Consider the following 144,179-nt stretch of genomic DNA (forward strand, 5'->3'; position numbering starts at 1 on the left):
ACATCCATCCAATGCATAATTAAATTATTTTACACAACAAAAATTGGACTGATTTTGGCACCCTAATGCAAAATTAATCAGTTAAATCAATATAACTATTATATTAATTTAATTAAATAATACAAAGGGAATTAGGTTAAAATAGCTGCAGCCGAACTGTCCTCGTGCGCGCCTCTAGCACTCCGTCGAAACTTGGAGCGTTGCAATGCCGAGGGCAGCGTTGCAACACTATGACTACTTTGCGTTGCGTCTGCCTTTCAGCGTGGCAACGCTACAATAGTAGCATTGCGACGCTTAACGGAAAAATATTGATGTTCACATCGTTTTTGGCTCCAAACTTGCCCCGATCAATTTCATTTCTTCTCGATCTTTTCCGCAATCGTTACTCTTTTGATCGACACGGACTTACAGACTCGAAGCAAGAATTAAATTTCTCGAAAAAAATACAATGGACTCTTACAATTAATCAAATTAAAAGTAATCTAGTACCAAAATCGAAAATATCCAATTTTGCAAACCAACATTCAAACATTCCAAATACAAAATATTAAACCCACTTCTAAACTTATTTTGTTTCAAAAAATACAAAGAACATGGATGCAAAAAATTGGCTCTGATACTAATTGAAGGGATCAAATTCCAAAGTGGAAGCGTTGTGAACATCTTGCATCTCGCAATTCGATTTTTACATAAACAAATTTAGTATACTAAAACATAATATAAACATGTAATATAACATGCTTCAGGGAAAAAGATTAGACCATTCTTACCTTTGTAGATTCCTAAGCTTCACGAACAATCCTCTTTAAGTTCCAACGAACGACTTCGCCAACGATCTTGATCACGAATAATTTCTTGAACAATCTTGAACATTACGACGAGAGTAACCTCGTTGTTCTCTAGGATTCCAATAGAGTGATAGGTGGTATCAAACTATTGGGAGAGGGAGAGGAGAACAGAGTTTTGGAGAGTAAAGATGATTCTCTTTGTGGCTTAGGAAAAATTTTACACAGTAACACTTGCATGTTGTGTATTGTCAGTGTCTATGTGTCCCAAATGGTCCATAAGGAGGTCTTTATATAAAGAAGGGTTAAACCCTTTTCCTAATTATTTTTCTATTTCCCTTTTCCAAAATTAAGTAATTGATTAACACTTATTTAATTAATTAGCACAGTTAAATAATACTTATTTAATTTAATTTATACATTAATTAAGTGACTATTTATACATTAAATTTAATGTGTAAATATTTAATTATCATAAACATCGTATGTATATATGTAATATCTCTCTATTAATTAATTATTTATGAATCTAATTAACTTGAATTAATTAATTGGATCTTATTCAAATATTACTTTCCAATTTAATTTGAATAATAGATCATATCCATAATCAATTATATATTAATCACATTAATATATGATTTCCTCTAATTAATTTGAACAATTCAAATCATCTCTGAAGTATCCTCTAATGAGCTAACAAGGGGACTTGGTGGACTTGTAGATCAAAAGCTTTAATGATATGAGATTAATTTGCTAAACACGTTAACCAAATTAATCAATATTCGTTAATTGTGGGTACATTCACTAGAGACCCATAACTGCACTCTTCTTGCTACATATATATTTATGTGTCCACGGATATAGACCAATGCTAGTAAGTTAGTCATTCACAAGTGTTCGTAACTCCAATTGTATCATTTTACGGATTATCTCTTAAGTACCAATGCTCCTCTAATGAATAACTTGTTCATGGTCCAATCAATAAACAGAAACCCCTCTTGGCCAATAAGAGGGTAGGGCTCTTTGTTTAAGTCCTAGAGACACCACTTAAGAAACACTCATCTACTTACACTTAAGAGGGAATGAGTGAATTCCATCTTGTATTATTATATTTCCAACTCCCACTCGATCTTGTCCCCAAAATGGTAGACATATTGGGTCGGCGAATTGACCACCATCACCTATACAAATCGAAGGACAATCATTCGTGAGGAGGAGTTCATAATATACCAGGATTAAGCCTATTGAAATAAAAACCTAACTAGTTAACGGTGTTACATCTAGTGGTTACTATTTCGTGGTTCAAGTGCATGATACCCTCTTGCATGTCAACTATTTCAAGTTCCCTTAATTTTAGCCGTTCATCCTCCTCTTCCGTGGAACTATTTGTTGTGCCAGGCCCTATTTGACCAATAGAAACTGCTCGGCCCATTACTCTCTCATGAATACGATCCTCTTGAAATCCGAACCCGATTACCCGAAACAATTCAGAAAGTTGAAACGAAGTGTAAAGCCCACGTACGACTCAGAAACACAACACTGCAATCCGAGCTCTACAGTTCGTTGATTCTGGTTTCAGGTCCTTTTGATTTTTCCTGAAATTCCAAGGGCTTCAGCTGTTGAAACTGGAAATGAGAAGATGGATCAATCACAGCGATCCTCATCACTAACAGCAGTCTCGACTTCCCGCGCTTACCAGTTCCACCCAGCTCGAGCTGCCATTGTCAATCTCTTCGACCTCTACTTAGGAGTAATAACTTAATTGCCCTTCTCACCTCTTCTTTGCTTTCACCTTTTCTCTTTGATTTTAAGTTTCTATCTTCATTTTACAACGGAACAGCATCCACTGTGTTTATTTGTTTGCAATTTATTTTTTTGGGCAGAGGAGTAATCGTCTAAAGCCTGAAGATTCAGCTCGAGAACCTCCGTGAGTGTTTTTGTTTATTTTCTTGTTTATGTTCTTTGTTGTTTTATTGGTTTATGTTTGTTCAAAAAGCGTGTATATGTTATTGTTGGTGTCTTCTCTTGGTTAGTTTGCAATCTTTCTTATTATATGATTCAGACACTAACTAGTTCCTTCAACCTGCATCTGGATAGTTTAAAAACTAGGTGAATCACATTGTTCTGTTTGAGCAGGTAAACATTTTATTTTTATTTTTTATTTTTTATAAGTCAATGAAATATCCAAAGTGTTACAAAATGAGCCCACGATGGGATTACAAAAGATTCCTCCAAAAAAGATACAAGGAAATTTAAATTGTAACTTGGGAATGGTTGTATATTTTTGCATCAAAAGAGAGCATTGGATAAAGATGATTCCAGAACTTCCCCGGGGTTTCTCTCTTTTCCTTGGAAAATCCTTGAATTTCTTTCATCCCAAATTTTCCATAATATGGCTTTGATGATGCTAACTCATAAATGCTCTCTAGTATCCTTGAAAGGGTAATCCAGGAACTATAATCTGATCCATGGAATGTTTGAGCTGGTAAACATTTGTCTCGCAAAATTTCAATCGATGCCACATTCCTCTTTTGGTATGGTCCATGGTCTAACTACCTCTTTGAAGAATTTTTAGGGTATTATTTGGTGTTTCTGCAATTATGAATCAGAATTCATACCATAACATATCATAGTGGTCATCTATCTGGGATTTAATAGCATATGAGTTTTCTTGAAAATCAAATATAGTAGAGTGAGATGGTTGTCTTGTGAGAAATTTCAGGTGCATGCAAGTGGACCCTAACACTCACAAATATCCATTTCTTTTCTTTTCATCATAACATAACCTACCCTTTTTAAGAGCTTAGAAGCAGATACTATATAGCCTGTTTTCAAGACTAACCAGCTTAAACAAGGACTATGAAACGAGCTAGCTACATCTAGTTATTACATCACTAACCAATTTCCATTTTTGTTTCAATTTCATTCAATAAGACATGGATTTGTGCTGTAAGTTGTACAATTGTGTTTTTTAGCCAATGTACAGCTGTGTCCTTGAGTTCTAAAGTTATCTGGAGATCCTTTCTATTATTCATTTTTATGTACATGTCTCTTCCAAAGTAAATTATGGTACGGTACAACAATGTCTATTCCTGTTCTTCTGTGGCTAAATCTGTACAAAAATATGGTTCAGTGTGTTATTTGATAATGAAAAATGATTTACATACTCTATTCATTTTGCATGATTTAATCCTTAATCCATTGACTGGAAACTCAACAATGGCTTTACCTTTGCCTGCCGCCTACCATGGTCTCTCTCTCTTTAGGAATATATTTCTCTTGATTTCTTGTAAATAAAAGGCTTTACCTTTCTGTTTTTTGTTCAATATGAAAGAGGCTTCACCTTTTACCAGGAAAAACAAAGTGTTATTGGCATTTGAGTGATTTTATGTTCACGCTGAGCTGCAGGTTTCTCATCTTTGATTTCTTCAACATGTTTTATTTGTTTTATTTTATTCTTAATTGATGTCGTGCCTTCCAGCATTGAGTTTCTTGAATTGAGTTGTGATCGGTGATTTTATTTTCATTTTCCCGTTAGGTGGATTTCCAATCTAATTTTTCAATGCTCACCAAAGTCCCTGAAAGTGAATTTCTCGATAATTGTCTCGCCATTATTCTTCTATTAAATTTTCTTTTGAGAATGAGAGCCATATGCTTTTATAGGAGGATCATTAGATTTGCACAAGGTGTTCCAATAAGTTGTGTAATTGCTCCAATCGATAATTTGAGGATATGATGGTAACAACTCTTATACTTCATGGGCTTTTAAATTTTTCCTAAAGTGAATTGACTGATAGAAGATACAATACTGGGTGCTGTTAAGTTGCAGATGCAGGCTTAAAGTACAAAGTTATTGTGTGACTCTGGAGATTTGACTGTTACATTCATAAATTCTTTTGAATAACCTAATTTTTATGATAGTGAAATGACGTTTTATTTCTCCAGATAAACAATAATTGAAGTAAATACATAAAAATAAAATGCTAAATCAATTAGAAGAAAGAAACCAAATATTGTTTGGACAAATTTTCTGGATCAATCATTTATGTGTAACTTCTCTAATCTTAATTTTCATTACATGTTTTCAGGAACAAGGCCCAAAAGCGTGTACTAGCTATTAACAGAGAGCTTCCTCCTCGAAATGAGCAGTTCCTTTTAGATTTTGAGCAAATTCAGAATCAATTTGCAGTGAGTTGCAGAACCTAATTCAGAATTTCATATCATGATGCGTTTGAACAGTTTTATTTTCTTCTATTTTGCCCAACAATATTGAACACCATGTTTAACAAATGGGGAAACCTTTTGGCTTTCAGGACCATGATCAATTGCGTGCTGTGACTGAGTCAGTTCTCATCTCCCTAGTTGTGCAGTGCAGTGGGCATGTACCAAGAGCAGAATTTCTTCTATTTGCTTTGCGGAGTTTATGCAGTATAGGTTACATCAATTGGGACACTTTTCTGCCATCCCTTCTTTCTTCAGTCTCATCTGCAGAAGTTTCCGTGGGTCAGGGAAGTCAAGCTGCCTCTACTGTCTCAACAACCAATTTATCGCAGTCTGGGGTGCTTCCATCCTCAAACCCAGTGCCCAATAGTTCTACTTTTCAGTCTTCCAATCCTGCTTCTCCGTCACCATCAGTTCATGGAATCAGTTCACCTGCTCAATCTAGTATCGATCCATCTTCTTGCACAGCATTATCACCAATCAAATCCTCTGATCTTTCTGGGACTGGATTACCATCTGCAGTTAGGGTCAATTCATTTTTGAGAAATAATGCAATAAGCAGTCTACGTCAACTTTGTTGCAAGATTATCTTAAGTGGTCTTAAATTTGATTTGAAACCAGTGACACATGCTGATATTTTTTCCCACATGCTCAATTGGATGGTTAATTGGGACCAACGGCAACAAGGGATGGAGGAATCTGAGAATATGAAATCCTGGAGGCCTGACAAGGCTCTCATTGAATGGCTACATAGCTGTTTGGATGTGGTCTGGCTTTTAGTTGAGGAGAATAAATGTCGGGTGCCCTTCTATGAATTACTACGCAGTGGTTTGCAATTCATAGATAACATTCCTGATGACGAAGCCTTATTCACACTCATCTTGGAGATCCATAGGAGGCGAGATATGATGGCAATGCACATGCAGATGTTGGATCAACACCTTCACAGCCCTACATTTGGGACTCAACGGATTTTTTCTCAAACAATGCAGAACATATCTGGTGAAGCAGTAGCAAGCTTGCGCTATTCACCAATCACATATCCAAGTGTACTTGGTGAACCTCTTCATGGAGAGGTGAAAAACTTAATCTAGAGCTTAAAGAGGGTTTCTATTCAATGTTAGAGTCGATGAGTAAAATAGAGGAAAACCAAAAATGTATCTTGTCTAGCTATTTGAGAGACGTAGAAATAAAATAAAATGAAAGGAAAACATGCAATCATATCTCTCCAGGCCAACTGACTATTTCTTTCCCCGTAGATGAGGTTAAATTTAGAAACATTTTAGGTGTATGTTATAAGTTGCAAAGATATTGCAATTGTCTGTGTGTAATAGAGTCTGCTACTCTTTAGCTTCGTTATGGAAAAATGGAACCAATGGGGACCTATTATGAAGTCTCTTTTATGAATTGCCAAATATCTGCATGTTAAAACATTCATCAATTGTGATTTCAGATCTTTTATGATCTGTTATATAATCTCTAATACTCCCTGTCCCTATATCATTGTGTCTTTATATATTGCCATATGAGCACCTTTCTAATTCTATCAATTTGGTTGAGTTTTTATTTAGCATGTTATGTGATTTCAATTATAGAAATCCGACTTGAATTCTATACCAAGTTTTTCTCCTCTCAAATATACTGTAGACCTTCTAAATACTTGTTGTAGTCTTCATACAGTAACTGATACAATGCCCTTTTCTAATTTATTCATTTGATTGACATTCTGTAACTGTTGTTAAATTGGTTTTGTTTATCTGGTTTAGGATATTGCATCTGCTATTCAGAGAGGAACTCGAGATTGGGAAAGAGCTATGCGTTGTATAAGGCATGCTCTTCGCACAACTCCATCACCAGACTGGTGGAAGCGTGTGCTTCTAGTGGCTCCTGGATATAGGTCTCCTGCACAAGGACTCAGTCCTGGTGCTGTTTTTACATCTGAGATGATATGTGAGGCGACAATTGATAGAATATTTGAGCTATTGAAGTTGACAAATTCAGGCAACTACAGTTTCTTTGTTATTCTTCTTTTTATTCTGCCACTTAGGCATGATATTCTTTATGAAAGTTGGTTTCTTGTAAAGAAAAATGTTAATCATTATTAATCTTAAATCACTAATTGACCTAAAAGCTTAAGCTGATGGGTGAAGGTAAATTTAATCTTATATCATCTAACACTTTCCTTCACTCGTGGGCTTGAAATATGAAGAAAACCCAACAAGTGGAAATGAATATTAATTGGGGAGAAGACAACAATACTGGGGCTTGAACAATAGACTTCCCTAGAGCACCTACTTTGGTACCATCTTAAATCACCGATTGACCCAAAAACTTAAGTCGATGGATGAAGATAAATTTAATCTTGTATCATCTAACAATTAAATTTACCTTCACCCATAAGCTTGAACTTTTGGGTCGATCGGTGATTTAACATGGTATCAGAGTTGGTGCTTCAGAAGGTCCTGTGTGTTATTTCCTCAATTAATATTGATTTCTATTTGTTGGGTTTTCTACATATTTCAAGCCCACAAACGAGGGAGAGTGTGAGATGATATAATATTAAATTTACCTTTACTCGTAAGCTTAAGCTTTTGGTCAATAGTTGATTTAACGAAAAGGAAAGGAGTTAAACTTTTTCTTTTACTCTTCTCCTGAGAAATAGGTAAGATTATAGTTCTGTTCTGTCTACATATTCCTTTGTTGATGTGTGCGTTACTCATTCCAATAGTTCTGTTTGAGCCAACAACTAATAATGATAGGAAAGATACTTTATGAAATATGTCATAATACCAAGGCATCTGAAAGTGAGCACTAGTTTAAGTTACTAAACATTAGCATCATTGAAGCTTCAGAGCTTGGAATATGGTGCAACCTCAACTGTCTTTTTTAAATGAACATATTTTTAATTGATTATTATTATTACTTTTTTTGAAATATTACAACTAAAATCTATATATTCCCTATAGTAGTTTCCTAAAAATCACTCCAATTTGAGTTAATTATTGGACTAATAGTTGCAGGAGGAACTGGGAAGCATATACATAGAAGAGCCATGGTTCTTGGTCAAGTCCAAAGCGTCTTCCCTATACATGCACTTTTGTTGTAAGATCCCCATTTTTTCCCTAACTGTAGCCTCAAACAAATGCTTTCTCATCCTGATCCACATGGTCTTAGTGCTTCCTTTTCTGGCATCTATGACCTCACAACTAATCAGTCATATCATATCGAACTAGGTCAACAAGTACTCAAGATTGTTGGAACAACAAAAACATGACGTTTCATAGTTTCCTTATATATGGTGCTGGAAGAACAAATGTGCTTAGTTTTATTCTGCCGGACAAAGCAAACAGCTGGAGCCCGGGACTTAAGAGAGCCATTTTGGACATCTCCTTTGTAATCTATCTTTTGAGTCAACACACTTTGAAACGGGTCGAGTTTAGAAATCTAACCTTGTTTGGAAAGGAAGTGGCTCAACCTCACTTCCTTATTTCCTTCCCAAGGGTGTCCACCTTTGTCTCTTGAATCAAAGGCAACCTTTGTAGGAAGTAGGAATAGGAAAAAGAGGCAAAGCATGTGGGAGCAAGCTAGATAATACAGTTTAAATGGTGTTAGTTGGGGTACAAGTTGAAATTTCTTCACTTGCCCAATTTCCTTAAGATTCTTTCTCAGGTAGGATTTCTCAATTCTACCTGTTTAGGATCACTCTCGAGGAATATGCTGCAACTGATCTTTAATTTTCTAATTTCCACGTTAATTTATTTTTAAATTAATATTTGTCTGCATCATGAATTTCTGTTTATCTGTGATCTATATTTCTAATTGTATCTAGAGATATATAATTGACTCTTTCTAGAGTTTAATAGTGGATTTATTATCCTTTAACATGTGTCATATTGTAAGTATACAGTTTAAATAAAATGACTCAAAGTAGCATCGTTATGGTTGTTTTTTAGTTACCGACACTAGAAATCTTCAAATTTTTATTAGCATGTGATAACCAACTTATTGTAACTTTTGTTTGCAGAGATACATTGCTGGCAAGAGTGGCTTGTTTTCTCAGATATATTCTTTTTTCTTATGAAAAGTGGATGTATTGATTTTGCGGACTTTGTGGCTAAGCTGTTCTCTCGTGTAACAGAGGGAGGTCACCATGTTTTAAGGACAAATCATGTCACTTGGCTGTTTGCACAAATCATTCGGGTTGAACTTGTGATGAGTGCTTTGAATTCAGATGCAAGGAAGGTTGATTTTGAATGACGAATTCATTGCACTTGATAGTACCCATGTACTCTTGCATTTTCTCCTAATTGCTTCTGTCTAAGATGTACTAACTGAAGACTGAACGTAATTGACACTCCTAAATATGTTGAGAAATTTTACAGTTTATAACAAGACGTTGCAGCTGAAAACTTTGGCTTTATAAAATTATCTTAGTATTTGTCAATCCACTAGCATATTGTTAATCTGCATTAGCAATGTTGTGGAATCGAAGTCTGATTTTCTCAAAATTGGAAAAGTTAATTTTCATGTTAAATGTGCCGCATGAAAACGTTAATTATGTATGGAAATTTGATTAATTCATATGTAATACGGTTGTGGAGGATTCTTTTCATTGATGCACTAACGTTTCAAATATGTTTCCAGGTGGAGACGACAAGAAAAATAATATCATTTCATAGAGAAGATAAAAGTGCTGATCCAAATAATCCTCAAAGCATCTTGCTTGATTTTATTAGTAGTTGTCAGAACTTGCGTCTTTGGTCACTAAACACAACAACAAGAGAATATTTAAATAGTGAGCAGCTACAGAAAGGAAAACAAATTGATGAATGGTGGAGGCTAGCAAGTAAAGGTACATGTTGCATAATACATGTAAAATTGTTGAGTCATGCTACACATTGTAGGTCTTTTTTGTTTTATTTTGTTGAGTTCACACATCGTAGCACTAATATACGCTGAAAAACTAGAATAGTTCTTATTTATTTTCCATCTATTTAGAGAAGTCAACTGATGCGCCACATACATATTTTTGTCATCCCTTACTAACTTATAGGATAGGCTTACCCAGAAACAATTCTGCCTCTGTTGAATTCTATCATTCCCATAAATTCCAAATGAATACTTCATATCTTAGGATATTTTGACCTTTCAAATTAACTTGCTCAAATCAAGTGGGCTAGAAATCTTGGCAACAGAAATCGCTGAAGTATAAAATAAGTAGATTAAGAATTAGATATAGCCGGGGATTGAAACCTTAGTTTTCTGCAGGGAAAGGGAACCTTATCAACCCACAAATAATGAGTAAAAATTCACTCTTGGTTTTCCTCATCCTTGAGTTTTCTCCTGAAGTTAAAGATCCAACTCCCATTCATATTTGCAGCATTGATTAACAAAAAAAAAAAAGATGAATTTCTTTTCTCCTGGAAGAATGACTAAAGGAATCCGCAGATTTAATAATTTGATTGAAGTTGCAGGGCTTTCGGAAATTCTTTTATCTAATGGCATGTTCATTTGGTCTTGGGAAGTGGATGGGGCTGGATTTGTGATTAGCTCTAAACTATAGAAGGCCAAGGAAGTCCTTAATCTTGGTTCTCGGATTTTGAAGCTCGAAAGAAAAATCATGAGGCGAGTCCTCTTTTGGAACTTGCCCTATATTCAGCTCGCCTTTGTGCTTCTTCTTGGTGTTCTCTTTCTAAGACTTATTCTAATTATTCTATTCCGGATATTAGTTTAAATTGAAATGCTTTTATTCTCTCTATTTAATCCAACTTTATCCTTTGATGTATTTTCCTTCAATTATTATTTCTTGTATTTTTGAACATTAGACTCTTCTCATTATATCAATGATATGTCCTGTTTTCTTTTCAAAAAGCAAAAAAAAAAAAAAAAGAAAGAAAAAGATTGGACTTCACTCAACAACCCACTCACGGCTTATAGTTCCAGAATCTCACTTTGACGCAGTTGCCCCTCTTTGAATTGAGATGTCTCCTGGAAAGGCTTCAACAAGGGATTTTAGTACGTTTCACCCCCACAGGATTCCAAATCAAGAATCCTACAAACTATTCTTTTCATCTTTAGGAACTCGTGGCTTCAACCCCAGAATACTCAAAATTGTTTGCCAGTGGGACTTTTTGCTCCAAACATGGAAGCTAAAATAGTCGATTGGGTCAGCAGATCTTTCATGCCTCTTGGTAAAACCTGCAAACTTCTGTTATGCGGACCTGGTTTAGTGAAAGGGTACTTGAATATTCCGGAGGCAACAATTTCCACAATAGACTAAGAAACTTGGCTACATACTGGAGACTTAGTCTACTTCGATGAAGAAGGATACTTATATGTTGTTGATTGTTTGAAGGAGGTTATGAAGTATAAAGGCTTTCAGATTACTCCTACTGATTTAGACGCCATGCTGATCTAGAAATTCTTGATACTGGAGTAGCAATGGCTGGTGATGAAGAATGTTGGGAGATTCCAGTGGCATGTGTTGGTCAAGAAGCCAAGGAGTACACACTCACGAAAAATGTTATAGATTATGTTTTCAACAGATTACACCATATAAAAAGGTTCGGAAAGTGATTTTTACAGAATCGATTCTGAAGTCTGCTGCTGGAAGATCAATTATTTACTAAGCTGCCTGTTGTACTTACTACTAAGTATTGGGAAAAAAAAACTTAGTTGTTGATGAAAAAGAGATAAGAAAAGAACACAGAGTTTTACGTGGAAAACCTTAGAACAGGGAGAAAAAACTACGATAGAAGACTGATTTTTATTATTATTTTGATATACTGATTACAAGAAAACTGCTCAAATAAATAGACAAGTAGGAAACTCTAGGTGCATGATAAATTAGAAAAACACCCCTAGGTTAAATATTTATTTTGAATACCCCTCAAGTTGGTGCGTAGATGTCAATAAGACCCAACTTGCTAACACAATGATCAAAGCTGTGTTTGAGCAACCCTTTTGTAAAGACATTTGCGAATTGCTGATTTGAAGGAATATAAGGAATGTATATGCTTCCATTGTCCAATCTCTCTTTGTGAAATGTTTATCAATCTCCACATGTTTGGTCCTGTCATGCTAAACAGGATTATTTGCAATACTCATTGCTGCCTTATTATCACAAAAAAGTTTCATTGGGAGTTCACTGTCTTGATGGAGATCCGTCATAACTTTCTTCAACTAGATCTCTTCATATATCCCTAGGCTCATGGTCCTGTATTCAACTTCAATGCTACTTCTGGCTACAACCCCTTGTTTTTTACTCCCTCAAGTAACCAGATTCCCCCACACAAAGGTGCAATACCCAGACATTGACTTTTTGTCAACAACAGAACCTGCCCAGTCAAAATCGGTGTAAGCTTCAATGCAACGTTTATCAGACTTCCTGAACATCAAGCACTTACCAGGAGTTGTCTTCAGATATCTTAAAATGCGCTCAACAACCGTCATATGTTCCTCGTAGGGAGCTTGCATGAATTGACTGATAACACTCACCACGTAAGATATATCAGGTCTAGTATGGGATAAGTAAATTACTTTCCCAATTGGTCGCTGATATCTATCTTTGTTGACGGGAACTCTGTTATCCATATTACTAAGCTTTGCATTATACTCCACAGGGGTGTCAACAGGTTTACACCCAGTCATACCTGTCTTTTTAAGTAAGTCAAGAGTGTACTTTCGTTGGGAGATTGAAATACCCTCTTTTGATCGAGCAACTTCCATCCCGAAAAAGTACCTCAACTTTCCAAGGTCTTTAATCTCGAACTCCTCGACCATTTTCTTTTTTAGTCTCATAATCTCAGTAGCATTGTCACTACATAAAACTATGTCATCAACATAAACAATGAGGACTGCAATCCTCCCGGAGACCAACTTCTTTGTAAACAACGTGTGGTCTGAGTACCCTTGATTATACCCTTGGGATTTTACAAAAGTAGTGAATCTGTCAAACCAACCCTCGGGGACTGTTTTAACTCATACAACGACTTTCTTAGTCTGCAGACCTGGTGCTTAAACTGACTCTTGAATCCTGAGGGAGGACTCATCTAGACTTCCTTTTCCAATTCCTCATTAAGAAACACATTTTTTACATCTAGTTGATGAAAAGGCCAATATTTGTTCACTGCTACCGATAACAACACTTGGATAGCATTAAGCTTGGCCACAGGAGAGAAGGTTTCAGAATAGTCTATTCCAAAGGTCTGAGTAAACCCTTTGGCAACTAGTCTAGCCTTGTATTTGTCAATCATCCCATCAGACTTGTATTTTATGATAAAGACCCATTTGTATCCAACCGTCTTGTGCCCCTCGGGGAGAACAACCTGATCCCACGTCTCGTTTTTCTCAAGAGCCCTCATTTCTTCCATAACTGCAGCCTTCCATTCAGGAGTCTCTATTGCTACATGTATGCTACTTGGTATCATCACTGTATCTAGACTGGTAGTAAGTGTCTTGAACTCAGGTGACAGGTTACTATATGTCATGTAACTGTGCATAGGATACTTTATAGAGGATCTAGTGCCTTTCCTCAGGGCAATGGGAAGATCGAGAGAAACGTCATGGATCTCCACCTTGTCTAGTTCTTCACCATATTTGGTTGTTTGCTCTAGGGGTTCATCTTCTGAAGGACCTTTCACAATTCATCTTTACTAGTACCACTTTCATTCTCTGGAGTCGTTTCCTCAACATGAGGTGTCATATGTGTTCCAGCAGTTCTACATCACTGTAGAAATGCAGTTCAACGCGAAAATCGCGATTCTGCGAATCGATAATGGGGAAGACCAACAACACCTATTTTTTAACTGCGTTTATGCACAAAGTTGCTGGTTCTCGCTCTTCAATATCTTCAATTTGAGTTGGTCCTTTGGAGCAGAATTTAGCCTAAATGTGCAGCAGATGTTGATAGGGCTAGCTGTCAAGAAATCACACCAGATTCTGTGGGTCAATGCTGTCAAGGCTGTTCTATCTGAATTATGGTTTGAACGGAACCAAAAGTCTTCCAAGACAAGGAAACCCCGTGGTTCTCAAGATTTGAAGCTGCCAAGTTGAAAGCATCACTATGGTGCTCCCTCTCAAAAGCCTATGCAGCATATTCTAGCCAGGAAATCAGTCAAAATTGGCACACCTTCCTTTCTCCAGCTTTCTGAAGTTATCATTGTTTTGTTTTTAGTCGTCTTTGGCTGTCTTTTGTAATGACTTTCCAGTTTTTCTTTTTATCAGTTCATGTATTGTTTCCCATTGTATTGCTTAATTTTAAGGCTTTCTAGAGTTAGGATGTGATGAGGGGTGCTAAGGGGGTGTCAACCTAGTTGGGATGCACGGGTGCACCTGCCGATCCTTATGAATTCCTTGTAAATTGAGCATTAGTCTCGCTTCATTTTCTTAATGAATAAAGAGACTTGTTTCCTTTTCAAAAAAAGATAATGGGCATGAGTTCTTTAACAATTCGTTCCGAGATTTCCTCGCATCTTAGGAAATTGTCCACCAAAGTTCGTGTGCCTACACTTAGGAAAATGGAGTGTCCGAACGAAAGAATCGTCATTTGGTGGAAGTCGCTTGTTCCCTCATGTTGTCCACTTCCTTTCCGTCCTATTTCTGGGAGGATGCTATACTTATTGCCGCCCACCTAATCAATCGCATGCCTTCTTGTGTATTAAACTTCCACAATCCTCTTGACTACTTCAAAGAGTCGTACTCAACCACCCGCCTTATCCCTGATGTATCCCTCCGGGTCTTCGGATGTGTTGTCTTTGTTCATGCCCATGGTCCTAATCGCACAAAGTTCACTCCTCGTACTCAGAAATGTGTGTGTTGGGTATCCTTTCCATCAACGTGGGTATAAATGTTATCACCCATCTTCTCGAAAATACTTCATTTTCATGGATGTAACCTTTCTCGAGGATCAACCATTTTTCTCTATTAGTCATCTTCAGGGTGAGAGTTCTAGTGAAGAGACTAATTGGTCCACATTTTCAATACCCTTAGAGTTGTCATCTGAACCTGAGCCTGTCATAAGAAGTCACAACACGGTCCTTCCTACCAATCAAGTCCCGTGGATAACATACTATAGGAAGAATCTCAGGAAGGAAATAGTGCCACCTGTTGCTACTCTGGCTCCGGTCCATAAGTCTGATCCAACATCAGCTCTAGGTATTTGTATTTCTGTCTCTAATAATATTGGTACTTGTGCTGAGAATGATGCTTGCAGTGTGGGTAAATATGAAGAGATTGCCGACGGTTCTGCCAAGAACACCATAGGCGATGTAGAAACAGTTGAAAACAACAATGCCGAGGAAACGATTCCAGAAGGTGAAAGTGTTACAAGGGAGGATGAATGTGTGAAAGACCCCTCAGAAGATAAAACTCTGGGGCAGGCTATCGAATGTGGTGAAAAGACAAACGAGGTGAAGAGTCATGATGTTTCTCTCGACCTTCCCATTGTCCTGAGGAAAGGCACTAGGTCTTGTACAAAGTATCCTATGCACAGTTACATGACCTACAGTAACCTGTCACCCGAGTTCAAGGCTCTCACTACAAGCCTAGATACAACAATGATACCGTGTAGCATACATGTGGCAATGGAGGTTCCTGAGTGGAAAGCTGCAATGATGGAGGAAATGAGAGCTCTTGAGAAGAACGGAACATGGAATTAGGTCGCCCTTCCCGAAGGACACAAGACGGTTGGATGCAAATGGGTTTTTACCATCAAATACAAGCTGATGGGATGATTGACATACAAGGCAAGACTGATTGCCATAGGTTTTACTCAGACCTTTGGAATAGACTGCTCAGAAACCTTCTCCCCATTGGCCAAGCTTAATATCGTCCGGGTGTTATTATCAGTAGCCGTGAACAAAGATTGGCCTCTTCATCAACTTGATGTAAAAACGCGTTTCTTAGTGGCCAAGCTTAATACTTGTCTATTTATTTGAGCAGTCTTCTTGTATTCATTGTATCAAAAAAATAATAAAATCAGTCTACTATCGTGGTTTTTTCTCCCTGACGTAGGGCTTTCCAAGTAAAACTTTTGTGTTCTTTCTTCTTCCTTTTTCATCAAAGTGCTTGATTGAAATTTTCAAACCATGCTCTTGGACAGAAATGGAAAAACTTCTGATTCATATCTTTTACCAATAATCTTCTTGTCATACGATTATAAAATAAGCAATAGTCATGGGAAAAAAAAAAAAAAGAAGACAAAATAGTCAAGGTCATGAGTGAGTTTACATACAAAAAATCAAGTGTAAAGAAGGTTGAGGCAACTGTAAAACAGAACAAAGAAAGAGATAATGTGAGGTTAGTGGTGTTAGATCCTAGAATAGAAGATGTTGATCGTATGTTGAAGGGATAGATGGAGAAGGTGCAAGGGACAAAGATGTAGAAAATAAGTTAGAATCACCTATCATATGGGTTTATGGTGTCAGAGTTTATGACCCATTTGGTAGATGAGTTAAGAAGACATTGATTCGTATTATTTGGCTGAACAATAGTTTCAATAGGATTAGATTTGCAATGATTCCTAATACAACTAGAATTGAGCAAAATCGCCCACAGAAATGGTAATTGGAATTCAACCATATAGAAGGCTAAAGGCCGAAGAGAATAGACATTCTTTTATGAATTTTAATTAGTGGCAACCGTAATACATCAGATGTTTTGCAGAAGAAATTGCCATCTAAGTTATGCCATCGATTTGGTCTTCATGTCTAAAGAATGAGATACTCTTGATTATGTTTTCTTTGATTGCTCTTATGCCAATCTGATGTCAATTTTTTTCGCGGTCCAGTGGGTCTTCTCCAATATCTTCAGAAGCAATACTTTTCAACTTCTTAATGGCTCTCATTAATTCCAAAGCAAAGTTGTTTTGGATTCTCACCCTTGGGATGCTTGATTTGGTTCAATTCGTATATAGGCCTCTTCTTGGTGTTCTCGTTCTAAATGCTTTGTGAGATTCTCTATTCAGGATATTTTCATTATTTGGAATGTTTTTATGTTTCCCTTGTAATTCACTTATGTTAAGATGTTCTAGTTTAACATTTGGCTATTACTTTATTATTCTCGTTTCTCATATAGGGTTCTTGTATTTTTGAACATTAATCTCTTTTCATTTTATCAATGAAAAGTGTTTGTTCCTTTTAAAAAAAGTAATAATAGAGTTAAAAGCTATATAACCATAAATGTAGTTGGAAAGAAATTAGAGTATTTTTCATGGCAAGTTTTTTCCTTGATTGATCAATTTGAATTAGATCGTTGGAAGGCTTCATTATGGTGTTCTTTATCTAAATCGTTCAAGGGTTTTTCTCAACATGATATTTGTCTTAAGTGGAGAGTTTTCATTCATCCTTCATAGAGTTCTTATTTTCACCTATTATTGTATCGTCTTTTATTGTTTGTTTTGTTTTTTTATCGTTCTTGATCATCCATTGTGGATTTTGCATCTTTTTCAAGACTACTCTCTTTTCATTACATTAATGAGAAGTTTTGTTTTTTTTAAAAAAAAAAGTTGGATCCAACAATTACATATCATAAAGTCATTAGTTTGCACCAACACTTCCAACTTTTTAGAAATCTTTCTTTGCAATATTGGGGGATTTTGTCCTTATTTTTTGTTAGATGATATATAATTAAATTTACCTTCACCCATAAGTTTAAGTTTTTGGGTCAATTGGTGATTTAATTGTATATCATCTAACATTTTTGTATACTATATTCTTAATGTGCAATCTTGTTTATGTAACAAAATTTTCCATTTTCTGACACATTTTACGTTTTATCTCCAGGTGATGGAATGGTGGATTATATGAATATGGATGACAGATCAATTGGGATGTTTTGGGTTGTCTCATACACCATGGCGCAACCAGCATGTGAAACTGTGATGAATTGGTTAACTTCTGCAGGAGTTCCAGAACTATCATCAGCACAAAATTTACAGACAAATGAGAGGATAATGGTTATGCGAGAAGTGAGCCCATTACCAATGTCTTTGTTATCAGGTTTTTCAATGAACTTGTGCTCGAAGCTGGCATATCAAATGGAAGAATCTTTATTTTCTGGACAGGTATATATACTTTTTCTTGAAAAAGTTAGGGAAGAAAAGAAAACACCAGAGTTACGTAAAAAACCCTAGACTAGGGAGAAAAAACCACGATAAGAGTTTTCATTTTAATTCAGATACATAGTACACATTACAGGGACAGGTATAAATAACCAAACAGTAAGAAACCCTAGACTGATAAAAGACCAAAACGCCCTTAGGACTAAAATATAATTTCAGCACTCCCCCTCAAGTTGGGGCGTAGATATCAATAAGACCTAACTTGCTAATACAGGTGTCAAAAATTTATCTAGGTAACTCTTTGGTGAGAACATCCGCAACTTGTTGGTTGGACGGAACATAAGGAATGCAAATGCTACCGTTATCCAGTTTTTCTTTGATGGAGTGTCGGTCAATCTCAACGTGTTTGGTTTTGTCATGTTGAACCAGATTGTTTGCAATATTAATGGCAGCCTTGTTATCGCAGTAAAGTCTCATCGGGTAATGACTTTCTTGATGTAGATCTACTAGAACCTTCTTCAACCAAATCTCTTCACATATACTCAAGCTCATAGCCCTGTATTCGGCTTCGGCACTACTTCTAGCCACGACACCTTGCATCTTACTTCTCCAGGTAACTAAGTTTCCCCACACGAAAGTATAGTATCCTGAGGTGGATTTCCTATTTGTAACAGAACCGACCCAGTCTGAATTTGTGTAGGCCTCGATACACCTTTTATCATGCTTTTTGAAAACCAAGCCCTTTCCAGGAGAAGACTTCAGATACCTCAGGATCCATGTAACTGCTTCCATGTGTCTTTCATACGGAGCCTGCATAAACTGGCTGACCAAGCTAATTGCATATGATATATCAGGTTTGGTATGCGAAAGATATATCAGTTTCCCCACAAGCCGTTGATATCTCTCTTTGTTCACAGGAACATCATCTACTGACTCTATCAGATTGAGGTTGGCTTCTACAGGTGTATCTGCAGGTTTACGCCCTATCATTCCAGTCTCTCTCAACAAATTGAGAGTGTATTTCCTCTGAGACACTGTGATCCCTTCCGTTGATCTTACTACCTCCATTCCTAGGAAATATCTCAAGACACCGAGATCTTTTATCTCAAACTCATCTGCCATTCGTCGTTTCAACCTGTCAATTTCTGCTGAATCATCCCCTGACAGTATAATATCGTCAACATAGACAATCAAGATCGCTATTTTCCATGGTGCTGACTTTTTAGTGAACAAGGTGTGATCTGAATGCCCTTGAACAAATCTCTAGATTTAACAAAGGTGGTGAATCGATCGAACCAGGCTCTAGGGGACTGCTTCAGGCCATACAAGGATTTTTTTTAATTTGCAAACCTGATTGCTGAACTGTGCTTCAAAACCTAGAGGTGGGTTCATATATACCTCTTCTTCTAGCTCACCATTCAGAAAAGCATTTTTCACATCCAACTGATGGAGGGGCCAGTCTTGATTAACAACCACGGAGAGGAGAACACGAATAGTGTTAAGTTTTGCCACAGGTGAGAAGGTTTTTGAGCAATCCACTACATGTCTGAGTGAATCCTTTTGCAACCAATCTGGCCTTATATTTGTCGAGAGTTCCATCTGACTTGTATTTGACAGTAAAAACCCACTTACACCCTATTGTTTTGTGACCTCTTGGAAGACTAACCAGATCCCATGTTTTGTTAGTCTCAAGAGCCCGCATTTCCTCCATAATTGCAACTCGCCATTCAGGAATTTCCAGAGCTTTGTGCACATTGCCTGGAATTATCACAGTATCTAGGGTGGTGGTGAAAGCTCTAAATCTTGTAGATAGGTTACTGTAAGACAGGAAGCTTGTCATAGAGTGTTTGGTGCACTACCTAGTACCTTCTCGCATAGCTATTGGCAAATCCAAGGTAGCATCAATCTCAATCTCACTGATCTTGTCAGCCTGTTGATCTGTACCCAACTATTTGTTCATTTTCAGTCCCCTGAGCACCACTTGGCGCTTCATTACTGCCATCATCCCTGACTTCGCCCGAGTCCCCTATATCACCTTCAACATACTCATTGTCATTATGACTAGGGGTACCTTGAGCCTGAGCCGGTTCAGGTTCTGACTCTTGAATACCTTCCGGCAAAGCAACAGGGGAAACAATTTCGGGAACTATTTCCTTTCGGAGATGCTTCCTATAGTAGGTTATCCAAGACACTTGTTTTGTAGGGAGGACAGGCTCATTTGTTTCAGGGATAGGTTCAGGAAACAAGTCTAACGGAACAGAGTAGGTGGAAGTGTTTGCCTCTTCACTCGAAGTCTCCCCCTGAAGAGGACTAACGGGAAAGAAGGGCTTGTCCTCTAGAAATGTGGCATCCATGGTGACAAAATACTTACGAGAGGAAGGCTGAAAGCACTTGTAGCCCTGTTGATGGAGCGGATACCCAACAAAGACACATTTTTGGGCCCTAGGAGCAAATTTACTCTGGTGAGGACCGTGATTATGGATGAAAACGGTGCACCCAAAAACCCTAAGAGGAACATTAGGGAAAAGGCGAGTGGACGAGATGGATTCTTTAAAATGCTCTAAGGGGGTTTGGAATTGGAGCACACGGGAGGGCATTCGATTTATGAGATGAGCTGCAGTAAGAACAACATCCCCCCATAGATACGAGGGTAAGGATGCAAGTATCATGAGGGATCAGACTACTTCAATGAGGTGACAATTTTTCCGTTCGGCCACCCCATTCTGCTGAGGTGTATAGGCATAGGAATTTTGGTGGACGATACCTTTAGAGTTTTAAAACTCACGAAGGGACTGATTAACAAATTCACGCCCATTGTCACTTCGAAGAATGACGATTTTGGTATTGAACTGGGTTTCGACGGTGGTGTAAAACTGTTGAAAGACCGTCGACACTCCAAACGTGTCTGTAAGAAGAAACACCCATGTAAGACGGGTGTGATCATCTATGAAGGTAACAAACCACCATTTACCTGACACCATTGTGACATTCGAAGGGCCCCAAACGTCACTATGTATCAAGTGGAAGGGTCGGGAAGGTTTGTAGGGTTGTAAGGTAAAAGACGTCTTGGCTGTTTAGCACGAATACAAACATCACACGACAAAGATGACACATTCACATTTCGAAATAAATGGGGAAATAGATATTTCATATAATGAAAGTTTGGATGTCCAAGTCGAAAATGCCATAATAAGAAATCAGTTTCAGAAATAGTAAGAGAAGACAATAAACAAGTGCTAGATAAACTCCTAGAAGAAGCATCCTTGGAAAGGAAATAGAGTCCCCTATTGTGTCGGGCAGTGCCAATCATCTTCCCCGAGCTCAGGTCCTGAAATGAAACATTATCTGGTGAGAACACGACTTTGCAGTTCAAATCTCTGGTCAACTTACTGATTGATAGCAAATTATACGATATTTTTGGTACATGTAAGACATTATACAAAATCAGTCCTTGAAGTGGGGATAAGTGGCCCTTTCCTGCAACGGGGGCAAATGACCCATCTGCAATTCTTATTCTCTTATTTCTAGCACTTGGATAATAGGAGAGGAATTGGTCAGATGATCCAGTTAGATGGTCCGTTTCTCCGAAATCAAGGATCCAGGATTCATCTCCCTCAGCAAAGAAACTAAAGGAATGGGGAGTATCTGACTGTGCAATATTGCCGATTCCGACCGTACCTGGATCCACCTGGCTCGTCCCTGGAGGGGCACCATCAACAGCTTCACTAACGAAGGCGCGACCGGTCTTAGATTTGTCGTTCGAAGGACGCCGCTTGCCATTTGGAGGTCGGCCATGTAATTTCCAGCATTGATCTTTTGTATGCCATGGTTTCTTGCAATGCTCACAAATTGGAGGATTCTTTCCATTCTGTTTGTCATTCTCTGAACCCGATGACTTGACTCCAAACGCAGTAGAGTTCAGGGTATTAGGTGTTGTACTATTCATAGCGCTGGTTCGATCTTTTTCCAATCTGACCTCTGAGCAAACTTCCATCTGGGACGATATTGGTCTTTGTCCCAAAATTCGGCTCCGAACACCATCAAACTTCGAGTTTAAGCCAGCCAGAAAATCATATATGCGGTCAGCCTCCTTAATCTTCGAATACTGAACCCCGTCAACTGGGCAATTCCAAAATATTTCCCGACACAGATCCATCTCTTGCCACAATAGTGATAATTTATTGAAATAGGATGTTACGTCGAGTGTCCCCTGCTTGCACTCATTCACCTATTTTCTCAATGTATAAAGGCGTGAAGCATTCTGCCTCTTCGAATAAAGTTTCTGGACAGCTTCCCAGATATCCCGTGTCGAAGCTGAGTAAAGAAGAGGCTTCCTGATCTGAGGCTCCATACTGTTTATTAAAATTGAGCGGAGGAGGGAATCCTCCCTCTTCCATATACGTTACTGAGGATCCCTAGGATTTGGTCTGGGTATCTCCCCTGTTAGATACCCGAACTTGTGCCGTCCCTCGAGAACCATCCTCATAGATTGTGACCAAGAAAAGTAGTTCTGGCCATTAAGTTTTTCGCCAATAGAAATTCCTGCAGAATTGCCTATAGAACCAGACATAATGTTTGTGAAAGGTAGAGTAGGATAAGCAGTTACCGGAGTTTCTGACATAACGGAACCCCCGGGTATGTATTTGGTAGAAAATCTGTTGAGGATTGGCCGAAGATCTAACGGCTGCCCTAAGTGCAGAAATTTGCTGCTACAGATTTGCCAGTTGTTGAACGCTAACGGTCCCACTAAGAATCGTTGTAGGTTGTTTCTGCCCATAGACCCCTGAAGATATCGTTTCTGCCGGTGTGGGAAGACCAACTGGAGGAGCCGGTTGACCAGAGGGTAAATAGCGGGAGAAAACATTTGCTGTAAAGGGTTGGGCTGGACCAGGTCTAGTTGGACCGAGTGGTTCGAGTGGTTTGGTGGGTTCTGGTAGACCGACAGATCAGGCACGTTCAGAGGGCTCGGTAACGAGGACGGAAGGTAGGCGATTTGGTTCAGATTCATCGGGGAATGGAAGGTAGAGGAGCTGGGTAACGACAGAGGGGGAAAAACGAAGGATGAGAGGACGACTGACCTGAAAACGCTCCGCTGACGGGGTCTGGGTTGTGATTGATAACGATCGGCGGCTGGAATGATGGAATCGTCTACGGCAGGCGCTTGTGTCGGGCTGGACCAGTGGAGGATGTTCGAGTCTCGACGGCAGTGTGGTTGAAGTCGTCGACGGCAGCGGCGGAGGTCCTCCGATGGCAGTGACGGCTGGATCGATTAGGGCAGGTTGGATCTGAATCGGTCCAAGTAATGACCGTAGATATTGGTCGACGGTAGCCCTAATTTTAGCACTGTTAGAATTTTCCCTTGGAGTTCCATTCCCTACTAGAGTCGATGACTGAATCTCTTCTATTCCAGCGACATTCTCATCACCATGCTCTGATACCATCTTGAAAAAATTAGGGAAGAAAAGAAAACACTAGAGTTACGTGGAAAGCCCTAGACCAGGAAGAAAAAACCACGATAAGAGTTTTTATTTTAATTCAGATACACAGTACACATTACAGGGACATTCTCATCACCATGCTCCCATATATGATTTTGTTCCATTCTTAAATAACAATTTTAAGGCCCTTGAGTTTTTGTATAAATCCATTTCCCACGCCAACCCCTCCTTAAGGGAGTGTTGAGCCACCGATATTTAATCATAGGAACAAAGTTGGGATGTTGTAGCCAAGGAATCTGAATGGTACGGGACCTCATTTGTTCACTCCAATGCTGAGTTGGATGAGGTAATGATCAGAAGTTATGCATTCGGGGTGCTTGACTAGAGCATTTGGAAAATTTGTAAGGAAAGTCTTCCGTTGCTAGAAATCTATCAATGAGAGTGTGCATGGGAGAATCTCTGTAATCGGACCAAGTGTAGAGCCCATTGGACAAAGGCCTTTTCTTCTGTAATCCGTTTTTTCTTTAGTCTACTGAATGACATTGAAATCACCTCCTAAAAGCCATGCTACAGAACAAAGACGAGATAAGCCTCTGAGTTAATCTTGGGCCACTTCTTGATAGGTTGTTTCTCGTAGCATCATTTATAGAAGTTGATCCCACCAAGCCAATGCTCCAGTTTTAGCTTGAAGGCTACATGCCTAACTTTCTTATCTTTTGCGTTTTCCAAGAAAACTTTCTACATTTTTTACCCAATTCAAGAATGTTTCCATATCCAAATTTTGGAAATATATTCACTGTGCCTTTTCTTGCAAGAAATTTATTATTGTTATTTGACCAATTTTGATTAAAAAAAAAATCATTTTAAGATTCATTTTAAGTTAAGGAACTAAATTTCGACATTTGAAAGTACAAAGACTAAACTGGAATGAGAGTCAAAACATCGAGACTCAAAAAATATTTTTCTACGTATATATATATATCTGTGTGTATATATATATATATATATATTTATTTTGAGGTCATCAAGAGAGTTGCTGGGTTTGGATTCGGCTGAAGAAGAAAAGGAAGGGAAAGGAAGGATGAAAGAGGAAAGAAAAAGCAAAAGAGAGAAAATGTATTGAAAATATTAAATAACTTTAAATTTAAAAGATATACAAATTATTAAAAAATAAAAGGTAACCTATGAGGCTGAACAGTGTTTGTTATTCAATCCATAGGTTTGGTTAACCAAAGCCAAGCCCGCCCATAACCCGACCAAGCCCAGAAAGTAGTAGAAACTGGGTCCATGATCCGTATGGCCTACATAATTCTCTTACTTTTTTGTTCAATATTTGAGAGTGATTTATTTTAATTTTGAGAAAATACTAATTATTTTAAGAAGCTCATGATGCTGTAAATATTATGCCTGCTACTTGAGTTTTTTTGCACCCCTGTCTCTAACGGGTGAAGTAATGCAATTAGGGTTCATTGTCTAGATGAATATTCAAACTTTATCTCTAACGTTTACTTCTATTATTTTTCTGTGAAGGCTGTTCCCAGTATTGCATTGGCTGAAACATATACTAGGTTGCTTCTCCTTGCACCACACTCATTGTTTCGTTCACATTTTAATGTAATTTTCTCGATCTATTACAACCTTATTACTTTATTCTTATCTTTCACTTTGAGCACTGATTAAGTGTTATTTATTTATTTATTTTTTAAATGATGAAAATAACGTCTTTCATTGAGAATAAAATGAAAGAATACATGAGTATTCAAAAAAACAAGTCCACTAAAAGGGGAGGCACTTTCTACCAAAAGGTGCTCCGACTATAAGAGATCATTCCTATAGAATAATTACAAAAGGTCTTCAAAATTGAAGTCCACAAAGAGACATGGATGCGGACGAGGGCCCAAATCTCCCTAGGGTCCCTATCCACCCCCTTAAATATCCTGTTGTTCCGCTCACCCCAGAAGACCCATAAAGTCACACACAGCCTTGCGATCCATAAAAAGCAACCCTTCTCCTCAAAAGGCGGATCGAGGAGGACCTCCTCGATTGTAACACTGGCATCTCTATGACGAACGTACGACATACCAAACGTTTGAAGGAATAAATCCCAAATAGTACTCGCAAAATGACATCGCCAGAGAATATGGTCTAGGTCTTCCTCCGCCTTCGACAAAGAATACAACTAAACAACCCAATAAGCGAAGGCATCTTCCTCGCAAGCCAATCCAACGCGTTAGCGCGACCATGAAGGACTTGTCAGGTAAAGAACCTCACATTTCTAGGAATCTTAATCCTTCGAAAAACTGACCGACCTAAGGGAGAAGGATCGACCAAACACTGAAAAAATGACTTGTAAGAAAACCCTTTGGAAGAATTAGGGCTCCAGACACGAACATTCTTTCTCCCTAATCTAAAGGAGTGACCTTCGAGTAAAGAAAGAAGAGCGGCCACCTCAATTGCCTCCCTATCGTAAAGAGCATGACGAGAAAGTGATTTTTGAGGGACGACAAATGAAACAAATGAGGGAATAGAGCAACGAGAGGTCTCTCCCCCACCTTGTGAGAAGTACATTTCCTCTTCCCTCCCCCACCACACAACGAACCAAAGGGACGAAAGAAGGGAGTTCTTTCGAGATATTTTTCCATGCGTTATGGTAAGTGCCCTTAACCCCTTTAGACAGCCACTCAAAAAGGGTGGGGACTGTGTTTACTAGCAATAATCCTATGCCATAAAGAGTTGGGCTCAGAGGAAAAACGCCACAACCATTTGGCTAGCAAGGCTTTTTTTCGCACCCTAAGATTCCCAATTCCAAGCCCCCCTGGGGAGACTGATCTCTCAACATCTCAATTGATTGAATTGGATCCCTTGCCTTTAGCTTCGTCAATCCCTTCCCAATGAAAATCATGCATAAGCCTCTCAAGTTTCTTACACACTTTGCACAACATCAATTAAGATTATTGTTGATATATAGAAAATTCAACAATACAGGAGAGGAAACGACTCTCAAGGATTGTTTGAGGTATGGGTAAACTCCTTAATCCAAAGGTGCAAAACCCAGCAGGTACGGATGATGAAAAGAAACAAAGCTTTTTGTTAATAAAAATGAAAAGAGACAAACACTCAAAGTACAAGGAAACCAAACTAAAATACAGAAAATACCAAAACAAATACAAAGAGAAAAAAGACCAAGCAGGAGAAATAAAATCAATCCAAATCAAACCTAAGGAAGCTTGAATCTGAGCTGAATCAAGGCATGCAATCCAAGGAAGAGACTTATCTTGCATAAACCGTTGAACTCTTTAAACAAAAGCTATAACAGAAGAACTTAAATGCCAACTAAGCTTAAGAACATGCACACAAAACAAAGATGCTGCAAGACTATGTAATCAACCTAAACAAGAGGGTAGGAAGCTGGAGAATGAAGAACCCAAAGCATACGACAACAACCTTCAACTATCTTCGAAAAGAGATTGATTTTCCTTGAAAATATAGCTTCAACCCAAAGGACTACAACTGAAACAATGAGCAAAGGAGCATTCTGAAAGACCATAATCCACTTTACACAATTGAAGACCACACGCTTGCAAAATTGAAGAAAATTTGGCATCTGAGAAGTAGATAAAAGAGAAGCACTTAAATTTATATCTTGAACACACTGCTTTTCCTCAACCCTTTGAGACAAAATATCAAAAGCTTCTTCGGTATGGTCTACTGAAATGGATCCTTAGGAATTATGTCCAAATGATGAAATCAGATTCATTACTCACACTAACAACTAAGTCCTCATCAGAATCATAGGGGCGAGAGATCATTGGAGGAAGGACATGCAACACCTCTAATAAATTGAATGATATCAAAACCCTAGCAATTTGAGGATTAGGAACCCCGTTGGTCATTTCAACCTCTCATTGACAAACACTAAAACCCCCAAATTAGTAAGTACAACTCTAGGGAGAGTCAGATAAGGTTATTGTTAGCTAATATAATATTAAATTTACCTTCACCTATCAGTTTAAGCTTTCGGGTTAATCGATGACTTAAGATGGTATCAGAGCAGGTGGTTCAAGAGTTCTTGTATTCAAACCCCTATAATGTTATTTCCTTCCCAATAAATATTAATTATTGTACATATTTCAAGCTCACAAGTGAGGGGGAGTGTTATCTAATATAATATTAAATTTATCTTTACCCATTAGCTTAAGATTTTGGGTCAGTCATTGATTTAAGAGTTACCTTGTAACTGAAAACCATGAGGCAAAGAGAACTAATTCTCTACCCAAGGTCTGAACACTCCACGAGCAAGTTGATCAATCTTACTGAATGCCCAAACATGCAACTCTAGATTAAGAAATACAAAGGATGGCGGTGAAGCTCCATCATCAAGACTGGAAAAATCCTCATTTCCAAAATTCAGAATCCAAAAAATGTTATGTACAACCTAGTGAGCAGGCTTTAGATTAGAGTTGTTGAAAAACCGATCCAAATCAAGGGATTGAACCGAACCGAAATAAATCAAACCGACTGGTTTGGTTCGGTTTCTATGAAGATTTTGGTTTTCTTGGTTTATCCTTTTTAAAAACTGAGGGGTTTAGTTCAGTTGCGGATTCAACATTTTATAATTCTAATATAACTGAACCAAACCAAACCTAGTAAGAAAATAGTTAAAGTACCTTACCCTCTCAGCCCAAGTCTTTTTAAATAGCCTAGCTACCAGCCCATAAAACCCATTTGTTTAAGGAAGTCTTAGCCCACATAGAATTTAAAAAAGAAAAAGAAGGAAAAAAGGAAGAAGAAAAGAATACTAAGAAGATAGAAAAGACATAAACCCTAGCTATCAATTATCTCTCATCTCTTTCACCTCAATCAATGTGCGTCGCCTACTTCCTCCCCTTTCCCCCATTTTTTTTTTCTTTTTCCCTCACATACAACTACATCACTCTTAATTCTCTCTCAATCATGTATGTTGTTGTCGATTTCTTTCTTTTTGAAGCACCATCTTACACCTTATTTTAAGATATTATCATCCATATAATGTTTCCAACAATTCACTTCTTTCTTCATCATTTATGCACTACCATCTTTGCTGCCGTCTGGCTGCTTTTTTTTGCTGTTTTGATACTTTTGCGACCACCATCTTCATCATTCTTTCTTCTTCGTCCCACCTCTGTCTCAAACAACAATTGGTGAAGTTCGGTTAAGACTGAAACCAAACCATTTTGAACTAAAGTTGTACTTGTTTGTTTGAATTGAAACCGATGGAGAGATCCATTTTCTTGGTTCAGCTGTAAGACAAACTGAAGGGTTCGGTTTGGTTGTCTTCGATTTTAGTCAAAATCAGACAACTTGAAGCGTCAACATCCCTACTTTAGCTGGCCTCCAAAACCATAATGGGCGCCACATCATATATCTTAGTAAAATGACAAAAATATCCTTATTTAACCTATTTTTGAAATTTTGTTTTCAAATATAGAAAATGAGCAAACTTTTTTACAAATATAGAAAAATGTCACTATCTAGTAGTGATATTCAATGACAGTCATTGATAGACATCTATCAGTGTCCATAAATATTTCCAACATTTTTGTCATTTAAAACCATTACCCTTTAGAAAGGATAAATTTGGAAACAACAAAACTACGTCTAAATTAGAAAATATAAATAATAACTTTCAACCTTTGGTGGTTCATATCACCGAATCTTCGAACTTGGAAGGGAAAGAGTCGAATGACTGAAAGCCTTTGAAGAACGAGGACTCCTTAAAGAGTTGTAAAGACATTTTCTTCAGACACTATAGGAACTTGAACTCGTACATACGTCTCCTCTAACGAGTCATAATTATCTACTAAAAACTTGAAAGAAGATTGATTAATAATTCTCCGGGTATAATGCAAAAGAAAAATCGGAACAAACCTCCCAGATGATCTAAAATCTGTTCATTTGCCTCGAGAGAGAGGTCCAAAGACTGTTGCGTTTCCATAGACTTGTATTTAGAATTCTCATTAGACTGAGGAGAGAGTATGATCTACCCTAGCTTCTTGAGCTTCTTCAAAATCAAAATGATTATTCACTTTAACTCCAACAACCAATGAAGAGTTATCATTATGCAACAAAAGATCGTTAGAGATTGGTCCTTGATTTTCAAACATATCATTTAAAGAGAAAAACCCTGTCGCATTTTCCTTGAAAATAAACCATGATAGAAAAGGTGATCATCACAGAGTAAAATGAATTATGTGAATATTTATTTGACAGATTTGTTGTTGAAAACTATTTTTGAATAATGTGATCTAAATAATATTCTCATCCAGGTTTGCATTCAAATCTTTACTGATGTATTTAAATGAATGAAGTTGCCAATTTATGAGCTGTCTGATTTTTATTGCTTTCTTATGTTTGATATTTGTTATTATTTGTTGCACATCTCTTGCTCATAATTTAAGAGCTCAGCACTATTTATGCTTCAATTAACTTTCTTTCTTTTACGCTCATGAAGTTCAGATCTCATTTTCTGTATGTTTTTACTTACAATGAACTCACTCTTTATTGCAGCATTTAGCACAAAGAAACCCATCCCTATTGAGCAAACCAGGAGTTACGCTTCTAGTGCTTGAAATTCTGAACTATCGGTTGCTTCCCCTTTACAGGTATAATTTCTCAACCCTTGCTTCACCACCACCACCCATCCCGCCCCACAAAAAAAAAAAAAAAAAAAAAAGAAAAAAAAAAGACGGAATTCCGTTGAAACAGCTCAAGTAAAAATATAATCAAGAGAAAGGGTGGTATGCCCCTAAATCACAATTTACACTGAATTACGTTGGTAGAGCCTTAAATATTATGATATATACAAGATATTTGATATCTTATATGCAACATGATAATGATGTGACATATTTTTTTTTTTTTTTTTAAAAAAACTTATATTCCTCATCTCTTCTAGGTACCAAGGCAAGAGTAAGGCTTTGATGTATGATGTGACAAAAATAATTTCTGCACTTAAAGGAAAGCGTGGAGACCATCGAGTATTTAGATTGGCTGAAAACTTGTGCATGAATCTCATTTTTTCATTGAGAGATTTTTTCTTTGTAAAAAGGGAAGGGAAGGTGGGTGAGCAAAATAATCCCAAAGCAGAATTATAAGTTATATATTGTGTGTTTCATTCACATTTTTTTGCTGAAATTGAACTATCTCTGTTTTGAAAGGGTCCGACTGAATTTACAGAGACACTAAATCGATTAGCTGTGGTCACTCTTGCTATCCTCATTAAAACACGGGGAATAGCTGATGCCGATCACTTGCTTTATCTTCAAACAATGCTAGAGCAGACAATGGCCACCAGCCAACATACTTGGTCAGAAAAAACTCTGCGATACTTCCCACCTGTTCTTCGTGAAGTGTTGATTGGAAGAATAGATAAAAGAGGTGTAGCTATTCAAGCATGGCAACAGGTTTGTTATCTCAATCAAAATTTTCAATAATTAAAAATTTGATTCCAAATTTTCTTACATTATTTGTTGTACCTTTTAATTTCCAATTTCACTCAAATTTGATATGGGACTAAACATAAATGTAACAAATCTTCTTAATGAGATCAACTCTAGATGATCTAGAATTTGGATTTTAATTTTTTTTTAAAAAAATATTTGAAATAAAGTTTGGAATATGTCCAAATTTAATCCTAGGTAAATATTAAGGTCTATCTAAAATCTGGTTTAGATTTGAAATGGAATTCTAAGATAGAATTTCTAGAATCCGAACAGTCAGCCTGAAAGTCCTGATAGTGATCTAACTCCTGCCAAAGACTTTGCAATAGAATTTCTTGAAAAGTTAGGGAAGAAAAGAAAACACTAGAGTTACGTGGAAAACCCTAGATCAGGGAGAAAAAACCACGATAAGAGTTTTTTATTCTTTTAATTCAGATACACAGTACATAATACAGGAACAGGTATAAATAACCAAACAATGAGAAACCCTAGACTGATAAAAGACAAAAACGCCCTTAGGGCTAAAACGTAATTTCAACACTCCCCCTCAAGTTGGGGCGTATATGTCAATGAGACCCAACTTGCTAACACAGGTGTCAAATGTCTGTCTGGATAACCCTTTGGTGAGAACATCCGCAACTTGTTGGCTGGACGGAACATAAGGAATGCAAATGCTACCATTATCCAGTTTTTCTTTGATGAAGTGTCGGTCAATCTCAACGTGTTTGGTTCTGTCATGTTGAACTGGATTGTGTGCAATATTAATGGCAGCCTTGTTATCGCAGTAAAGTCTCATCGGGTCATGACTTTCTTGATGTAGATCTACCTGAACCTTCTTTAACCAAATCTCTTTGCATATATCTAAGCTCATAGCCCTGTATTTGGCTTCGGCACTGCTTCTAGCCACGACACCTTGCTTCTTACTTCTCCAGGTAACTAAGTTTCCCCACATAAAGGTACAGTATCCTGAGGTAGATTTCCTATCTGTAACAGAACCGGCCCAGTCAGAATCTGTGTAGGCCTCGATACACCTTTTATCATGCTTTCTGAAAACCAAGCCCTTTCCAGGAGAAGACTTCAGATACCTCAGGATCCGTGTGACTGCCTCCATGTGTCTTTCACACGGAGCCTGCGTGAACTGACTGACCAAGCTAACTGCATATGATATATCAGGTATGGTATGTGACAGATATATCAGTTTCCTCACAAGCTGTCGATATCTCTCTTTGTTTATAGGAACATTATCTGCTGACTCTATCAGTTTGAGGTTGGCTTCTACAGGTGTATCTGCAGGTTTACACCCTATCATTCCAGTCTCTTTCAACGAATCGAGTGCGTATTTCCTTTGAGACACTGAGATCCCTTCTACTGATCTTGCTACTTCCATTCCTAGAAAATATCTCAAGGTACCGAGATCTTTTATCTCAAACTCATCAGCCATTCTTCGTTTCAACCTGTCAATTTCTGCTGAAGCATCTCCTGATAGTATAATATCATCAACATAGACAATTAATACTGCTATTTTTCCTTGTGCTGACTTCTTAGTGAACAAGGTGTGATCTGAATGCCCTTGAACAAACCCCTGAGATTTAACAAAGGTGGTGAATCGATCGAACCAAGTTCTAGGGGACTACTTCAGTCCATACAACGATTTTTTTAATTTGCGCACCTGATTGCCAAACTGTGCTTCAAAACCTGGAGGTGGGTTCATATAAACCTCTTCTTTCAGTTCACCATTCAGGAACACATTTTTCACATCCAACTGATGGAGAGGCCAGTCTCGATTAACAACCACAGAAAGGAGGACACGAATAGTGTTAAGTTTTGCCACAGGTGAGAAGGTTTCTGAGTAATCCACTCCATACGTCTGAGTGAATCCTTTTGCAACCAATCTGGCTTTATATCTGTCAAGAGTTCTATCTGACTTGTGTTTGACAGTAAACGCCCAATTGCACCCTATGGTTTTGTGACCTCTCGGAAGACTAACCAGATTCCATGTTTTGTTAGTCTCAAGGGCCCACATTTCCTCCATAATTGCACCTCGCCATTCAGGAATTTCCAGAGCCTTGTGCACATTGCCGGAATTATCACATTATCCAGGCTGGTGGTGAAAGTTCTAAATCTCGTAGACAAGTTACTATAAGACAAGAAACTTGTCATAGAGTGTTTGGTGCACGACCTAGTACCTTTTCGTAGAGCTATCGGCAAATTCAAGGTAGCATCAACCTCATTCTCATTGGTCTTGTCAACCTGTTGGTCTGTACCCAACTGTTGTTCATTTTTAGTCCCCTGAGCACCACTGGGCGCTTCATTACTGCCATCATCCCTGACTTCACTGTCATCATCTCTGACTTCGCCTGAGTCCCCTATATCACCTTCAACATACTCATTGTCATTATGACTAGGGGTACCTTGAACCTGAGCCGATTTCGGTTCTGACTCTTGAACACCTTCCGACGGAGCAACAGGGGAAACAATTTCGGGAACTATTTCCTTTCGGAGATGCTTCCTATAGTACGTTATCCAAGGCACTTGTTTTGTAGGAAGGATAGGTTCATTTGTTTCTGTTTCAGGGATAGGTTCGGGAAACAAGTCTAAGGGAACAGAGTAGGTGGAAGTGTTAGCCTTTTCACTCGAAGTCTCCCCCTGAAGAGGACTTACGGGAAAGAAGGGCTTGTCCTCCAGAAATGTGACATCCATGGTGACAAAATACTTTCGAGAGGAAGGCTGAAAGCATTTGTAGCCCCGTTGATGGAGCGGATACCCAACAAAGACGCATTTTTGGGCCCTAGAAGCAAATTTACTTTGGTGAGGACCATGATTATGGACGAACACGGTGCACCCAAAAACTCTAAGAGGAACATCAGGGAAAAGGCGAGTGGATGAGATGGATTCTTTAAAATGTTCTAAAGGGGTTTGGAATTTGACCACACGAGAGGGCATCCGATTTATGAGATGAGCTGCAGTAAGAACAACATCCCCCATAATTATGAGGGTAAGGATGCAGGTATCATGAGGGATCGAGCTACTTCAATGAGGTGGCGATTTTTCTTTTCGGCCACCCTATTCTGCTGAGGTGTATAGGCACAGGAATTTTGGTGGACAATTCCCTTTGAGTTTAAGAACTCATGAAGGGTCTGATTAACAAATTCACGCCCATTGTCACTTCGAAGAATGGCGATTTGGTATTGAACTGGGTTTCAACAGTAGTGTAAAACTGTTGAAAGACCGTCTTCACTTCAGACTTTTCTGTAAGAAGAAACACCCATGTAAGACGAGTGTGATCATCGATGAAGGTAACGAACCACCGTTTACTTGATACATTTGTGACATTCGAAGGGCCCCAAAAGTTGAAAATGCCATAATAAGAAATTAGTTTTAGAAATAGTAAGAGAAGACAGTAAACAAGTGCTAGATAAACTCCTAAACGAAGCATCGTCAGAAAAAAAATAGAACCCCCTATTGTGCCGGGCAGTGCCAATCATCTTCCCGAGCTCAGGTCCTGAAACAAAACATTATCTGGTGAGAACACAATTTTGCAGTTCAAATCTCTGGTTAACTTACTGATTGATAGCAAATTATACGATATTTTTGGCACATGTAAGACATTATGCAAAATCAGTCCTTGAAGTGGGGATAAGTGGCCCTTTCCTGCAACGGGGGCAAATGACCCATCTGCAATTCTTATTCTCTCATTTCCAGCACTTGGATAATAGGAGAGGAATTGGTCAGATGATCCAGTTAGATGGTCCGTTTCTCTGAAATCAAGGATCCAGGATTCATCTCCCTCAGCAAAGAAACTAAAGGAACAAGGAGTACCTGACTGTGCAATATTGCCGATTCCGACCGTACCTGGATCCACCTGGCTCGCCCCTTGAGGGGCACCATCAACAGCTTCACTAACGAAGGCGCGACCGGTCTTAGATTTGTCGTTTGGAGGACGCCGCTTGCCATTTGGAGGTCGGCCATGTAATTTCCAGCATTGATCTTTCGTATGCCATGGTTTCTTGCAATGCTCACAAATTGGAGGGTTCTTTCCATTCTGTTTGTCATTCTCTGAACCCGATGACTTGACTCCAAACGCAGTAGAGTTCAGGGTATTAGGCGTTGTACCATTCATAGCGCTGGTTCGATCTTCTTCCAATCTGACCTCTGAGCAAACTTCCATCTGGGACGGCATTGGTCTTTGTCCCAAAATTCGGCTCCGAACACCATCAAACTTCGAGTTTAAGCCAGCCAGGAAGTCATAAACATGGTCAGCCTCCTCAATTTTCGAATACTGAACCCTGTCAACTGGACAATTCTAAACTATTTCTCGACATAGATCCATCTCTTGCCACAACAGTGATAGTTTATTGAAATAGGATGTTACGTCAAGTGTCCCCTGCTTGTATTCATGCACTTGTTTTCTCAAGGTATAAAGACGTGAAGCATTCTGCCTCTTCGAATAAAGTTTCTGGACAGCTTCCCAGATATCCCGAGCAAAAGCTGAGTAAAGAAGTGGCTTCTCGATCTGAGGCTCCATACTATATTAAAATTGAGCGAAGGAGAGAATCCTCCCCCTTCCATATCCGTTCCTGAGGATCCCCAGGGTTTGGTCTGGGTATTTCCCCTGTTAGGTACCCGAACCTGTGCCGCCCCTCGAGAACTATCCTCAAGAAAAGTAATTCTGTCCATTTAGTTTTTCACCAATAGAAATTCCTGTAGAATTGCCTACAGACCCAAACATAATGTTTGTGAAAGGTAGAGTAGGGTAAGTAGTTACCGGAGTTTCTGAACACAACGGAATCCCTGGGTATGTATCTGGTAAAAAATCTGTTGATGGATTGGCCGAAGATCTAATAGCTGCCCCAAGTGCAGAAATTTGCTGCTGAAGGTTGGCCAGTTGCTGTTGAACACTAACAGTCCCACCATGAATCGTTGTAGGTTGTTTCTGTCCATAGACCCCTGAAGATATCGTTTTTGTCGGTGTGGGAAAACCAATGGGAGGAGCTGGCTGACTAGAGGGCAAATAATGGGAGACAAGAACTTGCTGTAAGGGGTTCAGTTGGACTGGGTTCAACAGGACCGGGTTCGAGCGGTGTTGTGGGTTCTGGTAGACCGACAGATTGGGCGTAGTCTGAAGGTTTGGAAGACACGAAGGGTTCTGGTTCTGGACCGGGTGAAGACCACTGAGATCGGGAAGGTAGGAAGGGCTGGGTACCGTTGGAAGAGAAAAAATCAAAGGAAGGGAAGACGACTGACCTAGAAGGTTTACGCCGGCGGGATCTGAAGCGGAATTGGGGCAGCGATCTAGAAAAAACGGCGACTGGAACACAGAGGACGTCGAAGCCTCGGCGGATCTGAGCTGGACTTGTGGCGGAAGGTCGATTCTCGATAGCAGTGGCAGCAGTGTGGGCGAAGTCGTCGACGGCAGGGGCAGGGATCCTCCGACGGCAGTGACGGTAGTTTCGGCTGTATCTATTAGGGCTGGTTGGATCTGAATTGGTCAAAGTAACGACCGTAGATATTGATCGACGGTAGCCCTAATTTCAACACTGTTAGAATTTTCTCTTAGAGTTCCATCCCTTACTAGAGTCGATGACTGAATCTCTTCTATTCTAGTGACGTTCTCATCACCATGCTCTGATACCATCTTGAAAAGTTAGGGAAGAAAAGAAAACACCAGAGTTACGTGAAAACCCTAGATCAGGGAGAAAAAACCACGATAAGAGTTTTTTATTCTTTTAATTCAGATACACAGTGCACAATACAGGAACAGGTATAAATAACCAAACAGTGAGAAACCCTAGACTGATAAAAGACAAAAACACCCTTAGGGCTAAAACATAATTTCAACAGAATTTCTAGAATCTGATTCGGGATGAAAATTTGATTATATGCCCTGTTATAATTCTATAGTTAGGGTTTTCCATTCTTGTAAATATTTTGTGATATTTTCCTTTTCTATGCTTTGTACACTTGTATATATTCATATCTTTGGTGAATGAACAGTGTATTCTGATTCTTTCTCAAACCTAAGAGTTTTACATGCCCAAATTCAATTTGATTCATATTGAATCAAATTTGAAATTTATCTTATCTTTTGATTTAAATTCACTAATTTGTAGATTATAATTTGGATCAAAATCCCTAATTTGATAAGGATTTCAAATTCGTAAGTTTGTTTAGAATAATTTTTGCTATTTTTTATAAAAAAATCCTTTTTTAATAATAATAATAATAGTTCAATAATAAACACTGTTGAAGTTGGTGAAATGGTATTATTTAACATTGTGTTGTGAAATATGTGGGGCAAACAAGGAACCAACTCTACCTAACTCAAGTTGGTGGGCCAAACACCTCTATATGTTTTGGTTGGGTTACTTCTAATATGCTGGGACTTTATGTAATCATTGCCTAAGACAAAAAATGAAAAATAGTGAGTTGATATTTTTACCCATCATTTGCAGGCAGAAACCACTGTGATCAACCAATGCAACCAACTTCTTTCCACATCAGCTGATCCGACGTATGTGATGACCTACATCAGTCATAGTTTTCCGCAGCATAAACAATATCTATGTGCTGGTGCATGGATACTTATGCAAGGGCACCCTGAAAATATTAACTGCACAACCTTGGTATGAATTTCCTTCTCATTTTTAACCATCATGGGTTGGCCTAGTAGTAGTGGAAACAACAAAAGGCCAAGGGGCTAAGGGTCATGGGTTCAATCCGTGGTGGCCACCTACCTAGAATTTAAATATCCTACGGGTTTCCTTGACACCCAAATGTTGTAAAGTCAAGAAGGTTGTCATGTGAGATTAGTCGAGGTGCACATAAACTGGTCTTGAACACTCACGGATATTAAAAAAAAAAAAAATTCCCTTCTCATTCTTTATGTACATCAGTACCTTTGTCTATTAAGATGATTTTAATTTTTTGACAATGCAACCATGTTATGATTTTTTCCATCTTCCAATTTAGGCTCGGGTATTGAGAGAATTTTCACCGGAAGAAGTAACAGCTAATATTTACACAATGGTAGATGTGCTGCTTCATCACATTCAGATTGAACCTCAGCATGGACATTCCACACAGGTTTATACATACTAGCCTATAGCTTATATGCTCTTTCTACAAATTGGATGGAGGACTATCTCCTAACTCTTCAGTATTTACGGTTAGGAACTTCTGAGACTCTAATTGCATTAATAGATAGTCACTGGAACATACACCAATGACCTTAAAAGCATATCCAGTTCTATTTAATAGATGAGAGAAACTGGGAGGAAGTGGAGTTCTACATTATTCTGCCAAAAAATGTAAAGAAAAGAATAAAAAAAAGAATATAATAAATAATTAAGAAGGAAAAAGAATGACAAGACGCTACTTATGTCTTATAAAGGGCTTATCATTTCGTTTTCAGGATATTTTGCCTAAAGTTTGTGCCAATCTTTCATTTTTTGTATGGAATCAAGAATTACTTCCTCTTGATATTCTGCTCCTAGCTTTCATTGACCGTGATGATGATCCCAATGCTCTACGCATAGTGGTATGCCCTTCAAGCTCCTTTTTCTTTTTCCTCTTCTTCTTCCCTTTTTCATTCTACTTTTTTACCTTATAAAATGATGTGCTGCTATATTTGGGAAATATTGTTCTGTATGGTGCATCACTGATTTTGAGCCGGTTGTATCCTGATTTGGAAACTGGTCTTGAATATGTATGTTTCTGCTTAAACTCTAATAAATTTTATTCCCATTACCGATCTTAGGCCTAATGGACATGGACATGACGTCATTTTATAAAAGCAATGGAAACACATCAAAACACGTTTATTAAGTACATATTTAATTGAAGACTTGTTCATATTAGAATTACCTCTCACTTTATAGTTTTTTATATTATTATTTTGTTATTTTTGATATTTAGCTTTAACAGAAAATGGGATTGTTTTCCCATCTCTTTTGGAGGCAAGGAAGGCCAATGAGAAGTTGAAACCTTCTCATTTACCGAGGTGATGACTGATGCAATTCTTTTCGGCAGGAGACTCATTAATGCTTGTCATGAATGGGCAATTCATTACATAAAATATTCATTACTTCTAGAACGATCTAACTTTATAATATCATTAATATGATGGCGATTACATGCAGATGCATGAATAAACCTTAAAACAAACCTTTTCACGCATTTAACCAAAATCAAACCAATTTTATAAAATCAGTATTTTCAAAGTGCAAGGCGCAATTTAAGGCGACAAGCTTTTTAATCGCCTCAAGACGAGAGACGGTCAAAAAGCGTTGTCCGACTGAAGCAAGGTGTACTTAAAAAAAATAATAAGAAATAAATATTATTTTTATAATTATTGACAAAAGAAAATACATTGATCTTTAAAATGTTAAAATATTAAAATATTAACAAAATTATTAAGAATTAAAATAAAAATTAACCAAACAATATGAGAAAGAAATATATATTTGGAAAAAGAAAGAGAAATAGAAATGATTTTAAATAGGTAAAAATCAGTTCTTTGAGTAATGGGGTAGAAATTTTGCCATTGGGCAGTTTGGCTGGCATGCAGCCAACATTACTTTAATGCTGGCAGCCAACCCTTCATTTCTCTTCAAGGAAATGTAAAAAATAAAAGAACATTTCTCCTTCCCTTCTGATTTTCGACCCCTTATCTTCCTTTTCTTCATTTTTGAAAAGCAATCGATGGATGGCCTGATTGATGGGTAAATAAAAAGATGACTTTTTCAACTTTTTTCTACTACTTGTGCTATTCTTTTTCTTCATTTCTTCTTCCTTCCTTTGGTTTATCTTGACTTGTTTAAATCTTGATTCTTGATATTAAAGAAGAAAGTTTGAAAAGCAGAAAACTAGAAAATTTGAAGAATCATTAAAAAAAAAAAAAAAAAGAAAGGCGAGCGCTTGTGTCGCCTTGAACATATGATCAAGGCGACAGAAAGGCGCAAAAGGCAAGGGCCCCATTGAAGGTGCTCGCCTGAGGTACTTGCAAGGCGGTATGGCCTCCCATCACCTCGCCTCTCGCCTAAAGCAAGCACTTGGTTGTGCCTCAACAACACTGATAAAATAAATACTCGAATGACTTAAAACCTTTACTGGGCCCCGTAGCAATAATAGTTAAAGACAAGAAAATATTTAAAAATCAGAATGCAACACATGTTCAAGGCGACAGAAAGGCGCAAAAGGCGAGGGCCCCATTGAAGGTGCTCGCCCGAGGTACTTGCAAGGCGGTATGGCCTCCCATCGCCTCGCCTCTTGCCTAAAGTGAGCACCTGACGACGCCTCAAAAATACTGATAAAATAAATACTCTCCCTCCCCCCAAGCAATAATAGTTAAGACAAGAAAATATTTAAAAATCAGAATGCAACACTAAAGATTCTAAAATTCGAACATCAAAAGACTTCTAAAGAAAATGAAAACTGAGCAGATGCTTCTAACTGGTCCCATGGTACTAACATATATTCTTCTTGTCAAGCGTCGATACGCTCTTCCCTTACTTGAAAAACATCAAATATGAAAGAGTGTGTATAAAATACCCAATAAATAACCTCACTACTAGGGTCAGGCAATGCATATATACAATAAATACATTCATACTAGTGAGACATGCATATTTTAACTTATCATGGATGGTCATTTGAGTGAACAATTAAATCCATCCCATTGTAAGTGAGATTTACTCACAAAATCTGGTGAACCAGAAGGAACATGAAGGAATACGAACTTCTAGTGAGCCTGAAGGATCACACCCTCTAGTGAACTTGAAGGAACATAACCATCTGGTGAACCCAAAGGATCACAACCTTTAGTGAACCCAAAGGAACACAAACCACTAATGGTGTACATAGTTATGGTAGGAGGGTAATTGCCACTACGGAACTAACTTGCAACATACATGAGGGTCCCACAATCATAAAAATGTATTATACTTCATGAAAATAATATCATGCTCATACATCTTCTTTCATCATGTAAAACATATAAAGCTTTTCTAAATCTACTTGGAAAAGCCATAGCCAACAGTAACATTCTATGGTATGTCACCTGACACAAAAGGCATTCCTATAATAAGATTACGTACCTCGAATTTATGCTCAAACAATTAGCATTACTTACCTCGAATTTATGCTCAAACAATTAACAAATCAAACTCCTCTTTATCTTGATTGAAAATAATCTTGAAGCAACCGTAAACGTAAATTGAAATTAACTTAGATACTTAGGCTTAAACTAAACATATATTCCTAACAGCCTCTAATACTTACCCAAATAGTGGCTTGCTCTAGAACCACCTCACACTCCCTTCGAACAACACAATCCTAAGTCAACACCAATATTTGAGGATTAGACCATAAAATTACATCGTAAATGAGTCCAAAAAGGTTTGAAACCTTTAATTATCCCAAATTTAGCTCCAAATTCCAAAATAAAACCCTAACTCAAAATAAATAATTAAAAATTACCTGAAATTCGAGATGTCATAGCTTTAGATTTAACTTTCCAGCCACGAAGAGTCATTAGTATTCCTTTCTTCATGGACGATGAACTCTGAACCACTTCTCGTTTCGACATTAATGTTATTAACATTTACTTCATCTTTTATATCTAAGGGAGGTTCATAAAAGTAGTCTTTCCGTCTTCCAACACTTTAAGATCCCCCCGATACACCATGGACCTTACATAGGTTTTTAAACAAACCCTTCTTTGGATAATGGTAATTGGTAAGATTTCTTGAACCTCCAAACCACAATCATTAAGAAAGAAATCTAATTTCCTCGTACTTGAGGAGGGCGAAGGAGGATACTTCCTTAAATGTTGAATGAAGGGGATGAAAATACTTCCTTCTTCCACATATAGACGACAACAATGAAAAATAATGTTCATTTCACTCTATGGGAGGATTAGAGGAGGAGATTGAAGAAGTCGTAGGCTTTTTTAAAGAGCTTTACACAGACGATAGAGGCCCCCGATTTTTAATTGATGGGATTGATTGGGTCCCATTGATGGCCATATGAGTTCAAAGCTTGAGAGGCCTTTCAGGGATAAGGAAAATCACAAAGCTGTTCGAAGTGTAGGAAGCCTCAAATCCTCAGGTCTTATGGTATGACTGGGGAGTTATATAAAAACGACTATAACACTTTGAAGCTTGAACTAGTTTAGGTGTGCTAGGCGTTCTTTGAAAACGACATTGTTAAAACACCAAGTGACCCAAAAGTTTATGTAATGACCCAAGTTTAGGAGGGGTACACGAATTAATCGAGATCACATCCGAATAAGAGGGATCCAAAGGACATGAAAGTATGGTTAAGAAATGCTTAAAAGAATTGAAAGTTACTACTTATATCAACAAGGTGCACATTCCTTTTCAGTAGCTCAATCGTAGGAACTTCATAGTTAAGCGTGCTTAGCTTGGAGCAATTCTATGTTCAGTGATCTGAAAATTATTAACCCCAGTTTTAGTATTTTTATTACTGTTCGTGTCAGCCTCAATATTGATCCAGGTTGCGGGGGAATGCATGGGAATGCTGGGGCCATTAGATGCCGAATTTAGATTCCAAATCTTGGGCTTGGTGTGTTACAGAGTTTAAGCTAATGGATGAAAGTAAATTTAATATTAAATCAATATTCTGACATTCTCCACCACTTGTGGACTTGAAAGTGGTAGAAGACCCAATAAATAGAAATTAATATTAATTGGGGAGGACATGATATTCCAGAGGTATTTATGCAGGACCTCTTGGTACTCTTGTTCTGATGCCATCTTAAATTATCAATTATCCAAAAGTTTAAGCTGGTGAGTGAAGGTAAATTTAATATTATATTAATACTCTAACAAACATAGTCAACAAGCACACAAAGAAAACCTATATATGTTTGGTTCCACGAAAGAAGAAAACCTTCAAAGTGAAAGACTTTAGGCCTATTAGCTTGGTTTCCTTGCTGGACAAAATTATAGAAAAAGTACTTGGTGAATGATTGAAGGAAGTGCCTCCCCTTACTATGTGTCATTGCAGGTAGCCTTTGTCCAAGGAAGGCAGATTTTGGATGGCATTCTTATGGCCTTGAAAAAGGTGGAAGAGTGGAGAGCATCTAAGAAAGAAGGCCTCTTTGTGGTTTGCTGGGGTGTGCGCTTTATTGTGGGATATTTGGGAGGAGGAGAACAATAGAGCATTTAGCTCGAGCGAGGTTTGGAAGCTTTTTTGTAATTATTCCTTAGATAACATCTTGCTTAGTTGGAAGGTAGGCAGATTTTGGATGCCATTCTTATGGCCTTGAAGAAGGTGGAAGAATGAAGAGCATCTAAGAAAGAAGGCCTCTTTGTGGTTTGCTTGGGTGTGCGCTTTATTGTGGGATATTTGGGAGGAGGAGAACAATAGAGCATTTAGCTCGAGCGAGGTTTGGTCCCTGGTGAGGTTTCATGTTTCGCTTTGGGCTTCGGTTTGGAAGCTTTTTTGTAATTATTCCTTAGGTAACATCTTGCTTAGTTGGAAGCCCTTTCTTTAGAAGGGGTGCTTCTTAGGCTTTTTTTTTTTTTTATACCTTTGTATTCTTTCATTTTTTTTCTCAATGAAAGTTGTTTCCATAAAATTTCAAAAGAAAAAAAAGGCTTCTTGCTAAATGCAAGCTATACTATTTCAATTGAAGGCTTAATGCAAGCTGCTAAACATTATTTTTTCTCTTATTAATATTAGGAGGAAAGGGTTTCTTAAATAGAAGAAATACCCAATTACAAATAAAGAAAGAATAAAATAATTACAAATAAGGAAAGAATAAAATACAACAAATATAATACAATAAGTACAATATAAAATTTCACAATAAAGGAAATAATCAACACTCCCCCTCAAGCTGGTTTGAAGATATCATTCATAGCCAGCTTGTCAATCAACTTGTTGAATTGCCACTTTGGAAGACCTTTGGTTAACACATGTGCGATTTGCTCTGTTGTCGGGAGAAAGGGAATGCATATTATTCCTACATCAATATTTTCCTTTATGAAGTGTTTATCAACTTCAATATGTTTGGTCCTATCATGAAGGACTGGATTGTGGGCAATGGAAATTGCTGACTTGTTATCACAATAGATGCATATGGGCATTATCTGAGAGAAATTCAATTCTTCCAGTAGTCTTCTTATCTATATGCCCTCACAAATACCATGGGCTAATGCCCTAAATTTTGTTTCAGCACTACTTGCAACCACACTTTGTTTTTTACTTCACCAAGTAACTAGATTTCCTCCAACAAAAGAGCAATACCCTGAAGTAGATCTTCTATCAGTCGTGCTTCCTGCCCAATTAGCATCAGCGTAAACCTCAATGTTTAGGTGGTCATGCTTCATGAATAATATACCTTTTCCTGGAGTACCTTTCAAATATCTCAAAGTTCTATAAATTGCTTCAAAGTGAACTGACCCGGGAGCGTGCATGAACTGACTTACTACACTAACTGCGAAAGCAATGTTAGGATGTGTGTGAGAGAGGTATATGAGGCTCCCTACAAGCCTATGGTACTTTTCCTTTTCTTTTACTTCTTTTTCAGTTGCAGCAATCAATTTTAAATTTTGCTCAATAGGAGTTTCTGCTATCTTGCAACCAAGTAAACCTTTCTCATTCAGTAGGTTAAGAATATACTTCCTCTGGTTGACAAGAATGCCATTTTTAGATCTGGCAAACTCCATTCCTAGGAAATACTTTAAGGTTTCTAGGTCCTTGATTTGAAAATCATTAGCAAGGTTTTTCTTCAAGATATTCAGTCTTGTCTCATCATTACCTATAAGAATGATATCATCAACATACACTATCAAAACGACCAAGTTACCACTTCCAGTATGTTTATAGAACATAATATGATCAGCTTGACTTTGACTGAATCCATAGCTTGTGGTTGCCTTTCCAAACCGTTCAAACCATGCTCTGGGAGATTGTTTAAGCCCATATAATGATTTCTTTAACTTGCACACTTTGTTAATCCCGAGATCCCCTCAAAACCAGGTGGCAAGTCCATAAAAATCTCTTCTTCAAGATCCCCATTGAGAAAGGCATTCTTCACATCAAGTTGATAAAGAGGCTAATCAAAATTAACTGCCACAAACAACAAGATTCTAATAGAATCAATTTTAGCTACGGGAGCAAATGTTTCTTGATAATCAATGCCATAGGTCTGAGTGAACCCCTTGGCAACCAATCTGGCCTTGTACCTTTCAATACTACCATCAACATTACATTTTACAGTGAACACCCATTTGCATCCCACTGTCTTCTTATCTTTTGGTAGTTCGAATATGTCCCATGTGCAATTTTGTTTCAGTGCATTGAACTCTTCCATCACTGCTAATTTCCAATTCAAATCATATAGGGCTTCCTGTATATTCCTTGGAACAAATAGGTTGGTTATTTTGGATGTGAAAGCTTTATGACAGTCGGACAATCTATGATAAGAAAGATAGTTTTCAATGGGATATTTAGTGTATTTACGAGTACCTTTCCTATGAGCAATTGGAATATCAAGATCAGAGACATTAGGTAAAGGATTAAAAGGAGATGAAGAACTAGGAGAAATAGGAGTAGAGTGTCTAATACCTGGATCTTCAGGATCATTCATCAAAGTATTTGATTGGTCCTTTGATAAGTCAATTGTCTGATCTCGGACTCTTTGAGTCAAATTTCTTCTAGTATAAACCTAAAGTTCAGGATTTCGACTTGTAGAGTCATTTTGTAGTCTTTCTCCCCCTGAAGAAGAACTCTCTGTACTTGGTATCGAAGGACTAGAGCTCATAATTGCAGGACCACTGATGTTTGGGAGAGATAAAGTATCCCAAAAATTATCTTCAAGGTTAGATATCTCCCCTGAAGAAAATTTGGGCCAAAAAAAGGTTGATTTTCCAAAACAAACACATCCATACTCTCAAAATACTTGTGGGTCAAAGGATCAAAACATTTGTAAGCTTTCTTATGGGAAACATAGCCTACAAAAATGCATTTAGTGGCTCGAGGATCAAGCTTAGTTCGGGAAATATGAGAAGTATGGACATAAGTAGTACACCCAAACAATTTAATTGGTAAATCAGAAGACAGCCGATTATTAGGAAAAAAACTCATTGAATGAAGTGATTAAGAGGAGTTTTAAAATTCAAAACCTTAGACGGCATTCGATTGATCAGATATGCAGCTGTAAGAACACCATCACCCAACAAATATTTTGGAACATTTATAGAGAACATAAAGGCACGAGCAACTTCAAGTAAGTGTCTATTCTTTCGCTCAACAATGCCATTTTGCTGAGACGTGTCATGACACGTAGCTTGATGAAAAATGCCCTTTTCTTGCAAAACATTGGTTAATTGTTCATTGAAATATTCAGTGTCGTTATCAGAGTGAAGAATTTGAATTTTTGTTTGAAATTGAGTCTCTATCATATTATAAAACCGAACAAAAACCTCTTTTACCTTTGACTTTTTTGTTAACAAATAAAGCCAAGTTAAACGAGTGTGGTCATCTATAAAGGTAACAAACCAACACTTACCACTATGAGTTAAGACTTTAGACGGACCCCAAACATCAGTATGAATTAAGGAAAAAGGTGATGAAGCCTTGTACGGTTTAGGCAAATAGGTGGATCAATGATGTTTGGCAAAAATACAACTTTCACATTGAAAAACTGAACAATCAAATCCTTTAAATAAATCGGGAAACAGATACTTCAAATAAAAGAAATTTGGATGCCCTAATCTACAATGCCAAAGCCTGATAGTTTCTTTAATAGAAGGAGAACAAACACTACTCAAGCCGTGAACTTTTTTATGACTAGCAGAAACTTCATCAAAGTAATAGAGACCATCAATCATCTTAGCATGTCCAATCGTCCCCCTCGATTCTTGATCCTGAAAGATACAATGAGTTTCACAAAAGATAACACGACAGTTAGCATCCTTAGAGAGTTTACTAATAGACAAAAAGTTACAAGCTAATTTTGGAACATGAAGGACAAAACGTAATATAAGTTTTGTAGTCAAAGGAATAGTTCCTTTTCCTGCAATAGAGGTGAAGCTGCCATTGGCAATGCGAATTTTTTCATTGCAATACACAGGAGAATATGGTTCAAATAAACAAGAGAAACTGGTCATATGATCAGAAGCTCCAAAGTCTATAATCCATGGAGATGAATTAAGGCAAGAGAGAGCTTGAGGACAAGTAACTGATTGTGCCAAGGAAACACTAGGATTACCAGATGATGAATTGGTCTGTAGCAGCTTTAGAATTTGATCAATTTGCTCTTTATTAAATGGGTTGGAGTCAACAACATTAGCATTAGAGGTATGTTGCTTAGAACTTTTCCAATTCGCAAGTTTTCCATGAAGTTTCCAACAAGTTTCACGTGTATGTCGAGGTTTATGGCAATGGTCACACTAGACACGAGGCTTTTCATGTGGCTTATTGGATTGATTAGAAGCCTTCATTGTAGTATTTTCAGTCACCAACACAGAGCATTCAACTGAGTCAATAGGTTTTTTGCAAATCATAACATTCCTGCGGCTTTCTTCCCAGCAACTAGAAAAATTATAGCTGTTGGACAGTGGCAACCGGTCGGCAGTGGACACAGTTGGATGGCAAACTGCGAAATCGCAATAATAGAAGACTGGGTTTTTTTTCTAGGGTTTCAAAAAGAAAAAAAAATAGGGTTTTTTTATTTTTTTATTTTTAGGGTTTCAAAAGTTTTGTTGCTCTGATACCATGCTAAAAAAAACATTATTTTTTCTCTTATTAATCTTAGGAGGAAAGGGTCTCTTAAATAGAAGAAATACCCAATTACAAATAAGGAAAGAATAAAATACAGCAAATATAATACAATAAGTACAATATAAAATTTCACAATAAAGGAAATAATCAACACAAGCTCAAGATATAATAAACATTATTGCAATCTAACTTCCAGTACTTCATGAAGGTAGTTGTTGCTAAACTATTTGGCTTTTAAACAAGAAACAAAACTTTTTATTGATGTAATGAAAAGAGGCTAATTTTCAAAGGATATAAATTCCACGAGGGAGTGAACAAAAACAATGAAAGCAAAAGGACAAAACTAAAATAAAGATATAAAGCACTATAAAGGAAATATAAAGGCATTCCAATTGAAACAAATATCCTGTTGTGAAAACCTCAAAAAACGACTTTGATAGGGAACACCAAATAAAGCCATTGATCCAAGGAAGTTGCTTGTCTTGAAAATTCTTTGATTTCTTTCTAGCTACAACTGAAATAGTATAGCTTTCACTGCATCATCTAAAGCATATTTGCCTCAAGACTCAGAATAGGACCAATGAGTAATCGAGATACATTGCTTCTGAAAATGTTGGAAATGTCCCAATGAAGGTTGAAAACCTCAAATGATTTTGACCAAAACAGACTGGTTGAGAGAATTCAAAAAAGACGTGTTTGTGAGAATCTACGGACGAAAGACATATATACCAAACTGATGGCATGATGCACTTATAAGGAAGTTTCTTTTGAAAAACTTCTCATGCCAATGATGATCTACAAAAGAATATATATTATCTTGGGACTTTTAGACTTCCATATTGCTGAAAAACCCCATCTCCTAAGGCGATGAAGGCACCAAATATCGAGTTAATGATTGAAGTTTTTTGAAAAATGAAGTTCTGATTTTACAGAAAAACACCTGCATTTGTTAAGGTTAATTTCAACCAGTCATTCTTTCGAAAAAAATAAAGAATCTTTTATTGTGTCGAACAATCTTATTCCCATTTTAACAGGAAGGAAAAGAAAAAAAGAAAGAGATTGACGACTTCTCCCTAAAATTAACTACAGATGTGCTATATGGGTATGGCTTCTCCCTAAAATTAACCTGCAATGATAGTTAGCATTCATTGCCCAAGTAGGGACTGGAACAAAATTGGGGACTTCACTCTACATCATTTTTTGTATATTTGTTGTAACTTGACGACTTCACTGTATAGCTCAAATTTTCTTATTGCTTGTCTTTCCTTGTACATTTTGTTCAAAATGACATTCACAAAATTGATCACTGTATATCACTATTTGAAGAAACAATTACTTCAAGGTTTTATCATTAGACATCAGATTCGTACCTTCATGCACGGCCAACAGAACTGCAATTTGATTAGCTGATAGTCTTCTCGCATGTTATGCATTGCAGATTAGTCTACTTGATAGGCAAGAGCTTCAACAACGAGTCAAACTATATTGTATCAGCCGGGGTTCTCCTGAGCACTGGCTTCACTCTGTAGTGTTCAAAAGAAATGATTTACAAAAGGCTCTTGGGAATCATCTTTCATGGAAGGACAGGTGACTAAGCTCGCTGGGACTTTCATAATTGACCTTTTTTCAAAATTTCTTTTTCTATAGAAATTTTAATGAAGAGAATTTATATATCTATGAAATCTTAATCAAGATATGATCCTGAGCATCCAGTGTAATAAAGTCATAATTAAACTAGTAAGATGGTAGTCTTTTTGCACTAAATTAGTTAAGACAGCCTTTCTTTCGATGTCTGGTAGTAGGGGGTGTTGAGAGAGATTCTAGGGTGTTACGGTTTCTTGTCCGCTTTCAAAGTTTCCTAGTGGGCTTCGATTTCAAAGGCCTTTTGTAATTATTATGTAGGCATGATTTTCTGTAGTTGGAGTCCTTTCTTGTAAAGGGACTCTCCCCTTCTTTTTGTGGGTTTGGTTTTTGGGATGCCGTATATTCTTTCGTTTTTCCTCAACGAAAGTGGTTGTTTTTCATTTAAAAAAATCAAAATTCTCTGATTGATGATTTAAGTCTTTTGGAGCAACCCTTGTCTAATGGTAAATTCATGTGATCATATCGTGTGACGGTTCTTTTCTATCTTAGATTCTTTCTGCCCAACAAAGGATAACACCTCGTTAATTGTGAAGAAGTGTTTCAACCTATAAATGAAGGCTAAGAAGCACAAACATCGACATGCGATACATCAATTTCCAATAAAATAGGACATGACACGTTGGAGACACGTTATTATTATTACTATTATTATTATTTACAAAAATAAATATATCTGTGTATACTTTCACATATTGTGAAATTTACCTTTAAACGTCAAAATAACAACCATACAATTCATGAAAAAGGCAATAGATAAGATGACCAACGTGATAACAATATTCAGGTCCCAATAAGTTAGTAATTAGTTTAACACAACAAAACTAGAAAGTAGAATCAAACAAGCCTTCTACATATTTCCTCATGCTGTGAGTAAGAATCGTTTAGCTGCTGATCGTGGGTTTGGTAGTTAGTGTACTGTGCAATTATGTGAAGATGTGGTCATAACCCTAGAATTTTTAAAAATATTAGCTGAACCGTGAACCTTAATGGGCTTAAATGGGGGCTTGAATGGGCCGCCAATTGTAGGTCAAGGTAGTGTGTTGTGCATTTTTTTTTTAATAATTTAGCAGATCACATGACCTTCGTCTGTCTTAATGTGTTGGAAAATAAATAATAATAATAAAATAATGGACACGCCAACTGGCATATCGTGTTGGAGTGTGTCAATGTTCGACATGTGTCCGACACCGACACTTGGCCATTTTAGAAGTGTGGGTGCTTTATAGGATAGCGGTCTCGACTTGACCTTTTTTCCTCCTAAAAAAAGCCATTCTTCTCTCCTGCTCGATGGAAAACCCCTAGATCTAACATCCTTCAATGTTGTTGTTGCTGTCCGATGCCGAGGTCGTTATTGTTAATTGTCTTTTAGTTGTCAGCCGTAGTCATGGTCGTCATTGCTTTCAAGTGTCATTATTATCCTTCATGGGTTCTTGTTTCGTTTTGTTCGTGCATTTTTGTTAGAGTTCTAGCTTTCAAAACTAGTTTCTTGTCGGCCTTCATTCTCTGTCGTCATCGCTCTTCTTTTTTTTGAAAGGTTACATTTTTTTTTGAAAGGTAATGGGTAGGAACGATGCCGAATGTTGCAACCTAGCAAGAGACAAAGGAATTTGATTGTTGGCAAAAGAAAATAGAACTGCTCCAACGGAACCATGGCTGGAGGTTGAAAATGATCTTCCAATTATGAATGTTGACACTCAAAATTCTTTAGTTGAGAAAGATGTCAATGAATTAGAGGTTAGAATGTTTAACACAAATATGCACCACTAGAACCATTAAAAAAAAAAAAAAAAAAGACCGTGTCCCGTTGTATTTTCAGGATCCAATGCCTCCCTACTTAATGATGATATCATTGAAGAGCTTGTACAACTTTGTTGATTCATGCAGTCAACCCAAAGAAAGTTCTTCCTAAAGATTTTTCACATAACTTGAGTGGGAAATTTTGTAATTTTGGCTCAATGCTATTCTTGGCTTTTGTAAGGTTTTGATATCTTCTAAAACAAACTCACTCACCACACAACAATTACTTTCTCCCCATATTGAGGTCTCAGATTGTAAATCTGATGTTAGTGTAAGTAGTGTGGAGATTGACTTTCAGCATCGTGGTCGCCTTTGTGATGAAGATATAGCCGAAGATTTTGTTTTAGATTACTTAAAAACTCTTTTCCAGATACCATCAAGTCTGATTGCACTTTTATGATTTTGGATAGAATTTTATCATCAAGCGGTTTTATTTTGATATACCGAAAAAGTTTGCCTTTAATAAAGGCCTGTGGTTTGTAGTTTAAAGAGATTCCCTCTTTTGTTTCTAAGGGGAATAGAGAGAAAGGTTTAGGTCCCGTTTGGTCACTATTTGGTTTGGTTTTTAGTTTTTGAGAATCAAGGCTATGAACACTCATTCCACCTCTAAATTTCTTGCTTTGTTATCTGTTTTTTACCAATGTTTTCAAAAAAACCTCGTCAAATTTTAAAAATGGAAAAAAAAAATTAAAAACTTGTTTTTGTTTTTAGAATTTGGCTACGAATATAACTCTTGTACTTAAGAAAGATGCAAATAATTGTAAGAAAATGAGAGGAAATAAGCTTAATTTTCAAAATCCAAACAACCAAACAGGCCCTTAATTATTATTATTATTTTTTTGTTGGTTTTTATATTTCAATGTAGAAAATGTCTTGGCATACGATACAAGAAGATTGGGCTGATTCATGAGTCCAAGTTTTGTTGATTGAGTTCTATTTTGTTTAGGTTGATTTTGGTGATAGGTTGGTTTTGGTGATTTTCTCTGGCTTCTTCTGTCAGCATTACCTGTTTGACATTTGTGGCATTCTTGATTGATGCTTAAGGAGATTTAGATGTTCCTAGCTTGGTTTTGTTCCGCCTCTTACTTTGAGCTTGATTAAAGTTATCCTTTTGGTTTAGCTTTTGATATGAAGTTCATGGAGGATTCTTCTCAATATGGCTTGCATGGTGAGTGTTATGATTTTTTTTAGCTTCTGCAAAGGCTTGCGTCAGTGGGGTTTGTTTTCAATTCTTCATTTGTTGATGGTTTATGTTGGTCACACAGCTTTTCAAGCCAAGGATTTTGATTCCTAACCTTGAATTGGATGTGTATGTGTATCTAGAGGATGTGAATGCATTATTTTACGGACAACTTCTCCCCCGTTCTCTGGAAGATAATCACAAGATTTCAAACAATATTGGTATCTCTCAAGTAGATGAGAGATACCAATATTGGTACCTACATTGGGACTTTATTCCAATCTTAGAGAACCCTCTCCCTCCTCCATCCTCAATACCTGCCAATTCTCAGCTTTTATAAATTATAGATGCATGTTATTTGCAGTTTCATGAAATTCTCAATTCCAGAGAAAAATTGTGCATGAATAGGGTTGTCATTCTTGGAAGACTTGTGATCTTATTATGTGATCTTGGCATTTGGAGTTCTTGGATTAGCGCTGATGCTGTAGTTGGTCCACTTGGCTTGTGTTACAAGAAAGTTGTCTTTATGTTATTTGCAGCAGTTCTCATCTTTAGTTAAGAAGAATTCAGTTGGTCAAGTTGGGTTGGTCAGTGTATCTAATTTCATTTTTTGAGTTGCTTTATTCGTTAGTTTTGTTATTGTTAGAGAAGGTTGCTTATGAGAAATTTGATAATTTGATTTTGCGTACATTGTTTTATATCTATCAGAAAATTCTCCACCTATTCTTCCACAAGCACTATTAGGATTTTAATCAGAAAAGTTATCTTGATGTCACAGGTACCCGGTATTTTTTGATGATATTGCAGCTCGATTACTTCCAGTCATTCCATTGATTGTTTATAGGCTCATTGAAAATGATATTGTAGATCAAGCTGATAGAATGCTGGCCTTGTATTCTCCATTTTTGGCCTACCACCCTCTTAGATTTACATTTGTTCGTGATATACTCGCATACTTCTATAGTCATCTACCTAACAAGCTCATTGTTCGGATTTTGAATGTACTTGATATCAGCAAGGTAACTTTCTTTTGGTTTCTTTTTCACTTTTGATGTGCTTTTGCACGTGTATTTGTTTATATGTTATTTCTGTTACTTACGGACACCAAATTTGTTTCAGATTCCATTTTCTGAGTCATTCCCACAACACATTAGTTCTGTTGGTTCTGTCGGTTCTGTCATGTGCCCACCAATGGATTACTTTGCTACCCTCTTGTTGGGGCTAGTCAATAATGTTATACCTTCCTTACAGACATCAAAATCTGGAACGGCAAGTGATACTTCGAATAATTCAATGCGTCCATCGCATAACAAAGCCCCTGGGACAACCCCACCGGGGGCAACCAGTGCTCCCGAGAGCCAAAAAGCATTTTATCAAATTCAGGACCCTGGCACATATACTCAACTCGTTCTTGAAACAGCAGTCATAGAATTACTCTCTCTCCCTGTCTCAGCTGGTCAGATTGTGTCATCGCTGGTTCAAATTGTTGTCAACATACAACCTACTCTAATTCAATCGAGCAACAATTTGCATGGAACTCCGAGCAGTATGGGTCAGGGATCAGCATTACCGACATCTCCATCTGGAGGAAGCACAGACTCCTTGAATGGAAGATCAAATACCTCAGTATCTGGAATAAATACTCCAAACTTTGTTTCACGAAGTGGGTATACGTGCCAACAACTTTCTAGCCTAATGATCCAAGCATGTGGCCTACTACTAGCGCAGCTTCCTCAAGAATTTCATGGACAACTGTATCTAGAGGCATCACGCATTATAAAAGAAACTTGGTGGTTGTCTGATGCAACGAGATCCTTAGGAGAACTAAATTCTGCTGTTGGTTATTCATTGATGGATCCAACATGGGCAGCACAAGACAATACCTCAATGGCTATTGGTATGCTATATGTTATTTACTAATTTACCTTATTCCCTTTGACAACATAAACCTTCAGTTCTGCTCACAAGTTATGCATTTTTTAGGTAACACGGTTGCACTTCTTCACTCTTTATTCAGTAACCTCCCACAGGAATGGCTAGAAGGGGCCCATGTGATTATCAAACATCTCAGACCCGTCACGTCAGTAGCAATGCTGAGAATAGTTTTCCGTATTATGGGTCCACTGCTCCCCAAACTTGCCAATGCTCATAGCTTATTTTGTAAGGTAGGTTAATAATCATTGGTTTTCAGAAAAAGGAAATTATCGTTTTAGTTCATCATAAAGTTATTTCTGAGTTATTTTACTAAACTTTCTTTGTGCACATGCTGAAAAGAACATATTCTATATGATGCAAGTTTTCAAACTGCAAGTCATTATTAGATGAAAGTTGTGAGACTCGATTCTCAAATACAAACTATTTATAGGCTGTTGTAAACTGTTAAGTACTGTAACTTGTTATAGTATGTATGTAACTATAGGAGCTTATTAGTCTTTTATCCTTCATTGTAATTTTACTATTCTTACTTTAGGGATTCTATGTATACCTATATATGTTGAACTCTAATATTTAGAATGAGTAAGGAGTTCTCTCATATTCTAGTATAACATTATCATAATTAACCAAAAACCAAACGGAACCAATCTAAACCAACTAATATAGGTTATTAATTAACTAACAAGGACCTGTCCAATTGGTTTGGAAAAAACGTTGTCTATTACTATTCTAACTAACAACCTATCCAAATGGATAAAGGAAAATACAAATAACTAGCTTTTAAATGCCCAGTAGTACCAGAATAGGATAAGACTAATAAGCCTCTATATTAGATGTCTCCCACTCCAAAAATAACTCTACCTCAAGTATTCAAATATATCACCACAATCAAGGAGCACTAATCAGAAGGGATGCTGGGAGATCCATTTGATATGCATTATCTCCGATCTTGTCAAGGATCTTAAAAGGGCTCATCTTCTTGTTGGTGAGTTGGTCATGAGTGCCCAATGCTTAGAAGCTCTTTGAGCAATGGCGTGTATCAACCAAGGTTTGCTTTCATTGCCCTTCTCCAAGTGATCCTTTGACTTCTTGATGAAGTTGGAAACGGTCAGCCATTCCTTGTCTTCAAGCTTGAATCAACATTAGAAGACAAAGTTATTAGAAAAGGAGACTTTCCTGTGGATTGGGTTTCAATATGGTTGTACGTGAATTCTCCAGTTGTGCAAGGGATAAGTCCCAGTGTTTAGAACATATCCACTTATACACCGAATGATGTTGCCTAAAGTTCGATTTGTCACCTCTATCCACCCATCAGTTTGAGGATGGCTAGTTCTACTAACGCATAGGCTTGTTCTGAATCTCTTCCACAGGCTTTTCCAAAGAGTAGCTCATGAATTTGACATCTCGGTTGAATGCACTTGGCCTTATTTCTTTGTAAATGAAAGTTATGATACTTAAGTCTCCAATACAAGCTATTTATGGTCTGTCAAGTATTGTAACTAACCCATAACCAACCCAAACTAGCTTGACTAACCAACTGAATAGGTTAGTAACTAACTAACAACCTCTCCAATCGATTGGGATAAAAGAAAGTACAAAAAACTAGCTTCTAAACAGCTAGTAGTACTAGAATAGGAAAATACTAACATAAGCCCTTGCATGAATATATAAATTAATTTTTTTGTCGAGCTTACGAGATTTCAGTGGTAAAAGTTTGATGTGAGATTGGAAGCACCCTCGTTAATTTTTGAAAAAATATATAAAAATATCTATATGCACACAGTTCAATGTATACATAGATGTATATAGATATATAGATGCACAAATATATCATATGTAATCTTCATTTTTTTAGTATTACAGGTTATCCAGTTGAATTGTCCATATGAGATTGGATAAAACTTGTCACAGTTATTATTTTTTTATGAACCTTTTTATCTTCCACGTTGGTAGTTGGGGTAGAAGTTATTTGAGGTATAACACATCATTTACCATAACACAAAATTCTTGGTTTATATATTGAGTAGAAGTTGAGTTCTTATATAGCTAATTATGGTCAATTTTTCTCCAGACTCTCTCCTCACTTTTGAGTGTAATGGTGGATGTATTTGGGAAGAACTCACAAACATCAATACTAGTAGAAGCTGCAGAAATAGCAGACCTCATTGACTTTCTGTAAGTGACAACGAAAATAATTTACTCAAATGTTTTAATCTATATGCTCGAAGATACTCATATACATATGGTCATTTTGCTTTTCAGCCATCATGTTGTTCATTATGAAGGGCAGGGAGGGCCTGTGGTAGCTAACAGCAAGCCTCGACAAGAAGTTTTGGCCATTATAGGAAGAGCTTTGGAAAATCTGCGTCCAGACGTGCAACACCTCCTTTCCCACTTGAAGCCTGACACTAGTTCTTCTATCTATGCAGCAACACATCCGAAGTTGGTTCAAAATCCAGCTTGACCATAGGGCTAAAGAAAAGTTAAAAATAAAATAAAAAGCTTGTTATTATACCCTTCTGTTTAGCATCTGATAACTTGGTGGAAGTAGCCCCTTCTGTTAAGCTTGTTATTAATTGTAAATTAAGAGGTTGTTTTACAAGCCGAACGTAGGTAAAAATAGATTGAGATGTAAATTATTCTGGAATTAGTGGAAATAGCACACATTTATGAAAGTTTTCGTGGCATTAGAGCCTAGTGACAAGGTTTGTATACTGAGTTGTCTCACATTTTCCTTTTCTTCTTTATACACTTCAATGCATCTTCTTCAATTGATAGCAATCGAAAACAACCAGAGAGTCCTTTTCCTCACCCTTTGGTCAAGACACTTAGTCTTTTGACATTTCTTCCGAGTTTTGTTTAATTACTACCTTTGATGAAGGTGTCAAATTTCAATGATCTTGTAAGCCCTTCACTTTTTTGTTTCATTGATGAACTAATCATCTTTTTTTTTTTTTTCAAGTTTTACTTGCTGCAGAAGAAACTAGCGGAAGGCCTCAAGTCTATCCAAAATTGAACCGATGGATTTTGCAAGACCAGGTATTTCTGATCTTGATTTACTAAACTCTATTAGAAGGCATTCTTAGTTATGTAATTGGAGTGACATTTCGTAACCGATTTGGGGAACACTGATAATGAAGAATATTGTTAGCCTCAAATTCAAGGGAATCACCAAAACAATTTTGGAGATTGTGGAGTGTTAAAAGTATTTAGGTAGAACTTAAATATATCTTAAAATTAGTTGTAGTGGTAAAGAGATCCATGGTTAAACTCTTAATATGTCATTTTCTTCTAGATTATTATTGATGGTTTGTCATACCATGTCGTATATCTTCTAACAATATTGATTACTAGTTGGATCTCATTGAGATGACTGATTTAGTTCATTTACGAAGCAATAAAATTGATCGTTCTGTTAGACAAAATATACCAAGGATCATTTTGCCTTAGTTTGGTGTTGGGAAATGCACAACTAAGCTAAACTTATGTTGTTAATGGCATACCCTTCATAACTGAGAATGCATGGTGTGGTAATTTTAGACGCAAGCAATTGACCAAATTTCATTTGATTTTAAATTGAGTCACTTTTCATTTGGGTTTCTAAAGAATGGGTCATCCTTACAAAAATTTCATTGATCGTAATACACCAAACTAATAATTTTACTAATAATTTTACTAACTTTAATACATATATCAATTTAATTTGTGAGATTATCCTAAGTTTTGGTTAGTTTTATTTACTCGTTTTTGTTAGATTGATCGTAATGGAAATTACGTGATGTATTAATAGAAATGACAACATGTCTATGAAGGTAAAATTTAATTTGATAAAAAAAAATTGAAATATAAATACAAATAATCAAATACAGATAAAGAAATAGACAATCGTTTATTAAATAATTTTAAACAGTAAATAAAGCAAATCTACTTGAATTTTTCTTTAAAAAAGTGAGTGAATTTTGATATGACACAAGAAAAAAGGAATGGTTTAGAAAAAATATAATTAAATAAAATTATTAATTGTGTCTTCATTTTCGTCAATCTTAGTTATTTTAATTTAATAAAATTCTCATGTTCGAATGTCCACTGCGTTTCAAACTTTATCGTTGTTTGCAATATAAGTGTCTTTTCATTTTTCAAAACTTTGATATTCGCTTTTTCTTCCTTCTCCCCTTTTGTTCACAGCCCTTTGGTTTTTTTTTTTTTTTTCTTTCCCTTTTATTATTCTTTACTTTCAATTTTACTCAAAACGTAGGAGGAATTTCGATCCAGAATTTCATTTCAAATATGGCTTCAATTCAAAGTTTTTGTTACATGGAAAATTAGCTACAAAATTAGCAAGTTGCTAATCAGTTCAACTTAACCATGGCAACGCAAAGACGAGAAGCCTCAAATTCATCATCTTTTCTAAAACACCAAATTTGAATATGTTCACCACTTTTCAATCCTGTTCCTTCCACAAACGCATTTCACTGTGTCATCAAACAGTAGACATACCCACTTCCAATCTTCCACATCTTCAAACAAATTCTTCTTTCTTCTAAAACATCATCCATCATCAATAAAGCATTCATCCCTTTCTTCTTTTTGTTTTCTCGTTGCAGCAATATCTTCTCCTCCTCTGTTGTAAAATCGAACAACAGTTCCTCTGCTGGGAGGGAAAAAGGCCCTTGATTCTTGTTTAAATCCGTATCTTGGAGTTGTTTCTGAATCACCAGATTAATTCCGTAGCCACCCATTTCAACAATCCGATCTCTCATCGCCACCGGCATCTCAGTAATCCACGGATACCTGCTCTGTTTTGCCTTCTTCTTCCTCTGTTTCTTAGTCATAGTCGCCGGCGTCAGCGTCGGAGGCTTCTTTCTTTTGTGGGTGTTAATTTTTGTCGGTTCAACATCAGAAACAGAGTTGTCATCTCTATTAGAACAGTCGCACCCTCCAACACAGGGAAAGGGAGTTAAGGTGTAATTGCAACTACTCAATTCATGGTTGATTTCTGCAATTTATCCTATATTTTTCTTCTTTCCAAATATCTCTTTTGGGATCCTTCTCTGTAATTTTATTCATTACTGTTGTTATTTTATTTTTGATAACTACCTTTCTATTTAAAAACGAATATTTTATAAATTAAAAGATCCTAAATTTGAGGAATGCGAAAAATCATTTGCTTGCAATGAAAGGTAGACCAAGATATGTTTATGAATTTGGAAGATTTAATTCTAAAAGATAAAATTTAAGTTTTTGGAAATAAAGGAAGGTAAAGAAAATGAAAAGATAAAATTAATTCAAATTGGATATCGCAAAATTAAAGATTAAAAATTTAGAAGATATAGAAAGATATTTGGATACACTTTCTATCACGTGGGCAAAGGGTTTGTTTGAAATGTTATTAGTAATATGTTGGAAAATAGTTAGAAATAAGACTATCAAGTTTTTACTTTACAAAACTAGTACGTTTTTTATAAACCTTTTTCTTCGTCTATTTCGAACAAGATCGTCCAAATATATAGAATCCCGGTGTTAATTTTGCCCAAGATATATTATGGTTTTCTCTCAAATCATAACTTTTTTGGGGTAAAATTTGGAAAGATTTGAAAAATTAGGTAAGATTTGATATAAAATTTGAAAGATTATATAATATTTAAAAAATTGATAGAATCTTGTTGTTAACCGCGCAAAGGATTTCACCCAGAAAGTCTAAAACAATTGATAATTAGAAAAAGTTAAATTTGTATGTGAATGTCGATGGTAGGATTATTTCTAACCATTGATTCAATAATTAATAAATAATGGTTACAGGAATGCTACATCCTGAATGCATAATGTAATAACCTAGAATTTAAATTTGTTAATTTTTCTTTTGCCTTTTAGGGTTGGATATTTACAACAAATATGTTATTTTAATTTGTTAAATTTTGGAAAAGATCCACAACAACTTAGAACTTAACTTGTGTTAATTTGATGTAGCGAGTTGAGATATTTGAATCAAATCCATGGCCAAACAGGAAAAATCCATCCTTAAAACATATCGAAAGCTTCTAATTACAACCCTAAATGGGTTATTTATAGCCTAACAATAAAATAACATAATTAACTAATCAACCCAAATTAATAACTAAAAAATATTAAACTTAAATATACTAATTATTTTATAATTCTCCTCATCATTCATTCTGACTTAAAAAAACGGAACTTGTCCTTGAGTTCGAAGTGATAAAGGGATGCTTTTTCTTTCGGGTTTTTGTGTGGGAGACTTTGATACATGCAGTGGGAAAAGGTAATCAGATTAAATTCATGGCCAGACAAAGAAATTCGGGAAGAGAGATCTCCCTCAAAGAACCAAATATTCTATATTTAAGTGGATAATCAAAAGTTTCTAATTAAAATCCTAAATTGACTATTTATAGTCTAACAACCAAATAACAAAACAATAAAATAACATATTTAACTAATTAATCTAAATTAACAATTAAACAATATTAAACCTAAATATACTGGTTATCCTATAATTCTCCTTATCAATATTTTAATAATTTTTAATTTCATTAAATTACAGGATAAATATTATAATTTTACCTTAAACTTTAAAAATATACTGTAGATTCTCACTTTTTGGTAGACTTTCGGTTAAAAAAACATTGAAAAATTATTCTCAAAGCATCTTATGAATTATAGAACATATATTTGGTATAAAATTGACATCATCCCAACAACGGCGGTGGAGCCAAATTTTTATTGAAAATTACATTTTTTTTACAGTGTTATTAATAGTCAAATTTGTCCACTAATTAAATTTGTAGCACCCAAAAAGTTAAAATCAGTTGAAAGCATAAAAAAAAAACCCCCAAATTTATAAATGAGACACTATATAATTTCTTAAAAAAGAAATGATAAATAAAATAAAACAAAAGCGTGAGCGGCAGGATTCGAACCTGCGCGGGCAGAGCCCACATGATTTCTAGTTATGCCCGATAACCACTCCGGCACGCCCACTTGATGGGTCTTCACTTAACTTTCTTAATACATTATAATTATACATTTAAATAATACTTTTTAAAAAATTTTTTAATTATTATATAAGGAATATTATATTGATGTAACAAACTAAATTTACCAAGATTAATAGCAGTGTTAACTTTGATGACTTACACCCATTCTTCTTGACTCTCTTTTTCTTCTTTCTTCTTTACCTTTTCTTCTATTTAGTTTTTATCTTTTTTCTCAAATTTATTTTCACAACTTAATTCAGAATGTTTTTTGCTTAACTTTTCAAATGTTTAATTTTAAAAATAAGTCATTTTAAAAAAAAAATTAACGTATTTTACAATTACTCAAAATAGCTTTTGAAATACTTTCGACATGTATTTTAAACCATTTTTATCAAATGAATTTAAACAAAATGACTTTTTTAAAAAATATTTTTTTCTTTAATTAATTTAAATCACTCTAGATTTCTCTCCGATCCCATAACTGAAATGACATAATAAAAGTCAATGAAGATGAGATCGTTTCACACACTGCATTTTTTTTATTAAACTAATTTTTTCTGGAAAATATTTTAGTCTGGTTTGTCTCTTAAGAAAAACTTGTCTTTATTAATAGATTAAGTGCTTAATTAGAGCACTCTAAATTTAGAAAAAAATTGAGTACCTTTGAAATTATCTGCAAAAGTATGGGTTTTTTTGTCCAGTCGTGTCTTGCAGTTTTACTATAAGGCTATGTTTGTTCCGCAGATACTGGAATTTCACAGTTTCAACGGATATTTAATATATTTGTTTGTTTAACTACAAGGAATTATATTTTTACCACCGAAAAAAGAAAAGTTTTTTGGGAAAAGTAAAAAAAAAAAAAAAGGGTGAGAAAGCCTTTCCCGACGTTTTTTTAACTGTCAACAAGGTTGCCAGGAAACCCTATCCCGATGCAAATAAGTTTCTTTGTCGGAAAAAATTGATCTCACAATGGTTGGAAATGAGAGGAGGTATACCAACGTGAAAAAGATAGTGTCGACAAAAGTCACCTTTCATGATGTCAAAAATTGGTTTATGACGTCAAGAGAAATACTTTATGTTGATGCCACTTTTTTGGCATCGGCAAAGGGTTGGGTATGTGAGGGCAGGGAAGGGAATCTTTCTTGATGCCAAATTCGAAAAATTAGCATTATGAGAAGTTACCTTTCCTGACACCAATTTAGTTTGGTGTTGGGAAAAGTTTCAAAATTTTACATTTCTTTTGTTGTTTTTCTCGAGATCTTAAGATTTTGGTTTGAGATTGGTCTTTTTTCATATACAATTTTTCTAATTTACTGAAAATTTAACTTGTTAATTCTTTCTAAACCAATAATTGAAACCTACTTGAATCTTATAAATTTAAGTAAATAAACAAAAATCAACAACTTTTACGTTTAATTGGTTTCCTTACCTAACATACAACTTAGTTTCACAAACTTAATTACAAACAAATAGCCTTTTCCAGATGCATAAAAAGTTTAGTTGGAAAAGACAAATATTTTTGTAGTGTCAGAATATTCATATGATATGGTTGTTTAATACCCTCCATACTTGTAGAATTTTTATACTTGGAAAATGAATAGAGTCCCATTAATTAATAAATTAATATCAATTAATTACTACTATTAATTTTAATTCATTATTAAATATAAATATATTATTAGACTTATCATTGATATTTTATGTTATCTTAACTATTTAATATAAAATTTTATCATAAATTATTAATATTCTAATAAATTTTTATTTATTTAATTTTTTATTAATTAAATAAATAAATTTAAGTAATGTTTAATTAAAAATATCCATTTATTGATATTTTAAGTGATTAAATACTTAATCAATGTAACAATATATTAAATAATTAAATTAATTATGACTGCATTACATGTTATCTTACATTTGATTAAATAATTATTTAGTTCTAGTTTCTATATACAAAATTGGTAAATCAAACTTCCAATATTAATTATCCTGCAAATCTAAACACAGACATTTAAATTGCATATATTTAATATTCATACACATAAAACAATCTTCACGATCCAAACGACCATAGTTTTCACTAAGAGTCTACTTTTATTAATTTTTTACAAATTAATTATAATTAAATTAGCTTAAATATTTGTTATTTAAATTGAAAAATCCACTTCATATTTATTTGAAGTTAATCAATTGAAAATTAATATCAATGACTACAAGTAAGTGTTAATTATTCAAGATCTGAAAGTATAAAATTAATAACTCTCGCAACCAAATAGAGTAAGTGTTAAGTTATTTAAGATTAAAAGTGTAAAATTGATAAGTGTAAACTCAAATAAAAACTAAACTCATTTAACTCACGGAAGAAAATGTAACATTTTCCATCCAGGATGAAATTCTGCTCCACTTTCAGCTTTAATTGGTGGCTCCGAGAATAAAGTTTGATTACTTTTGCAATAAAACTCTGTTATGATGGTTTCTTAAAAATAAATAAATAAATAAATCTTTTCTGAAAAGGGTGAGAGAGGAAGAAGCCAGAAGAAGCCAAAGTTGGTTATGTTGGAGAAGAAAAGTACAAAATAAATGTAAGATCGGTATGACAGCTCTGAAGGATGACGAGATTTAAAATAATGAAAAAAATTTCACCAAGTGGGCCTAATCAAATAAATTAATAAAATTTGCTGAATATATAAAGTTATGAAGAAAATAATAATAATACATTAAATTACCCTATTTGATTTTGATAGCAAGATTGGTAACGAATATATAAAGTTAAGAGTTATTAATCAAAATGATCAATTAATTTCAAGAACGAAAATTACAATAAATTTCAAGCAATAAAATATAATAACAAATTAATTTTAAAATTAAAGATCGATGATGATACAATGAAGTAGGTAAGAGATCAAAATTCTTAAATTTTAAAAAGTGGGACAAAAATCATTTTGGGTCCTGACATTCGTCTTTTAATCAATTATCTTCATGCTAGCCATTAAGTATCCACTATTGTCCGAGTTGCGTTGTCATTTGCCATCAATGAAGAAATGGATGGTCGAAGGTCTGCATGAAGAAACCACTATTTGCCCGGTCGAACGTTAGTGAAAAAAACCTTTGACATTCTTGTAAATAATGAAAAAGTTGAACATAAATGTAATTCAAGACCTTTATTAGGGTTTTTATGTTATTATCCCATTATATATTCCCATTCCAGTTACCTTTTTACATGGAAATTTCTTTTGTAGCCTAAGTTTGGTTCTTTACTTGCTCCACACTCTTCCTATCTTAAATTACCAAATTATAAACCTAATAAACATATTTCTCAATCACCAATTTGGAACTTTTAAACTCGGTCTACTTTTTCAAGATTAGGTCATACATCTATTTGGATTGATCAAGAAAAAAAAATGTTTTTTTAGAAAGTCGTTTTTATTTAAATTGTTTTTATAAAAAAAATACTTAAAATAAAACAGTTATATGCTTTAATTTGTTACACTTTATAGAAAATAAATATTTAAAAAATTGAAAAATCTAAACAATATTTACATTTTATGGCCAAAAGTTCTAAAAGTGTTTTGTATTTTAAAATTTTTTGCTATAAAGTTTAAATATTTTTAAATATTTTTTTTATATTTAAAAAGACCCCAAAAAAGTTTAATCAAACACACTTTTAATCTTTACTTATAAGGAGGGTTATGCCCCTGAAATTTCAAATCCGTATAAATAATTAAAATTTTCAAGATATTCTTATAGTGTTGTTTCCTTGGGCCATGTTTGATCCTTTAACAAGTGCAATAATTTTGTCATGATTTGAAGAAAGTTAGAGTTCAGTCTTTATGATTTTTAAGTTAGAATTTAGTTCATATAGTTCGGATAAAATTAGATTGAGTCCATAGGTTTGATAAAATTCTAAAATATAGTCCATACTGTAGGGGACTATTTATGAAGGTTTTACCAAATCGTAGTGACTAAATTCTATTTATAAACCACATAGACTTATTCTAACTTTCTCCAAACGAAATTAAATTATGTTGGTCATATTTTTAAAAAATAGAATTTTATGTCTTGTAAGCAATTGTAGGTCATATTTTTAATAATAAAATTTAAATTTAATCACAAGGTTAGTTAATATAAATTTATTGAAAAAATTGCACAAACCACCCTTAAACTACAAGGTTGGTTATAGTCACATTCATTAATTTTCAATTTGCTCAACTTATATCCTTGTAGTCTTTAAATGGTTGCAATCAACCCCATTTTGAATTAACCATTATTTATACTCATCGAGCTTCGGGACATCAAGTCGAGCTGAAGGAATTATAACTCATCGAGAAATATTGAGTCGGGCTTAGTATTGGGGCTCTACAACCTAGTAATTCAAAATAACTTCAGAATATATATCTAAACAAGAATCATGCGTATTTGTCCCTCCCAATAAAGAAATTGCTATTTGATTATGCAACAAAGTAGGAGAGGAAGTTGTTGAGCGGACAAGAAATAAGAACAACAAAGGGATGAATGTAGTGATAGTGGATGATGTTCTTGAATAAAGAAAATTAACACCAGTTGATTAAAAGTAAGTGTTGGTTACTCAAGATGAAAAGTGTAAAATTAATATTTTTAGTGACCAAATAGATATTAAGCTTAGAGTTCAAAGGTATAAAAGTAACATTTTGGACCCTATGAATCCTATGGAAACTAAACTCATAATTCACAAGTAAAAATATAACATTTTAAAATTTATGGATCATATATCATTTCACTCTCAATTTAATTAGTGAGCTCTTGAATTGAGAATAAATTTTGATCACTTTTGCAAATAAAACTCTTTTATGCTCTTTCTTTTTAATTTTTTTTCAACCTTTGGTACTTGAAGAGAGGCCTAAACTACCAAAATTTTATATCCCCCATACCAATTGCCTTCTTATTTGGGAACTTGTGGCCTAAGTTTGGTTCTTTACTTGGTCCACACTCTTCCTCTCTTAAATTACCAAATTATAAACCTAAGAAAACATATTTGCCAATCGCCAATTTGGAACTTTTAAATTTGGGTTACTTTTTCATGGTTATGTAATACCTCATTAACTAAGAAAAAAATATTTTTAAAAAACTCATTTTCATTTAGATATTAAAAAAAAACAATTTAAAATAAGAACACTTATATATTTGGTTCTCCTTTCTAAAAAATTAAAATTAAATAAACATTCAAAAAGTTAAACAAAACATAATTTTTTAAGGAAGATTGTGCTCCTTGAAGTTTCAAATCCAAATAAGAGCATGTTTGGGTTGACTTCGAAAAAAAGTTTTTCAAAAATTCATTTTCATTTAATCACTTTTAATAAAAATGGTTTAAAATAAAACCACTTACATGTTTGGCAATTTTGTTTTCAAAGGTAGTTTTATATATAAGATTGTTTAGTTTGTTATAGATTAAAAGTATTTTTATTACTATCAAATTACTATAAAGGATGACTATAAAATTTGTGAACTTAAAATTTAAAATAATGGTTGTCAGAAATGGTCGTTTTGGGTGGTCGCTTTTGGAATTGGTGGTGGTTGGTTATCAAGGTGGTAGGGGCTCGAGTTGGCCGTTGATAGTGATCAGAGGTGGTGCCGATGGTTATAGTTGGTTGGCGATGGTGGTCGTGGTGGTGACAAGAGTTAGCCGACAAAGAACAGTGATAGGTACAACAATATAGTGAAAGTGAGATAGATGACTTTTAAAATTATTTTAATAATTTTAAAAATGACACAAATGATAGAGGAGATTAATCATTAAACACTCAAAGTTCATTACTTTAAAAGTGAATTTCAAGCATTAATTTCAAAATAACTTATTTCATAAATTCATTAATGTTAAAATAAATGGATGAAATTGATTTATTAGAAGAAAAATGGTTATCCAACTCATGAAAGTCTTATTATCAATTTATCATACTTACTAAATAATGTCATTTTATATTTAATTTACATCTTTTTTTTTTGTTCATTTTATATTAATAAGATGCATTGCATATCATATTTAAAAGTTTACTAAGTTTGAATTATATACGATCATTTTGATACATGAAGTGCAGGAATATTTGGCCAATTACATGGTAAAAGAACTCCACCAATGTCATCACTAATACCCAAATTTGGCAGGTTGAAGTTTATACTAACTTTTGGAGGTCTAGTTATGTTTTGTATTCTGATCTTCTCTATATTTTTAGCATGTGAAATAAATATGTTTATGTAACACACTTAGGTTTTAAATTATTTGGTCTTGTAATTTTATGAACTTTTTTTATTAATAGGTTTTTGATGAAAAAGGAAGAAGAAAGCAACACACAGTTTTACGTGGAAAACCCTAGAACAGGGAGATAAAACCACGATCGAAGACCGATATTTTATTATTTTTGATACACTGAATACAAAAAAACTGCTCAAATAAATAGTCACACAGGAAACTTTAGGGGCATGGTAAATTACAAAAACGCACCTAGGTCAAACCATTATTTTCGACACTCCCCCTCAAGTTGGGACGTAGATATGAATAAGACCCAACTTCCTGACACAATAATCAAAGCTTTGTCTGAGCAACCCTTTCGTGAGAACATCTGCGACTTGCTGATTTAAAGGGATATAGGAGATACATATGCTTCCATTGTCTAGTCTTTCCTTGATGAAATGTCTATCGATCTCCAAATGTTTTGTTCTATCATGCTGAACTGGATTATTCGCAATACTTATTACCACTTTATTGTCACAAAACAGTTTCATCGAAAGTTCATTGTCTTGATGGAGATCTCATAAAACTTTCTTCAACCAAATCTCTTTACATATCCCTAAGCTCATGGCCTTGTACTCAGCTTCAGTGCTACTTCTGGCTACAACTCTTTGTTTTTTACTTCTCCAAAGTAACCAGATTTCCCCAGAAAAAGGTGCAATATCCAAATGTTAACTTTCTATCAACAATAGAACCTGCCCAGTTAGAATCGGTGTAAGCTTCAATGTAGCATTTATCGCACTTTCTGAACATTAAGCCCTTAGCAGGAGTTGCCTTCAAATATTCTAAAATTCGCTCAACGACCGTCATATGTTCCTCATAGGGGGCTTGCATGAACTGACTGATCACACTCACTACATAGGATATATCAGGTCTAGTGTGGGACAAGTAGATTAATTTTCCAACTAATTGTTGATATCTTTCTTTGTTGACGGGAACTCTGCATTATACTCCACTGGGGTGTCAATAGGTTTACACCCAGTCATACCTGTCTCTTTGAGAAAGTCAAGAGTGTACTTCCGTTGAGAAACTAAAATACCCTCTTTTGATTGAGCCACTTCCATCCCGAGGAAATATCTCAACTTTCCCAGAACTTTAATTTCGAACTCCTAGGCCATTTTCGTTTTAAGTCTCATAATCTCAACAGTACCATCACCAGATAAAATAATGTCATCGACATAAACTATGAGGACTACAGTCTTCCCTGAACCTGACTTCTTTGTAAACGTGTGATTTGAGTGCCCTTGGTTATACCCTTCGACCTTAACAAAGGTGGTGAATCTATCAAACCACGCCCTTGGAGACTATTTCAACCCATATAGTGACTTCCTTAGTCTGCAAACCCAATGTTTAAACTGACTCTCGAAACCAGGAGAAGGACTCATGTAGACTTCTTCTTCTAGTTCCCCATTAAAAAACGCATTTTTTTACATTCAATTGATGAAGAGGCCAATCTTTGTTCACTGCAACTAACAACAACACCCAGATAGTATTAAGCTTAGCCAAGGGAGAGAAGGTCTTAGAGTATTCTATTCCAAAGGTCTGAGTAAAGCCTTTCGCAACCAGTCTAGCCTTGTATCTGTCAATCGTCCCATCAGACTTGTATTTTATGGTGAAGAACCATTTTCATCCAACTGTCTTGTGTCCTTCTGAGAGAACAACCTGATCCCACATCTCGTTTTTCTCAAAAGCTCTCATTTCCTCCATAATTGCAGCTTTCCATTTACGAGTCTCTATTGTTACATGTATGCTACTTGGTATCATCACTGTATCTAGGCTGGTAGTAAGAACCTTGAACTCGAGTGAAAGGTTACTGTACGTCATGTAACCATGCATAGGATACTTTATACAAAATCTAGAATCTTTCCTTAGGGCAATGGTAAGAGCAAGAAAAATATCATGGCTCTTCATCTTGTCTAGTTTTTCACCATATTCGGTTTTCTGCTCCAGGGGTTCATCTTCTGAAGAACCTTTCACACATTTATCTTTACTAGTATCACTTCCATTCTTTGGATTTGTTTCCTCAGCATTGTTATTTTTAGCTATCTCTACACCTCTCGTGGTGTCCTTGGCAGCACCGTCAACACCTACCTCATCTTTATCCACTATGCAAGTATCAGTCTCATTACAAGTACCAATCTCATTAGTGGTAGGAATACAGATACTTGGAGCTGATGCTGGGTTAGACTCATGGACCAGAATTAGAGAAATGATAGGTGGCACTGACACTATTTCCTTCCTGAGATTCTTCCTATACTATGTTATCCACGGAACTTGATTGGTGGGAAGGACAGACCTGACAGGTTCAGGCTCAGAAGACAATTCTAAAGGTACTGAATAAGTAGACCAATTAGTCTATTCACTAGAATTCTCCCCTTGAAGATGACGAATAGGGAAGAAAGGTTGATCCTTGAGAAAGGTAACATCCATGAAAACAAAATATTTTCGAGAAGGTGGGTGGTAACATTTGTATCCATGTTGGTGGAGAGGATACCCAACAAACACACATTTCTGAGCACGAGGGGCAAACTTCGTGTGATTTGGACCGTGGGTATGAACAAAGACAACATAACCAAACACCCGAAGTGGCACATCAGGGATAAGGCGGGTGGTAAGATATGGCTCTTTAAAATAATCAAGAGGATTTTGGAAGTTTAGAACACGAGAAGCATGCAATTAATTAGGTGGGCGCAGTGAGATTAGAATCCCCCCATAAGTAGGACGAAAAGGTGGTGGACAACATGAGAGAACGAACGACTTCCATAAGATAGCGATTCTTTCGTTCGGCCACTCCGTTCTGCTGAGGAGTGTAGGCACAAGAGATCTTATGGACAATTCCCTTAGAAGAAAGGAAATCTCGAAAAGAGTTGTTAAAAAACTCACGCCCATTCACTTCGCAGGATTGCGATTTTCGTGTTAAACTGGGTTTCTACAATGTCATAGAATTGTTAGTTGGAACACAGTTGACACCTCAGACTTATTAGTAAGAAGGAAAACCTAAGTAAGTCGAGTGTGGTCATCGATAAAGGTGATGAACCAGTATTTATCTGTAGAGGTGGTGATTGGTGAGGGACCCCAAACATCATTGTGGACAAGACTGAAGGGTCTGGATGGTTTGTAAGGTCGAAAGTAAAAGGAGACACGACTCTGTTTGGCCTGGATACACACATCATAATTTAAGGATGAGATATTAATATTGCGAAACAAATGCGGGAACAAATATTTCATGTATTGAAAACTGGGGTGCCCAAGGCGAAAATGGCATAACATAAAATCACTCAGAAGTAGAAAAATTCAAAGAAATGAAACTATACCTATAACCATCCCTAGGGGAAGTATCATCAGTCAGGAAGTATAGTCCCTTATTGTGCTGGGCAGTGCTAATCGTCATCCCTAAGCTTAGATCCTTAAATAAAACAGAGTCGGGTGAAAAAATAGTTGGACAACTCAGATCTCTTATAATTTTACTGACAGACAATAAATTATATGAAATCATGGGAACATGTAACACGTCACGCAACACTAAACCTTCAAACGAAGATAGATGACCTTTTCCTACAACAGAACCAAATGACCCATCTGCGATTCTAATCCTTTCATTACCAGTGCTCGGACAGTATGAAATAAATTGGTAAGATGAGCCAGTTAAATGATCTGTCACTACTGAGTCAATAATCCAAGATTTTTTACCATTAACACTAAGGAAGCCGAAGGACTAAACCGTACTTGACTGTGCAATAGCACTAACTCCAACATTACTTGAATTACTTTGACCATCTATTGGAGATTGAGTCTGAGAGTTTCCACTTGTTGAGTCATTCACAAGGGCAAGTCTAAGGTTTGACTTGTCATGTGACTGACGTCGTCTGCTATTAGGAGGTCTCCCATGTAGCTTCCAATACCGATCTTTCGTATGCCATGGCTTCTTGCAGTGCTCACAGACAGAAAGAGGTTTATTATTCTACTTATCACCGTCAGACCTGGAAGACTTTGTAGCAAAAGTAGCAGCATCTGTTGATGTGATTACTGGGTTGTTCATGGCAGTTAAGTTGTCCTCTTCAAAATGTATATCCGAACAAACCTCCATGAGGAAAGGTACAGGACATTGGCCTAATATCCGACTTCAAGCAACATCAAACTTTGAGTTTAACCCACCTAGGAAGTTTACACTCTATTAGTTTCTTCAATTTTGTAGTGTTGAACTCCCCCACAAGAACAATCCCAAAACATTTCTTGACAAAGGTCCATTTCTTGCCACGATAGGGATAATTTGTTAAAGTAGGATGTCACATCCATTGATCCCTGTTTACATTCATGGGCCTGCTTGCGTAATGTGTACAACCGAGAGATATTTTGTCTTTTCGAATATAACTTCTACACAACATCCCAAATGTCTTTGGCGGTTGCAACATAAAGTAACGGCTTGCCAATCTGAGGTTCCATGCTATTCACCAGAACCGATCGCAACAGAGAATCTTCTCCTTTCCAGACGCGTTCCTAAGGATCACCAAGCCTCGGTTTTGGTATCTCACCCGTTAGGTTCCCAAATTTATGGCGCCCCTCGAGGGCCACTGATTGGGCCCATGAAAAATAGTTTTGGCCATTTAGCTTTTCTCCAATGATGAACCCTGCAAAATTTACCATCGATCCAGAAAAAAAAAAAAATTGAAGTGGGTAAAGTAGGGAAAGAATTTATCGGGTTCTCAAAATGCATAAGGAGATTTGTAGAAAGATCTGATAAGCTGGTTGAGGGTTTGTACCAAGGACTGCTCCAAAACCTGCAACGTGCTATTGAAGATGGGTAAACTGGCATTGGATCTCATTTACAGGACCTATATTATCCTGAAACATAGAAGAAGATTCTCCATGCTCAAAGCCTATCGACTGATCTATGCTAGTGTTTCTGCTTGAGGTTATCGGGATCAGACCACGTGGCGCATCGTTGCCGCTTGGCGCGACTGTGAGGTTATGGGAACCGTGGAAGCCTTGCTGATTAGAATGAACTGCAGTTGTGCCACAAGGAGCCACTGCCGAACTGATCGAAGGAGTGAAGCCCGCACTGGTTAAATCGAAGGAACAGTAGGATTCCAAGCAGCTGGTCAAAGGAAATCAGCTGTGAGGTTGGCTCGATCGGCATCATCAGCGACTGTACCTGTCGGGCGAGTCGACGACTGACGTGAGCTAGATGGTCGGTGACGACTAGGTCGAGGTCAACGACTATGAGGTGGTCTGATTTCAACGAATCTAGCTGCATTTGGAGCGTCTCGGTTGTCCGACTGGAGCCCATTTGAGCGCGCATCTTGATGTGTTATTTTATGATGTGGAACTATGGATGAAATGGGTGATAGAATTGTGCTAAACAATCAAGTTTGTTCAGTGGAATCCAAGTGTAAACCCCACTGAGTTTCCTAGTAAGTCTAGGGTCGAACTCAGGGACTTGGAAAATAGTATGCGACGGTAATTTCTCGGAAGACTTTGTAGTAAAGGGTAACTCAAATAGTTGTTTGGTGTTGTTGGTTGCGGTAATGAAATAATAAATGCGGCGGATTCGAGAAAAGTTGAATATGCGATAGATGCACTGAGTATGCAAAGGAATGGGTTGAGAAAGTCTTTAACTAGCGTGACCTGGGGATGCATCAGACTATGCGATCATGCTACACCCATGTACAGTAAGTCATTTTCCAATGCAAATGCGGTGCTCTTAAGTCTAGGACACATGTATTGAATGCAAAAGTGTCCATAGAGCTTATCCCTAAGTCTCTACTCTTTTCCTATGCGATGATGCAAGATGCACGCGACAAGGTGACCGCATACAATCATACCCTATCTCTAGGATGCATGTGATGCGGTAATAACAAACAGTGCTTATTCTTAAGCTCCTATCTCTTGATTATGTGTTCTAATCTAACTCTCCCAAGTCTAGATTCTAACCTGACTTTTTCTGGCCTAGATCCTATCCTTAGACTACCCTTCCGAGTATCTCTAATGGACGAATGAATCATACATCATATAAGATAAATGCATAGAATGAAGATCCCCAGTTATACTAGCTAAGTGCTTCTTAATCCATTCAATAGATTTAGCTACTCATGCATAATAATGAGAGAGTGAATAGATATAGAGAAGTGAATTCCATTTCTATAAATAAGTTGAGTACAAAATAACAATGGAAGATAAAAGTAGAGAGCTTGGTAGCAATCCCTTGCTGCCCAAGGCCTTTACATTGGCAACCCTATTCGGTTCAAAAGATATTCCTGCTTCTGCAGAAGCTAGCCCTCTCTCTGATCTTGATGCTTCCGGAACTCTCCCGAGCTCATCGGAACAATCTATCGACACAACCTTCTTCTCTTACTTCTGCCTTAAAATAAAAGAAAAACTAAGAAGAAGGCTAAGCTAAAGGAAAATTCTCTAAGTGTTCGAACTCCTTTTATGAAGGTTGTCTTTGGTATTTATAAAGCTTTTGGGGTGAAAGGCAACTTCCCTCTTATGATTGCATAGATGGGATGACTTTAATTCTCTGACTGATGCACCAAATATTTGTCACCGAAAAGCTGAGTGTACTTGTTATTAGCGGCTGTCAACTTAATTCGGATTCGACCGTCATCAGCTTTCTGTCTCATCGTGTTTAATTATACCTTTCACCCAAATGTGCCCACCAAGTTGTGCTGGCCAAGTTGCGCCGACTCTATGCGGCAATCCTTCTTAAGCAGATGTTTGCGAACACAAATCACCGCAAAGCCTTTCGGTAATGCTTCGCTCGTCCATTGATTTCTTGTGATCACTTTTTCCGCCTTGCGTCAACGCATATTCTGCATAAAAATACAAAAATTGTTTCTATGCGATAAACGCATGCGACCGCAATGTTATAAACTTAATGCTTTTTGGATGCAATCTAACATATTTCATCAACGCAAACACTCATTGTTTAATAACTTAGTAATGTAATAACGTGCATTTCTGCCCGTTATCACATATCCACTGGCCGACTAGAGCCGTCTAGGCTGGTCTCTATTGCTCCGGTGAACGGTTGAAGAAGGTTGGGTAAAGCTATCTTAAGGTACCGTTCCACAGCTACTTGTATTGCGGCGTTGATGTTGATATCGGTGGCTCCATTTACCCCTTCAAATACGACTGATGAAGACTGTGGTTGATTCTCGTCAATAACGTATAGGGTTTCAAATCCATGCTTTAATATCATGATGAAAAAGGAAGAAGAATGCAACACACAGTTTTACGTGGAAAACAGTAAAACAGGGAGAAAAAACCGAAGATTGAACAATTTCTTTAGCCCGAAGTTTTCTGTAAAAACTCTTTAGTTGCATGCCTTAATTCCACTCCAATCTTCTTTATTATTGTAGGAATTTCATGTCAAAAAGATGGTTGCATGAGATACAGCTCATGCTTGGAGTTACTGAAACCAAAATAAGTGGGTTTGGTGTGAGCTAGTTGAAGGTTTAATGGAAAAAACCAAATTTCCATTTTGTATTGTTTTTCTAATTTTTCAATTTTTACCAAATGATTTCAAAAATCAATTTGATTTTAAAAATTTAAAATATTATTAATTTTGTAAAATTAATTTCATAAATTAATTTTCTAATAAAATTAATAAATAATTCAATTAATTCTAATTAATTTAATATCAAATATTAAATTAATTTTACATAAATCAACCTTCATATATTTAAATCATATTTAAATATAAATTCTCCTATTCCGTTTAATTCTAATTTGAACATTTCAAATTAACTTATCATGCTACTCTAAAGCTAATCCATTTACAAGCTAGTAGGGGGACCTCGCGGATCTATAGATCATAGGCTCCAACGATCCGAGATTAATTGGCTAAACTCATTACACTAAATTAACCCTCATTCGTTAACTAACTGGTCACTCCACTAAAGCCCATAGTTGAACTCCCTTCACTATAGATATATCATATCCACTTGATATAACCATGACCAGTAAGTCGATCCTTCACAAGTCATTCGTAATCACAACCGGGTCAAGATCACCGTTTGTCCCCTGTAAATACATCTCGTTTCTTAAGTTCCCACTGACCCTCTAATGAACAATTTGATTCATAATACTTATGAATCAAGTTCTTTCTCTATCATGAGAAGGCGAGGCCTTGATTGTTCAAGACCTGGAATCAGTACTTAAGAGAACAACCTATCTGCTAACCCTAAATCGAGTATGAGTGAATTCCATCTTGCAGGGCTATGTCCCCAGCTATTCATTCGGTATTATCCCCAAAATGGAAGGCTTATTGAGCAGTGCTATTGGACTACTCTCACCCATGCAGATCAAAGGATAGTCCCGAACAAATAGAAGTTCATAGTTAGCTCAGGATTAAGATCATCCTAGGTTACTTAAAATGAAATAGTCAGTTTTAACAGTAAGCGGTCGTTATAAAGAAAAGTGATAATTCTGTGGTCCAGTCTATATGCAAACTTATTGCATAGGATGCCCCCACTCACATATCTCTACATGAATGATCTGTGGATCACATCATTTCTATTACCTACAAAATGGGCCGCATCCAATAGTATTACCAGGATGAGATACCCAATTTCATCCATATACTTATTAGATCATTTAGGCTATATACTATTAACTTGATCCTATTTATGTTAACACATAAAGTAAAGTATTCACACTATTGCCATGGATATGTTTATTGGATTTTCATAATAGAATGCAAAATCAACAACTTTATTTAATAAATTACTGAATGATATTTTATTAATAAATAGAATGTTTAACACGAACTGCGAGTTCTAGGACATTCCCAACAATCTCCCACTTGGACTAAAACTCTAGTGAAATCTAATATATACAATACAATGTTGAGAAAAAAAAAAAAAAAAAAAAAAAAAAAAAAAAAAAAAAAACTAGGGCATCTTTAATACCATAGATATACGAGAATGACATAAACTAGTTTTGCGTCCTTTCCATAACTCATATGGTGTTTCTAAAACACTTTTTAAATGAACAACGTTTAGAATAAATACTGCAGTCTGTAATGCATACCCCCAAAAGGATTGAGGTAACTAAGCATAACTCATCATTGATCGGACCATGTTTAACAAGGTTCGATTTCTCCTTTCTGCAACACCACTTTGTTGTGGTGTTCCAGGTGCTGTGAGCTAGGATTGAATTCCATGATCTACTAGATAGTTCTGGAATTGTAAATTCATATACTCACCATCTAGATTATATCAAAATGTTTTAATTCTTTTACTTAACAAAATTTCTGTCCCAGTCTTAAATTCTTTGAATTTTTCAAGAGTTTCAGACTTATAATTGATTAAGTAAATGTAGTCATATCTAGAGTAATCATCAATAAAACTGACGAAATACTGATAGCCTTTCGTGCTTTTATATTCATCGGACCACATAGGTCTGAATGTATAAGTTCGAGAGGCTCTTTGGCACGAAGATCTTTTTCAGAAAAAAATCTTTTAGTCCTTTTTCCCTTAAGACACGATTCACATGGAGGTAAAGAACTATCTTCTAACTGATTTAAATTACCCTTTTTTTACTATCTCTCAATCCTGTTGAGATTAATGTGACCAATTCTGAGGTGCCAAAGATAGGCGTTAGGAGAAATTTTTCGTTTCTTATTTTGAGTCTCAGTCGTTTTAAACATCTCTATATTTAGAATGACCTTCACTTCAGTTGGTGTTAATATGTACAAGTTATTTTCGAGTCTTTCAGAACAAATATGAATACCTCTTGAAAAAACAAACATTTCATTAGATTCAAAAGATATCTCCCACTACATGAGCTGAAATGACTTCACCAGTTCCTACCTTGAAAGTCATTTCATGTTCAGGAAGTTCTCTCCAAGAACTAGTTTCTTGTAGAAAAGTGTAAACATGATTAGCGGCGCCTGAATCCAATATCCAGATAAGGTGAATATTTTCCACTAGACATGTTTCAACTACTAGTAAATCTGATTTACCTTGTTTCGCCTTTTTCGCTTTTTTTTTTCAACCAAATACTTTGGGCAGTTATGCTTCCCGTGCTCATCTTCTCTGCAATGGAACCATTTTCCTTTGAGAGTTTTGTTTTTGTTTTTCTTAGCAGTGGTTTTCTTATTCCCTTTACATTTCTTCTTCATTTGTATGGTTTTATCTTTTGAAGAAGAAGGAACAGACTTTTTGTTATCAATGGGTCTTGTTCCAGACGTTGACCCCTTAAGAAACTTCGTAGGCCTAGAAATAACATTTACGTCTTTTTATTTAAGTTTCATCATAGACTGATATGTTTGTAACTCGTTCAACAACGTGGTCAAACTATAAGTAATTTTGTAAAAACAACATTGGTTCTGAATGGTAGATATCTCTCCGGGGGAGATTCCAATATCATATTTACTTGACTTGTTTCATCTATCATTGCCCCATGAGCCTTAACAACATTAAAATGGACCATCATATCAAGAACATGTTCTCTAACGTTGGTTCCACCTTTCATGTGAGTAATGTAGACATACTTAATGACTTCATGTCGAGCAGACGATGACAGTTGCCCGAACATCTTCTAAATCGGCGCCATTATCTCATGGGCGGTGGGCATTACCTCATGTTTCTTATTAAGTACATCAGATATACTTGCTAAGATGTAGGCCCAAGCTTTCTCATTAGCTCTTATCCACCGATCATAGATATCCCAAACATTTCAGTTCGATGTTGTATTGGGAACCGGAGTACCTTCCTCCGTCAACAAAAACCTCAAATCATCCACAACTAATATTGTTTTGATGTTGGATTTCTAGTTTGAATATCTTTCACCTTTAAATTTATCGGATGCTAGCAACTGTATGATTGAATTCGACATTACTAAAAAAATTTAAACAAATTCTATTAAAAATTTATGCATCTAAATCCAATATTAGCAAAATAATAAAGTACCCAATAAATCTTTTTCTATTTGTGACGATACTTTAGTGATTTAGAACAATTACTACCAAGGGGCAATCAAGAATTCCTTCACTGAAGCAAGACAATTCTTGGCCAAATACTATATCAAAATAACTTTTTACTCCTATAATTCTTTTGGTTATCGTTTTTGGTCAAGATCTTTACTAACAATTAGTAATTCTTGTAAGTGTGACCTACTATTTTCAGATCTTATAGAACGGTATGAATATGCCCCCGAAATAGAAGACAGTACCCAAGATTGAACTATAAGACCTTATTCATTTACTAAATCCTAGGTTGTTCCGAATCCTATGTTAAACCCTCCAAGGAGATCGGCGTGGTTAACGACTAACTAGTACCGCCTACAAATGACAGCAGATGCAACATAGGAATCTCACGGTTCAAACTAATGAAGGAGATTGTAGGAAAATGTTAACACATTTCCTTCACTCACTTACTATGAACTACTTCCCTCATTCACCTTGTTATTGACCCATTCAAACAATTTCCGAATGGAGTAGTCGCGGTAAAAGCGATACAAAGCCAAGCATGGAACTCACGGTGTGAACTCTTGAGGATGTGAGAACTAATAACTATATATCAAATATATTGTTAATCTCCCATTGAAGTATTCTACATGTTTGGGTATCTATTTACTTAGGTACAAAACGACTAAATTTAAACAACCTAAGTCTATATCATTTTTTATCCAAGTATAACATTTATATTTGGATATAACCCTACAATGTCTAAGTGTTTAAACTAGTTTTAAACCTCACATCGCTCATGCAAGCTCATAAAATAAGTTAACAACTCTCGATCTTTCGGTCATAATCCCCAAATAGAAGGTGTTATAAACCGTCAACTTATATACCCCCAGACTATGAACCGATTTGAGTTTGTAACCAAATTTTATAAGCTAACAATCTATTTTAACTGTTAAAACTAGTTGTTAACCTAAGTGAGCATGTTGTGTATCTTTGTTATGGATTTTAAAGTCTAATTTATTTTTATAACAACTTATAAAACTTTAGACATGTTAAACATCCACAACGTACAACAAAGGCATTCAATATTTAATATAACAATTATATTAAATAAAAGAAACCCTAACATGCATACTATATATTATAACATTTTATAACATATTTTAAATGCATGTAACATGCTTCCTACGGTGGGATTTTAAATCTACATGGCATACTATATACATATACAAGATTTATTTAATTATTACATACATCACATGCATAAACAATTAAACATAAACTGATATGGTTTTAGTTTTGGCATAAATAAGCAAACAAAAGCCTAATTATTACAAAATAGCAAGAAACAACTTCAAAACCGCTTTTGGGCTGCTCGAACCGCTCCAAACCGAACCCAAACAACTTGAACCAAACTGAAAAGTCTGAACAGAACGAGCCAAAAACGTTTTGAGGTTGAACCAGACAGGACCTCAAGAAAACTGATTGAATCGGCTGCTCTCGCTCCATGCTCGAAATCTTACTGAGGCTCATCGTGTAACACTGATGATTATCGTCTAACGCGATCATCTAATGTCTGTCTGATCATGTAACGCAATCGTCTAGCGCCGGACAAAGCTACACAATCGCCTTGCGTCTTCCAACTATCGTGTATTGCCATCGTCTAGCGTCGGACAAAGCTACACGATCATGTAGTGTCTTCTAACTATCGTGTATCGCCATCGTCTAGCGCCAGAAAAAGCTACATGATCGCCTAGCGTCTTCCAACTATTGTGTATCACCATCGTCTAGCACCGGACAAAGCTACACGATCGTGTAGTGCTAACGTATAGCACCTCTTCACATCGTTGAGCGCCTGCACAAAGCTACACGATCATGTAGTGCTATTATATAGCATTTCTTCACATCGTTCAGCGCCCACTCAAAGCTGCACGATCGTGTAGTGCTATCATGTAGCGCCTCTTCACATCGTTTAGCACCCGTAACTACACGATCGTCTAGCGTTTATACCTCAACGATGATATTTGAGTAGAGATTGAAAAACTGGAATCTGCAGGTCGACCTTCTTCACTTGTTTCTTCAATTACATCTTAATTTCAACTCTAATGACTCCAAATAAATTGCAGACTCTTGAGAACACATATAAGCTCATGAATCAAGAGCCAATTACAAATTTAATCAAGAAATTAAAGAAAATTTAAATGTCAAAACTCAGAAAACTATATTAGTGCACCATGTAAATATAACTCATAAAAAACACCCACCACACAAAAATTAAACCAAATTGAGTGCTTAAATGATTCTCTGATACCAATTGTTAGAGCATATCAGCATGCAGCAGAAGCAACAAGGATCAATAAGCATTCTAATTCATTAATTTTGGCAGTAACTAAAGCATGCTCATCAATCATAAGAAGGTTTGAAGTCATACATTTCTAGAACTCCTTGAAATCTTGATTGTCAGCTGTAATCTTCTGCGAAACTTGTTGTGGACCACCTCAAGATCTTCCCTACTATTCTCTTGGAGCTTTAGACTGTGGGACTCAAAATCAGCTTGAATGAAAGGAAACTTGAAGGAGAACACACTGCTACAACCCACTTGAAGAACAATTTCTTTAGCCCGAATTTTTCTGTAAAAACTCTTTAGATGCATGCCTCAATTTCACTCCAATCAATCTTCTTTATTTATTGCAGGACTTTCATTTAAAGAAGATGGCTGCATGAGATATAGCTCATGCTTGGAGTTATTAAAGCCAAAATAAGTGGGTTTGGTGTGAACTAGTTGAAGGTTTAATGGAAAAAACCAATTTTCCATTTTGTGTTATTTTTCCAAGTTTTCAATTTTTACCAAATAATCTCAAAAATCAATTTGATTTTAAAAAATGAAAATATTATTAATTTGTAAAATTAATTTCATAAATTAGTTATCTAATAAAATTAATAAATAATTATTTAAATAATTCAATTAATTCTAATTAAATTAATATCAAGTATTAAATTAATTTTACACAAATCCACCTTCATATATTTAAATCATATTTAAATATAAATTCTCCTATTTTGTTTAATTCTAATTTGAACGTTTCAAATTAACTTATCATGCTACTCTAAAGCTAATCCATTTGCGAGCTAGTAGGGGGACCTCGCGGATCTATAGATCATAGACTCCAACGATCCGAGATTAATTGGTTAAACTCATTACACCAAATTAACCTCCATTCGTTAACTAATGGGTCAATCCACTAAAGCCTATAGTTGAAATCCCCTCACTATAGATTATGTTCACTTGATATAACTATGATCAGTAAGTCGATCATTCACAGATCTTTCATAATCACAGTTGGGTCAAGATCACCATTTGCCCCCTGTGAATACATCTTGTTCCTTAAGTTCCCACTGACCCTCTAATGAACAATTTGATTCATAATACTTATGAATCAAATTCTTTCTCTATCATGAGAAGGCGGGGCCCCGATTGTTCAAGACCTGAATCAGTACTTAAAGAACAACCTATCTGCTAACCCTAAATCGGGTAGGAATGAATTTCATCTTGCAGGGCTATGTCCCCAGCTATTCATCTGGTCTTATCCCCAAAATGGAAGGCTTATTAAGTAGTGTTGTTGGACTACTCTCACCCATGCAGATCAAAGGATAATCCCGAACAAACAGGAGTTCATAGCTAGCTCAGGATTAAGATCGAGTTATCCTAGGTTACTTAAAATGAAATAGTCAGTTTTAAAAAAGTGACTATTTTGTGGTCCAGTCTATATGCAAACTCATTGCATTGGATGCCCCCACTCACATGTCTCTACATGAATGATCTGTGGATCAAATCATTTGTATTACCTACAAAATGGGCCGCATCCAATATATTACCAGGATGAGATACCCAATTTCATCCATATACTTATTAGACCATTTAGGCTATATACTATTAACTTGATCATGTTTATGTCACCACATAAAGTTAAAGTATTCACACTATAGCCATGGATATGTTTATTGGATTTTCATAATAGAATGCAAAATCAATAACTTTATTGAATAAATTACTCAATAATATTGTATTGATAAATAGAATGTTTAACACGAACTGCGAATTCTAGGACATTCTCAAAACATGGTAAATTACAAAAATGCCCCTACGTCAAACCATTATTTTCGACAGTTTTATATGCTTTAAGAGATTGTATGAGATACTTAGAAGGTTCGACATCTGTATCTGTGAGTTCTAAGATAATAGTGAGAAGATTGTAATTTATTTTGTTAGTTCTCGTTTAAAGTGACGAATTTGAGAGCTTTTTGTTTGAACTTTTATGCTTCATTAGATGATAACAATGAATTCAGCAATCAGTCCAAAAGCAAGTTTCAGTTGTAGAAATGTGGTTTATTTGTATCTTACATATTATTTTGTATGATGCTATTTGTCAAAATCTAATCATGTGGACTTTGAAACAAATGTCTAAATCTTAATTTTGGTTATTATAGAACTGGCCGATATGGGGTTTTTAAACAAATGTCGAAATATTAATAAGCAAACAATTGTACAAAGAGAAAGATTTGATCACTCACTACTAATTGAAACTGTCTTATATTCTTTATCTTATATATTAGATACTTTAGAATAATACAAGTGGATGTTATTGTTGGAATCGAATGTCGATTGTTGTACCGTGGATAAATCCACTACCTTGAAAGTAAGATCGGTGCGGTCTCGATACTAAATTGCCAAAGCTGGTTGCTCCCCAAGGTTGACAAAACTCCTGATCTTTGATGTGCACTCGTCAGAGACTGGGTTGGAGTGAATGAAAAATTGCTAAGAAAATAGTAGAGGAAAGAAGTAAAGGTTAGCAATCTTGAAAACAAAGAATTTCTACTTGATCTTGCAAAACTTTCTTCTTTATAAAGAATATGAGGAAGAAGAAAATGACAAGAAAACGGCTATAAACGACTAGTTTCCAATGGCTATAAACGGCTAGGTTCTAATTATCATATATGACTAGTTTTTCCACTTTTATGTTTGCTATGGGCCTTGGCCTAAAGTGCAATCCCCACAAATGACTAGTATAGCAAAGCAATGAGAGAAAAAAACTAAGAAACTTGAGAACTTTAAAACTTTAAAAATGTTTATGAGCAAAGATAGGAGAATAAACTTAAACATCAATATCTTACAATTTGAATTGGTGCATAGTGAAGTTTAACAATAATTTTACTAGAGAAAGTAAGTTACCACAGACTTTTCTAAAGAGTAACTCATGAATTTGACATCTCAATTGAATGCACGTAGCCTTATTTCTTTGTAAATGAAAATTATGATACTAAAGTCTTCAATACAAGCTATTTATAGTTTGTCAAGTATTGTAACTAACCCATAACCAATCCAAACTAGCTTGACTAACCAAGTGAATAGGTTAGTAACTAAATAACATCTCCAATCGATTGGGATAAAAGAAAATACAAAAAACTATCTTCTAAACAGCTAGTAGTACTAGAATAGGAAAATACTAACATAAGCCCTTGCATCAATATTTAAATCTTAGTTTTTTTGTCACCTTATGAGCTTACGAGATTTCAGTGGTAAAAGTTTGATGTGAGATTGGAAGCACCCTCATTAATTTTTGAAAAAATATATAAAAATATCTATACGCACACAGTTCAATATATACATAGATGTATATAGATATATAGATGCATAGATATATCATATATAATCTTCGTTTTTTTTAGTATTACAAGTCATACAGTTGAATTGTTCATATGAGATATTGGATAAAACTTGTTATAGTTATTATTTTTTTATGAACTTTTTTATCTTCCACGTTGGTAGTTGGGGTAGAAGTTATTTGAGACTATAGCACATCATTTACCATAACACAAAATTCTTGGTTAATGATATATTGAGTAGAAGTTGAGTTCTTATATAGCTAATTATAGTCAATTTTTCTCCAAACTCTCTCCTCACTTTTTAGTGTAATGATGGATGTATTTGGGAAGAACTCACAAATATCAATACTAGTGGAAGCCGTAGAAATAGCAAACCTCATTGACTTTCTATAAGTATAAGTGACAACGAGAATAATTTACTCAAATGTTTTGATCTATATGCTCGAAGATACTCATATACATATGGTCATTTTGCTTTTCAGCCATCATGTTGTTCATTATAAAGGGCAGGGAGGGCCTGTTGTAGCTAACCGTAAGCCTCAACAAGAAGTTTTGGCCATTATAGGAAGAGCTTTGGAAAATCTGCGTCCAGACGTGTAACACCTTCTTTCCCACTTGAATCCTGACACTAGTTCTTCTATCTATGTAGCAACACATCACAAGCTGGTTCAAAATCCAGCTTAACCATAAGGCTAAAGAAAAGTTAAAAATAAAATAAAAAGCTTGTTATTATACTCTTCTGTTTAGCGTCTGATAACTTGGTGTAAGTAGCTCCTTTTGTTAAGCTTGTTATTAATTGTAAATTAAGAGGTTATTTTACCAGCCGAGTGTAGGTAAAAATAGATTGAGATGTAAATTATTCTGGAATCAATGGAAATAGCACACATTTATGAAAGTTTTCGTGCATTAGAGCCTAGTGACAAGGTTTGTATACTGAGTTGTCTCACATTTTCTTTTCTTCTTTATACACTTCAATGCATCTTCTTCAATGGATAGCAATCGAAAACAACCAAAGAGTCCTTTTCCTCACCCTTTGGTCAAGACACTTAGTCTTTTGACATTTCTTTTGGGTTTTGTTTAATTACTACGTTTGATGAAAGTGCCAAATTTCAATGATCTTGTAAGCCCTTCACTTTTTTGTTTCATTGATGAACTAATCATCCTTTTTCTTTTTCAAGTTTTATCTACTGTAGAAGAAAATGGCGGAAGGCCTCAAGTCTATCCAAAATTGAACTGATGGATTTTGCAAGACCAGATACTTCTGATCCTGATTTACTAAACTCTATTAGATGGCACTCTCAGTTATGTTATTGGAGTGACATTTCATAATCGGTTTTGGGAACACTGAAAATGGAGAATATTGTTAGCCTCAACTTCAAGGAAACAACCAAAACAATTTTGGAGATTGTGGAATGTTAAAAGTATTTAGGTAAAACTTAAATATATCTTCAAATTAGTTGCAGTGGTAAAGAGATCCGTGGTTAAACTCTTAATATGTCATTTTCTTCTAGATTATTATTGATGGTTTGTCATACCATGTCGTATATCTTCTAACGATATTGATGATTACTAGTTGGATCTCATTGAGATGACTGATTTAGTTCATTTACCAAGCAATAAAATTGATCGTTCTGTTAGACAAAATATACCAAGGATCATTTTGCCTCAGTTTGGTGTTGGGAAATGCACAACTGAAGCTAAACTTATGTTGTTAATGGCATACCCTTCATAATTGAGAATGCATGGTGTGGTAATTTCAGACGCAAGCAATTGACCAAATTTCATTTGATTTTAAATTGAGTCACTTTTCATTTGGGTTTCTAAAGAATGGGTCATCCTTACAAAAATTTCGTTGTCTTACTTCTGCAAAATGAATTTTCCAACGTTGCATACGAGGTAGTCCGATTTTTCCATTGGTGGAGTGTTGATGCAAGAAGGCCATCCTGAGAGTCGCAAGCTGAATGATACCAAGCGCTGCTATACAGTTCAAGAGAAGGAGATGTTTGTGGCCTTTCCGCCGGTTGTCTTAAACTTGTCCTATTGTTGCTTTGTCTTAATGCTTTACTTGCCTTCAACATTGTCTCTTAATAACAAAAAAGGAAAGAAGTTACTACTAGTATCAGCAATTCCCGATCTCTTTTCCAAATGAATCGAACCTCAATACCACATTCAGAAAAGAGATACAACCATCTCTCTAGGTTGCACACCCGTTTTATCGTGCTTGAAAAGCGTCAGGTTCAAATTGAATTAATAAAAGGGTGAGAACGAAAATGTGATGGCTAGGGCAACAATATCATACAAGATACTAATTTTATGGGCTTATGAACGGAAAGACTTATCAACGAAAGAGGCTTGCAAAGGAAAGAATTCTTGCTAATAACATGGAGCCACTCTATCAAAGCTTTATCCATGAGGGCCATATACAAGTCCATATAAAAGCCTTTTCAGAAAACGGCTGGCCCGTCAAAAATCCAGTTCCTTTGCAAACAAAATTCAGAATCAATAAGGGTTCGTAGAACGAAGGAAGTGTACAACCAAATCGTTTAAATGGTAGCCAAACATAAATATTTGAGGTAGGAACTATTTGTTACCCTTTGAAATACACATTTACCAGTAAAAACACTCAAATATGTCCATATTATTATGGGTTGTAATTATGTTTGGTCCCATGGAATTTGGAATCTCAATACACATGTTTTGACTCGCCATTGATTTTATGTAGCATAGTTTTATCGGTTTTTCAATCGAATTCTTTTTATTTTTTTAATCTGAATGCTCTAAAATACTAATCTAATTGGCCGTCAAACTTAGATTTACTATGAATACAAATTATTTAATTTTCCTAACCGTAAATATTAATTTATATTTCTAAGATTCGGAAGTTATATCAATTTAAAATCTAAACTAATAATTATATCAATTGAACTTGGGACGTTGAATCAGTTTAAATCCCAAATTAATAATTTTACTAATTTAAACCTTGAACTTTAATAAATATATCAATTTAATTTGTGATATTATCCTAAGTTTTTGTTAGTTTTATTTAGTAGCTTTTGTTAGATTGATCGTAATAAATTACGGAATGTATTAATAGAAATGTCAACATGTCTATAGAAGTAAAATTTAATTTGATAAAAAAATTGAAATATAAATATAAATAATCAAATACAGATAGAGAAATAGACAATCGTTTATTAAATAAAATAAATCTACTTGATTTTTTTTAATAAAAAAAGTGAGTAAATTTTGATATGACACAAGGAAAAAGGAATGGTTTAGAAAAAATATGATTAAATAAAATTGTTAATTGTGTCTTCGTTTTCGTCAATCTTAGTTATTTTAATTTAATAAAATTCTCATATTTGAATGTCCACTGCGTTTGAGCCTTTATCATTATTTGCAGTACAAGTGTCTTTTCATTTTCCAGAGCTTTGATATTCGCTTTTTCTTCCTTCTCCCCATTCTTTTATTCACAGCCCTTTGGTTCTTTTTTTGTTTCCCTTTTATTATTCTTTATTTTCAATTTTACTCAAAACGTAGGAGGAATTTCGATCCAAAATTTCATTCCAAATATGGCTTCAATTCAAAGTCTTTGTTACATCGAAAATTAGCTACAAAATTAGCAAGTTGCTAATTAGTTCAACTTAACCATGGCAAAGCAAAGACGAGAAGCCTCAAATTCATCATCTTTTCTAAAACACCAAATTTGAATATGTTCGCCACTTTTCAATCCCGTTTCTTCCACAAACGAATTCCACTGTGTCATCAAACAGTAGACATCCCCACTTCCAATCTTCCACATCTTCAAACAAATCCTTCTTTCTTCTAAAACATCATCCATTATCAATACATTCATCCCTTTTTTCTTTTTGTTTTCTCGTTGGCTCAGCAATATCTTCTCATCCTCTGTTGTAAAATCAAACAACAGTTTCTCTGCTGGGAGGGATAAACGCCCTTGATTCTTGTTTAAATCCGTATCTTGGAGTTGTTTCTGAATCACCAGATTAATTCCGTAGCCACCCATTTCAACAATCCGATCTCTCATCGCCACCGGCATCTCAGTAATCCACGGATACTTGCTCTGTTTTGCCTTCTTCTTCCTCTGTTTCTTAGTCATAGTCGTCGGCGTTGGCGTCGGAGGCTTCTTTCTTTTGTGGGTGTTAATATTTTGCGGTTCAACATCAGAAACAAAGTTTGCCATCTCTATTAGAATAGCTGCAGCCTCCAACACAGTCAAGGGGAGTTCGGTCTCAGTCTTGGGTTGTTCTTTCTTTCCGGCGCCGGAAGATCCCCTCCTTCTCCGAGGTATGTAAATTTCGTTTAGATCAGGAAGATCGAGACCCATTCTGAAGCTTTCAACCGTTTTCCACATTCCCATTGTTATTTCTTAAACACAGAATGCGTGAAATCGAAAGAGAATAGAAGAAATTGAACAGAAAGATGATTGAAAGTGTACAATAACCTAGTGGTCGGAGTTCAGTCACCAGATTATCTCCTGTAATTACAAACTAATATAGCAATTTAATTCCTAATTTGATTTTAATTCCTTTTTCTGACTCACTTTGTTACCGTTAAGGACAGAATTAGTTTAGGAAAATATTAGGAGCGGAATATTATGTTCTTCGAGTTTGTTTTATAAATGCTCTCTTTCAACTTTAAAGAAACATAGCCCAATTCCGGTCCATCAAAATCTTCTGTATAAGATTTTTTTATTTAGTTGCATTCAATGTTTAACCAAATTACATTTTAATCTCAATATTTCTCAATATTATTATCTCTAACCCCACAAATTTGGAATTTTTATATTTTTGGGTAAATTGTAAAAACTAAAATATGATGGCAGTTGTAATCCCCCTACAATTTTCAATTTAAAAAATTAAGTTCTATAACTTAATATGACTGTTAAAATTGGGTCAAATTGGATATTCAAAATTACATAATTTTATAACTTATAACATTTATATAAGTCTAAAAGCTTAAATTTTTTAGTTGTGGATTCAATTTCTACAATTATTATAAGTTTGAAGTTCCAATTCTAATACTTTAGAAATTATCGGTCCAATTTTTACCATTGAAAATTTAAGGTGTAATTGCAACTAGTACGATATCTCAACTCAAAGTTGATTTCTGCAATTTATTCTATATCTTTCTTCTTTCCAAATATATCTTTTGGATCCTTGTCTTTAATTTTCTTCATTATTGTTGTTATTTTATTTTTGATAACTACCTTTCTATTTAAAAACGAATATTTTATAAATTAAAAGATCCTAAATTTTAGGAATGCGAAAAATCATTTGCTTGCAATGAAAGGTAGACCAAGATATGTTTATGAATTTGGAAGATAAAATTTTAAAAGATAAAATTTTAGTTTTTGGAAATAAAGGAAGGTAAAGAAAATGAAAAGATAAAATTAATTCAAATTGGATATCGCAAAATTAGAGATTAAAAATTTAGAAGATATAGAAAGATATTTGGATACACTTTCTTATCACGTTGGCAAAGGGTTTGTTTGAAATGTTATTAGTAATATGTTGGAAAATAGTTAGAAATAAGACTATCAAGTTTTTACTTTACAAAACTAGTACGTTTTTTATAAACCTTTTTCTTCGTCTATTTCGAACAAGATCGTCCAAATATATAGAATCCCGGTGTTAATTTTGCCCAAGATATATTATGGTTTTCTCTCAAATCATAACTTTTTTGGGGTAAAATTTGGAAAAATTTGATATAAAATTTGAAAGATTACATAATATTTAAAAAATTGATAGAATCTTGTTGTTAACTACTCAAAGGATTTCACCCAAAAAGTCTAAAATAAATGATAATTAGAAAAAGTTAAATTTTTATGTGAATGTCGATGGTAGATCTCAGGCGAGATGGACTGAAAAAGACTATTATAACAAGTTTTCAGAAAAATGTGTTAATTATGAAAGATGAAAAAGTTGATAGGATTATTTCTGACCATTGATTCAATAATTAATAAATAATGGTTACAAGAAGGCTACATCCTGAATGTTTAATGTAATAACCTAGGATTTAAATTTGTTAATTTTTCTTTTGCCTTTTTAGGGTTAGATATTTAAACAACAAATGTGTTATTTAAATTTGTTAAATTTTTGGAAAAGATACACCACAATTTAGAAATTAGTTTAACTTGTGTTAATTTGATGTAGTGGATTGAGATATTTGAATCAAATTTATGGCTAAGCAAGGAAAATCCATCCTTAAAAGAAGAACTCTCCAAGAAAACAATATTCTATGAAATAGATAATCAAAAGCTTCTAATTACAACCCTAAATGGATTATTTATAACCTAACAACAAAATAACATAATTAATTAATCAACCTAAATTAACAACTAAAAAATATTAAACTTAAATATATTAACTATCTTATAATTCTCTTCATCATACTTAAAAAAATGGAACTTGTCCTTGAGTTTGAAATGATAAAGGGATGCTTTTTCTTTTGACTCTTTGAGTGTGGTAGGCTTTGATACATGCAGTAGAAAAAGATAATCAAGTTAAATCCATAGTCAAACAAAGAAATCCTCGAAGAGAGAGCTCTCTCAAAGAATCAAATATTCTATATTTAAGTGGATAATCAAAAGTTTCTAACTAAAATCCTAAATTCGCTATTTATATCCTTACAACAAAATAACATAATTAACTAATTAATCTAAATTAACAACTAAACAAATATTAAACCTAAATATACGGATTATCCTATAATCCTCTTCATCAATATTTTAATAATTTTAATTTCATTAAATTACACTTTAAACTTAGATAAATATTATAATTTTACTTTAAACTTTAAAAAATAAATATTACAATTTTACCTTAAACTTTAAAAAATATACTGCAGATTCTTACTTTATGGTAGACTTTCGTTTAAAAAAAACATTGAAAAATTATTCTCAAAAGCATCTTATGAATTATAGAACATACATTTGGTATAAAATTGACATCATCCCAACAACGGGAATTTTTTTTTAAATAATGTTTTTTAATAAATAATGACAAAATAGGGTTGGAGGGAAACAATTTCTAAGAATAGGTATTTTGGAAAAATATTGACAAAACTAGAGTAGTGAAATCTTGTACCGGGTACATGATTTCCATGTGGCATAATTGTGTACCCGGTACATGAGTACCGTTTAATCTAGTTAGCACCAAGTCGGCTGATTGGTTGACTGGTCAAGCAAACTTATGGACCCGGTCCACAATTTGCTTATAATTTTTTTTTAAGTTTGTTGACTATTTTTTTTTAATGGTAGATGTACAACAATATTAAAACTTTTGGTCCACAAATTTCTTCATTATTAAACTTAATTATATATTTAATCTACCATGAAAACATCTTGCACTCATACTAAAAAATATACCATGATATTAAAAAAAATATTTACAATTAGTTCTTTAATTTACAATTTGAAAATGATACAATGTGGGATTTAAAAACGACTCCCTGGCCCTTACCCCTCATGGAGTTGTCTTCGTGTCCCTCTAAATTAGGTTCACCTTGTTGTCGTTGTCATCTATGACGAATACGTCTTTGATCGGTGTCAACAATATTGAGTCGTCTTGTTTGTTGAATAATACCTTCTATGTTGACCAATGTTTGCGGACACATGGAACCCAATTCTAATAAGTTGTTCTACACTAAATATTGTTGAACATCGCCGACAAAATTATTCTGTACAATAAAAAAAATAAATATTAAACAATATTCATATCATATATATGGAAAATGTCTGATTTTAAATCTCTTACCATGCAGTAATAGTAAGCGCCGTCAGGTGTGATAAATCGCCTCGTGATCGAATTGTACCAGGGAATGTAGTTATCTGATACAGCTAGCCCATTTGTTGGTTCTCCTTGTGCACAACGATCATGTCGTTCATGCCTAGGATAAATATTCCGCATGGATTCGACGCCAGTCTTGGTCGTGCTTACCTCTCAAATCGATCTGGTGTAGTGCTGAGAGTGTATGCTGGCCACTCTACTATATGGAAGCATTAATCAGGTAAGGATGACCAAATCTGTGTGTATGGCGTCCAAATAACCTGACAAAAAAAATAATATATATACATATAAAATGTTTTAAATATTCATTTATATACATATTTACTACCTGATTGTGCATATGCATGTCGAATATTTTTTTGTACACGAGCAACATATTTGCTGATTGTTCAAAGGCAACTAATACACTACTCTATCTAAAATTATAAAAAAATACAATTAATTTATATTCTTACATAAAATGGTAACGAAATAAATATATAAATGAAATAATACTTGACATTAGGTGGACGATGATCTGGGGCCTGTAGTTGGACTTGTGGTGCTATAATTGGAAACCAAAGCTCATACTTGTAATAGTATCAGTGGCCTCGCTATTTCCAACGCTTGTGCATTAGAAGCCCGAAAAAGTTCTCTATACAACCATGCAAGACATGCACCATCCCATGAGTACATACCAGCGTGTTCGAAATCAGACAATAGTGGGAGAAACATGAGATGCACCAGATCTGCCCAACAAATTCATATATTTCTAAGTTACATAAAATATATTGAAAAACATACATATAGATCTAAGATTTACCACCGAAATATAAGATTAGCCCAAACATACATATATTTCTAAGTTTAAAATATACTGAAAAAAATTAGAGAAAGAATTTTACCACAGAAGCGTTCGGACGATTTTGGACGGACGAACAAATGGAGGACTAGGTGAGGAAAATCGAGCAAAATCGGAATTTTGGAAGATTTCGGTGAGGAAAATCAAGGACTCGGTGAGGAAAATCAGCAAGATTTTGGAAGACAGAAAGCAAAATGGAGGAAAATCGGTTGAAGTTATCGGTGAGGAAGAAGGAAGGCAGAAGGTCTCGGTGAGGAAGAAGAAGGGGCGGGCGGTGATTTAATGGCGAGGAAGTCGTATACAGGGTACACGACTTAAGGTAATCGTGTACCAGGTACACGATTTCCTTAGTCAACCCTGCATGACTGCCACGACAGATTGTGCGTGCCAGATGGCTAGGACTCGTGTATCCGGTACACGATTTAAAAACCTATTTTTAGAATACTTTCTCTCCAACAATATTTTTATCATTATTTATTAAAAAAAATTCCACCAACTGGAGCCAAATTTTTATTGAAAATTACATTTTTTTTTACAGTGCTATTAATAGTCAAATTTGTCCACTATTTAAATTTGTAGCACCCAAATAGTTAAAATGAGTGAGATTTTAACTTGAAAGCATGAAAAAAACCCAAATTTAGAAATGAGACACTATATAATTTCTTCAAAAAGATGATAAATAAATAAATAAAGTCGTGAGCGGCAGGATTCGAACCTGTGCGGGCAGAGCCCACATGATTTCTAGTCACCACTCGTTGACCCTCAATTCAATTTTTTGCTTAGATTATATTTTACATATTTAAATAATTACTTTTATTAATTTACTTTTCTATGAGACTCTCGTGTCCTATATTTATATTTATAAGGAAAAAGAATTAATGAGAAAAGAAATGTAGATAGTTGACGGTTAATCAAAGAAAACAAAAATCTCCAAGTAAATTTTTTGTACGTAATTTGTATCATAACCGTGGGCTCACATGGTTTTGAAAAAAAAAAAAAAAAACCCCTTTATTTTAAATATTAAAATAATAATTAGCTTTTCTGATTTCTATCTCTTCAATTCACTTCCTCATTCTCATAGTTCTCCCCCTCCTTCTTCCCCTCCTCCACCGGCCACCATCTATCACCGCCGTTGGCCGCTGTTTATGTCTTTTTCTTCTTTCTTATTAATATCTTTTTCCTTTCTTTTTATTTCTTTGTATTTCTTTTCTCTATTACTTGATCTTCTCCATGTTTTGTTTCTTTTCGGTTTTTTTCAGTTGAATTGCATGAACGGTCGCCGGCACCAACGACCTCCCAAAAATAATTTTTAATTCATTAAGAAAATTGCTAATTTTAAGATTGCTGTGTGAAACTGAAAATTTTGAAAAGAAGAGGATCAAGACGAAAGGATTTTGTAGAAAAACTCAAAAGTCAAAGAAGAAAAAAAGTCTTAGTGAAATAATATTCCTTACATAATCAAAACACTACAAAATCAGCGAGTTGCTAAGAGCTTCAATTCTTAATCACAACCATGAATTAGCTTCACCATTGCAAAACAGAGACGAAAACCACCCTCGTTTTCATCATCTTTTCTGAAGCTCCATAGTTGAATATGGTCTCCACTTTTTAATCCTCTTTCTTTCACAAATGCATTCCACTGTGTCATCAAACAGTAAACATCTCCACTCCCGATCTTCCACTTCTTCAAACAAATGTTTCTTTCTTCAAGAACATGATCCATTATCACTACATTCAACCCTTTCTTGTTCTTATTTTCTTGTTGGCTCAGCAACCTCCTCTCCTCCTCTGTTGCGAAATCGAACAACAGTTTCTTTTGTGGGAGGGACAAACGTCCAAGATTCTTGTTTAAATCCGTATTTTGTAGTTGTTTCTGAATCACCAGATTAATTTCGTAGCCACCCATCTCCACGATTCGGTCTCTCATCGCCGCCGGCATCTCAGGAATCGACGGGAATTTGCTCTGCCTTGCCCTCTTCTTCCTCGGTGGTTTCTTAGTAGCAGCCGTCGTAGGAGGGCTCTTCCTTTTGTGGGTGTTTTCATATTTTTTGAGTTCACAATTGCAGAAGCTTTCGACATCGGAAACAGAGTTTGCAATGGCCATAAGAACAACCGCAGCCTCCAACATGGAGATTGGGGGTTTGGAGCTTTCAGCTAAGTGTTGTTCTTTCTTTCCGGCAGCGGAAGAGCTCCTTCTCCGAGGTATGCAAAGTTTGTTCAAATCAGGAAGACCAAGCTCCATTCCCATTATTTCGTAATACAAAGATTAGTTTCAGAGTTTCGTAATACAGAGATTAGTTTCAGAGTATAGAAGAAATTGAAGATGGATGGGTTTTCATTTTATCAGGATTTAATTTCCTAATTTGACTTCAATCTTCATATGGTCTCTAATTCCTTTTCCGACTTCACTTTGTTACCGTTGGATTGAAATTTAGTTTAGGAAAATATTTAGAAAATCTGAAGCGGAAGATGTTGTTCGAGTTTGTTTCCATAAATACTCTGTTTCTAACGGTAAGAAGCAGAGCGAATGAACTCCGGCGAAAATCCGATCAGAATCTACACCCCAATATTCCCACTATCGTTCATTTAATTATTGTAACTAATTTCTCCCTCTGCCTTTCACCATTTGAAATTAGCCTCTATTTTTCTTTTTCTTTTTTCCTTTTTTTCCCCCTTTTTTGGGTTGTAAGCTTGTAATTATTAACTAATACATAATGTGTTATTTTATTTGTTGTTGCAAATTTTTATATTATATATTTTGGGTAGCAAATATAATTTAAATTTAGTTTTACCACTTTCTTCTTTGAGAGACTAATTAGGTTGATTGGGGTCAAAGGTTGGATCTCATTTCTATAGTTGGACTAAAAAAGTTTGTATTCTGCTCAATTTTTTTTTCCTTTCTAAATTTTGGCAATAAAACTAGAAGTAGAAAAATAAATAAGCTTTAAGGATATATATATATTTTTTAAGGGTATTAATAAAATTTCTGAAAACTCATGTATATTTTTTAGACAAAATACTCCCGGTTTCCATCTAAAGTTAACTATTAAAAAAATTTTGATTTTTTTTTTTTTAAGTTTAAAGTATTATTAAAACTTGTGAAAATTCAGAGGTATTTATTTTAAAATGATACAAATTCAAGCCATTTTTCTATAATTCAACCTTTTTATATATAATAACTTATTTCTGAGAACAAAATATTAGCTTTTTTTCCCTTTAAAAAAGGTACAAAGTTAACTGTTCATAGGTATATTTGGCACATGTTCATTAACTTATTTGTTTTGGTATTTTATTCCTTTGATTATTAACTTCCTTTGTCCTTGACTATTCACACGAATTATGAATAAAGCTGGCAAACTTGGTCCGAAAGAATGATATTTAAAGATAAAACTTTCAGCAGAGCAATCCGTATAACTCATTAACTTTGAGGAAATCCATGTCCATAATACCATCCACTTAAGCCAACTCTATTTACTATTTCAAGTGAAATTGAGATCAATCAATGACAATGATGTCTTCTTCTTGGATCTATAAAAATTTATCAAATAAAATTTAAGAACTACTTATAGTTATTGTACACAATGACATAAGAAATGAATGGAGAAACCTTTAGAAAAAATGAATGGGAGAAAAAAAAAAACAACAATTGTGCATTGTCGATCGTAGGCTAGCAACTAAACTGGTGCTTTAACAACTTGCTTGTTCTAACCTATTTTCCAAGCTGAAAGGTATTACAAAAATGAATAGGGAATTAGTTTGTCCATAATGAGATTGAGGTCCATCTTGGTGAAGTTTTGTGTGATAAACAAAATGCGAGCAGCTCAAATCTATGATCCTCATTTCCATGCAACTGAGTCGATTTTGTCTCGAGCTGACTTATAAAGCTCGAGTCTTTTAGCTATGGTTGTTCTTCTCTCCATCAGTGTTGGATCCTCATCTACCATAGCACCAAAACATTCCTTCTGCAATGATGCAATGGCAAGATATATTAGATTTTTCAATACAATAACAAGTTTACTTTAATTCTTTTTAACAGGTGAATGTTATAGCTTCAATATATCAAGAGTTTCAAACTAAGGGACGAGAAAGGATGATTATATTCTTTTCAGGGTAAATTAGGCAAGGAAAACCAAGTGCATAGAATTTGCTTCAAATTTCATACCTCCCTTTTTCCAACTTGAACATAAAATGGTTTAGTAATGATCTCTTGGCCTCTCGAACTTGACAGTAGACGATAGCCTTCGGAATTGAATTTTTCAATGTATCACAAACCATCCCAATATAAGAACTCACATTTGAACCTAAAACAATCAACAAACTCAACATTCACATGGTTTGGTGCTACTTAGTATACTTAAACAATCATGAGCTCTTGTGTAGACTGAATGAATTTGAAATTAACTAATAAAGAAATACATGTATTCAAGTATGTATGTGCGTGTGAGTATAGCACAAAAATATGGGTTGCTGCCAAATAATGTATATGCATATATAAACAAGACATGACCGTACCAATCCTTCTGAAATGGTTATCTATATAGCGGTTTGCATTTGGTCCCGCTGGGGCAGGATTAGGATTTTTGTCTGGTTCCATATGCAGCTTTCGGAAAAAATCTACGGTGAGGTAGCTAGACTCCATATCAACCAACCATAGAACTGTTTTTTTACTTTCTTCACGAAATCTCTCTAATGCCTCTGTTGCAGCTGTTGCAATGTCCGATTGAAGTGTTGGAAATCTTTTCAGTTCTTGAAATTTGTGTTAATCCAAGGAAATCTTATAAATTAGAACATGTTTCCATTAATGAATGTGAAGTTTCAAAAATAGTCAAACATTTGAATTTATAATGCCAATTACCATATAGATATAGAAATGTCATGGGAAAAACTATTTGACTAAGCATCAATCAATAAGAGCTCTTACCCACTGTTAGATGTCTCATCTTTAATCATCCAAAAATATTCTTTGGACTAGAATATTTATTTATTTATTTAATTTTAGTACAATAAGAGGTGAGAAGATTTGAATCACAAACCTCTTGATCGCTGACATACTAACACATATAATATACTAGTTGAACTATGCTCACTTTGGCGACTAGAATATTTATTTGACATAACTTAACTATATGTCCAAATAAAAATGAACACTTAATAATGAGTTTTCAATCTCTAACGATCACAAAATGTTGTTAGAAAGAGAAAAACATTACTCTAATAATCCCTCCAACAAAAGAAATGTTGAAAACTCATAATTCTTTTGTTCCATCTTTTTATTTTGGTTTTATGGAGGAAGTTCAAACTATCTCCAACTATCAGTATCCAGCCTCTAGATGTTCAAAGAATTTCTTCATAGTCTAACTAACTACATTTTTTAGGATGTGAATAATGGCTTCCATGTTCTCACTTAGAGACACTGATAGGACTTTAATAACCAAGGTATATGAAAGAAGAAAGAAAATGAGTAAGTTAGGGAAATTTTAGAAAATGTAGGGGCCAAGGAATATTGTTAGTTAGAAGAGGAAAAACAGAAAGGAGAGAGAGGGGGCCCACGGGAAGAAGTGGTATTTGTAAGGTCCATTGAGGCCATGAGAGTTTGTGAAGATTTTGTATCAATTCTCATATTTTGAGACTGATGGGAGAGAGAAGGAGCTCTCAAACTCTTCCCCATTGTTAATAAAATAAGGAAAAGTGTTCCAAACCTATCAACTGGTATTAGAGCACTTACCTAGGTATGGTGGGAAAGATGGAAGTACGATTGATTGCCATGGAGGAAAAACAGATGGAGATGGAGGAGAAGATGAGTATGCAGTCGAAGGAGGTTAAGGATTGGATGGGAAGCATGTCTGCCCAGATGGCCTTAATACTGTCAAGGTTAGACACAATGAGTAATTCTGAGAAACATTCCCATCATCAGAAAGAACTCCAACGGAAAAAGGGAAGTAAGTAACAGAAGGTTCATCATCAAAAGCAGAAAATCAGGAGGGAATTCACGCACTTGGGAGCAAAGAGATCCCGTTGTTTGATATGCGACTGAGGAAGCTCGAGGTACCAATTTTCAAAGGGGAAGAAGACGAAAATCCAGACAGATGGTTACATAGGGTAGAATGGTATTTTGTGGTGAATAAATTATCGGAGAAGATAAATTGGACGCAGTGGTGTTGTGCTTGGAGGGGGAAGCGCTTGCCTGGTATCAATGGGAGGATGATTGGTCACCAGTGGGGAGTTGGTTGCAGTTCAGAGAGCTGTTTTTGATGAGGTTTCGACCGACGTGTGAAGTGGACCGTTATGCCAGGAGCGGCTACAGCAGGAGACGACGGTGAAGGATTATCGAAGGAAGTTTGAACGCTACTCTGCTAGGCTGAAGAAGCTGGGCGACAAAGCCTTGGAGAGAAAATTTTTTTGTGGGCTTAAAGAGGAAATTCAAAGCGAGATGCGGAAGTTGAAGCCCGAAGGTCTGAAGGCCAAAATGCAGATGGCCCAATTGATCGAGGAAGATCAATTACTTCAACGGCGTATGTTTCACATATCAGTACTACCACAACCTGTGTTTCACATATCAGTACTACGAAGGGAAATCGGCTGCAATTTGCCAAACATACCGATTCCTCCTAATGTGATCGACGAGTTGAGCTTCATAACACAACCTGTTGAGTTGTTAGGCATCAGAACATCACCTTTCGAAGGTCAAAAAACAGGGGTATTAATTCACTGGGAGAATGGAGACAAAGCTGATGCAACATGGGAGCTTCCTTTCATAATCAATGACTAATTTTTTTATTTTCACCTTGAGGACAAGGTGGCTTTTTGGGGGACGGGTATTGATAGGCCTTTAATAACCAAGGTATATGAAAGAAGAAAGAAAATGAAAGAAAATGAGTAAGTTAGGGAAAGTTGAGAGAATGTAGGGGCCAAGGAATATTGTTAGTTAGAAGAGGAAAAACAGAAAGGAGAGAGAGAGGGGGGCCTATGAGAAGAAGAGGTATTTGTAAGGTCCATTGAGGCCATGAGAGTTTACCTCTGTTTCAACTCTATTCAAGAACACATGTTTGATTAAGAAGGTTTACCTCTGTTTCAGCTATAGATTTACGAATAAGTTCTTTCAATACAAAATACACCTGCACAAAAGCACAAGACAATTAGTTGCTTTGATCTTGAAACCACCATGGACAATTGGAAAAACATTATCTTTAAAGACTGAGCAAATTCTCTAAATTCATATAACATATAACACATTTTCATAGTTTGTCTCAAGAATGCATAGATATTTCCAAAATCAACCACCGTTGGATTGCAAGATAATCCCAAAAAAAAAATCATAATGTACTAAAACATAAAGTACTAAATTTCATAAGTTCATAAGATGATAGTATTAAAAGGTTTGTGTAGATGCTCCAATTCATATTAGAAATGCTAAACGAAAGTCAAAACATTACCATATGTTCCTTGAACACACGGTCAAAGGCACGATACATTTCGAAAATAGTGTACAGTTGTGGGTGCATAAAACATGAATGCAGATTTGTGATGGATGCAGGGTGGAGATAATTTTATTTGCTAACTTGAGTATGGTATTCACAGGGGCTAATGCATTACCCCCGAGTCTACTACATTCAGTTCGTCAATTGTCTTATTTATCAAGGCAATGATACTCGGAATCCGTTGCCTGATAACCCTCTTCATGTAACACCCCGCACATTTTTATTTATGTAATTTCAGTAACGTTATTATTTGGAAATTCAATAATTGCTTAGTCGGAGGGTATTTTTGGAATTTTGGATATCAAGTATAAATGCGGGAATTTAAGTTTTGGCGGAAAATTATTCAATTTTGAATTTCAATGTAAAAGTTATGGCAGGAATTAATTTCCTTTCGAAACGGAAAGAAATTAATTATAATTATATCTTCCTTTTTTAGTTAAGATATTTATTATTATTATTTTAAAAACCCACCAACCCTTCTCCTTCTTCTTCCTCGCACGACAACACCACCTCCCCCCCTGATTTTCTTTCTTCTTTCCTCCCAGCCGCACGTCGCCTCCCCTCACTGTCCAAACCCACGAACGCTGCGTCTCCCCTCACTGCCTCATCAGACCGCTGCCACGCCTTCTTCGTTGCTCAGATCCGAAGTCGCCGCCGCTCGTCCGACTGATTTCTCCTCCATTCGCGGTCACTCCCTCGCACCTCGCCGGCCTAGACCCAATCATCTGCTGCCTCTTCACGCTTTGCCAGACCCAGATCCATCGTCAATCGTTTCCCTTGTCATCGTCGGATCTGTTCTAGCTAAGGTTGAGGTAGTTCGGTTTGATCTCTTAGCCATTAACATTGGGTTTCGTCATCTTGATTCATAGTTGTTGGGTTTTTATTTGAAGGTCAGTTTTAGCGAAGCTTGGCCTTAGAGGGAGCGTCGTCAAGGGAGGTTGGAAATGATCTTCATCCTTTGGGTAAGTTTTTGGATATTTTGGACTTAGGTCCGAAGTTTCGCTATTATGGTTGAACTGAAATTATTTGAGTTGTTTTCAGAATTGGGACAGCTACTTCGGGTTGCCGCCATAGTTTGGCTGTCTGCTTTTGTTATCCGTAGAGTTTCGTTTGGGGTAAGTAATCTTACCACTAGAACTGCCCATGGGCCAGGCTTTAGTTGTATGCTAGCATGATGAGTGTATGTAGTAAATGTTAGCATGTTGATTGATAGTATGACCTGAATCAAAGTATGTTCTGGCACGAGTTCTGATTTGTTTAAATATACACCTAGGCACTTGATTGTTAGTATGAGGTGGTATGTGTTTCCATATGTTGGTATCTGATCTACTGATGTTGAGGCATACTTGTATGATGTGGATCTATGATGTTAAGGTATACATAAATGTTGTAGAATATGTTCTTGAGGATTATGTGTATGTGGTAGAGCCATGGTATCGAGGATTACATGTATGTCATAGATTCGTACGGTGTTGATTTTTTAATGTTGAGACTGTGTGAATGTCCTCACTGATTAGTTAGATGCTCACCAGTTTGTGTTTTCTTTGGGATTCACCAGTTTTTTATTTCCTTCGGGATTCACCAGTTTTGTGTTTCTTTCGGGATTCAACAGTTTTGTGTTTCCTTTGGGATTCACCAGTTTGTATTTCCTTCGGGATTCACCAGTTTGTGTCTCCTTCGGAATTCACCAGTTTGTGTTTCCTACAGGATTCACCTGACGTAGTGGGCATACTTAACTACAGTAGGATAGGACTCAGTCTCTTACCTGTTTCATGTATGTATATGTGCCATAGGTGGGTATCTAGAGGACATAGATGCCTAGTTTGACCCTAGTGGTGGGGTTACTTATTGAGTATTTCATACTCATTCTTTCTTATGTTGATGTTTCAGGTAAGGGTAGAGATGCACCGATGATGGCACAGCGGAATTTGTGATCATGCCACTGGGACTAGTTTTTACGCTTCCATATCATGAAATTTAGAGTCCTTATTTTTTCCTTAATGTTTAGTTTTACTGTTTGAAACTTATTATAAAGGATTGTTTTTTATATACTTTTAATAGTCTTTACGAATTATGGGTACCCTATTATTGTTTTAATAATTGAATTTAATAAATGGCTTTTGAACTTCTCTTGTCTATTTAGCATTTATTTTAACATAACTAAGCGTCGTTTCAAATCCTATGCATGCATTTATTTTAGTAACGGCCTAACTTAAGTCCTAGGGGGTCGGGTCGTTACAGTTGGTATTAGAGCCCATATTTTGGGTTCTGTAGACTGAATTACTACGTAAGTCTAGATAGTCCCTGTGGCCAATAACGGATTTCTCGTCATCGCCAGGTACGTTCTACTAATGAAAGTTTCAATGCATATATGAGAACAGTGATGTAGTATTTTAAATGCATGATGTCTGAGAAAGGCCCAAAAGTAGTTAGTTAACGTATGAATTTATGACAGGACATGGCACCTAAACGTAGAACAAGAAAAACAGTTAAAGAAGAAATGCAAGTAGAGAGAGCGGAGAGTAGCCAAACTGCTCTGGCAGCGCCAATTTCGCCTGTGACCCAAATGGATGAAAATGCAATGGAAGTCTGAATTAGTGAAGTTGTTGCAACCGCTCTAATAGGGAAACTACAGAAACTGATCCGTAGCACGATGGCAAGACAACTTACCCAGACCTAGGCTCAGAAGGAACCAGTGCCACCTGAGCCGTTACGATAGACTCGACCGTAGGACAAAGACACGCAGGGCCTGTCTCTTGAGGCCAAACATCTGAGGGATTTTCGGAAGTATGACCCTCACCCCTTTGATGGATCGTTGGGGGACCCCACTAAGGTAGAAATGTGGTTGTCATCTATCGAGACAATATTTTGTTTTATGAGGTGCCCAGAAGAGCACAAACTACAATGAGCAGTCTTCATGTTGACTGGTAACGCGGAAATTTGGTGGCGTTCGGCATAAAAGATGATCGATATTGGAGGTGAACTTGCAACCTGGTAACAGTTCAAGGAACGCTTTTTATGAGAAGTACTTTTCGGCCAACACTCGATACAATAAACAGGCAGAATTCTTGAACTTGAAGCAGGGCGTTATGTTAGTGGAGGAATACGAGCAAGAGTTTGATAGGCTGTCTCACTTTGCTCCTGAACTAGTGGCCATCGAGGCAGCGAGGACCGAGAGATTTATCCAGGGCTTGAGGAGCAGACTGCGAGGGATAGTGCATGCCTTGGGTCTCAAGACGTATGTTATGGCGCTGCAAGCCGCTGTTAGGATTGATGCGGATTCCCAGTGGGAGAGGAATACAGGAGGTTGCTCGGGATTGGGACCTCTGTAGGTCAGAAAAGGAAGGCTGAGCACAGAACTCCTAAGCATCAGTAGAGGAGTCAGAACACAGTACATGCTCCACGTTAGTGGGGACAACAGAGTACCCAGGCTAGGATTGGCAGGGAAGATAAACTGATATGTACCACTTGCGGTAAGCAACATTGGGGACGTTGTCTAGCCGGCTCTGGGATTTGTTTCCGATGCGGCCAGAAGGGGCATATGGCAGATAGATGCCCAAAGAGGAATGCGTCTGAACACAAGAGCCAGCCTGTAAGCTCATTCTAGGGAGGCCCGAGCCGCCAGCAACAGTAGGGAGGGTATTCTCTACCACTTCGCATGAGGCCGAGAAGTCAGGCACCATGGTGACAGGTACACTTCCCATTTTGGGACACCATGCTCTTGTTTTATTTGACTCTGGCTCTTCGCACTCGTTTATATCTGCTGTATTTGTGAGGCATGCCATGTTAGACTCAAAACCTTTGCCATTTGCATTGTCCATTTCCACTTCATCAAGAGAGATCATGTTGGCTACAGAAAAGATAAAAGCATGTCAGGTAGAGGTAGCTAATTGTGCATTAGATGTAATCTTGATAATTTTAGATATGCGCGATTTTGATGTTATATTGTGCATGGATTGGTTAGCTGCTAATCATGCCAGCATAGATTGCTCTTGTAAAGAGGTCACCTTTAACCTTCCTACAGGGGCTAGTTTTAAGTTTAAAGGGGTTGGGACCGTAGTCCTACCCAAAGTGATATCCGCATTGAAGGCCAGTAAACTATTCAACCAAGGAGCCTGGGGCTTTATGGCTAGTGTGGTGGACACCAAAGAGAATGAAGTCACCTTGACTTTGGAGCCAGTAGTAAGGGATTTTTCGGATGTATTTCCACCTGGACTGCCCCCACAGTGGGAGATAAATTTTGCCATTGAATTGGAGCCAGGCACAACCTCTATTTCGAGGGCTTCATACAGGATGACTCCGACAGAGTTGAAGGAACTGAAGGTTCAATTGCAGAAGTTATTGGACAAGGGTTTCATACGCCCTAGCGTGTCACCATAGGGTACACCTTTTTGTTTGTGAAAAAGAAGGATGGATCATTACGTCTGTGCATTGATTACATAGAGCTGAATAAGGTAACCATCAATAACAAGTATCCCTTCCCAAGATCGATGATTTGTTTGACCAGTTGCAGGGAGCTACGGTATTCTCTAAGATTGATCTTCGGTCAGGATACCACCAGCTGAAAATAAAGAACAGTGACATACCCAAGACAACTTTTCATTCAAGGTATAGACATTATGAGTTCATAGTGATGTTATTCGGTCTAACGAATGCACCAGCAATATTCATGGATCTGATGAATAGGGTGTTCAAGGAATTCCTCGAAACTTTTGTGATTGTTTTTGTAGATGACATCTTGATTTATTCCATGACAGAGGCTGAGCATGAGGATCATTTGCGGAAAGTTTTGGAAACGTTGAGGGCCAATAAGTTGTATGCTAAGTTTTCAAAATGTGAATTTTGGTTGAAGCGGGTGTCCTTCCTAGGACATGTAGTATCGAAGGAAGGTGTCTCTGTGGATCCTACAAAGGTTGAGGAAGTTATGAGTTGGGCTCATCCAACCACAGTCAGTGAGGTGCGCAGTTTCCTGGGGTTAGCAAGCTACTATAGATGATTTGTAAAGGACTTCTCTCGCATAGCCACCCCATTAACTCAGTTGACCCGGAAGGGAGCAGTATTTGTTTGGAGTGAGGCTTGTGAAAACAGCATCCAGGACCTCAAGCAGAGGCTGGTTTTAGCCCCAGTTCTTACAGTATCGGATGGATCAGACGGCTTTTTCATTTGTGATGCGTCCAAGAAGGGGATAGGATGCATACTGATGCAACAGGGCAAAGTAGTCGCTTACGCTTCACGACAGCTAAAGAAGCATGAACAAAATTATCCCACGCATGACTTGGAGTTAACAACAGTGGTTTTTGCTCTCAAAATCTGGAGACAGTACTTGTATGGAGAAAAGATACAGATCTTCACAGACCACAAGAGTTTGAAGTACTTTTTCACTCAGAAAGAGTTAAACATGAGGCAAAGAAGGTGGTTGGAGCTGGTGAAGGATTATGACTGTGAAATCTTGTACCACCCGGGAAAAGCAAATGTACTGGCAGATGCTTTAAATAGAAAGGTGGCCCATTCAGCAGCCCTCATTATCAGACAGACTCACTTGTACAGGGAACTAGAGAGGGCAGAGATTGCAGTGGCTGTGGGAAAGGTCGTGGCACAGTTGGCACAGTTGTCGGTACGACTGAGTCTGAAGCAAAGGATTATTGATGCGCAGCGAGAAGACCCTTATCTGGAAGAGAGAGTTCGTAGGGTAGAGTCGGGCCAGGATGGTGAATTCTCAGTTTCAGCGGAAGGTGGCCTTCTTTATCAAGGGCGCCTGTGCATGTCAGCAGTCAGTGATATTAAAGACATGTTGCGGGTCTGTGCCATAGAGTTTTCAGGAAGCTGGGATGATCACTTGCATTTAATGGAGTTTGCTTATAATAACAACTACCAGTCCACTATTGGGATGTCACCCTTTGAGGCTCTATATGGGAAGAGTTGCAGATCCCCTGTGTATTAGGATGAGGTAGAAGAGAGAAAATTGTTAGGACCTGAATTGGTACAGACCACGAATGAGGCAATACAGAAGATCAGGGCTCGTATGCAAACAGCTCAGAGCAAATAGAAGAGTTATGCCAATGTCAGACGTAAGGATCTAGAATTTGAAGCAGGTGTGAAAGTGTTTTTAAAAGTGGCACCCATGAAAGGTATTCTGAGGTTTGGCAGGAAGGGAAAGTTGAGTCCGAGATTCATTAGACCTTTCGAGGTCCTGGAACGAGTTGGCCTCGTAGCTTACCGTTTGGCATTGTCCCCTGCACTGTCTTCAGTTCATAATGTCTTCCATGTCTCAATGCTAAGGAAGTATGTGACAGACCCATCCTATGTAATCGACTTCGAGCCATTGTAGTTGAATGAAAACTTGAGCTACGAAGAGAAACTTGTCGAGATCCTCGCCAGAGAAGTAAAGACATTGCATCGCCGGGAAATTTTTTTTGTGAAAGTTGTGTGGCAGAATCACCAGTTCAAGGAGACTATCTAAGAGCGAGAAGATGAGATGAAAGCCCAGTACCCAGAGCTTTTTCAAAAATGAACTTTCGAGGGTGAAAGTTCCTTGAGGAGGGAAGAATGTAACACCCGGAGTGTTTTAACTTTCGAGGACGAAAGTTCTTTTAGTGGGGAAGAATGTAACACCTCGCACATTTTTATTTAGTAATGTAATTTCAGTAACATTATTATTTGGAAATTCAATAATTGCTTAGTCGAAGGGCATTTTTGAAATTTTGGATCTCAAGTATAAATTCGAGAATTTAAGTTTTGGTGGAAAATTATTCAATTTTGAATTTCAATGTGAATGTTATGGCAGGAATTAATTTCCTTTCGAAACGAAAAGAAATTAATTATAATTATACCTTCCTTTTTTAGTTATTATATTTATTATTATTATTTTTTTTTTAAAAAAACCCACCAACCTTTCTTCTTCTTCTTCCTCGCACGACAACACCACCCCCCTCCCTTCGATTTTCTTTCTTCTTTCCTCCCAGGCGCACGCCGCCTCCGTTCACTGTCCAATCCCGCGAACGCCGCGACTCCCTTCACTGCCTCATCAGATCGCCGCCGTGCCTTATTCGTTGCTCAGATTCGAAGTCATCGCCGCTCGTCCAACCGATTTCTCCTCCATTCGCGACCGCGTTGCCCAGCTGAGGGCGTCGTTTTTGTTCGTCTACTGCCGCTTTGCCGGAAACCCATCGTTTCAAGCCTTCAGCCTAGCTCGTCGTTTGTTCGATCCGTCCAGCCGCCGCTCCCTCGCGCCTCATAGGCCCAGACCCGATCAACTACCGCCTCTTCACGTTTCGCCAGACCCAGATCCGTCGTCGGTCGTTTACCTTGTCGCCATCGGATCTGTTCTAGGTAAGGTTGAGGTAGTTCAGTTCGATCTCCTAGCCATTAATGTTGGGTTTCGTCATCTTGATTCATAGTTGTTGGGTTTTTATTTGAAGGTGAGTTTTAGCAAAGCTTGGACTTAGAGGGAGCGTCGTCAAGGGAGGTTGGAAGTGATCTTCATCCTTTGGGTAAGTTTTTGGATATTTTGGACTTGGGTCCGAAGTTTCACTGTTATGGTTGAACTGAAATTATTTGAGTTGTTTTCAGAATTAGGATCGCTACTTCGAGTTGTTGCCATAGTTTGGCCGTCTGATTTTTGTTATCCGTAGAGTTTCGTTTGAGGTAAGTAATCTTACCACTGGAACTGTCCACGGGCCAAGCTTTAGTTTTATGCTAGCATGATGAGTGTATGTTATGGTAAATGTTAGCATGTTGATTGATAGTACGACCTGAATCAAAGTATGTTCTAGCACGAGTTCTGATTTGTTTAAATATACACCTAGGCACTTGATTATTAGTATGAGGTGGTATGTGTTTCCATATATTGGTATTTGATCTGCTAATATTGAGGCATACTTGTATGATGTGGATCTATGATGTTAAGGTATACATGAATGTTGTAGAATATGTTGTTGAGGATTATGTGTATGTGGTAGAGTCATGGTATCGAGGATTACATGTATGTCATAGATTCGTAAGGTGTTTATTTTGGAATGTTGAGACTGTGTGAATGTCCTCTTTGATTAGTTAGATGCTCACCAGTTTGTGTTTCCTTCGAGATTTACCAGTTTTGTGTTTCCTTCGGAATTCACCAATTTTGTGTTTCCTTTGGGATTCACCAGTTTTGTGTTTCCTTCAGGATTCATCAGTTTGTGTTTCCTTCGGGATTCATCAGTTTGTGTTTCCTTCGGGATTCACCAGTTTGTGTTTTCTACGGGATTCACCTGACGTAGTGGGCATACTTAACTACAGTAGGATAGGACTCAGTCTCTTACCTGTTTCATGTGTGTATATGTGCCATAGGTAGGTATCTAGAGGACATAGATGCCTAGTCTGACCCCAGTGATAGGGTTACTTACAGAGTATTTCATACTCATTCTTTCTTATATTGATGTTTCAGGTAAGGTTAGAGATGCACTGGCGATCGCACAACGGAGTTCGTGATCGTGCCACTGGGACTAGTTTTTACGCTTCCGCATCATGAAATTTAGAGTCCTTATTTTTCCCTTAATGTTTAGTTTTACTGTTTGAATCTTCTTATTAAGGATTGTTTTTTTTATATATTTTTAATAGTCTTTACGAATTATGGGTACCTTATTATTGTTTTAATAATTGTATTTAATAAATGGCTTTTAAACTTCTCTTGTCTATTTAGCATCTATTTCAACATAATTGAGCGTCGTTTCAAATCCTATGCATGCATTTATTTTAGTAACGACCTAACCTAAGTCCTAAGGGGTCGGGTCGTTACACTCCAAGTGCTAAAAACCAAGAACATAACATACGAAAACACAAATCAACCATGCCAAACTGCTAGAATGCTCCTGATCGTGACAACTAAATATCAAGAGGGCTAACAAGAAGAATATGGATATACAAAATTAAAATAACAAAAAAAAAAAAGAATTAAATGTATCAGTGAATAAGAATTTAATTAGTAACATGATTAGGCTTGAAATGATACATAAGTTATCCACGAATGATTTTGATAAATGCGAGTATTGTAGTTAGGCTAAAATTACTAAAACTCCGCAAAAATCTGTACTTAGAAGTTATGAGCCTCTAGATTTGATTCATTCTGATGTTTGTGAATTTGATGGCATCTTAACTAGGAACAGTAAAAGATATTTCATTACTTTTATTGACGACTGCTTTGGTTTTACTTTTGTATACTTGCTGAAAAATAAAAGTGATGCTTTTTCAAACTTTTTGTTTCTGAAATAGAGAATCAGTTTAATAGAAAGGTTAAAAGACTTCGTAGTGATAGGGAAATCGAGTACGACTTGGACAGTTTTAATGAGTTCTTTAACTCACATGGAATAATACACGAAAAGACTACACCTTATTCTCCTGAAATGAACGGAAAAGCTGAAAGGAAAACTAGAACTTTAGTTGAGCTAGTAGTTGCTATTTTACTTAGTTCAAGAGTCGCGTCTTATTGGTGGGGTGAAATCATCCTTACCGTGTGTTATGTCCTAAATAGAATCCCAAAATCTAAAAACAAAACTTCACCTTACGAAATTCTCAAGAATAAGAAATCAAACTTGTCCTACTTTAGAACTTGGTGTTGTCTAGCCTTTGTAAGGATTCCAGACCCAAAAAGGAGAAAGTTGGCTAGTAGAGCTTACGAATATATCTTTATAGGTTATGCCTTAAATAGTAAAACCTACAGGTTCTATGATCTAGGGAACCAAATGATCATTGAGTCAAATGATGCCGACTTCTTTGAAGATAGATTTCCTTTTAAATCAAGGAATAGTAGGGATCTGGATCAAGTGGTATAACCCTAGTTAGAAATCTTAAGGAAATTGACCCAGAACCTAGAAGAAGCAAAAGAGCTAGAATCACCAAAGATTTTGAAAATGGCTTCCTGACCTACAATGTAAAAGAAGACCTTAAAGATCTGAAAGCTTCCCTGTCCTCTGTAGATGCCAACCTATGGCAAGAAGCCATAAATGATGAGATGGACTCACTTATTGGAACTCTCTTTCGGTTGATTCAAAGGTTACAAGTGGCTATATCTTTAATATAGCTAGCGGAGTTGTCTTTTGGAAGTCCAAAAAACATATTATTTTAGTCCAATCTACAATGGAGTAAAAAATGATAGCATTAGCGACAGCTAGTGAAGAAGCAGGCTGGCTTAGAAGTCTGCTATAAGAGATTCCTTTATAGAAAAAGCTGGTACCAACCATATTGATCCATTACGATAGTACTACAGTATTCGCAAAAGTTCAGAACCGTTACTACAATGGAAAGAGACGTCAAATACGTCATAAGCACAGTGCCATTAGAGAGTTTCTCACTACTGGTGCAGTTAGAGTGGATCACATACAGACTGATGAAATGGTAGATCATTTGACGAAAGGACTAGCCAGAGAAAAGGTTTTCAGAACCTCAGAAAGGATGTGACTCATGCCTATAAAAAGATGAATCACAGTGAGGAAAACCCAACCTGTAGACTGGAGATCCTAAGAAATAGGTTCAATGGATAATAATTGATCACGAGTGATGTATAGTAAGTCATGCTAAACCAAACACAAAGTTTCATTCCTATGACTTAAAGTCTGAGCATGATATCCTGAAGCATAAGAAAGGTTGAACTTAGTTTTTAATGAGATCTATACTTGATGACAAGTGGGGTACCTAGCTACAAGAGTACTCTTAATAGACTCACCTGTGTGAATGCAGAATGAGGGCCGCTTCCTATGGAGTTTTTAGGAAAACTCTCTAAAGCATTCACTAAACCGGGATACACGTGCTAGGCCTTAAAGCACGAGCTTTCATACGACACCCTAATAACACTCTGTGTGAGATGCTGTTAGAGATAAAGTTCAAAACCAAGGGTTACTCTAGTAAATTCTGAAGCATCTACACTATGTAAAGGTTCAAGTCGTAAGACACCTTTGCTTATACATAGTGTTGTATAGACTAAAATTACTCGATGAAATCTTTTTCTCTCTTTCTCTTTTTGATTAAATTTCCAACTGGGAATTGTTGGGTGAAAATTTAACTTTCAAAACAAGAGGGAATGAACATTTTAGTTAGAGAATCCCACATTGAAAAATTTGGTGTCGGAAGCCTCTTTTATGTACTTCAATCTTGAGTTTTGGGTTTGGGCCCCAAGGGAGTGTGAAAAATCATTTGCTTGCAATGAAAGGTAGATCAAGATATGTTTATGAATTCGGAAGATAAAATTCTAAAAAATAAAATTTTAGTTTTTGGAAATAAAGGAAGGTAAAGAAAACGAAAAGATAAAATTAATTCAAATTGGATATCGCAAAATTAGAGATTAAAAATTTAGAAGATATAGAAAGATATTTAGTTACACTTTCTATCATGTGGGCAAAGTGTTCGTTTGAAATGTTATTACTATTAGTAATATGTTGGGAAATAGTTAAAAATAAGGCTATCAAGTTTTTACTTTTCAAAACTAGCACGTTTTTAGAAACTTTTTTCTCAGTTTATTTCGAGCAAGATCAATCAGATTTAGTTAAAAAAAAATAACTTTTAATATCTTATTGATTGTTTTGGTGAAATGTTGGGCAATATTAACCTTGGGATTCTATTAATTTTTTCAAATATTATATAATTTTTCAAATTTTATATCAAATTTTGCATCTTTTCGATTTTTCTCCAACGGATTATTTTTTGTAAATCTTATATCAAATTTTTACATAAATTTTCAAATATTTTTCTTAATTTATGTTTCAACAATTATATGAATTTCTAAATTTTCAAATGAATTTACCAAATATGAATTTTCATATAGATCTCAAGTACACTGTGATTTCTAAATTTTGTAAAAGATCAAAATTTGCAAATAAAAAAAATTAAAATTTGGAAAAATATAAAGAATGCCAGTGTTAATTGGTCGAGATTTTACTAAGAAAATCCAAATATATATAATCTGTTAATTTTCCAAGATATACCGAGGTTATCTCTCAAATCTTATTTTTTGGGCAAAACTTGGAAAGATTTGAAAAATTAGGTAAGATTTGATATAAAATTTGAAAAAATTACCTAATATTTTAAAACATTGATAGAATCTCAGTGTTAATTGCCCAAGATTTCAACGAGAAAGTCCAAAACAATTGATAATTAGAAAAAGTTAAATTGTTATGTAAATGTTGGTGGATGGATTGAAAAAGATTATTGAAAAAGACTATTGTAACTAGTTCTAAAAAAAGTGTTAATTATGAAAGATGAAAAAGTTGAGAAGACTATTTCTGATGATTGATTCAATAAATAATAAATAATGGTTACAAGAAGGCTACATCTGGAATGTTTAATGTAATAACCTAGGATTTAAATTTGTTAATTTTTCTTTGGCCTTTTAGGGTTAGATATATAAACAACAAATCTGTTATTTGAATTTGTTAAATTTTTGGAAAAGATCCACCACAACTTAGAAGTTAACTTGTGTTAATTTAGTGTAGCAGGTTGAGATATTTAAATCAAATCCATGGCCAAACAGGTAAAATCCATCCTTAAAGAGAGGAACTCTTCAAGAAAACAATATTCTATGAAATAGATAATCTAAAGCTTCTAATTACAACCCTAAATGGGTTATTTATAGCCTAACAACAAAATAACATAATTAACTAATCAACCTAAATTAACAACTAAAATATATTAAACTTAAATATATTAATTATCTTATAATTCTCCTCATCATATTTAAAAAATGAAACTGGTCCTGGAGTTCGAAGTGATACAAGGACGCTTTTTCTTTCGACTCTTTGAGTTGGTAGGCTTTGATACAAGCACTGGAAAAAGGTAATCAGGTTAAATCCATAGCCAAACAAAGAAATCCTAGAAGAGAGAGCTCCCTCAAAGAACCAAATATTCCATATTTAAGTGGGTAATCAAAAGTTTCTAATTAAAATCTTAAATTGGCTATTTATAGCCTAACAACAAAATAACATAATTAACTAATTAATCTAAATTAACAACTAAACAAATACCTAAATATACTGATTATCCTATAATTCTCCTCATCAATATTTTAATAATTTTTAATTTCATTAAATTATATTTAAACTTAGATAAATATTACAAATTTACTTTAAACTTTAAACTTTAAAAAATAAATATTACTATTTTACCTTAAACTTTAAAAAATATACCGTAGATTCTTACTTTACGGTAGACTTTCGTTTAAAAAAACATTGAAAAATTATTCTCAAAAACATCTTATGAATTATAGAACATATATTTGGTATAAAATTGACATCATCCCAACAACGGCGGTGGAGCCAATTTTTTATTGAAAATTACATTTTTTTTACAGTGTTATTAATAGTCAAATTTGTCCACTAATTAAATTTGTAGCACCCAAAAAGTTAAAATCAGTTGAAAGCATAAAAAAAAAAAACCCCAAATTTATAAACGAGACACTATATAATTTCTTAAAAAAGATGATAAATAAATAAATAAAAGCGTGAGCGGCAGGATTCGAACCTGCGCGGGCAGAGCCCACATGATTTCTAGTCATGCCCGATAACCACTCCGGCACGCCCACTTGATGATGCTTAAATTAAATTTTTAATTATTATAATTATATATTTAAATAATACTTTATTTTTATTCATTTAACAAACTAACAAATTTACCAAGATTAATAGCAGTGTTGATTTTGACGACTAACGCCCGTTCTTCTTGACTCTCTTTTTCTTCTTTCTTCTTTATCTATTCTTCTATTGAGTTTTTTTTTTCAAATTTATTTTGACAACTTAATTCGGGATGTATTTGCTTTAACTTTTCAAGTATTTAATTTTAAAAATAAGTCATTTTTTTAAAAAAAAAGTGTTTTACAATTACTCAAAATAGCTTTTGAAATGCTTTCAAGATGTATTATTGAGACCGTTTTTATCTAATGGATTTAAATAAAATGATTTTTCAAAAAATATTTTTTTTCTTAGTTAATTTAAACAACTCTAGATTTTTCTCCGATCCCATATCTGAAATGACAGAATAAAAGTCAATGAAGATGAGGTCGTTTCACACACTGCATTGTTGTTTGATTAAACTAACTTTTTCTGGAAAATATTTTAATCTGATTTGTGTTTCTTAAGAAAAGATTGAGTCTTTATTAATAGATTAAGTGCTGAATTAGAGCACTCTAACAAGTTAGAAAAAAATTGGGTACTTTTGAAATTATCTGCAAAAGTGTGGGGTTATTTTTGTTCACGTGTGTCTTGTAGTTTACTATAAGGGCATGTTCGTTTCACAGATATTGTCAGGGAATCTCACAATTTCAACGGATATTTAATATATTTGTTTGTTTCACTGCAAGGGATTATATTTTTACCATTGAAAAAAGAAAAAAAATTGTTAGAAAAAGAAAAAAAAAAGTGTGAGAAAGCCTTTCTCGACTTTTTTTAACTGTCGACAAGGTTGCCGGGAAACCCCATCCCGATGCAAATAAGTTTCCTTATCGGAAAAAATTGATCTCACAACAGTTGGAATTGAGAGGAGATATACCAACGTGAAAATGGTAGTGTCGACAAAAGTCACCTTTCACGATGTCAAAATTGGTTTATGGCATCAAGAGAAATACTTTATGTTGACGCCACTTTTCTACATACAAAGGGTTGGATATGTGGGGACAAGGAGGGAAAATCTTTCTTGACGCCAAATTCGAACAATTTAACGTCGTGAGAGGACCTTTCCTAACGTCAATTTGGTTTGGTGTCAAGAAAAGTTTCAAAATTTTACAATTTTTTTTTTGCTGTTGTTCTCGAGGTCTTAAGATTTTGGTTTGGGAATGGTCTTTTTTCATATAAAACTTTTCTGATTTACTGAAAATTAAACTGTTAATTCTTTCTAAACCAACCGTTGAAACCTACTTGAATCTTGCAAATTTAAGTAAATAAACAAAAATCAAAACTTTTAAGTTTAATTGGTTTTCTTACATAACATGCAACTTAGTTTCACAAAGTTAATTACGAACATATAATTTTTTAAGAAAATATTATTGTAGTTAATTGAAATGACCTTTTCCAGACACTTTTAAAAGCATCGGAAAAAGTTTCATTGGACAAGACAAATATTCTTGTAGTGTCAGAATACCCATCTGATATGGTTTTTTAATACCCTCCATACTTGTAGAATTTATTAATTAATCAATTAATAATTACTATTAATTTTAATTCATTGTTAAAATAAATATATTATTAGACTTATCATTGATATTTTATGTTATCTTAACCATTTAATATAAAATTTTATTAAATTATTAATATTCTAATAAATTTATATTTATTTAATTTTTTTATTAATTAAATAAATTAATTTAAGTAATGTTTAATTAAAAATATTCATTTATTAATATTTTAAGTGATTAAATACTTAATCAATATAACAATATATTAAATAATTAAATTAATTATGACTACATTACATGTTATCTTACATTTAATTAAATAATTATTTAATTCTAGTTTCTATATACAAAATTGGTAAGTCAAACACAATCATTTACTTCCAACATTAATTATTCTGTAAATCCAAACACAGACATTTAAATTGCAGATATTTAATATTCATACACATGGAACAATAATTGTGATCCAAACGTTTTCACTAAAAGTCTACTTTTATTAATTTCTACAAATTAATTATAATTAAATTAGCTTAAACATTTTTTAATTGAAAAATCCACTTCATAATTGTTTGAAGTTAATCAATTGAAAATTAATACCAATGACTATAAGTAAGTGTTAATTATTCAAGATCAAAAGTATAAAATTAATAACTCTTGCAATAAAACTCAAATAAATAAAGTGTTAAGTTATTCCAGATTAAAAGTGTAAAATTAATAAACGTAAACTCAAATAAAAACTAAACTCATTTAACTCACAAACACATTTTCAATCTAGGATGAAATTCTCCACTTTCAACTTTAATTGGTAGGCTCCTCAATTGAAAATAAAGTTTGATTACTTTTGCAATAAAACTCTGTTCTGATGGTACAAAAAAAAATCAAAATAAATAATTAATTTCAAGAATGAAAATTGTAATCAATTTTGAGTAATAAAATATAATAATAAATTAATTTCAAAATTAAAGATTGATGATGATGCGATCAAGTAAGTAAGAGGTCAAAATTCTTAAATTTTAAAAAGTGGGACAAAAATCATTTTGGACCTTCAATCTTTTAATCAATTATCTTCGCGCTAACCATCAAGTGTCGACCATTGTCCGAGTTGTGTTACCGTTTGCCGTCAATGAAGAAACGGACGGTTGAAGGTCTGCATGAAGAAACCACTGTTTGGTCGATCGAGTCGGCTCTTACTGTCTCTCTTCATGAAGAAACCACCTTCCAGCTTGTTCGTCGATCCCCGGCCACCGCTACTCGCGCACCATCTACTGCTCACAAATGTGGTCGCCGGTGAGGATTTGTGTTGTAGGTTTTCTTTTTGCAATATATTTGGGAATCAGAGGTTGTGGATGAGATATGAGAAGTCGGAGAAAATGGAGAAGAAAGATGGAGAAAATTGAAGACTTTGGTTTAATTGAAATATTTGAAAAAAATACTTTAATTTAATTAAAGATTGCGCTTGAATCAAGGGACATTTTAATTGAAATAAAAAAAAAAACGTGTAATTGATAGTAGGTTGAGGACAAAAAAAATAATTGGGTGATGAAATTTGTATAATTAAGAAATCACTTTGACATTCTTATAAATAATGAAAAAGCTGAATATAAATGTAATATAGGACCTTTATTAGGGATAGTTATATATTCCCATTCCAATTACCTTCTTACATGGAATTTTTTTTTGTAGCCTAAGTTTGGTTCTTTACTTGGTCCACACTCTTGCTATCTTAAATTATCAAATAAAAAACCTAATAAACATATTTCTCAATCACCCATTTGGAACTTTTAAACTCGGTCTACTTTTTCAAGATTAGGTCATACATCTATTTGGATTGATCAAGAAAAAAATATTTTTTTTGAGAAAGTCATTTTATTTAAATTGTTTTTATAAAAAATGCTTAAAATAAAATAATTATATACTTTAATTTGTTACATTTTATAGATAATAAATACTTAAAAAGTTTAACCAAACATACTTTTAATATTTACTTATGATCGTTTAAGGAGGGTTGTGCCTCGAAATTTCAAATCCGTATAAATAATTGATAATTTTTTCAAGACATTCTTATAGTGTAGTTTCCTTGGGCGCATGTCTGATCCTTTAACAAGTGCAATAATTTTGTCATTTTTATGATTTATGTTTCTTTTTGGTTAAATTATAAATTTGGTTTCTATGATTTGAAGAAAGTTAGAGTTCCGTCTTTATGATTTTAAAAGTTAGAATTTAGTTCATATAATTCGGATAAAATTAGATTGAGTCCATTGGTTTGATAAAATTCTAAAATATAGTCCCTGATATAGGAACTATTTATAAAGGTTTTACCAAATTATAGTGACTAAATTCTATTTATAAACCATAGAGACTTATTCTAACTTTCTCCTAACCATAGAAATTAAATTATGTTGGTCATATTTAAAAAAAATAGAATTTTATGTCTTGTAAGCAATTGTAGGTCATATTTTTAATAATAAAATTTAAATTTAATTACAAGGTTTGATAAATATAAATTTATTGAAAAAATTGCACAAACCACCCTTAAACTACAAGGTTGGTTAAAGTCACATTCATTAATTTTCAACTTGCTCAACTTATATCCTTGTAGTCTTTAAATGGTTGCAATCCCCCATTTTGAATTAACCATTATTTATTATCATCGAGCTTCGGGACATCAATTCGAGCGGAAGGAATTATACGCATTGAGAAATACTGAGTCGGGCTTGGTATTGGAGCTCTACAACCTAGTGATTCAAAAGTAACTCTAAAATACATATCTAAACAAGAATCATGTGTGTTTGTCCCTCCAATAAAGAAATTACTATTTGATTATGCGACAGAGTAGGAGAGGAATTTGTTGAGCGAACAAGAAATAAGAACAACAAAGATCAGATGAATGTAGTGATAGTGGATGATGTTTTTGAAGAAAAAAATTAACACCAATTGACTAAAAGTAAGTGTTGGTTACTCTAAGAGCAAAAGTGTAAAATTAATAATTCTAGTGACCAAATAGATATTAAAATTAGAGTTCAAAGGTATAAATGTAATATTTTGAACTCTATGAATCCTATGGAAACTAATTCATAATTCATGAGTAAAAATATAATATTTTAAAATTTAGGGTTCATATATCGTTCCACTTTTAATTTAATGGATGGACTCTTGGATTGAGAATAAATTTTGATCGCTTTTGCAAATAAAACTATTTTCTTCTCTTTCTTTTCAATTTTTTTCAACCTTTTTGGTACTTGAAGAGAGGCCTAAACTACCAAAATTCTATATCCCCCATACCAATTGCCTTCTTATTTGGAAACTTGTGGCCTAAGTTTGGTTCTTTACTTGGTCCACACTCTTCCTATCTTAAATTACCAAATTATAAACCTAAACATACATATTTCTCAATCGCCAATTTGGAACTTTTTCATGGTTAAGTCATACCTCATTAACTAAGAAAATATATTTTTTAAAAACTCATTTTCATTCAGATACTTAAAAAAAAATAAAATAAATAAATAAGAACACTTATATTTTAAAAACTCATTTTCATTTAGATACTTAAAAAAAAAAAAAAAATTCAAAATAAGAACACTTATATATTTGGTTATCCTTTCTAAAAATATATATATAAACATTCAAAAAAATTAAACAAAACACAATTTTGGCATTCTACTTGTGATGGTTTAAGGAAGATTGTGCTCCTTGAAGTTTCAAATCTTGATAAGGACATATTTGGATTGACTTCGAAAAAAAAATATTTTTCAAAAATTCATTTGCATCTAATTACTTTTAGTAAAAACTGTTTAAAATAATACCATTTATATGTTTGGCAATTTTGTTTTCAAAAATATTTTTATATATAAGTTTGTTTAGTTTATTATATATTAAAAGTATTTTTATTACTATCAAATTACTATAAAGAATGATTATAAAATTTATGAAATAAAAATTAAAATAATGGTTGTCAGAATTGGTCATTTTGGGTGGTCGCTGTTGGAATTAGTGATGGTGGTTATCGGAGGTGATCGGTGGTGGTAGTGGCCCGAGTTAGTCGTCGACAGTGATCAAAGGTGGTGCCGGTGGTTCTAGTTGGTTGGCAACGGTGGTGGTGGTGGTGGTGGTTGGAGTTAGCCGACAGAGGGTGGTGGTAGGCACGACAACATAGTGGAAGTGAGGTAGATGACTTTCAAAGTTGTTTAGGTAATTTTAAAAATGATACAAATGATAGAGAGATTAATCATAAAACACTCAAAATTCATTACTTTGAAAGCATTAATCGAGAAACAACTTATTTCATAAATTCATTAATGTTAAAATAAATGGATGAAATTGATTTATGAGAAGAAAACATGGTTATCCAACTCATGAAAGTCTTATTATCAATTTATCATACTTACTAAATAATGTCATTTTATATTTAATTTACATCTTTTTTTTTTGTTCATTTTATATAAATAAGATGCATTGCATATCATATTTAAAAGTTTACAACAAACTCTACAATTAAGTTTGAATTATATACGGTCATTTTGGTACAGGAAGTGCAGGAATATTTGGCCAATTACATGGTAAAAGAACTCCACCAGTGTCATCACTAATACCCAAATTTGGCAGGTTGAAGTTTATCCCAACTTTTGGAGGTCTAGTTATGTTTTGTATTATGATCTTCTCTATATTTTTAGCACGTGATATAATATGTTTATGTAACACACCTAGGTTTTAAATTTCTTGGTCTTGTAATTTTATAAACTTTTTTTTTTCTTAAAAGATTTTATATGCTTTAAGAGATTGTATGAGATGCTCAGAAGGTTCGACATCTGTATCTGTAAGTTCTAAGATAATAGTGAGAAGATTGTAATTTATTTTGTTAGTTCTCGTTTAAAGTGACGAATTTGAGAGCTTTTTGTTTGAACTTTTATTTTTCATTAGATGATAACAACGAATTCAGCAACCAGTCCAAAAGCAAGTTTCAGTTGTAGAAATGTGGTTTATTTGTATCTTACATATTATTTTGTATGATGCTATTTGTCAAAATCTAATCATGTGAACTTTGAAACAAATGTCTAAATCTTAATTTGGGTTATTATAGAACTGGCCAATATGAGGTTTTTAATTGGTTGAGATCATACTCTCTTAGTCTTAGAATAGAAAATATGATACAACATGAGCATGGTTAAAAAAACAAAACAAGCAAACAATTGTATGAACAGAAAGATTTGGTCACTCACAACTAAAACAAAACAAAATTTAAAAAAAAAAAAAACAAAAACAAAATAAGCAAACAATTGTACGAAGAGAAAGATTTGATCACTCACTAATTGAGACTGTCTTATATACTTGATCTTATATATTACATACTTTAGAAGAGTTTTATATGTTATCTATACCACAACAAGTGGATGTTATTGTTGAAATCAAATGTCGATCATTGTGCTACGGATAAATCCACTGTCTTGAAAGCAAGATCAGCGCAATCTTGGTGCTAAATCGCCAAAGCTGATTGCTCCCCAAGGTTGACACAACTCTCGATCTTTGACGTGCACTCATCAGAGATCGGGTTGGAGTTGATGAAAAATGGCTTAGAAAATAGTAGAGAGAAGAAGTAAAGGTTAGCAATCTTGAAAACAAAGAATTTCTACCTTGATCTTGCAAAACTTTCTTCTTTATAAAGAAGATGAGGAAGAAGAAAAGGACAAGAAAACGTAACGGCTAGTTCTCAACGGCTATAAATGGCTAGTTTCCAATGACTATAAACGACTAGTTTTCAATGATCATAAATGACTAGTTTTTCCACTTTTGTGTTTGCTATAGGTCCTGGCCCAAAGTCATTTCTAACAATCCCCCACAAATGACTAGTATAGCAAAGCAACAAGAGAAAAAAGTTTAAGAAACTTGAAAACTTGAAAACTTTAAAAATGTTTATGAGCAAAGATTGGAGAACAAACTTAAACATCAATATCTTACGATTTGAATTGGTACATAATGAAGTATGGCAATAATTTTACTAGAGAAAGTGAGTTACCTCTTGAACACGTTTTACTCCTTAAATTTCCATCGATTTCGTGATAAAGCATGCTATTTAAGGCTATACACATAGAACCTCAAGTCAACGTGAAACTCTACTAAAAGACCCTTAAACTTTTCCATAAAAGTCGGTCACACATTCACAATCACGTTAATTGCTTCATCAAGTCTACCACAATAGACCACTAAAAAGTTGAGCTATGAAAACTTCACATCTAGTCCATACTAGGACCAACTTAATCAAGTTTGTCAAAGACAAACCACTAAAAAACTTAGCTATGAAAATTTTACAATTATCCATCAAGTCCATACCGGGACCACCCAAAGGAAGGGCTATGGAATTTTTAAAAGTTTTAGTTCTGTCCATCAAGTTTGTACTAGGACCACCTAAATGAAGGGTTATGGACCATCAAGTCTATCAGAATAGTGTTAGGATCTACTAGCATGCAATGGAAGTAAACATAATCAATAAGCACTCTAATTACATTTAATTCGAGTTCTAAAAGCATGCTTAAACAGAAACTTAAGAAGACGGTTTCTTAGCAACATACCTTTGATGAATTCTCCTAATTCCAAGCTGCTCTTCATGTGAATCCAGCTCCAATTCAACAGTGAACCACCAAGAGATCTTCTCTACTATTCTTAGCCTTGAATTTGAGTGGTGGAACTCAGATTGGAGTGAATTTGTAAAAGAAAAAATGGGTGAGTTTTCAAGTGAAGATGAAAGTTGCAGCAGAAACCATTTTGATACCTTAACTTCTCTTCAGCAAAAATGGAGAGCTATTTAATCTTCTTCTACCTGCAGGTATGTAGATCCAGCTAAAAGCCACCTCAAGTTTCACTCAAAATAGTGCTAGGTGTGTATATTAGAATAAAACCATCTCATGCTTTCAAAAAATGTGGATAAATCCACTATTAAGGTTTTTGAATTTCAATTAATTTATCTTTAATTAATTAAAAACTAAATTTAATTAATTCGCAATTAATTAAATCCAAAATTAAAATCCAATTTCTCAAATTGATTTGAAATTAAAATTAATTTGATTTTTAATTAATTAAACATATTTAATTAATAAAATAAAAATTTAATATCAAATATTAAATTAATCACATACCTAAGTTAAAAACATGAATCCTATTCATGTAATTAATGTTTTAATCAATATTTAAATGTTAAACTCTCCAATTTCATTTAATTTTGATAAATTAAACGTTAATTAATTATATCAAATATAATTTACAAACCTTAATTTGAATTTGAAATTCAATTTGAACCATTCAAATTGATATCATTCCAAATTCACTCAATTTATTAATTTAAGGTGTTCATGTTTTACGAGCTAGTAGAGGGACCTTATGGATCTACAGATCATGAGCTCCAACGCTTTAATATTAATTGGCTAAAACTCTTTAAATCACATTAACCAGTATTCGTTAACTATCAAGTCACACCACTATAGCTCAATAGCTGCACTCTTCTCACTGTAGATATATTTGTGTCCACTTGATTTAACCATAATCAGTAAGTTGACCCTTCACAAGTTGTTCATAATAACGACTGGTTCAATATGTTGTTTTACCCTCGATATTACATCTTGCTTCTTAAGTTCCACTGATCCTCTAATGAACAATTGGTTTGTGATCTAATCACTAAACGGGATCCCTTTCGGGCCAATGAGAGGGTATGGTCCCTTGTTCAAGACCTGGATTCAGTACTTAAGAGTACGACCTTTCTTCTATCCCTAAATCGGGTAAGCGTGAATTTCTTACTACACCCTATATCCCCAGCTATCAACTATCTACCCGGTCTTACCCCTGAAATGGGAGGCTTATTGAGCCGGCGCTATTGAGCTAACCCTTACCTATGCAAACCTATGCAAATCTAAGAATAATCCAGAATAAATAGAAGTTCATAGTTAGCTCAGGATTAAGATCGAGTTACCTAGGTCATCTAGGCGAAAATAGTCAGTCTTTAAATAATATAAAATAAGAGGGACTTATTTCTTGGTCCGATCTTATGGAAACTCATTGCATTGGATGCTCCCACTCATCATGTCAATACATGAACGAATCGGGATTACTTTGTTCATAGCACTTTACAAAAAATTGTAATAACTACAGAGTGGGCCACATCCAATAGTGTTATCAGAATAAGGCATCCAACCTTATTCGTATACTATAGATCATTTTGACTATTTACTCGAACATGATCCACTTTTATGTCTCCACATAAAGTTCAAGTATTCATATAATAGCCATGGATATTAGTTTATTGGATTTAGACTTTATAAGTGCAATTTATGGATTTTAATAACAACTTTATTGAAGTAATGTCGAATAACATCTTTGATAATAGAATATGTTTAACTTTACAAAGTGCGAGTTTTAGGACATACAACCCAACAAATAGACACTCAAATAAAGGGTTGTGGGCCACTATAATGATTTGAGTGTCTTACTTATTGAAAATTCTAAAACTACTTTCCTTGTTAGGCCTTTAGTGAGAGGATCTGCAAATTTTCTCTCAAACCTTACAATGAATAATCCTCCTTTTAGCAATTGTTTCACAAATCCATGCCTAAGGCGTATGCCTCCTTTTGCCATCATACACATTCTTCTTGGCAATTCCTGTGGTAGCCTATGAATCACAGTGCAAATAGATCAATACTAATGTCCCCCCTCCTCCAATGGTACATCTCCTTATAGACTTCTAAGTCACTCATCCTGATGTCTCTCACAATGGTGCATCTCCCAGTAGACATTTAAGCCACTCAGCCTCTTGTTTTGCTAATTCTAGAGCAATAAATTCATACTCCAAGGGGGACCTTGCTATACAAGTTTGTTTTTCAGACTTCCATGAAATAACTCCTCTACCTAATAAGGACACATCCACTAATAAAATTTACTTCGTCATTCTAAGTTACCCAGTTTGCATACACTACCCTTCTAGTATGGTAGAAAAATATTAAAATGCAAATAGTAACCTATTGTGCCATTAAGATACCTTAATAAACAACGAAGAGCAATCAAATGATCTTTAATCATAGGTGTATTATAGTTCATAAAAACATAACACTTCCTATAATCTTTTCATATTCGTATCGAGAAACACTATCTTCCTTATTTTTCGTAAGATTCATACAAACATCATAAGGTGTTCTTACAAGAGCATCATCAAAACAACCAAATCTCATTTTTCAATGTGTGATTGATATAAAGAAAATTCATTTTCAATTTTCCTTCTCTTAACACCAAGTGTCAGATCATCATCACCTAAATCTTCCATTTTAAATTGTGAGGATATAAAAATAACTTAGTATTATTACTCATGTTTGTATCAAAGATCAATATACCATCAATATACAAACAAATAATCACACAATCAACTCAAATAAATTTGAGTAGACACATGGATCAAAGGATATTAACAAATATTCACATAATCAACTCAAACAACTTGAGTAAATACTTCTTTACATTCATGCGATGTATTATACAAATGCTATCAAGGGTTTATAATGGCTATTTCAAATATTTTATTATTCATATAAAAATATGTATCAAAATATTTGAAGATTCATTTAAACCAAACTTGTTTGTTTCCCTTTAGAAATTGATGATCCCTGTTTAATTCATAATGTATCTTCAAAGGTTGCTAGGAGTGTTCGAATAACCCAACAACCCGAAATACCCAACCCATATATTTTGGGTTGGGTTAGTTTTGTTCTTGGGTTGGGTTGAACTTTTTCTGTTTTGTTGGATTAGGGAGTGTTCGAATAACCCAACAACCCGAACTACCCAACCCATATATTTTGGGTTGGGTTAGTTTTGTTCTTGGGTTGGGTTGAACTTTTTCTGTTTTGTTGGTTTAGGTTGGGTCGTGGGTTGGCTAAAAAAAATTTGGGTTGATCCAACCCAACCCAACCCAAATTTTATATACATATTAAAAATATATATACATCTTCATTTAAAGTTTGGTTACTTTGTATTGATTAATTTTTTTATTTTTTAATATTTTTTCTTTAAAATTGTTATAATATTTGTCTTTGTTTAAATTTTGCAATAAATATCATAGATATTTGGTATTTAATATTTGAATTTTATGAGATTTTAGTTATTAGTCCTGTGTTGTAAATAAATTTACATATTTTTAATTAAAAAGAAAAAATAAGTTATAACCCGACAACCCAACCCAACCCTTAAGATAGTTTATTATGATTGTTTTTTAAGATAGTCTATACATAAATTCTTATACTTGTGTAGACTTCTTCAAATGTCAATTTAACAAAATTGACAATTATAATTTAAATGAAATTTTTTTAAATAAATTCTAATTGAGAGTCTGAATTGATTTGCTTTTTGTAAGTTTAAAAGATTTAATTAATAAAATTACAAGTCTCATACAATATTTATCCAAATAAAATATATATAATAGATGATTTAAATTGATATACTTATGAAAGTTCAAATTTAAATTGATTCAATTATTATTTTGATGTTTAAATTGATACAACTCAATATAAATTGATATTTATCTTTGTTTAATTGGAAATTTTTGTTTTTAAACACAATAATTTACGATATACATCGCTAGGCCATTTTCCCGATCGCAGTTTTATGTTGAGTAATTGCGAAGAGTCCCCCAATATTCCTTTGAATATAATGAACAACATCAACAAGAATTCATCTAATCTTCACTGATTATAAAATGGTTTTCAAACCTTTTTTTTAAAAAAATAAATAAATAAATAAAGATATAATATTTAAAGCTACACCTCCGGCTTCAACTTTCTTTATAGAGATCTAAATATAGATAGAGAGTATTAGCAAGATAATTCAATAGTAAAATGCTTTGTCCACTACCCATAAAAAGGTATAGAAGTGTTAAAACTCGAAATAATGCAATGACTTTTCACATCTAAGAAGAAAAATAGATTACAAAGAAGAGCAACAAGAGTGTAAATGGGAACTTAGTGAAACAACTACATCAACCCAGAACGGCCAAACATCAAAATGTACATTCACCATTGTTCCAAATAAATTTAAACTTGTGCAGGAGGAGCCACGGCTGAACCGTTAATGAGTGGTTCGATTATCTCAAGGAGTTCGTTACGCAAACCTGTGAAGACAACTGAATCTGTTTCAATTGGTCTAAACTTGACCAGAGCTGAGGGGACTAACTCCTCATCATCTAGTGTTTTAGATCTCTCTCCTTCTGCAGGAAAATGAGTGATTGTACGCCGTTTAACACCGACAGGATGTATCAACTCGAATTCCAAACCGGGTTCTTTCAGTGCTGTGCTCACAAACTGCCAACAAAACAGACATTCCATCATTTTCCATTCCAACAGCCGTGGAAGACGAGACACTTCAGGTTATGGCAATTGTGGTTCGAGAACAGCAAATAATCTCACATAATATACACAAGCATCCGAATAGGGAAAAAAAACAATATGTTACAAGTTAAAACTAATGACATTGTAGTTCAAAGTATGAATCAGAAAAGAAAAAATTTCCCCCTAATAACCAAGGCCACTCTACACACCACCAAACAATGATCAAACTTTGCTATGTTTAGCTAAGTATAATTCCTGAATAAACTGCCACCAAAATATCAGTAGTAGGCAGGAAGAGAGAGTTAAAAGACAAATACTTCTCATTTTAACTAAGATTAGTCGGTAATATATCTATAACACTAACAAATAGTCGACACAAAACAGCTGGTGCCACGCAAGCAAGGGAGAAGGGATATCACAATTCACAGTTTCAACACTAAGTTCAAGCGTCTAAGTTAATGATTAGAGCTAACCTCATACAGAGCGCTTGTTGGTTCCCAAGGAGAAAAAACACCTTGAAGTACCACGCCGTCGGGAAATTGAATTCTGATAACTGTTCGTGTGTACTTCCTCCGAGCAGCTTTTGCCTGTTTTTCCTTGTATGATTTAGGAACCAAAAGCTGAGATTCAGCAATCTTTTGTTTCCTCATTATAGCTTCTCTTTTAACCTCTTCAACAGAGAGTTTGTAGAAGAAGTCTGGCAATTCAATGTGTGCTGCAATGTTTTCAGGGACAGCAAAGAATACCCGAATCTGAAAATAATAAATTATCCAAAAAATCAGCCATGGAAGCTGTGAACAACAAATACTAAGTAAAATATATTTCAAAGATGTTCATTCAATTTCTCATGGGAATGTTCTAACGGAACATCTTCATACAAATTTATTTCCAGAACATTTTTTGGGAAGTCAAATTGTGACTTCAGACATACTAAATAGACAACTCAGCCGTGCCATTTCCCGAAAAAATAGGAACCAAACATCTCATGAACAGAAGATGCCCTTTTCAAAGATTCAAATAGTGGGCCATTGATCACAGAGCTACAATTTTAAGCTTCCTATTCTGCCATTTGCATAAGCCAAAGGGACATGTCTCTATCTTTTTATTGACATTGATGAATTTTGAAGTTCCAATAGAATTTTGATTTTTTCTACAAAAAATGTTTATGCTCCTTTCTAAATAAAATGAAATTCAGTTCCTTATAAGTACTTTAAATCAAGCACAAGCAACTATGCACCCCTACTGGACCCTTATCTGAGCCTCCTCCCCAATAAAATCAAAACCACAAAAGCAAGTGCAGATCTACGTGAACCCAAGATAGCAACTAACCACCTAGCTTCAAGTATCAACAGAATAGATTCATTGGTCTCTTTGGAATGAGAGCAAAAATCATACATTTACTAACAACTCCCTCTCTTCCGATAGATTTCTCAAGTTGTCTTTATTATTGCTCTTGCATGGAGTAATTGTAAATGGTTTCTATCCTTTGACAAAATTGAACGACCTTTCCACAAATTGGAAGGCTTTTATGTAACTTCCTTTAGCTCAGGATCCCCCTTTTTATATATTTTCCCATCAATGAAAGGCACTGCGTATTATGTGTGTTTGTGTATATAATTATATAAGATGTAGGAGGCAACTATCAAATTGAACACCTAGATGTATTCCACAGAAACTTCTTTCGGACTCTTCTGGCTGCCTCTAAGATAGTTTCTAGGCTTTCAGTTTCTTATAGAACAACCATCATTGTCTGACGATAGGGCCAAAATTGAATTGGCTAGGAAAAGCTACAAGGGGTGACAGGAGACAAAACAAAACTCAAGGTTCCAAACAAATAGGAAATCGTGGGATAAATAGACTTAAAATATCATCAGCAAGGGTGAGGAGCAATTTGATGAAAGTATCTATAACTTCTGTATTGGTGACTTGATATCTTGAACTAAAATATGGACCTCGTAATGTTACTTATAGTCACCAAACTAAACATTTTGAGCAACTTACTTCAAGCCAAGTCATTACCAGAATTGAACATTATAACCCGAGCAGAATTCTCTTATCTAGCCCTGAAAAACACTTCTCTATTAATGGTCTCTATTAATGGTCCTTTAGCAACATTTACATCAGAACCACAATTTTAGTTACATTTCATTTGTGTTCATTTGAAAACTATATATTCACAACAGAGACGAACAAAGAGCTTCACCTTTTCTTACTGCTCATAAGTCATAATAGCCCTGTTATCAAGTAGTGTGCATCTCTGTGAAGTGTGACCATAAAAGTATATATTTTTTTAGTTCCATTGAATAATAATGGAAGCTTTCCGAGAAATAAAGTTGACACAAAATATAAAATCCTAGTGTAAATATGAAATGATAACCATACCTGTCTGTCTACCTTCTTTGGTTCAATCAGCTCAGATTCAGTGCTGGCTTTCTTTTGCTGTTCATCAAGCTTTGGACGGTCAATCGAATCTATTACCTTACTTAATATGTTAATTTTTTCCTCTGTTGGAACATCCATGGTTGCCCACATTTCACCCCCTTCCTCTTGCAATTTAAAACCCACAAACTCCAACAATTCCACTCCCCCTACAGCCTCACCAATTGCCTCCTTAATTTTGGGATTACTCAGACGTATCTTCCTAAACTTTGAATTCTCTGGTTCTCGAACTATGTTACTCAAAAGCTTCAGAACAATATCCAACGAACCTTGTGATGGCTTCCCTGATAAGAAAGTACCAACACAACCCTCCAATTCACTCCGAGATTCTGCATCACTCGTAGGCAGATATTCTGATCCCTTGGCTTTACCATCGTTGACACAGCTATCGACGTGCACCGAAACCTCTTCTTCAGACCTGTAACTTTGGCCACAAATCGGACATTCAAACACATTTAAAGAATACCCATTTCCCGATCTTTTCCCAGATGTTATAAACGAATCAAATGGGTCAAATCCATCGGCCGGATTACGAGCTGGATTCGATTTATTCGACAGGTCTGACCTGTTTTGATCAGTGGCAATCGAATTCGCAACCGGGGGCTTAGAATCTGCCGAGGAATCTGAAGGTGGATTAACCAGCTTCGGCTTTGAATTGGGATTCTGCAATGGGCGGGTAGGTATAGAACTAGTCGACCCAGAAGAAGGCGATCCTAAAACTCTTCCCTGGCCCTTGAAACTTGAAGAAGAAGAAGAAGACAACGTATTATTAAACCTTTTCATGAAACCCTTGACCTTGTCCTTCACGTCTCCCATGATAAACAACACAATCAGAAACAAAGAACTCTAACAATTACTTACTACGTTTCGAAGAATTAAGCAAGAAGAAGAATACAATTTACAGCAAATAAGCTAAAATTTTCCTCTCGATCATTAAGAACAGACTTATCCACTGATTAGGGAAAGATTTGTCTTTACAGACTCGTTGGAGATCCCAAAAGCTCACAGAAAGAAAGAAGGCTGTTATTGGCGGTTGACGCTGTTCTTCGTCTCCCAACGCGGTTTCTGAAGGCTTACGACTCCCATTTCCATCCAATCCTTTTTCACTTTCTTCTTAATTCTCTTCCAAGAAAATATGACGGTCACTTCCTTTGGGTGTGACACATTCTTGGATGATTAAAGGTTAAATCCCGATCTTAGCCTTAAAATAAACTAGGAATTCAGCCTCCAACATTTTTTTAAACATACCCTCCAACCTCTAGTGTCAATAGCCAAATACATCTTGCTAAATATAATTAAAAGGTATTGTGTAAAAAAAAAAAAAAAAACTTAAAAGTTTTTCTAACAAATTTTTGAATGGTATCTTTTTCACGAGTACCTAATAAGTTTTCAAGCTTTTCATTTATATTTATCCATAAATTTTAAATTAATTGGTGTCTAACAAAAAACATATATGTATATATATATATTTGAATGGGGTTGGGGACATTTTTTTAATGATTGTTTTGATTTGGTTAAATATTTTACATAAAGAAAAATGGTGCATGTTGTGGGTGGATTCTGGAATCAAGGGTAAAATGGACAACGAACAGAAAATGAAGAAGAGTCAAACAAAACCAAAAGAAAAGTAGGCCTGATCCGAGGCTAATCCCATCAATGACGGCCCAAAGCCGGTTCGACCCAACATAGGCTCAGTTGGGAAGGGATGAAACCCTAAAAGGGTAAGGATGTAGGCTGGTCGGCCTCGATTCAAAAGAATTTCCCAAACAGATAGCCCAGTCAGAAGCCCTAATCGAATAAGGAATAGGGAAAAGGCCAAAACCTATAAATAAGATAGAGTAGAGCACAAATGAGGTAAGTTCTCTAACCAAAATAAAATATTCTCTTTTTCTTCCAACCTTTTGACTTAAGCATTGGAGTGTCTATGGCTTACACCACACTGGTGTTCAGTTTTCTATTTATTTGTAGGTGAGCTATCTTCCACCAAATATACAAATTTACCATTTTTTCTCCGTGGAGATCAGGTATATTCGCTTAGTAAAAAATCAACAGTTGGCACCGTCTGTGAGGAAGAATACTAAAAAACACGCTTGCAAGAATGAAAGTTGTAAAAAAGATAGGTATTTTTAACCTTATAATTTTGAGCGATTTGCAATTGGTGATAAAGTAAGGGACAACGAAATACCATGCTAAAGAATGAAGGATGACAACTTATTTAACCAAGGTTAGGGAATTACTTGCTTCGTTCCCAAAATATGAGATAAAAAAAAGTTCCAAAATCACAAAACACAAACACAAATTCACTAGTTTGGTTAGCAGCAACATATGAGACGAAATTTAGCACACTAATACCAATAGAAATCTTGTTTGAGTTCAGTAGAGATAAGAAAGATGTTGTGGATATTAAAGAGCCAGAATTCTTCAAGTTTGAGACTACTGAAACCGAGTCAGAAGTTAACCCTACTAGGGCTGAGGCTGAGGCAATGGATGTTGGAGAGTCGATTGTCTCAAGTCCGAGACTGCAGAAGCCAGATCCCAGGGCGACCTTACTTGGTCAAGGTCAAGTCTATGGATGTTGAGTAGTCAGATTTCTCTAAGTCCGAGGTTGGCGAAGCCAAGTTTGAGGGTGAGGTTGATCCTTCTAGAGATGAGCCTGAAGTTGGGGCTAAAGAAAGAGATGATGAAAAAACTACAAGAAGTTTAACTTGGATGGATCCGATAATCAAATATTTGAAAAACAGAGAGTTTCCTTCAGAAAAAGTAGAGGCCAAGCAATTGTAGAGGCGAGCATCATATTATGATCTAAGGGAAAACAAGCTTTATAAATGAGGTTATTCATTGCCCATACTAAAATGCCTCACATCTAGTGAGGCAGAATACGTGATGAGAGAAATACACGAAGGGATATGTGATAATCATTCTGGAACAAGTTCTCTATGCCACAAAATTGTTAGCCAACCATGTTTCGAGATGCACGAGACTTTGTGAGAACATGTGTGTTGGGATTGGTGTCCTAAATCTCTTGTAATCTTGTAGTTTGTAAACTTTGTATAAACATATTGTCGTTAATAAAATAAGTGTTATTTTATAAGCATATACTCAATCCGATAAACTAAAATCCTATGTTATTTTATGTAATTTAAACAAGTATGTAGAGACATACAAGTGGATCTTGTTTAAATAATATCCTAAACAGTTTGTAGTAGATGGATAAGGCTGGGTATCTTATCCTGGTGACACTATGGATATGGCCCGATTATAGGTGTTACAAGTGTTGTAAAGTGCTACAAATGATCTGATCCTGATCATTCACATGGAGACATATGAGCGGGGGTATCCTATACAAAGAGTTTGTATAAGACCAGACCACGAAATGATTAGTCTATTTATATAGCGTCGTTAATAATAGAAACTTACATTTCACTAGGATGACCATATGTGACATGATCTAAATCTTGAGTGAGTTGTGAACTCCTGCTAATGAAGGCGGTCCTTTGAATTGTATGGGTGAGAATGACCAGATTGCCAACTCAACAAGCCTACCATTTTGGGGATTTTTTTAACTGGGGAGCTGGAAACACAGCTACACGAGACAAAATTCACTCATTCCCCAATGCAGGTATAAGTAGATAAATTGTTCCCTTAAGGACTGATTTCGAGGCTTGAACATAGTGGTCAGACCCTCTTTTGGCCTGAGAGGGACTTGATCATAGTTGAACTATGACTTATTGTTCATTAAAGGGATCAATGGTACTTAATGAGTTAGATGTAACTACAGGGCAAAACGGTAATTTTAGCCCAATTGTACTTATAAGCAATTTGTGAAGGATCATCACACTGTTGATTGACTATATCCAATGGACATAGAAATTTATCTGTAGTGCAAAAAGTGTAGTTGTCGGTCTTTAGTGGAATGACCGACAGTTAACGGATGTTGGGTAATTTAATTAAAGAGTTTAATTAATTATCTGAGTACTATTGGAGCTTCAATTTACAGGTCCATAAGGTCCCCTCTATAGCTTAACAGGGATTTAATTGAGAATTATTTTTGGATTAATTTGAAATGTTCAAATTAATTGAGGGAATTAATTATATATGATATAATTAATTAAATTAATTATATATGAGATATAATTAATATAATGTATTTGATACATTATAATATAAGGTAATATGAGAGGAATTTGAATATGATTCAAATACTAATTATATGAATGAGATTCATGTAATTAAATTTAATATAAATATGATTTATATTAAATACCATAAATAAGTTGAGAGGAATTAAATATTTGAATATGATTCAAATATTAATTATATGAATGAGATTCATATAAGTGAATTTAATATAAATATGATTTATATTAAATGACATGTATTGTTGAGAGAAAATATATTTATAAGTTATATTGTATTTGATACAATGTGTAACTATAAATTATGTATTATACAGGATATAACATATAGTTTATATACATATAATAAGGTTGTTATTATATGTATAATTATTATTAATTTAATTATATTAATATTAATATTAATTTGTAACTCCCTCCCCCTAATTTCTCTCAACTAAATATGTGATGAGAGGGATGGTGCTCAATCATCTTCTTCCTATAAAAAAAAACACTGAGAAACAGAGTTCTCTCTAAGAAAAACTCACAGAGAAGAAAAGTTCTTCTCCTCCCTCTTCTCCTCTCCATCTCCTTCCTTCTTCCAAAGCCCTAAGGCAGAACCTACAACTCCTGGCATTCTCAATCCCTAAGGAGAATACAGGAGGCTCTGGTTGGTGGTGTCCCATTTGGAGAAGAAGATCTGATCGTGACTTGTTCGAGGGATTCTTGAAGAAAGTGTTCTTCAAAGGTAAGGTTTTCTGAAACCCTAAGATTTCCTTTATTATTACATGCTACAATTTATGTAAATGCATATCTTGTTCTTGATTTACTGTAAAACTTACATTCAATGAAAAATGAGATTTGGGATGATCTTTATTCTGCTCACGGTTCTCTTAATTTAGAGTTCCTTCAATGTGATCAATGCCAACACTACACACCAATCCCAAGGTAACCACCTGGACCATTAACCAATATTGTAAGTCCTTGGCCTTTTGCATAATAGGGAATAGACCTTATTGGGCCACTCCCTCAAGGCAAAGGGTAAACAAAGTTTGTCGTGGTATTAGTGGATTACTTTATGAAGTGGGCCAAGGCTGAAACACTTGCAATTATAACAGAAAAGAATGTTAAAAACTTTATTTGGTGAAACCTTGTGTGCCGATATGGGATCCTCAACACAATTATAACGGACAATGGAAAACAATTTGCTAATTTGGAATTTAGAATATTTTACTCAGATCTCAATATCACACATCGATGTTCCTCCCCAGCTCACCCTAAAGCAAATGGACAGATAGAAGCGGTAAATAAAATCATTAAACAAAATTTAAAAACAAAATTTGAAGGATTGAAAGGGTTATGGGTGGAAGAACCACAAGCATATTGTGGGCATATCGAATGACGACAAGAACTTCTACAGAAGAAACCCCTTTTTCTCTTTCTTTTGGGGCTAAAGAAGTAATCCCGGTAAAAATTGGAATACCATCACCAAGAGTGGAGCAGCTTGATCCTCGAGGAAATGAAACTTCAATGAGGTTAAGCTTAGACCTATTGGAGGAGCATTGCGAGACTGAAGTAAATCAGATATGAGGATTTCCATGAGCAATGGAATGATCGTTCCAAATTCCATTCGAAATTGAACATAAACAATTACAGTCACAAAACGGAAACTAACAGGTCATGCACAATATGAAATTATAGCATACTTTAGATAATCAAAAGATAACAAATACATACCTTTGAAGACTCATCTTCAAACTCCCTCAATCACGAACGCTCGATCAGTCTCCAAGACGGCAATACACGAATGCTCGAACATAACGACCGCAAGATAGCACGATCAACAGCAAACACAAACTCAACGATCTTTAAGATCACGAACCCAACGAACAGCCTCCAAAACCTCGAACTCAGTTGAATTGAGTGAGGACACCATCACAAGTGTTACCTTGGTATTCTCGGTATAAGAATTCAGAAGTGTGGCCTCTGTATGAACTTGTTAGAGGCAGAGACTGAAGGAATAACAATCGTGTAGATGATTGAGCAAGTGGGAGATGAGAAGAGTCTATCGTATAGACGAATGCTCAATCATGTAGAAGAAGGTAATCTATCGTATAGAAAAAGCCCTGCGATTGTTTAGCTACGATCAGCTGAGTGAACTATCGTATAGTAACACTCCACGATCATTTAGTCTCTCTTTCAGCTATCATTTAGTGAAACCATTTCATTTGACAGTAATTCCATGAGTTTCTTTCCGAATTAAGTAACTCTTCTAAATTTAGGAAAACAATTTTTCTTTTATCTCACGGTTACCATAAAACCACCAATAACCTCCCACTCATTTGGTTATTAGAGAAAAAGAGATAATTATCCAATAATTAATATTATTATAAATAAATATGATAACCAACTTACCATATTATATTTATAACCTATAGTTTTAATATTTCATCTCATGAAACAAATAAACCATAGCTTTTTTTTTCTATTTTATGGTACTTAATGTAAATCATATTTACATTAATCCTCCACTTGATGTATCTCATACATCACACCAATTATATCATATATAATTGAATTTTCTCTTGTCAATTTGAACATTTCAAATCAACTCCAAGAACTGATTCTCAACTTGAATCCATTGAGCTACCAAGGGGACCTTATGAACCTGTAGTTTGAAGCTCTAATCGTATGTGAATAATTGACTAAACTCTTTAGTCACGAGATCCACCATCCGTTAACTGTTGGGCACTTCACTAAAGACCGACAGCTGCCTCTCTTTACTATAGATATATTTTGTGTCCATATCAACCAATCAACAGTGCGATAACCCTTCACAGATTGCTCGTAAGTACAGTTGGGCCAATTAATTGTTTTGCCCCTGTAGTTACATCTAACTTCTTAAGTACCACTGATCCCTCTAATGAACATAAGTCATAATCCTATTATGACTGAGTCCTCTTCAAAAGAGAAGCTGTGGCCACTATGTTCAAGACCCGGAATCAGCCCTTAAGGGAGCAATTTATTTACTTACCTCTGCTTCGGAGAAGGAGTGAATTCCATCTTGTGTAACTGAGTTCCCATCTCCCAAATCAGACAAATCCCCAAAAATGTAGGCATGCTGAGTTGACAATCTGGCCACTCTCACCCAAGGACCACCCTCAAAGGCAAGAGTTTCCAAAACACTCAGGATTAAGGTCATGTTACCTATGGTCATCTAGGTGAGATGTAAGTCTCAAGTATGAACGACGTTATATAAAGAGCTGAATTCTCGTGGTCCGATCTTATACAAACTCTGTATAAGATCCCCTCACTCGCATGTCTCCATATGAATGGTCAGGATCAACCATCTGTAGTAGTTCACAACAGTTGTCTACAAAGCGTGCCATATCCGCAGTATCACAAGGATCAGGTATCCCTCCTTAATCCTTATACTACAGACCTTTTTAGGTTATCACTTAAGGCATCATCCACTTGTATATCTCATATACATGTTTAAGTTTACATACAATAATCATGGAGCTTTGTTTATTGGATATAAGTAAATGCCAAATAAAATAACTCTTATTTTATTCATAACAATGTGTAAGTTTACAAACTACAAAACTCCGGGTGAATTAGGACAACAATCCCAACAGAGACATCATGTTTACGTATAGTAGAGTACAAGAATAGGATCGCTAGATACTACAACACCATAATGAGAGTGAGAAACTTTAAATACGAAGATCTAGTATTAAGAAAAGTGATGCAGAACACCAGAGACTCAAATGCGGGAGCACTTGGGCCAACATGGGAAGGACCGTATCAAGTAATCAAAGTTGTTAGACCCCATATATAAACATTGGCATATTAGAATTGAAAGGCTCTTTCACACCCATAGGTCGTCGAACACCTGAAGATTTATTATCGTTTAAGATGTCTACAATAGTAAATAAAATGGCTATTGGTCAAATTGTTATAGGTCAGGATTGAACCTCAGAGAATTCCTAATTTGATGTCCTGAGCCTAAAAAAAAAAAAGAAAAAAAATGGCCAGGCCGAGGATGACCATAGAAGAGTGGCAAGTGGAAGCTACATGATTAGCGTAGACGAACCAAGCAAAGCTTAAGAGACGAAGCAGGAAAAGTTGGCATAAGAAACAACCTAGATCAAACAACAACAATTGGAAGAAGGAAAAAACGAAGGAATGGGCATATCAATAAAGTGATAGAGAAAATGAGAGAGGCAATAAAGCAAGAAAAACTCACCAAAAGAAAAAGCCTAAGAAAGTAATAACTCATGGTCATGAAGGGATTAGAATTCTCTGCAGTGGAAGCAATTGGACGCATCAATCTCTAAATTTTTTTTTACAAAATACATAGAATTTAGAGTGACAGAAATCATAGAAAAACATAAACCTAAGCATGCTTTCTACAGTTCAAATAGAGAGAAATGGATTAAGAAATCACATACCCTTGAAGACCAAATCTTCACGTCCTCTCCAATTCAAGTCGTTTTCTCCCGATCTCACGAACTCGGCGTCCACTAACTCAATGAACAGAAAAGGACACCACTAAGGTTTCTTCCCCATTATTCTCAAGGGCGAGAACCGTGCAGAGGTGTGGGTTTGCACTCAATTTTAACGTGAGGGAAGAAGAAGATAGCTGATAGTTTTTTCTTCTCTGTGAAATTCACAGAGAGAAGGAGAACCAGAGAAAGAGAAAGTTCTCTCTCTTCCAATTTGTTACGTGTGAGAGGGAGAGATAAGGGGTGAGGGAGTTAAAACTCCCTCCCTTTTATTTCTAATAAACTCACATTCAAAATTTTGAATTTAATATATATATACATGTATTAACCTCTTAATATATATTTAAACTATATGTTATATCACATATAACATATAAATTATAGTTAATATTATATCATATATAACCTAAATTATAGTTTATTAATCTCTCAAATAACCTAAGGTATTAGAATCAAATTCATATAATTTTAGCCTATAGGTTTTATATGAATCACATTCGAATAGATAATAATTGAATCATATTCAAATTATAACACCTCTCAATAAAATATACAAATTTAATATGAATCATATTCATATCAATTTTAACATATAGTTCCTATATGAATAATATTCATATAATTAATATTTGAATCATATTCAAATATTTATTTCTCTCATAAGGCTATATACATTTGACATGAATCATAATCACATTAAATTTTAACATATAGTTTTTATATAAATCATATTCATATAACTAATGTTTGATTCATAATTAAATATTTATTTCTCTCATAAAAATGTATCAACATACATTATATTATATAATGTATCAATAGACATTATTTAATTGTATCTTATACAATTAGTTTCCTTTAATAAATTTAAACAATTCAAATCACACCAAAATTAATTTGATTCCCATCAGTCCTCACTGAGCTAATGAAAGGACCTTATGGGTCGATATATTGAAGCTCCAATGATACGAGATTAATTGATTAAACTATTGTAATCAAATTAATCAACATTCATTAATTGTCGGTCACTCTACTAAAGACCGATAGTTAAACTCTTCGCACTATAGATATATGTATGTGTCCATTTCATATAACCAATCAACAACGCGATGAACCTTCACAAATTGCTCGTACGTATAGTTGGGTCAAATTACCATTTTACCCCTATAGTTACATCTAACTTTTTAAGTACCACCGATTCCTCTAATGAACAATTAGTCATAGTCCAACTATGACCGAACCCTTCTCCGGCCAAGAGAGGGTGAGATGCCTCATTGTTCAAACCCCAGAATCAACCCTTAAGGGAGAAATTTATCTTCTTACCCTAGCTATAGGGAATGAATGAATTCTTTCTTGTATAGTTGTGTTCCTAGCTCCCCAATCAGATGAATCTCTAAAATGGTAGGCTTATTGAGTCAGCGAATTTGACCACTCTCACCCATACAAATCAAAGGATCGCCCTTATAAGCAGAAGTTCATAACTCACTTAGGATTAAGGTCAAGTCACCTATGGTCATCCTGGTGAAATGTAAGTGTCTTCTAACAACAACGTTATAAAGAGAAACTTAACATTTCGTGGTCCGATCTTTATACAAACTCTTTTGTATAAGATATCTCTACTAACATGTCTCCACAAGAATGATCAGGATCAGATCATTTGTAGTACTTTACAACAATTGTAACAGCTACAAAGCGAGTTATATGAGTAGTGTTACAAAGATAAAGCACCCAACCTTATCCATATACTACAGAACATTTAGGTTATCACTTAAACATTATCCACTTGTATGTCTCCACATACATGTTTAAGTTACATTAGATAACCTTGGATCTTCGATTAATGGATTATTGCACAAGTAACATAAATCAACCATTGATTCAACTAACATAAAACTATGAGGCTTTAGAGCATACACCCCAACAATCTCCCATTTACACTAAAGCCGGAGAAATATGAGTTGGTGAGACATGTATCCTAGAGCGTACACTATACCCTACATGCTAACGTTTCGATGCTACGTGGCGGAATGTCTGCTCTGCTTCTCTCATTCATCCGATTTGCTTCGTTTTTGCTCCATAAAATCACTGATTCGAAGCCAGAACTCCATCATGAACAACAAGAACAATTACAGACTCAATTACATGAAATTAAATGCCCAAAATATTGGGCAATTACAACTTTAAACACTTTAAAGCGATAAATTCTAGGCCAATTTTGAAACCATCCAATACACAAAAATCCATACATTAATAATGCATCATGCACCCACCAAAACTCTGAATTAAAGTTCAAAAAATGAAATTTAGAAATTCGAGATGACTCTTGTAACAATTTAAGGGTTTGGAATTCTTTGTAGCGGAAGCAATTGGACGCATCAATCTCTAAATTTTGTTTTACAGAATACACAGAATTCTGAGTGATGATAACCATGAAAAAACATTAACCAAAGCATGCTTTCTACAGTTCAATTAGAGAGGAAGGGATTAAGAAATCACATACCCTTAAAGACCAAATCTTCACGTTCTTTTCTAATTCAAGTCATCTTCTTCCAATCTCACGAACTTGGCGTCCACTAACTCAAAAAACAGGAATGGACACCACTAAGGGCTTCCCCGTTATTCTCAAGGACGAGAACCATGCAGAGGTGTGGGCTTACACTCAATCTTGGCGTGAGGGAAGGAGAATATAATTGAGAGTTTTTTCTTCTATGTGAAATTCACAAAAAGTAGAAGAACTAGATAGACACAGAGAGAGATAACTTTCTCTCTTTTCCAATTTGTTACATGTGAGTGGGAGAGATTAAGGAGTGAGGGAGTTATAACTCCCTCCTCTTTATTTTTAATAAATTCAAATTCAAAATTTTAAATTTAATATATATATATATATATGTATGTATGTATGTATGTATGTATGTATTAACCACTTGATACATATTTAAACTATATGTTATATCACATATAACATAAACTATTGTTTATTATTCTCTCAAATAACCTAAGGTATTAATATGAATAAAATTCATGTTAGTTTTAACCTATAGTTTTTATACGAATCACATTTATATAAATAATAATTGAATCATATTCAAATTATAACACCTCTTAATAAAATATATAAATTTAATATGAATCATATTCATATTAATTTTAACATGTAGTTCCTATATGAATCATATTTATATTATTAATATCTGAATCATATTCAAACATTTATTTCTCTTATAAAACTATATAAATTTAATATGAATCATATTCACATTAAATTTTAACATATAATTTTTATATGAATCATATTCATATAAATAATATTTGAATCATATTCAAATATTTATTTATCTCATAAAAATATATCAACGTACATTATATTATATAATGTATCAATATACATTATTTAACTTTATCTTATACAATTAATTTCCTTTAATTAATTTGAACAATTCAAATCGCACCAAAATTAATTTGATTCCCATCAGTCCTTATTGAGCCAACGAGAGGACCTTATAGACCTATAGATTGAAGCTCCAATGATACGAGATTAATTGATTAAACTCTTTTAATTAAATTAATCAACATTCATTAACTGTCGGTCACTCCATTAAAGACCGATAGTTGAACTCTTCACACTACAGATATATTTATGTGTTAATTGGATATAACCAATCAATAGTGTGTTGACCCTTCACACATCCCATTGAATTTACAAGCGAAACATAAGGCTAGGTTATATACATTCTAATTATGAGAAGTACAACAGGACTAAATTACCGGTTTACCCCTATAATTACATCTAACTCCTTAAATACTACTGATCCCTCTATTGAACAGTTAGTCATAATTCAACTATGACTGAACCTCTCTCGGACTAGGAGAGGGTGAGACGCCTCATTGTTCAAACCTCGGGATCAGCCCCTAAGGAAGCAATTTATCTTCTTACCCTAACTATAAGGAATGAGTGAATTTCTTCTTGTGTAGTTGTATTCCCAACTCCTCAATCAGATGAATCCCCAAAATGGTAGGCTTATTGAGTTGGTGAATTTAACCATTCTCATCCATACAAATCAAAGGATCGCCCTCATAGCCAGGAGTTCACAACTCACTCAGGAATAAGGTCAAGTCACCTATGGTCATCCTGATGAAATGTAAGTCTTTTCTAGCAATGGTGTTATAAAAAGAGACTTATCATTTCGTGGTCCGGTCTTTATACAAACTCTGTTGTATAAGATACCCTTGCTCACATGTCTCCACAAGAATGATCAGGATCAGATCATTTGTAGTACTTTACAACAATTGTAACAACTTTAAAGCGGGTTGTATCAGTAGTGTTACCAAGATAAGACACCTAACTTTATCCATATACTATAGACCATTTAGGTTATCAATTAAATATGATCCACTTGTATCTCTCCACATACATGTTTAAGTTACATCATAAAACTTTGGATCTTAGGTTAATGGATTATTGCACAAGTAATATAAAATCAATCAACCATTGATTCAACTAACATAAAACAACGAGGTTTTAGGTCATACACCCCAACAATCTCCCACTTGCACTAAAGCCGGGGAAATATGAGTCGGTGAGATATGTATCCTAGGACATACATTAAGTTGAATAGAGAACCTAAAATGTACTAAGTTGAACAATGCCATATTTCTCCTACAGCAAAATGTCACAATAAGTTTGCCTAAGTGATTTAAACATTTATTTAATTTCTTTTGAACATTTCAAAGAAAATAAGACCTGAGTTGAATCGAAACAGGATATATTTATTCATAAATACTCATCAATCATATTAATGGATTATCTATTAAATCAGACTTATGCTTTCTAACATAGAACCACTTGGGTCAAAGAAAAAAGTCTAACATTGGCTAGATAACCTTATCTAATAAGTTTAATGACACACCTGAGAAGCAATGCTTTTGACAGGTAATAATAATTTAACTCTAACTCTTAGAAAGTTAACAGTGACTGCCATTTCTAAAAACCAAAGTCATGTATCCTCAGGAGAATAAAACTTGTCTTTATTTTTGGATTCATTAATCCTTACACTCCCACGGTTGAGTAGTAAATGTAAACCTTTAATACACAAAAATGTGTATATTTAATGTTGAACATATTTTCAAAACAAATTTTGAAAACATGTCTAATTACCAAAACTATTCATACGTTATGAAATATTCTAGTAATTTTTCTTGGAGAAATTGAATGTCTCTCATGGTGTTAAAAACACCATGCTCAGCATAAGTAAACATCAATGCATTTTAATGCACAAAAATGCATTTAATTAAAGCTAAAAACGTTTTAAAAAACGAATTTTGAAAAAATATATCTTATCACTAACTATTCATACACTATGAAATATTAGTAATAAAGCTTGGCGAAGTGGAATTTCTCTTATAGTGATAAAAGCCCCATATTCAGCAAAACTAAATAACATTTAATGCCTCTCACTACTTTAACTGAGATGAATATCCGGTTGCCAATTAGTAGAACTCTTCAACTTATATAAATATTCACCAAGATTTATAATTGAATTGTAATGAAGAAAAATTCTGATAGTAAATCATTATTCAGCTATCAAGGTGTGAATTTTTATTCTCCACAATGAACTTAGTAAATTAGATTTACTTGTTCTCATTTTTTTTTTAGACATTTCCAAAATCCCTCAAAAACTAACATCTCAAACTAATTAGGAAACTTTTTCCTCATTAGTTCTAGTCATTATAATTTTCTTGGAACCTCGATGATACTTAACTTTATAGATCATTTAACTTTCCATGACTCCAACATACAATATGTTGCCATGTTTTTATCTAGACACATAATATGTTATGTAGATAATTACAATAAATTATCGCTGCAAAGTTTATTCATGAACACTTCATGAAATGTCAATAATTCTTTTGAGAACATTTTCCAAATTAAAAAACAAAATTACATTGCTCTTATGCGTTGATGAAAATTTCAATGTAATATATTCATCAAAATCTTTGATTTATATCGATAATTAAAACTTTTAGAGAAATAGACATAACTTTGAATTACATAAAATATGTTACTCAATTATATACAATCTATTATCCATTTTAATTCAACAAAGAAATTTAAAGATGTATCCATGAATTTGAATATGAATCTCATTCATATAAATGCAAAATTTCTATTGCTATGATACTTCAGTGAGTTAGAATAAAAGCCACCATAGGGCAGTCAGTCATTCCTTTACTGGATTGAGACATTCTCAACCAAATGTTATACCAGAATAACTCTTTATTCCTATAACATCTAGTTACCATATTTTGGTCAAGAAACTATTAACATACTTAACAATTTCTTGTAAGTGTAACCCTTCATTTTAGATTCTAGAGTTCCGCCCCAATGAGTCAACTGT

General features: G+C 35.0%; 6 protein-coding genes, 2 long non-coding RNA genes and 2 other non-coding genes across 10 annotated transcripts; 2 read left to right on the top strand and 8 right to left on the bottom strand.

Annotated features, from left to right (window-relative positions):
• Nucleotides 1-2,166: 2,166 nt before the first annotated feature.
• Nucleotides 2,167-57,007, top strand: LOC120068006 (mediator of RNA polymerase II transcription subunit). Its single transcript, XM_039019666.2, has 21 exons — nt 2,167-2,538; nt 2,672-2,715; nt 4,877-4,976; nt 5,102-6,085; nt 6,776-7,010; nt 9,034-9,251; nt 9,654-9,861; nt 17,792-18,072; nt 25,038-25,121; nt 30,054-30,148; nt 30,442-30,604; nt 30,704-30,949; nt 37,438-37,608; nt 37,955-38,068; nt 38,397-38,522; nt 49,176-49,324; nt 53,137-53,377; nt 53,478-54,255; nt 54,342-54,523; nt 56,365-56,468; nt 56,556-57,007. The coding sequence occupies exons 1-21, from the start codon at nt 2,428-2,430 to the stop codon at nt 56,755-56,757; spliced, it is 4,836 nt and encodes a 1,611-aa protein (XP_038875594.1). The 5' UTR covers nt 2,167-2,427; the 3' UTR covers nt 56,758-57,007.
• Nucleotides 19,368-24,677, bottom strand: LOC150031928 (uncharacterized). Its single transcript, XM_090308159.1, has one exon. It carries the CDS (start codon nt 22,223-22,225, stop codon nt 21,086-21,088), a length of 1,140 nt encoding a protein of 379 aa, XP_090164285.1. The 5' UTR covers nt 22,226-24,677; the 3' UTR covers nt 19,368-21,085.
• LOC150031929 (uncharacterized) lies at nt 34,387-35,510 on the bottom strand. Its single transcript, XM_090307976.1, has 2 exons — nt 35,388-35,510; nt 34,387-35,288 (listed from the first exon to the last, which is right to left on the bottom strand). Exons 1-2 carry the CDS (start codon nt 35,508-35,510, stop codon nt 34,467-34,469), a joined length of 945 nt encoding a protein of 314 aa, XP_090164102.1. The 3' UTR covers nt 34,387-34,466.
• Nucleotides 57,008-61,204: 4,197 nt separating the features above from the next.
• On the bottom strand, nt 61,205-61,286 carry TRNAF-AAA (transfer RNA phenylalanine (anticodon AAA)). The gene has a single exon. It is a non-coding gene; the product is annotated as a tRNA-Ser (tRNA).
• A 26,329-nt stretch (nt 61,287-87,615) lies between these two features.
• Nucleotides 87,616-88,623, bottom strand: LOC120068513 (putative B3 domain-containing protein At2g27410). Its single transcript, XM_039020309.2, has one exon. It carries the CDS (start codon nt 88,496-88,498, stop codon nt 87,755-87,757), a length of 744 nt encoding a protein of 247 aa, XP_038876237.1. The 5' UTR covers nt 88,499-88,623; the 3' UTR covers nt 87,616-87,754.
• A 5,228-nt stretch (nt 88,624-93,851) lies between these two features.
• On the bottom strand, nt 93,852-95,504 carry LOC120068057 (B3 domain-containing protein At1g05920-like). Its single transcript, XM_039019725.2, has one exon. It carries the CDS (start codon nt 95,015-95,017, stop codon nt 94,271-94,273), a length of 747 nt encoding a protein of 248 aa, XP_038875653.2. The 5' UTR covers nt 95,018-95,504; the 3' UTR covers nt 93,852-94,270.
• Nucleotides 95,505-96,362: 858 nt separating this feature from the next.
• Nucleotides 96,363-107,263, bottom strand: LOC150031930 (uncharacterized). The gene is made up of 3 exons (XR_016525158.1): nt 107,138-107,263; nt 96,932-99,884; nt 96,363-96,731 (listed from the first exon to the last, which is right to left on the bottom strand). It is a non-coding gene; the product is annotated as an uncharacterized LOC150031930 (long non-coding RNA).
• On the top strand, nt 107,132-108,919 carry LOC120068029 (uncharacterized). The gene is made up of 4 exons (XR_005479073.2): nt 107,132-107,576; nt 107,666-107,737; nt 107,817-107,891; nt 108,670-108,919. It is a non-coding gene; the product is annotated as an uncharacterized LOC120068029 (long non-coding RNA).
• A 4,789-nt stretch (nt 108,920-113,708) lies between these two features.
• Nucleotides 113,709-113,790, bottom strand: TRNAS-AGA (transfer RNA serine (anticodon AGA)). The gene has a single exon. It is a non-coding gene; the product is annotated as a tRNA-Ser (tRNA).
• A 12,431-nt stretch (nt 113,791-126,221) lies between these two features.
• Nucleotides 126,222-130,339, bottom strand: PUX2 (plant UBX domain-containing protein 2). The gene is made up of 3 exons (XM_039019943.2): nt 129,105-130,339; nt 127,196-127,474; nt 126,222-126,695 (listed from the first exon to the last, which is right to left on the bottom strand). The coding sequence occupies exons 1-3, from the start codon at nt 129,975-129,977 to the stop codon at nt 126,429-126,431; spliced, it is 1,419 nt and encodes a 472-aa protein (XP_038875871.1). The 5' UTR covers nt 129,978-130,339; the 3' UTR covers nt 126,222-126,428.
• Between the last annotated feature and the right edge of the window lie 13,840 nt (nt 130,340-144,179).

The sequence above is a fragment of the Benincasa hispida genome, chromosome 12, assembly GCF_027475165.1.
Source record: "Benincasa hispida cultivar pf3 chromosome 12, pf3_genome.v1.1, whole genome shotgun sequence".
NCBI classification, from domain to species: domain Eukaryota; kingdom Viridiplantae; phylum Streptophyta; class Magnoliopsida; order Cucurbitales; family Cucurbitaceae; genus Benincasa; species Benincasa hispida.

Bases quoted from the DNA above. Each gene is read 5' to 3' on its own strand.
- LOC120068006 (XM_039019666.2), top strand. From the start codon at position 2,428: ATGGATCAATCACAGCGATCCTCATCACTAACAGCAGTCTCGACTTCC. The intron at 4,977-5,101 runs GTGAGTTGCAGA...TTTGGCTTTCAG, and splicing joins AAATTCAGAATCAATTTGCA to GACCATGATCAATTGCGTGC. The intron at 18,073-25,037 runs GTATATATACTT...TTTTCTGTGAAG, and splicing joins AATCTTTATTTTCTGGACAG to GCTGTTCCCAGTATTGCATT.
- LOC150031928 (XM_090308159.1), bottom strand. From the start codon at position 22,225: ATGGATCTGTGTCGGGAAATATTTTGGAATTGCCCAGTTGACGGGGTT.
- LOC150031929 (XM_090307976.1), bottom strand. From the start codon at position 35,510: ATGGAGCCTCAGATCGAGAAGCCACTTCTTTACTCAGCTTTTGCTCGG. The intron at 35,289-35,387 runs GTGCATGAATAC...GAAATAGTTTAG, and splicing joins TTTATACCTTGAGAAAACAA to AATTGTCCAGTTGACAGGGT.
- LOC120068513 (XM_039020309.2), bottom strand. From the start codon at position 88,498: ATGGGAATGTGGAAAACGGTTGAAAGCTTCAGAATGGGTCTCGATCTT.
- LOC120068057 (XM_039019725.2), bottom strand. From the start codon at position 95,017: ATGGGAATGGAGCTTGGTCTTCCTGATTTGAACAAACTTTGCATACCT.
- PUX2 (XM_039019943.2), bottom strand. From the start codon at position 129,977: ATGGGAGACGTGAAGGACAAGGTCAAGGGTTTCATGAAAAGGTTTAAT. The intron at 127,475-129,104 runs GTATGGTTATCA...TATTATTTTCAG, and splicing joins CAAAGAAGGTAGACAGACAG to ATTCGGGTATTCTTTGCTGT. The intron at 126,696-127,195 runs GTTAGCTCTAAT...TTTTGTTGGCAG, and splicing joins CAACAAGCGCTCTGTATGAG to TTTGTGAGCACAGCACTGAA.